Source organism: Pempheris klunzingeri, chromosome 11, assembly GCF_042242105.1.
Source record: "Pempheris klunzingeri isolate RE-2024b chromosome 11, fPemKlu1.hap1, whole genome shotgun sequence".
NCBI classification, from domain to species: domain Eukaryota; kingdom Metazoa; phylum Chordata; class Actinopteri; order Acropomatiformes; family Pempheridae; genus Pempheris; species Pempheris klunzingeri.
The window spans coordinates 20,516,385-20,660,109 of NC_092022.1; the positions used below are offsets into that span (position 1 = coordinate 20,516,385).

Here is a 143,725-nt window from a genome sequence, read left to right on the forward strand (position 1 = left end):
GCGATCATATAGGCACAATTTGATTCATGAAATTCAGCTCACTCGCCCCGACAAGTACTACTCAGCTTGTGAAAGCAGCAAATTTTATTGGAAATGTTAGCGCGAAAATCAGACATTTATACAGAATACAGAATAAGTTCTTACATTGTGTTGCTGTGAAAACTGTTGTTTTGTGGTTCTGGGGGAGGGTTGTCAAGTAAAAACTGGGGTTTTTTAATGAAGTGGGTATCTACCATGTGAGGACGGTCTGATGAAAGGTGCTATTGAGTTGCATTATGGGAAGTGTAGGATCCAGTGTTTATGGAATTTGTCTCACTTACACACACACACACTAAAACTGAGGATATAATTTCTGCTACCGTTCTGTTTTTAACGTGTCTCCCAATTGGTGTACCCATGTAGGTGTGTCCCTTCACTTGAAGTTACCTGATTGAAATCCCCCCTTGTTTCTGTGCCAGTCACCGTGGGTTTGTGTTTGTATGTGCGCTATTATTCAGTAAGCCGACAGTATGAGAGCAGGCCCACGCACTCACAAACAAACTACAAATATGCAGAGACAAATTACCTCTGGAACCTCTGGAACAATTGTGGCAGCGGTCCACAGCTATGAGAACTATGCATCAACTGTTTAACCTTTCCGGCCTCTGGCTCCCTATTGTTTTACCTCTCCAATGGCCGGAAGGACTCGGCCAGGCCTGATAGTTTCAGGGCTGATGATGGAGCCCATCACGAGTCTGTGGAAAGATCTTGGAGGACATTAAAAAAACATCATAATCAGAGGAGAGAATGGCTTCCCACAGTCATCTCAGAGCGTGCTGACAGATGTGCAAAATCACCAGCTTTATCTGGGCTTTAATTTTACTGTTGTGACTGGACAGAGCGATGGAGAGCAACTGGGCATTAGGAGTGACGTATGTGAAGTGGAAAGTTGCCACACCATCTCACTCCAGTCTACCAGTCTAAAAGTGCTGCTCCAGCGCCTGGAAAGAATGCTCCCTCTTTCCCTCGCTCTCTGTGACGCCAGTGCTATGGCATCATTAGGCCTGCACCGAAACCAATCCCTTTTAAATGGCACTATTCATAAAACTGGCTCATGATATTTTCACTAGCCTGCTCTGCTCTTCACATGCTGCCTGAACTGAGGAGGGAAATCCAGACCCTCCAGCACAACGTTCATTCTGTTTGCCCAGGAGAGAGGATCCAAATATCCTTCTGAAAGCAGGAAGAAGGAAACAATGAGGGCAGTGAAGGTCAACACTAAACTGTAGCTGCTCTAACTTTCTCTTTGGGCCCAGTGAAATGGCAAATATGTCCTGAGCTTGTCTAATCATTTGGTGTTTATACGAGGAATAATTCAATTCTCTCTTGTCTAATACACTTAGTTGCCAGTTTATTAGGAACACCTAGCTAAAACGAGTGCAGTCTAATACATCAGCTCTGCAATAAACCCTCACTTGATGAGGTTTTGGGTGTTTCCTTTTTTGTTGAAACTGGTTAAGGGAGGCGTTAATTCAACTGTAAGGTCATTTTGGAGCCTGTTGAAATGTATTTTGTTACACCGAAAGGTGTTTCTATTATTTTGTACAGACCATTTACATAAGCAAGGGTAGGCTATGTGTACCTAATACATTGGTGATTGTATGATTGGTGATTGTACTTGTATATATGCAACTATATAGTTTATTCAGGGATGCATTTTTGTAGTCGTATAATTGGCATATGTATGTTTATTGTAAGGATACCTTAAAGAGCTGGTTCCTAAACATTTTTCTTTCTCAGGTAGTTTCACTGGACAGGAGTTTTAGTCCTAAAGATGTGAAATAATCCAGTATTTCATAAGTAAAAAACAAGAAAACTAGAGAAAATAGAAATTAAATACTACTACTGATGATAATAATAATGATAAAAATTATATATTTATCAAATCAATTAGATATGTGATGTCATAATTGTGGAGGATTATGTGGGATTTTTTTTGTAGCGCAGCTGTATTAGACTACCTTAGTTTTAACTATTGTAGGTGTACCTAATAAACTGGCCAAACTGAGTATATAGCGACCACAAAGCAAATGCCGGGCTCTACAGTGCATTCAGAAGTATCCTAACAAAACCCTCTCATGAGCATGAGAAGGAAACAAGAGAAGCATCAGAATTCAAGTAAGGAGGATGAATTGATATAGATGCAGTTATTGTATATGGTCCGCCGTGTGAGAGAGAGAGAATAGTTCTGTTCTGACAGAGGTGATATCAGAAGAATGAAAACTGCTGAATTTGTTTGCCTTTAGTGAAATCTTTCATGAATTCCTTTTTTAACTGTCAAATATAGCTTGAAAATCATTTCCCACGATGGATCATTTCCGCCTCCATATAACAGGGACTATTTCTTAAGTAGAAAAGTAATTCCAAAGGCACTAAGGTATTACTGGAGGACAGTAAATCATCAGTAACACAAGACCAGGTTTGAATGAATAGGTTTCAATGTGCAAGAACAGCCAGCTGCTAAAACCAGGAGGCTTCTATTATATTATTATATTATGTCATGAAGCACTGGGTATAAGATGGCACTGCCAGGACAAGCAGAAATGCAAAGCATGACAGCACAGCCCTGTGACTCCCAGCAGCACCAGAAAAACAGCTGTGTCTCCACAGCTGTGTGAAATATGGTGTGTCTTGCTCTGCCTGCTGGTCCCCAAGGACACGTCTGTCATCGCTACATCCAAGTTCCCTAACAACAACATATACTGTGGAAGTTACTGAAAAAAAAAAAAAACAGTATGTAGTTTTTGTTCGTGCGCATGTTTTCTTGTGGGTTTTTCAATGTTACATGTTCTTGCTTCCTTTCAGTCCTGTAATAAAAACCATCCCATTAGCTAAGCAACTGGCTGTGCGCCCAGCTTTCCTCGAGGTGGAAGTTTAAATATCTATATGCTTACGTTGTCTTTTAACAACAACCATGTGAATGTTTTCGGTCTTACCCCCATAGAGAAAAGAGGTGACCTCATATCAGAGGTATGGAGAAAGAGGAATCTGCATCTTTTTCCTGACACGCGAGACTTTAAGGGATACTCTCATCAATGTAAACAAAGTAGCTGTTGTTAATTTGGTGAAAGGAGCGAGTAACTGTAACTGTTCACTGCCTGTACTTGTTTGATTTTCTTCATGAACATGTCTCTTTTTATCTCTTTTTACATGTCTCTTCGTATTAACAGGCAACAGAGTATTTACAGTGGATGATGTTAACACCACAAAAGGCGGCAAGGTTCAGGGACTGATGACTGAACGATGACATCCCACTGGTGTGGTTATATTATGTCATTAAAACAATGTTGTTTCAATATTACAAGACAATACAGTTCATGGTCTCACTTCCCAAACCGCATTTCAACCTCACTAGCAGTGGGAGTTCAGGAATGGCGACTGGTTAGCCAACTGTTTTGTTCTCACTAACTTTTAGTTGGCTTGCCAGGAGATTTGGCACAGGTTGTCACTTTTCCTGAAATACATCGACACATCTACTTTCAGGATTGACAGATATTGGTGGTTCCCAGACAAAGAATTCTGGTGATTCCCTGAGACATTTGTGGTTTTAACCAAAATGTCTCAACAGCTATTGGGTGGATTGCCATGAAATTTGGTCAGTTGTGTTCTCCTCAGGATGAATTGCAATAGGCCTAACTTTGGTGATCCCCTGGTGTCTCATTGAGGTAATCAGCCTTTGGTTTCAGCTAAACAATGAGCTGAAACCACGGACAGGACCTTGCTATAAAGCCCTGAAAAGCTGAGGGGAGTTGCAGAGTCAGGTAGTAATCTTCTGTTGGTTTAACGCTCGCAACTGTTAGCATGTTAGCACACTAAACTAAGAGTGTCAACGTGCTAAGAATTACCTGATAAAAGTCACCATGTTGGCATGCTGAGGTTAGCATTTAGCTCAGCACGTATAGCCTCACAGTTGGATTTTTCGAAATGGATGTCCATTTCTGCCCATGTGATGAAAAAAAAAGTTATTCAAAATAATTGGAAATGTTCCCAAAATAGTGACTTAATATCTCAACATAATGGCTCATGATCTCAAAATGAAAAAAACTTCATCAAAAATGAAGAGAAATCTTTAAAATTGAGATACTATGTCATTATTTTGAGAAAGTCTCTCATTGGAATGAATTCCATTACCTTTTTCCCGCTAATGCTGGCAGAAATACCCAAGTCTATCTGAGAATGAAAGAGAAAGGAGAGTGTTTATATTGTGTTTCAACAGATGTGTCTTTGTCTAAATGCACTTTCATTTTCCAACAATGCTGTTTTAGCTTGTTGTAGCTCTTGATCCTGATGCTGCTGTCGCCTCAGGCTCACATGATCAATAGCACGTTTATGGGGGTCAGACTTTGTGCTGTGGAGGTGGTGGGAATAAGTGGGATATGTGTTTCTGCAAATCTGGGAAAGGATGTAGAATCACTTCCTGTCCATGTGCCCTATTCCCTAACGGATGATTAGTGAATCATGTAAAAGTCCCAGTTTGTGGCAAATGTCTAAACCCCATCACGGCAGTCAAGTCGACCCTTAACTTTAATTAATACCATATTTCTACAGTGCTTTTTGTGTTTCTCTCTTGTGCACATCAAACTAGCAGTGAAAGTCATTCCCAGCAGGGGCCAGGCTGTGCTGACGTTTACAGTACTTCAGTTTACAGTAGTTCAGTTTTCAGTAGTGGTTTTGTGTTTTGATTATTTTATCCAAATGATCTCATTTCCTGTAGCAAAGGGGTTCACTAGTCTACCTGTGAAAACATAGCTTTGCCCCGTCCTCTCTTTGGGTAAGAGTTTCCATACTGTGTGTGCTGGGCCAAAGCTTTTTTTTTTTTTTATCCCTCTTGGTGTCATGGAAACATGTATGCAGAAGCAGAAGTGTGTGTGTGTGTGTGTGTGTGTGTGTGTTTACGGAAGGGATGCTGGAGGGTGGAGCGTGCTTTCCATTTGTGAAATAATCTGCAAGGGTGGGGTGTGCTCAGGAAGCGTGTCGCTTAAGGTTACAGGTGCAGTTTAGCTTGATAAGGAGCTTTAGGATTCCTGTATTTTGGCTAACAGCTTGTTAAAGCAGTGATTGGAGTGAGTGAAGTGACACGAGGAAGACCTTTTGCCAGATTTTTCATTAACCTTCTAGTTTCACCTAGAGGATCACAATATTTCATCCTTGTTACATACTAGATTTTTAAGACATCTTTCCACATTGTTGTTGCTTTGGAAAGAGCAGGTTTCTGAGGGGGTTCAAACCCTGAGATCATATATTAGATCCTAACTGCCATTAAAAAAAAAACATCTATGTTCCTGTCCTTAATTTAAGGGAATTGTATCATCCACAAATGCTATTTTTACCTGCTGTCTCACTGCTGCCATTGTATGCAGGGAATCAGGCCCATGTCTCGTGTTACTGCTGGGAAAACAGGCATAGCGTGAGTCCAACAGGTGATGGGCTTGATGGAGGGGCTTGTCATAACACTGAAGCGCTTCATCACTGGGGAACTACTGCTGAAAATTAATTACGCATCAGGGATGACTTCAGAAGATTATTTATAGCCTCTCTCTGGGGTTTTAGTGGGAAAAGGATCCCCTCGGAGAGAATGGAAGCATCAGAGGCCTTTCTCTAGGAATAAACTGCTCGTCTGGACGCTGAACTACATCCCTGTGACGTGTGGACTAAACAGAGTAATGTGAGGTCATTCAGAGTTTGGCTTTTTAAAGATCTGCTCTGCATCTGTGAGCTGATGTCGAGTTTTAAGGTGTTAGCAATAAGTAACAGATAAAAACGCAGTTAAACCAAACCTATGCAAGGTTAAGCTCTCTAATGCTCTGGAATGCTGAACTGACCATTCATCTGGGTCATTTTTTAAGTTTAAGGTTTCTGATAAATCACTAAAAAGCAAACCAGGTCCATCCAGACAACAGAACAAAGGGAACCCCGTTTCTTTGCGTTGTATTCAGATTTCTAAAAAATGTCTGCAGGATTCAGAAGATATCCATACTGACATGTAGAGTCACCTGAGCTGTGTAAAGTGGTAAAGAGGGGAGATTAAGCGGCAGCGAAAGGGCAGAGTTACAAGGTCACAACGCTGCTGCATGTCAATTTGATCTCAGTCTTCTTCCTTTAATGACCAGACACTCCCAGAGAAAATGTTATGGTTCAGCACTCCCGTGAGATCTGATGGCTTTCCCACCGGCCTCACAAAGGGAATCACAAAGGATTCTGTCCACCAGGGATCTTCACCGGTCTGGCTTTTTAAGAGTTAACTGAGACTGACGAGGCGTTCCTGAAAAACATCAGAGGACTCCGCTGTGATCTTGGTACCGATTTACTTGACTCCCATGTCAGACAGCATCCTGGGAGCTGCTAAAATATTTCAATAGAAACCCAAAACGCCCTCCCTGAGATTAAGCTCCCGGGGAGAGAGAGAGAGATGAGGGGTTCAAACTGCCATAAATTCTTGGTGAAGTAATGTGAACGGGAGAGCGGCTAGATGGTTAATGATTAGACTATGTCCTGATCCGCCTCATTTCACCCTCTGGTGCTGTTTCCCACCACTTTTTCCTCAAAGTTGTTGCACTGAAAAGTTACTTGGTGTGGGGACAAAGGTTTAGATTCATTTAGTCTGCTCATCCGGGCCTGATGAACCATTAAAATTAGATCTCTGCCTGTAGATATTTGCTGCTGGAGGACTTGGGGGAACCAGGGGTACAGATATTTTGGAGATGTGAGTGGATACACTAACTCATTTCTGAGCAGAGGCCATTGCTTAAGATTTTTTCTTTATACCCAAACTATCTGCACTGGATATCACTGTAGGCAAAGAAGGGATGTGTTTTTTGGTGAACCAACCCTTTAAAGAGCACACACACACACACACACACACACACACACACACACACACACACACACACACGTGTACAGTCCTCTGCACCCTGTGTTGGGTGTCACTAGATTAGAGGGTTCTGTAGTTTCTCACTGCCATCAGACTCTGACCCTGCAGGCCTTTCTCTGCATTCATTAGGCTCCTGCAGAGTGTGGCCACTCACCCATTGACGGGGGGGTCATCTCCCAGCCGTTTACTAATCACAGCCTCCACTCCGGAGCAGCCAGACCCCCTGTAGCAGCTGGCAGGTGAATCAACGCACTCTTTGTCGAATCACCTGCAGGTCTGTTTTATCCCCAACTCTTTTTTTTTGTTGTTGCTGATTATGGGTTAAAAGCCAGTGAGTCAGAGAGGTAGTCTGAACTAACAGCTGCCTCTCATTCAGTACCTTAATGTTTTTGTGTCTTTCTTTGTCATAAGAAAAGACTCTTGTGAGGAACGGCTTTGTATTTATGTGGTGATGTATACTCGTCTGTTCATGTTTCCAATTTCTTTCTGTCTGTTTGTAATCCGTAATTTGTGCCTCGCAAATTGATGGAACAAAAGTTAGAGAGGATGGGAAAATAATGACTCAGATCACGTATACAGGAAGACAGGGATAAAGGAAGAGTGGTGGGGTTGCAATGGGAAGAATGTTGAGTGCAGAATTGTGACAGGTGATATATGAATGTGGAATATTTGGGAACCCTTGCCGTTAATGTAGGAATCTCAAAGATCTCTGCTTGGCTTTCTTGAGCGACACCTATGACTTAAAGTGGTAGTTGCAGTGTTTCGACCTCAATTCCCAGAGATCCAACCACTGCTGGCATCACTAATTTTACACATTCAGATTTTTCCCGGGAATGTTGCCACTGACACCCAGTTTGTAATACAGCAAATAGAAGGGCTTTCATCAGTGGGCCTTTGGCTCAACCTCCATTATGCTGCCCCAATATGATGGTAGTGGCTTATGTGTGTTTAAATAAAAATCTTTGATTATGACTTTAATGATTGGCTTTAAGTCAGTGTTAGTGCAGGGTGTGTACCTATTAGAGAATAAGGGGGGTTAAAGCCCCATGCTGTGCTAATGAGGGTGCTGATGTATTAACCCAGCATGGGTGCTCCTGCATGTGGAAAAGGTTGCGGGAAAATTGAGCTGCAGAGTGAGGAAGTCATTACAAACTTTATCTTTTAAAGAAAAAAACTGTACATTATCTTGCTTATTACACGGCTTTGTAGTAAAGAAACTAACAATTTGACACAAAATCACAAAATATTCATTGCTTCTGCTATCAGAGCTGCAGCAATAACAGCAATCTGTTAACCAGAAGTAACAGACTGTAGAATAAATGACCAATCACAATAGAGTGCTCTACAAGCCGTGTATGAAGTTTAATATACAACAAGACCAGTGGAAAACTGACATCATATATAAATCTATGTTGTTACAGTAGTACTCTTAAGATGCATTTTATTGCCTTTTCCATTTCAATCTACATAGCCAATATTATAGCGCATTAAATCTGCCTGAGTCTCTTTTATCCTTCAAAAGGGAAATAAAGTCACAGACTCACATTGACCACAGCACTTTCTCTAGATGCCTTCAGTTAAAGGAAAGTTTTGAGTCATCATGGCAGAATAATCAGATACCTGTCTGCTTTTATAAAGCTGTTTTAAACAAATAATGAATTTTTATTCAATTGTGTTTCTTAAGGGATTAAAAAAAGCAGGTCTCACGTGTTTTAATCCTGAGCACGTGGTTTCAGTTACGGTCAGAACTTCGTCACAGAGGCGAGAGGGAGTGACGGTGCAGGATCGTACAGAAGGCCTGCAAAGAAATGTAGGTTTCTGAGTGATAGTAGTCAACAGTTCTTTCATTATAGTTTCTGGCAGGACCTCATTTGATATACATACTATTAACACAGGAAATCACAACGTCATGGTGTTTCAACACATTGCTTTTTAGTCTTGTCCATGGATTTGAGCACCAAAGAGTGAAACTGAGTGAGTGGTTCTCATAGCATGCCTCTGTGGAGGATGAAAGATTTTTATTTGCTTAAATTATATAAATGAATAATTGAGTGATAATATCGTCTCTAAAACTTAGTTTATGTGCTTGCATAGAATCTTTTTTTGTGCTCAAAATGTTCCATCGTGTGCTCAGGATTAGGGCACACATATAATGTCATAGACACTGAACTGTGCAGAACTGAAATATTTTTCAACGATGACACACAAAAATGTTATTTGTAAAGAAAAGAGATCCTTCCACGTCCTCTTGCCCTTGTAGTAATAAAGGAATAGTTCTCATATTTACTAGAATATTTTTCTCTTTAGGAACCACTCTCATCTCTGTTGTGTGTTTTGGAGGTAAGGCCAGGAGACGGTTAACAAAACTTAGCATTAAGACTGTGAGCGGGGCCAAATGGTTAGCCTGGCTCTGTGCCAAGTTTTAAAAAAATCTGCCCACCAGCACCACTAAAGCTCAGTAATTAACACACTGTGTCTCATTTGTTTAGAGGCGCTGGTTGGTGGATTTAGTTACCTATGGACAGAGCCAGGCCAGCTGTTTAACCTTGTTTCCAGGCTTTGTGCCAAGCTAAGCTAACCAGTGTTTAGTTTCATATTTACTGTTCTGGAATCGAGGCATTAGAGGCATTAGTGTGGCACCGATCTTCACATCTAACTCTCAGCAAGGGAGCAAATGAGAACAGTTCCCAAAATGTTGAACTATTCCTTTAAGTGTCCTGTACACATTTCTGATGATAGGACACTTTCACTTTTCTCACAGTCAGGTTATGGATGCTGTGTGGCTCTTCTGTGTATCTTCTGGGAGAACTTTTTCCTGACCAACAAGTTCTTCAGTCAAAACAGAGGTTCAGTTTTCTCTAACATTTTTCTATGAGCAAGCTAATCAGACTGTTTGTTCTGTTATTCACTCTTTCATGTATGTCTGAATGACTACGAGACTCCAGGAGGTCACCCAGTCAAGAAACAGCCACAGTCCACAACTCCCTGTTAAACCACAACTTCTTTGTGTTGCATCACTGATGTGTGCGACTCAGCACAACTTCCCCAATGAACAAGCGTCTGTTGGACTCGACCCAGAGACACTGGAGGTGAGTAGGCTTGCAGTCACAGACTGACGACACAGGGAAAGTTCGGCATCTTTCTACATCAACATATCCTTCCTCACCAAACCCATTTGACAAAGCATTAAATTGTGTTATCAACAGATGATCTGAGCGTGGAGCTCTTTATGTGGTAAATATTAGCGATGAAAGTACAGGCCGCCCTCAGATCAGTGGTAATGTGGGGAATTAAGATGCTCCAGATCCCGGGAGAGGGGAACAATTGGCTGTTGTTCTCATGAAGTTTCTGTTCCAGCTTGTCTTGCTGTTGTTCCTCAGTGATGTGGGGTGAGAAAGAGGTTGGTATCAGTTAATAATTTCAGCTGTCAGCACATTTTCTTTCTGTTCCCCAAGACAGATGCACATGTTTGTCCTGGTATCCCCTCGAGTTTATCAAAAGTTATCTTCAGAGAGCTGGTAACACCTGGCAGATCGAGGTCAGGGGAACCAGAAGGCACCTGTGGAATTCAGCCTCCTCACCTGCTGCCGGGGTGCGGGGCGTCCAAAACACCTGGATGTAATCTGGACACTGAGTTCTTTCTGGCTCTGACTATCTGTCTGCGGGTTTATCTGACTGACAAGTGTTGATAAGTGAAAAAAGTCACATCTTCAGAAGCTTCCGCAGATTTCCAGCAGAGCCACAGATCAAAAAGATCCATAGTACTTTATGAATTCTTTTCAATATGTTTTGAATCAATATATCTCCACTTCACATCTGAGGGGCTTTCAGAGTTCAAGAAGCTGTAAGAGGTCTACATGTACTGAATTTACCTCATTCCTTTTTACTAAGCGTGTGGTGACTTTAATTGGCTGTAGGAGGTTGCGGTTCAAGACGTAAGGACGCCCCGACATGACTGCCATGGAAATAGCACGTTATGAGCAAAGGAAAGCCTTACTCATACATTGCACACAGAGAGGTCTGCCTAGCTGTGTCATCAACGTGCAGCACTCAGCTGAGAGAATGGGCCCTCCACAGCCAGTAAATGACCCCACCCAGCTGCTCTCTGGTGTCCTCATCCGTCTCTCCACCTCTCACTAACATCATCAGCATGGCTTGCACCACAACTGAGAGACATGGAAGCAATTACAGCAGCGGGCTCTGGAACATCCAGGGTGAAGTCTAATCTCAGCACCCCAAGAAAACCAAAGCCCTGCGTCTGTGTAAGCAAGCCAGGGCACCGACGGTTGGTTCAAGAGGAAGAGTTATGAAATTAATGTTAATGTTTTGTAGCAGAAAATGGAGGATTTGAGCTTATGTTGGTGAAAGGGCCACCAATCAGCAGTGCTCAGCCGGTGAAAACACTTGTATAATGTCATCTGTGGATCTGGAGCAGCTTTATAAAGTCTGATAAAAATAACCCTGATGATATCATGACATCATCAGGGTTATCTCAACTTGGGCTGGGAGCCACCAAATTTTCAACAGAAAGCCTGTATTACAAACCGTGGACGTAGAGTTTGAAAGAGCTGCTGCATTGATTTTGACCATTCTTATTTGAATGAGTTTCTTGCAAGTCCCTCGCCTTTATGAAAGTGCAGTACTAAGTTGGAGTGCCCCTTTAGAAGCCGTATATGTGGTATTTTTCCCTGTTTCATCCTCTGTTGCAAGTGATGTTGGATAAAAGTTCTTATTCTATACAAAGGACACGTTTTTTCACAGTTACTTTGATGATTTTCCCTGTTTCTTACTTTCCCAGTATAGAATATACAATATTTTTTCAGAAGCTGATGTTGCATGTCAGAGCAGCAAGCAAAGACATTTCAAAGCAGCCCCTTCTAACATTTGCAGTAACATGCAACACCACCATAACTCCGACAACAAATGAAGGCAGTTAAGTGTGATTGAATGTCTAACCCAACAAGGTTTGAGAGGCTAAATCCAAAAATGCATGTTATGCTTTGGAAACGGTCGTCATTAATGTAAAGTATATGCAATTTGTAGTTAATGAGCTGAAAAATGCAAGGCCAACGATATGGTCCTTGAAACTCCTTTTTGTTTCTGGATCCACACCAGCGACTTTGATTCTCTCAAGATCCATGTAATTATTTCCGAATCCAGATGATAATTTTTCTCACCACTTACTTCTCACAGACTCATCCAACATGTTCTCTGATCCTCCCATCACGCCAGCACTGTTTTTTCCCCCTGCTAGCCCTCCACCCGGGCCGAGGTCATTATCGTTCACATCATGTGAGATATTACAAGACAACAAGGTATTTCTTCCGAGAGTAACCCTAACTCCTCAGTGGCTGTGGTTCGGCCAGATCCTGATGAGCTGAGGTAGGCCCGTCCAAAAAAGCTGGACGCGCCCATGACAGCAGCTCCTCGGGGAGTCCGCCCTTCCTTGTTACCCATGGAAACCAACGTTCTAACACACACGTTTACTCATATGTTCCGGGTTGTTCATGTCCCCTGGTTGCAGGGGCGGGACAGTGGGGGGCAGCTGTGGATTTATACATTATATACCCTGTATGTGTATATGTGTATGAGTCAAAGTGAGAGAGACAGACTGAGGGATGGGGGCTGTGTTGTAAAAAGGAAATTTCTGCCTTAACAGCTCCCGTACCTAAGCAGAACGCACGCAGAGGCCTGCTCCAAATCGCTAATAGAAACCAGACACATGGCGCATGAGGAGTGAGGCTTTCACTGCTCAGCTCCAGAGGGAACCACTGGAGGAGTGACGGAGGTGGGGAGGGTAGGTCAAGCAGGCAGAGAAAGAAAGAAAGAAAGAAAGAAAGAATTGGGCAAATAACAAACTTTTTACCTTTATTTGCCCTCGGGGGCTGTCAGAGATGGGAGCGGTAACTCCCTATTTGTGTATCTGAAATTTCTCCATCCACTGGCAAGATGAGTCCTACTGACTGATAAGGGGGAAGCCAGCATAGCACTTAAATGAGATAATTCTTTAAAACTGAGCCTGCTGTCTATGTGAGAAAATACTCTTCTGCTTGACATCTTATTGATTTGGCTTAACGGACAAAGTGCCTAACTACAACCACATGCACACACACAGATAACCACCCAGCTTCGGCTTCAAACTCACTGACAGCACACTGAAATGTAGCCAGTGGTGTGTTAGAAGATAAACATGGACAGGGGAAATGTGGAAAGTTGAGTATCGCGTAATAGTGTTTTTTTTTAATGGACAAACTTCATCTGAAATGGGAATAGAGGGGGAAAAATCAGAATGCTTGTGTAATTTGGGACACTGGGACTTCAGATCTGATGAATCATAACCATAATTTTGTGAATCAGATGTTTTCTCAAGACCACTAGACCTTTAAACCCCCTCACAACTGCCTCTCGTCTCCTCTCCTCTCAGTTTCATATAAATCTTGCTTTCACGTCACATTTTCTTCTATCTTTCCCCTCTTTGCCTGGAGAAGATCCATGCTGGTCACGTGTAAGACATATGGCAAGTAAGAACAGAGGCTCCACTTCAGCCTTTTTCTGCCTGCTTGTACTGTATGCCAGGTCATAAGCAGGGACAGTGAGTACAAGTGCGTGGGGAATGCGCTGATAAACACGACTGAGAAGCACACTGCCTTATTTAGAATCACAGTTGGAAGAGGGTTTGAGTCACAAGGCATCAGCAGCACAGTCTTTCCCAAGGGAAGCCATCATAGAGAATGAATCAGCGTTTCAGCACAAATATTAGGTGTTGGTGTTTATGCTCAGTGGTCTTTGTACGTGATAAGTGTTACCATGAATGGTCAATTCCTCCTTGGAGTGAGACATTTAGTCTCCAGGTGGCGGATGTGAATCAGCATTCAGAGCAGTGCTGTCACTTCCTGAATGAATCCCAGAAACTGGAGACACAATGGTAATATTTTCTTTTATTTTCATTTTTGTGCTTTGAATAAACACATGGAAGAGAAGGATTAGAGTAACGACCCACATCTGGCTGAGCTTGTCGTTAATTATCCACTTATAAGGTGATGATGTGTCAATGTTTTGTTCACAAGACGTCTCTGCAAAATAATCAGTTATTTCAGGTATTCCCTAGTCTCTCCAAAACGTACATGAGTTTAACCTGACACGGCAGAGTGTTCTTTACACAGAACCATCTGTCTGTTTGTTTGCTTGAAAAAATTGTTGTTTGAGTGTTTGCATTTTTGCACTTCCAGTCTTGGAGTCAGCTGTGGTTTAAACACGTCTTGTCCTAAGGCTTAAAATATAGAACTTTTACATGCCTTAAAAAGATGTTCTAGTATTCTACAATTGTTGTTTTTAAATTCAAAATAGCCTGTGTTAGCTTAGCTTTACTTCTAGCCATTGTCACGAATCCCATTGGCCTTTTTCAAGGAAACCAGGGAGTCGCAAACATTCGAGTTGGCCGGTGATTGGTCCAAGTTGGTGATTGGATGAACCATCTGTCTAACACAGTCTAACTTTAACCCAGCAGATCAATGACCCATATAAGGTGGTTAAAACTGTTGCTGGAGCCTTTTGGGAGAAGTGCCGCTCTTTGCTCTCCAGTTCAGTTATAACTGACCCTTTAGCAGCATGTGCGCTAGCCTGTTAAGGAGACGCCATTGTTTCGTTTTGAATGAACAGTCGCTTCTCTCTGTCGTCACACCTGAGTGGAGCTTAAGTTGACTGGCCTGAACTACTCTGGGTCGCCCACAAGCACATAACTTGAACCCTGGCGTAATGTCTATGGACCCTGGCAAGATGGATTCTCGTGTGATAGTGATTTTTAGTGAAATCCAGTTGCCTAACAAGGTGATCATAAATTACAGTGGGTATTTGTGCACTGTACTCAGTGTAGTTGTAGTAGTTGTCCTGTAGGGAGACTGTTGTGAAGACCTTGGTTAAATAAGAAGTAATTAGTTAAGAGCCCTGATGCCTTTTTGGCTCGTCACAGTCTTTTTTATTTGGATGTATGTATGTGATACAAGCCTTCCGTCTCCTGTGGTGGTTTTATAGTACAGTTACAGCTATAATAATGTTTTCCTGTTGTTTTCCACCTGGGTGTTCTGCTACTGAAAGGTTGTTTTTAGTGAAATAAGAAGCATGACTGTGTTGTTAAAAATGTATATTTTGTCATTTTCCCAACAGGGAAGACACCACTGCTGCTCCACTGTGTAGGTGGTCCTGCGCCAAGCAGCTGTGTTATATTACATTAGCTTGTATGCCTGTTATGTGTGGGCAGGAAAATGCATTTTGTCAATGTATTTAATATAATTACAGCAGTATTATTTAAATGCCAGATTAAAGTAAAGTGTGTGTGAGTGTCATGTTTTTTCAGTGACAGAAATAATGCAGCATTTCTTCGAGCAATCACATGTGGGAACGCCATTGGCCTCAACATGTGACGTTAAATAAGATGTGAAATGAGTCTCTTTTCCTTTGAAGAGTCGATTCATCAGCAGCACCAAAACACAACATTCCTCAACACAAACGCAGGAAGACCGGGATTGTTTGTCTGCATTACTTGGCTGTGGTAACATGGCACTGCCCTCATAGTGCAGCATGTGTTCTCCCCAGAAAACTTGCAAAGATAACTCAATCAATATGGCATTCACAAATTAAGGTTATGCAGAGGTGGAGAGCACCGCGCTTGGGATGTGGGTTTGGAAAGAAAAAGGCAGGATAGAAAATCTATTTTTAGTCCAGAGCTGGCTGTTTGAGTTACGGATCTCTTACAGACAGGAGAGTAGATGTGCAAGTTGTACCAGATTCAGTATTAACAACTGTCCCAAAAAAAAGGGCCTATTAAAAATATTTTCCAGTGAGATGCCCCAGAGCTAAAAGCAGCAGCAATATAAATTTGTCTAGATTCCCTGCCTTATTGCTCAGTGTCTGAATTTTAATGATGATTTCAAACTACATGTTCATCTTGTAATTATCTGCTGCTCACAACATCTGCTTATACATTCAAAGGCTCATATCATTGAACGAATGAATTGCGAGAACAGGTGGAGATTCGATGAAGATCCCTCTTAGATGTTTAACACATGAACTGGTGATGTTTTCAAGTGGGGGAAAAAACTGAATTTGAACCATAATAATACTGCTGACCTTGTACCCTTTCATTAGAGAGGACATTTCACTTCCCCTCTGCGCTGTTTGCTTGTATGCGTGCTCTGGTTTGTTTGGGATGTAACCCTAACCAGGAAGAGGACATGCAATGTGCCAAGTCTTCTCTGATGCCTTCATTAATCTTAGCCCCCCTCCCCCAATAAAAAACTGATATCACCATGTCAGCTATTTCCCAGGATCCCTCATGCTATGCCTGCTCACTCATAATAGGGGGGTATATACGCTACAGCTAAACAGCTTCACCAGACCACCACGGGATCTGACCTTGCTATGACTTGTACATTAGCAAGACGACAGACTACACTCAGCATGGTGGTTCACAGCGTCTGATACTGCTAATGCACTGATCATAAACCTCTGATGGCTTCTATATAAGGCTGTGCAAGTGTGCGTGACACCTCGGTGGTCTGGACAGCATTAACATCAACATTGACTTATAAGGAGGAGCAGGGCAGATTAAGTGGAGTCGGGGGGGTAGGTGTAACATTTTAATGGGCATTGTGACTCACCATCCCAAACATTGTTTTTAATGTTTACAGAAGGTGACACTGCTGAAGTATGATGCATTTTCTGAGACCTTCACATCATTCAAGACCGATTGGACTCGGCTAAGCACAGTCTGGACAGGACATTACACACAATGTATCAGGAAGTAGTCAGATGAGAGATAGAGTGGGAACACAGAATACAGTCACAGAACACAACATGTTAAAAGTTTAGGGTGTGTTTTTAGCCAGAACCTCACTGATCGAATTCAAAATTAGATGGATTGCCTGCAAATTCTACACAGACGATCTGTTTGCCCAGAGGATGAAACATTCTTCTGATGTTTCCTCTAATGCCCGGTTTTCAAGTTCTCACTTCGTTTCGGGGAATATCTCAACATCTACTCGAGTTTGGCTGAAAAGTTTGTATAGACTCTCATGGTTCCCAGATGATAAATCCTAATGACTTTGGTGAGCCACTGACTTTCCCTCTAGCACCACCATGAGGTTTACATTTGTACATACATTCATACTTCACTCAGAATTAATTCTAACTACTTTGGTGATCACTTTACTTTCCATCTAGCGCCATCATCAGGTTTAATTTTTTTTCAATTTCACCTATTTTTTGGTGTATGACCAAATTCTTGCAAAACTAAGGACAAGCCCACCAGTCACAGCTGTGCTTTGTGTTCAGGGGTAATTAGCAAACGTTAGCATGCTAACCACGGATGTTTAAAGAAAACTGAATAAAGTGTTGGCGGCAGGGCTCCGTTCATTCCTATGAAAGTTGCTCAGTGGCGCATAAAGTCAGGAACTCGGATCTTCCACATTGTTGGGCCCATGGAGCATGTGCACTAGCTGGCTCGCCCTCTGTTGTAATGAATGGGAATAAAATGATTTTGACTGTGGTGCTCTTTCCAAATGTTATCTGACCGAATGGAACAAATTCTGAGTCTTTGGATCAAATAACGAGTCATTTCGCAAGGGTTGTGACTCCAAAAAATGAATCGGCTGATATCCAGACGTCTCTTTCACAATGTAAGCGGCACCTCCCGGGGGCTTGATGTTAACACGCTAAACTAAGATGATAAACATAATGTCTGCTAAAGTTCAACAGATTGTCTTTGTGAGCATGTTAGCATGCTGACGTTAACATTTGGCTCAAAGCACTGCTGTGCCTGTGTGATACAGTCCTCAGTGGCTGCTGACTCTGTTACCAGATGAATCAAAACCAAAGCAGTAAGAGTCCGACTGGCTACATTGAATAATCCTGCGCTGCACTGTGAAAAAGGAAACAAAAATCGAAGTGATAAATGTGAACTTCCGCCACAGGAAAGGAAGAGACAACTTGAGCTTATTAACCAGAAACACTCCGGAAACTATAGCAACGTGTTACACCCACAATGTCTGTGTAGATGATATATGATGATAGTAAATGCAAAAACCTCCCACCAAAAAAGCCTTGCTCTATCAGTTACCTGTCTCATCGCAAACAATGTAGAGGAGACATTAAGGGAAGCCTTTGTTTATGCCATCGGCCATCATTGTTGTTCCATCAAGAAAGAAAGAGATGTCTCCATCAGTGGAGGAAGTATGCCGCCACTCAGCTGATGAAGTGTTGAAAGTCAGGGTGATGGTGTTTTGTCTACTGGTGCCATCAACCATTCATTATTGTGAGATTTCCCCGAGGCACAGCACAAATGAGGCAGCCACAGGCCTTTTTAAGGGTGCTGTGCCCTCTTCAATCATACATCTAATACAAATTTGGATGCTCTTAAACGGGCAGTGATTGATTCTCTGTTGTGCTGCAAAAATAAAAAAAAGAAAATGTTTATGTTTATGTCTGTGAATATAAAAAGAAACACTATCTATACTTATCTATTCTCACTTTAAGTGCAGTTGTTTTTTTTCATGGGAACGGGTGGGACTGTTTCCATATGCATCTTGTCAGACATGTTTGGCCACCGGAGTGGGTGTGGGAAAGCAACAGCAGCGAATGTGTGAATGGTTATGCGTGTGTGTTGTGTGTGTGCGTGTGTATATTTGTGTGTGAAACAGTACCTTGAGGCTGTCCAGTGATCACACTGATTCACTGCCCTCTCCTGCTGTACCACCAGATACACACATTTTACAGCCGCATTCCTTCACTGCGAGGCCTGGCGGTGGCCCTGCAGCACGCCTGCCTCAATAGCAAAACACAGGAGGAGGTCAGGGGGCACGCCATTACTCTGACAGACAAATAGGCCATCCAAATAAAACATGACACCCCGAACACGGGATCTGAATGCAAAACTGAATGACTGGCTGCGCACATATGTCTTTTTCAATGTCATTTATCAACTCAAACATTCCTGTTCACACATTTTCACAATGAAAGGGCTCTGACCTGGTTTTGAAAACATACCCCCCTGTTGTTTATTTCCTCTCTCATTACCTCCAAATATTGCCTACTGTGATCCAGCTCAGATTGTTACCAGTTTTATGTTTCACTGCTGATTATGGTGCTTCAGGGTATTCTCTTATAAGCTGTATTGTAGCTGTATTTTTGCATCTTGTCTTGGTTTGTTAGCCCGGCCACTCTCCCGCAGTGACCCCCCCCATTAAATTATGTCAAGTGTTTTACGCCGCCTCTTAAATAGTTGTGTTTTTAAGTAAACAAGTTCAGTGAGGCAGGACAGAGACCAAACACTGCATGAAGCGCAGCGCTGGCTGTAAATGCAGCGGGTCAGAGTAGCTGTTTAGGGACACTTGTGTGTGTTATGGAGTGTAGAACGAGGGGGCAGGAGCTGATGCCGGGATCGCCCCCCCACCACCATCCTTCCACCCCCAGCAGCTTGCATACTGCTTCTTTACTGCTCTGCTTCCTTGGACTGATTAGCAGATGTAAATAAAAACGCAACTGCTCGTTTTCAGGAGTTTTGTGGCTGTTTTAACGAGGCAACTAAACAATGGATCATCTTGCTCCCCACACACGCTGCCTCAGTTTGTCTGGATTGACAGTAAAAGCTCACACGAGGAAACCATAATGCAGAAGGACCTTGTAAGGAGCCTCTGGGATGATTCCTCCCTCTAAAACAATCATATGATTCACTCAGCCACTGCGTTGCTAAGAGCTTGTGTTGAAAACAATGGACAGTCCACTCAGCAACATGGGCCAGCTCAGGACTTCCACCCCTTCATGACAAATCTGTCATCCAGTATGCTATGTCTCAGACTGGCTGGAGCAATCAGCAACACCTCACCACCCTTCCTCCTTGTACATGGGGAATGTTACAGAGCTGAGGGGAAAGCAGAACGTGTGTGTGTGTGTATGTATAGAGTGTGTTTGTGTGTGAGTGTGAGGAAGAAGAAGGAACTCGCTGAAACAGGAAGCCCAGGCGAGCTTTTACATTGGAGGAATTTCCTGCCTGTAAGATGTGTATCAGTGCGTTTCTACAGTTGAGGAGAGATGGAGAGAGGGGAAGAAGAAGGAGGAGGAAGGAAAGTTCACTCTGCGTGCTTGAAAGGAGTTTCAAGACAGGTTTCAGATCAAGAGCAGGTTTGAACCCCAGCCACAGTAGCCCATTCTTCTTAAAGAGTTGTATGTTTGAGAGCTCTCCTCTGCTTTTTTCTTTCATAACACTGCAGTCCTCTGTTCAGAAACCACATTCTTCATCATTACCTTCAATTTCCTCGCTCGACAAGCCTTTTTATCCACGGCTAAATGAATCACAAATCCAATATATCCAAGAGGAACTGACAAACACGCTTAAAGGAACAAACAGAAGTTAAATCCTCCTGATTGTTGTGTCTGTTGACTTGTGTGTGTACAAACTATCGAGTTGCCTGGTGTGGCTTTTATTTGCTGTTTGTTCCCGAGTGGTAAAATGGTGTTTATTTTGGAGCTTAAAGCACTAGCAGTTGCCTAATGGCAGCCATCAGGGTGTCTCCCCGCCCCGCCCCCACGGAGGCCATCAGTGTCAGCTCACCGTTTGTGCTACAAAGAAAAATGGGATGAGGGTGGAGTGGAGGCTGGTGCCTCTGAGATAAAGATCATTTGGAAGTGGCAGAGAGATGTAGTGATTGTTTGCTGAGTTAGAGCCAGAGACTACGTTCAGTTTGAGATGGAGAGTTTTAAAAGAATAGATGAACATTTTTGCTCATTCGCTTTTTTAAGTCTCAAGAGGCAGCTTCAGGTGGTTGCACATTTCACGCTGATCTAATGCAACAGATACACTTTTATTTTAATCACTCCAACTGTCTGCACAGTCCTCATAGCGGCCTGAATTCCACTTGTGCTGTATGTGCAAAACCAAGAACAGGAACAATGAAATTACAGTTTCATCCATTTTACAAGTGTAATCCTGTGCATCCTGTGTAGCCACAGACGGAGGCCAGAAGCTGCTATATTGTGTGACCAAGAGTCTGATGAGAGGATCGATACAACTTTCACGTCTGTACGATAAATACGAAGCGACCATGAACAGCTGGTCAGCTTAGTTTAGCACAAAGATTAGAAACAGGGGGAAATAGTTAGCCTTTCTCCATTCAGTGGGACAAATTCTGTCTTCGTCTCCTTTAAGATTTAAAGAAGTAGTTCAGCATTGTGGGAAAAGATTGGAAGACCAACACCACTCTCATATCTGTCTCTTAAGCATTAAGCTGGAGCCAGAGGGTGGTTAGTTTAGTTTTAACTTAGGATTTCACAAATGAGATACAACATGTGTTAATTAGTGAACTTTAAAGTAGTTGGAAGGTGGATTGTGTAACATTTGGACAGAGCCAGTCTAGCTATTTATGCTAAGCTAAGCTTACTTGGATTATTATAGTATATAGTTATGAGACAGATATGAGAGTGGTGTGTATCTCTAAACCAACTCTTGGCAACAAATCGAATAAAGATGTTTCCCTAAATGTTGCACTATTCCTTTAAAGAGTATTAGGGCTAGCAGACAGGTGACAATGACGTTTCTTTTCGTGTGTTGCCAAATCTGTTTAACTGCCTCATAAATGACAGTAAAAAGTAAAGAAAATGAGAAGCAGTTGCATGAGAACACAGTTCACACCTTCATGTCTTGGTGCAGCTGTATGAAGATAACGGCTAAGTGGGTGCTATTAATAAATTGTCCCACTACACTGGAAAACATATGCTCAGTCACTAGGAAGGAAGAGAGTCAGTGTTCAGTATGTGTGCGCGTGTGTCCGTACATACATACACACATATATATATTTATATGTGCCTGGCCTTGCAGAGGTGCCAATGTGTCAGGTCTATATTTAAATCATTGGCCAGCTGTGCAGAGTCCAGTGAAAAGTTCTCTAAGTGTTTTGCTGCACTTCAGATCTGTTGCCATAGTGGCCGAGTGATGATGTCAAAGCAGAGGCACTGGAATAAAACCACACCCCCTTTTTCAACGGAAATCACATTTGAGGCAAGATGGAAAATACTGATCAGTTGGCCAGGCCAATTATGCATCACCAACAGCAGAAGAGTCTCTGGCTTCACATACAAAATATGCTCAACGGAACTCACTTGTATACATTGGCCTGTAGGTTAAGCTGCTACTGGATGACAGACGTACAGACAGAAAGAGGGGGAACACAGGGGGAACACTTGAAAGAAATATTTCTTTAATCTCCTGACTTATCCTGATCCTTTAAAATGTCAAATAGATAGTTGTGGGTGGATAGATAACATAAGGGCTGTGCTGTTCAATCAGGCAGACACTGACTAAGAGCTGATACCAGAATTTTCTATTTTTAGTAGCATTTGCTTGCCCCCTTGATCTAACCTCACACATGAGGTAATGGGACTGTGTAGATGTGTATGACGACCACCAACAGCTTCAGACTCTCAGAATACCCAGAAGCACAAATCAAAGTGGCACGAGTTGACATGCCTATCATTTTAATTCACCAGTATGTCTGGCGCAGATGCACAAACATCTTCTCATTTCCCAATTTCTGGAAACCAAACCATGACATCAGTGGGAGAGTTTGGACTCCAAATTATTTTGATGGCTTTTTGTCAACCACGCCTCAATATCTGGCTCTTCTTCATCTGCAGTCTCGTCCCGTGGACTTAAAAACAGAGTGAGAGAATGAGACCCCTCCAGGATTAGGGCTTTGAACCATCAAGTGCCCCCAACAGCTGTTGAACCAACCCCCCCCCCCCCCCCCCCCCCCCAAAAACTCTGGGTTGCTCCCATCAGTCCGCAGTCAGACTTCGCTCCCCACGTCGGGCAGCTTCAGACCAGTTATAAATACGAGCAGCACTTGACAGAGAGTTCATGTTGCTACTGCCGCACATCCAAATTTGGCCCCTGCGTTCAGTCCCTGAGGCTTCAAGTGAATCAGCTACACCAACAGTCACTAATTCCAGCCAGCCAGGATAGCTTTATTAAAGGTCTCATTTCAGTGAGTAGTTGCTTTTCACAGCCTAACCACTTTCCCCGGTCTCGTGTGACTGTGTGGCAGCAATACGAAATCTTCCCACACCCCCTAGGAGCACTGGAGGACATCATATGCTCAAATCAGATCAACGCTGTAATTAGGTAGAAATACATGTGGATCACACATTGAGCAGCAAGGATGTGTGACAAAGGTATAATTAGTGCCGGGGTGTGCAAATAAGCCTTTGCTTTATTTTGACAGTTGTACATTTGGGAGGTTTATTTGACCAGTTCAGCAGTGGCAGTTTATATCTGTCAACACAGAGCGACCTTATTATTATTATTATTATTATTATTATTATTGAAAAGGTGGGGTTACGGCTATTAATGCTCACAAGGGAGAAAAACACAGTACTTCATAGCAGTTTGAATTCCTGACTTATCAGTGAAATCCTCAAGAGATAAAGATCCAGAAGATTATCCAGTCAGAGACAGAAGAGAGCAGCTGAGGAGCTGATCATACATCATAAAATGGTTGGAAATGTGAAGTTTCTTTGGCCTTTCTATCACCTATCTCGCTGCCTTCTCTGGCATCAGCTCCAGCCTCAAAAAGCTCCAGATAACCGAGAGATAAAATTGAAAGGAAGATTTTTGAGCCATTGTTCTGCTGCTTAACAATCTGATAAGAAAGTCTCTGAACTCAATAGTGCAAAAGTTACTACATCTTCACCCCGATGGTAAACCTCTAGATGGGCTAGTGGATGAGAAGAGCCCCTCTGTTTTTTTGGGGGGGGAATCACAGACTCCTCCTCCTCTAAACTTTTTGTAACGGGTGTGGGAACTCCCTGCTCCGTGTACCATGAGTAGGTAAGCGGAGGAGGCGTGGGCCTGGAGAGAGAGAAGCGGAGAGAGGAGCGAGGACGCTGAGAGGAGCTGACGGAGCATTAATGAGACACTGGCCGGTTAGAGTTACAGGGATGCAGTTTTAGCCGTACTCCACCACTCTTTTCGGGCTTCATCTGCCGACTTCAGAGCGCCAAAAGTGGGACAAACTTCGCCATTTAAAACAAACTTTTAGTGGATTAATTCATCCTCCAAAATGGGCTCGGAAAGATTTCGCGTAAAGACGCCGAGGACAGCAGCCCTTGTCGCCCGCTCGCTCCTTTGTATCATCGGGCTATTTCTCACTTTTTCTCAGCCTGTCTGTGAGGCGTTCAACTTGGACGTGGAGAAGCCAGCTGTTTACAGCGGACCTAAAGGGAGCTACTTCGGATATGCTGTTGACTTTTATTTGGCTGATTCTTCCAGGTGAGTTTCTTAAACACACACATAACGTTTTTTTTTTTTTTTTTGTTTTTTTTTCAATCATTGTAAAAACAGAAGCAGGGTCTGAAAGATTAGTTTATACTTTTATATGTGTGCTTCACGACACCAAGTTGTACACAGTTATGTTGCGTGCAAACTTTCCATTGGACTATATCGCAAGTTTTTTTTTTTGTTTTTTTTTGCCAAACTTCAGAACATTTACAACTCCCCTGTTATCCTCACAGGGCAAATGTCCAGTAGGAAATATGGAATTAATTTGTGATATGTCGTTTGGGCTTAAACCAGGGTTTGTGTGTGTATACTGAGGTCTCTGGGCGCATGCTTTTACGCACAGCGCTCACGCCCTCGGTGTGCACACAACTCACTATAATTGAATATATTCAGGAAATTGCATTTGTGTTCCGACTGACTCCTGGATTAAAGCTCAAATAATGGTAAAATAAAAGAGTGGCATTTCAGTCACAAAACAAAATGAACCCATATAAAGACCAAAACCTTTTTGGAATAGCCCTCAAATTAAAATCTTATCGGCTACAAAATGACATTTAATGCTGACCTTTTAATCTGCTCTTGCCTTTAAAGCCAGGAAAAGCCTATTAACTTTGATCTTTAGCAGTCACATCTTATTGGTCTGAAATGTTGCTGCTGATTGAGATGCTCTCTGGAGCAGTGAGGATGTGATCCCTTAGACACCAGGCATGCTTTGATTCTCTCTGCATTCTTCCCAAAGAGACTTTGGCATCAGTCATTTAGAGGAGCTTAAAGGCATGCATACATGCCTGTGGTCAGGTTTAATTCCTCAAGAGCATTAGGAGAAAATAATAGTGTGGGACATCCTGACTGTCCTAGGAGCATGTTAAAAGAAAAGAAATCAGTAAGCAAGGCGTGGGTTAATTCAGCTGCTGACAGATCTGCATTTGTTTTGCTACCCTCTCTGTACATTTTGGTGAGCCTTGGACCCAACCCTGTAATCGTAATAATCATTAACAAAAGGTTATGCAGCCGCAGTCAAGGTTTCACGCAGACATAATCAGACTTCCTGGCTGGGTCTGTGTCTGCTGAGCACCAGAGGTGTCTTGGCCCAATGTTCAACCAGCCAGCATGCTGGGATTTGAGAGAGGGCTTTGTGCCGAGTGGGCCGCCAGCAGCAGCTCTAGTTTCCCTGTTTCTCCTCCCCACTTCCCTGGACGGCAGACACTCAGACATGGGGAGATTCCCCCCCCTTTTCCCCGGCCCTCGCTGTCTCCTTAAAATCCTGCTGCTCATTCCTCTGCCTGCCTGGGAAGCAGGGGCTTCAGGAGAGCTGTATGATTTAGGACGTGGAGCTTGAATGTACGGACCCCTCTTCTCTCTCCGGCATCCCCCTCCTTACTTCCTCCTATGCTGATGTCATTCTGCAGGGCTTTTTAATTCATCCATCCCCCAGACACCCCCCACCCCCATCCACTGTCTAGCCTCCCTCCCCATCATCTCTCCTCGTCTCATTAAGTCTGAGACAGGGTAGACGTCATCTTACTGATGGCTTAATCTGAACTTTTCTACAGTGGAGCTGCTGTGCTTGTGGAGGAGGAGATGAGACAATGGTTTGTATGTGCGGAGCAGGAATAATGTTTGAGTGTAGCTTCCTACAACCCGGTGCCCTGTAATTTCCCTGTGGATGATATGTATTCAGAAGTCAAATGTCAAACAAAACACAGTATGAGAGGGCAGATTTAAGGCCATGACATGGCCACTCGTATCTGCCACTTTTCATTCGCAGTTTCTTAGAAGTCGACACATCAAAACATATCAGTAGAGTCATGAAAACGGTTTCTGTTAACTCTGGTTTTTGCCGTCACATCATCATCACCCACACTTTGGAGATGCGGGGAGCGGGGGAGTCGCTGGAATCCCGGGGTGAGGTCAGTTGAGCGCTGCACAGGGAGTTTCTTCATGTCAGGATGAGCGCATGATCGCCTTGCTACGACCTTATGAGTAAAATTGCTGCAGCTCTTGGAAAAACTTGTGTTCATCGCCGGTTGGATTACAGCTGTACAGCAGCGATATGAGATAGCTCTCCCATCCATCCATTTGTGGGCCCCACAAACACAAAGGCTGACTTTCTCTCGTTTTGACGCTCATTCATGACAACAAGTTTATATATGTGGGCCTGTCATGCCCTTCGGCCTGGTGTAATAAAATTAAGTTTGGACACTGGCAGACGGCCCACCATGGAAGAACGCCTGAGGATAGTCTGTTAACTGTGTGTGACTGGCCTTGTCAGATACGTGCAGGCAGGATATATGGTCCCCTGTTTTATGTGTTTGTTATTTCATGTTGAAGATGGACTCCTCGTATGTATGCCAGTCCCCCCACGCACACGCACACACACACCCTCCTCGACATTATGGGAAGGACTTCTGAGTGGGGGGCTGACTTTCTCCTCAACACTTAATAGTCAAGCAACAGTAAATGACTTCTCTTTGACTTTCTGTGGTGCCAGGCAGGGATAAGGGGGTGGATCATACAGAGATAGAAGGAGTCAAAGGTCGCGGGCTGTAAATAATAACAGACCTGGTGTGGAGTTGATGAAAGTACTGGACAGCTTTGTGGTGCCATGTTAGACTTTTGAGGGAACATACATTTTAAACACCTTTTTGTGCTTTTCTTGTGCCGAGTGAGATTAAAGTGCCATTAAAATGCTATGTCCGATGATGGAGGTCTCTCTGATGGAGATAGTTATCCGTTTTCCAGTCCACACATGTGTTTCAGAGACGTGTCGGTGATGTGCATTAGCTCACGCATGGTTTGACCATGACGAGCACATGCCGAGGTCAGTCGGTCCATGTAGGTCACTCTCCTGGAGTTTACCCTCTCAAAAAGGGGTTAGTGTTGAACTAATATTGACATTGGACTAGGGTCTCTTTTGGACACTAAAGCGGCAATGTTTTCTCTGTGCGAGGTCCCTCTCCATGTACAATTAGTCTTGTTTCTCATGTTGTTTTCATTGGTGTCCTTTTCTATGGACCTGTCTCTGAATCAAACCAGTAAGTGTTTGAGCTGCAGGAGCACAGCTTGTATATTTGGACTGCCAAGTTTTTCTTCAGCCAGGTTCTCGTCGTTGCGTGCACACAATGGGGCCCTTTGTTTGACAGCAGAAATTGTTTACTGTTTTCCATTTGAGGAGTTTTCTCTTTTCTAATTGATGGGCCTTTTGAAAAGCGGCTCTCATTTTCTGTTATCAAACTTTTATGTACTTATGACAATCAGGCCAGTAGGTTGAGTACATTTGTGTATGTTGCGTAAAGGTCAGTCAGGATATACTTAGCACGGTTCCACTGCAGTCTGTCTCATACATAAAGTGCCTGTCTAGCTTTTACTGGGCCGTCGGTAAAGGGGGCTTTAAATAATGAGCCTGTGTGTGTGTTTCACTGGAAAAAGATGTCGGTGTTGATGGTGACGATGTGTTTAAAGGGCCCGTGGACCCTGCTGTCACGTCTGCTGGACTGGGTCGGGAATGCCCCGAGGACGTCATGTCTGCTCTGGAATGGAGTTAGCCACCGCTCAGGGTCGTCCTGACTCATACTCCTCGAGATTTAATCTCTTGACTGCCAGCGGGCCTGGTTTGTTTTAACCCCAGGTCACTAAATGACTCACATCTATGGTAACTTGATAAAGACTATCCTTTATATAGCAATAAGCAAATGACGCCATCGTCCGCTTGTGCACTATGAAATTCTGCTGGATGAAATTCAAATCAGCTTCTGATCTCATATCTGAGATGGAAATGAGATGTAACCTCTGGCCATTGCTGTCTCTGGATATGTGTGTGCGTTTGTATGATTGCATGTGTGGGTGCTGCTGGGGTTGGGGGTGCACAGACAAAGTTTTTCAACAGCTGCTTCACCCCCCCCTCCCCCAGCAGCACGATTAATACAACGGCCTCTCTATCCTGAGGTGAGAGGACTGGACCCCCTGACGTGGGCATTGTGAAGAGGTGTGAACCACCAACAGTTAAACTCCCTTCAGGAGGATTTTAGGGTGGTTGGAGTTTGAAAGGGTGAGGGAGGGGTTGTAGGTGGGGGTGGGGGCGGGCAACAGTTTGGTATGAGAAAATACATCGGCTTGAGCACAAATCATTCTGGTGTTTTTTTAAGTAGTAGGATGTTTCGAATTTCTCACTTGCCACTTGTGAAATGCTTTTTGCATGGTTGGGTTTTAACAAAACAGCTGCTGGTTTACACACATTAAGTATAAAAGCACCATAAGGATGGTATCATACAGTCACAGAATGATTACCTCTTGCTAAAAGGTGGGAAGTAAAAACAACAATCGCTAAATCAGCCTGGTGTCGAGTAGCTGATTTAGTTTCCAGGCTAGTAACTCCTACCTCGCTGCAGAGTAGCATAAAATCATCAAGCCTGATTTTGGTTGTGACAATAAACAACAGTGTTTGGCTGCATTAGCCAGCAGCACTTGTAATTTACAGGCCACCTGTTGCCCAACACCATCATCCTTGTGAGGATGCCAAGGAAATGGTTTAGTGTTGATAGTGGGATCAGATCCATGACAGACTGGACTGTTTATCTGATCGCACTGGGTTGTGCGGGTTCAGATCTCAGTGGGTCCTTTATAACTGGAAATGTCTATAAATTGTTAAAGGATTACAGGATTTGCTCTAGGCCTGTAAAGCAACATACATTTCCTTTATCTGGTTCTGTGGCTTACAGTACCCTCTGCCTTTTTTTTTTTTTTCAAACAACAAAAGTGGCTTCAGCACAGCACAGTGGACTCTCTGTAGTCAGCACACGCCATCCCAGCAGGCACTGCTACTCTCATCATCTTCAGGCTCCTGGACAGCAGCACTGAGAACGTGTGTGTTTGTATGTAGTGTGTGTGTGTGTGCGTGCGTGTGCGCGATCGTCCATATGGCAGACGTAAGGACTCAAACAGCTTCTGTCTGGCCTTGGCTCTGAGAGGACGTGCGACCACTCGTATGGCTCCATGTGGTCTAGAAGGAGTCATCACACTCTGCTGGTGCTTCTCATTTCTGTCATCCAGCTGATCTCACCCTAAAAGTGCTTCAATAAGTCAGTGTTGCTGTAGCATGATATTATATGGCTAGAAATTAATTTGCTGAACCTGACAATTAACTGTCTGACTCCATATTTTCACACTCATTGATCTGGGCGTTTAATTACATTGGTGAAGCGATTCTCCAGAGTCGAAAGGGTAGAGTTTGTTTGTTGTATTTTGCCATGTTCCATTCCTCCACTGCTGGAGCGGTGAAGGTCAAGTGCTGCCTCTGGCTCAGATCAGGTCACTGCACTCTGAGTCCCCTCACTGATATGGAACCACTCGACTTTTTGAGTATGTGTTGATAGCTCAGTGTAAACTTCATGGGTCACTGTACATTTTTAACTTAGGTGTTGCTGAAGTTTAGAGGCCACTATTCCTCCCCACCCCCACCCCCCACCCGCTCCCTTTGCGCCTATGCCATAGTGTTCATCGGACCGTGTTTATGACTGCAGATGGCGACTGCAGCCAGCGCTGGCAGGTTTAACAAGTGTGATTGTGATCCCCCCCACCCTCTTTCTAGCTTAAAGCAGTTATAATAGTGCTCAAGTGACATCAGTTTTGCAGCTGGGTGGAAGACAATTAAAATGTGGAATGGGGGAAAAAATGTTTGGGCTGAAAGGGTGGGGGGTAACAGAGGAATTTGCCCCGTGACAACCTCCTTCTGTAACCCCATCATAGACCTTGTTCGCAATGGCTACGCACGATAATGTCACATCAGCAAGTTCCAGCACTCTTCATTACCTCTAATTTCTCAACCCCACATAAAATAGTGGTTACAGTTTGGCAATTATGGTGTGGTGAGAGATTTTTTTATTTGTAGAATGTCCTCTGATTGCTTGAGATTGAAATGAGACAAACCCAGTCTTACAGTGGAGCTGTTGTTTACGCATTCCTCACTGGGAGCCCAAATCGCTCACAGTAGTTTAATTAATGCTTAATTGTGAGCTGGTTGGTGGAGGTCATTAGTGGCTGCTGTATGGCAGCTGCTGGGGTCGACTATGTTAGACATGATGAAGCAGCTAATGCTTTTCATCTGGCTACTCCCCCACTAGGACATTTCTCAAGTCTCTCTCTTGTGAAATGAGCTTGCTGTTTGTGCGTGGCAACATGAACCTACAAATGAGCAAGCGAAGATTGGTTAATTCTCCAGTAGCCAAAACATTTCACTGAGTATCACTAATGATTGGTCATGGCTTCTTAGATGTACCCTGATGTTTGCCTGCTGTGATCCCAACCAACCCTGCGGTGGTGCTGCTGTCTGTGAACGCTCTTTTGTCTAGACTCACTGTAGCTGCAGTGGCCTGGACACAGCCCGATGTGTCTGTCCTTCGGCTGAACAGCTGAGGATTGCACGCCCCCTACCAATTACATAGATTTGCATACCCATCCCAAGAGGCGGTCTTACACTCCACCTTCTATTACAAAGGAATTTGTAAAGGAGCACTCAGCTGACTGCAGTTAGAGCTTCATTAATGCTAATGGCACAAAAGCTCTACCTTTTGAGCACACCGCTCTGCTAGCAGATAAGGTGTAGGGCGGGGAAGTGCCAGTTTAGAACTAGACTGATCCTCCCCAGATAAGGAACCATTAAATGCTAATTCCTCCTCATTTACAGTACTTTAAGATTGCTATCAATTTGCGTTTGTGTGTTTGAATGTGTGTCTGCACATCTGTGTGTGTCTATGTAAGGTAGTGAAAACTCGCTTCAACTGCCAACTTGCTGATTAAAGCATGATCTGCTTGTTTGGTTATTTCCTGTATTTTTTTTCCCCCCTTTGAAAAGCTGCCACGGCCAACTATGGCTGGACTCTGTTCAGATCTGATTCAACAAAAGATGCTGCGGTTTCCAGTTTCCTTGGCCTCGTTAGTGTGTACATTTTCCTCCAGCGGTGTCGTTTACTGCATACATGTGCTTGTACTCAGATTATTTCTAAAAGGTTTTTGCCATAGAAACATCACTTGATCTCTGTTCTTCTATTGGCTCTGAAACTTTTATACCCTTGTCGTCCAACACAGGTAACCATTGTTGTTGTAATTTTCTAACATGAAGTTTTTTTTTTCTTTTTCAAACAGATACCTGGGGCTCACAGGTGTCACGCATGCCGACAGATTAACAGAATTTAGTCTGCTTGTGTTGAATATCTACTGTCTGCTTGCATGTGTTTGAGAGGTTTGAGACAGCAAGAGGAGGATCCTCAGCTGTCTCGTCACGAGAATCCCTGACCAGGAGGCCCCTCTGTGATTTAGATTACTGTACAGGTGGAGCTCTGCTGCTCTACTGGGATATTCCTGCGTCTCCATGTGCGGTCAGAAACTGTTTCTTGCTCTCCGTGTTGGATTAGTTTGTTTCCTTTCCTCTCTTCCAACACAAACCAGGAGTCTCTGCTCTACATTTGGAACTGGCATTGCACTGGATCTCTTCTGAAGTGTGATACTAAACTCATAACTTCTGCTCTGTGACCTTCCCTTTGTTCTCCAACAGTTGTGTGTTTTCAAAATTCTAGAAGCTGAAATGATCTGAAAGCTTTGCACTGACCACCAACACACCTTTACCCACTTCTATTAGATTTTTTCCATAATCCGTCCCATAATTCTCTGCGTTTTGTCATCTGAGGTAATAGATAGGTTCAGTGGGATTAATTAGTGGATTACAAGGCCTTGGTTTATTGCATGCTTGAACTACTTTAGGCCTCATGCTGGCTCCCTCGTCTTCCTCGGAACTTTGCTGAGTAGTTACCCTTGGGGGAAGATGCTAAGTTTAGCCAAAATGTAAACATTCATGCTCTACTGGAAGATCTAGGGCAGGAAAGGGTGTTCTCTTCCTGTTTTAGAACCCCCTAGACATTGTCTGGTCTCAATGGTTCCATGCCTACTTTACCCACATCAGTGCCAGCGACTGTGTCTGTGATGCTCACTGGGTCAAGTGGGTTCAGAATGAAGTAATGGCTAAGACATCCGCTTAAGGCGCATAATCTACTGGGGGATATTTCTTTCCAACATATCTCCACCTCTCTCTCATCTCTGAAGTCTGCTCTGCATGTTATTAGTTCTCAGCACACCTGCAACCTCATCGGGTCTTAAGATGTCTGTTGAAGTGGCCGGCTGTCCTTCCTGTTGCTGTACAGCGTAGCTCCAAGGACATGGATGTTTAGTGTCACAGCTGAAGAAACAAGAGTGTGACTCCACTTAGCCTGTCTGCTTTCTTGTTTTCCTATTGAATCTGCCCCACAGGGACACACGTGTGACTCTGTGAGTGTTTCTCCTCGTGTGTTTAACTGCACAATGTGGCTGTGAGCATCACATGTGTGCATCATAGCAGCAGTTTCCCTGGTTGTATGGTATTATGTAAAACAGTGCTGCAACCTGTTAAAATGTTTTGCTTCTGAGTCAGAATGCAGCTCGCTAAATGGTAAAATGTGCATACTGCATCATGTTTAAAGCTGTCCGGTGGGAGGTCTGGAATGCAATTTTTAATTGAGGCCAGGCTAAGAGCTACAAAATAAGCCATGGTTTGGTAAAAAAAACAACAACTCAGGTTTATAAGGATCCTGGTAAATTTGTTACGATAGAATTACAGCAAGTTGTCTCTCTTTCTGTCTCTTGTTTGCAGTGCGAGTGTGGTGATAGGAGCTCCCAAGGCCAACACAAGACAGGTTAACGTTACAGAGGGAGGGTCCGTCTTCTACTGTCCATGGAGCCTCAACCAATCGGATTGTCACACCATCGAGTTTGATACTGAAGGTAAGCATTATAATAGAGTTGTTGGGAGGATTTGACATCTGCACTCAGCTGCCAAACTATCTGGAAGACAACTGTACAAACTTGTAATTTTGTAATAATGCAATCTATCTGGGACTACCTGATTGTTGAAGACATTGAGAAACTGGAGATGGTGTTTAAGCTCGCTTAAAATGGCCATGGTTTTCTACTTATCTTTACGCTTCTGGAGCCATCAGAGTATTTCCTTTCTGCTCCTGTTGTCAGCAGCACGTCTGGATCAGGCGTCAGTGTTTCCCTTCGATGAACTGTTGTTGGCTAGGTTGGTTCCTGGATGCAGGATGATCCTTTTTTTTTCCTGTTTGTGTCCACTCTTTGGGGATGAAAAGGATAATGGGGTGTTGAAGAGGTTTTTGAAGGATACTCCTCCCTTCCTCTAGGTCGTGTTTGTGTTACCTTGCTCCTGGAGTCATAGAGAGATAAGCAACCAATAAACAAATAGGTGAGACAAAGAGATGTCCTGTTTGTATGACAGGTGAAGCAGATACTGGCGGTCAGGACAAAAAGGCTCCAGTTGAGTCAGAATCAGGTAAAGTGGTTTTGGAAAACACAAGGAAGTCCGTGAGGTCGCCTAATGAATGGATTCATGTTTCGGTATGTTGACAGAGTACCCCTGAGCCTGTTTTGCACAATGGAGCAATGGTGAAGTGAGGAAAGGGACAATCAAAGTAGAGGGTAGTTACAAGCTTTTAGATTGAACATACCTTGAAAACACACACTCTCTCACACACACAAACAGTGTGAATCACACATACAGAGGGACAGTTACCGCAGCACGTTTGGCTCCTTTCCTGAGAAATTAAAGCTGAGCAATGTTGGCCAACTTAAATTTACTGTCCACAATGCACAGTAGGGAGAAATATTCCACCGAGCGTTTCACAAGCCAGGTTTAACAGCATTCTTTTATTGGACACCGCCGCTGGGTACCCTTTGCTCCACAATTTTTGCACTGTTTTTCTTGCAACATAAAATGTGTTGCACATCCACGGGTGCTGGCTGGAGGCCACAATGAGTGATGTCATGTGCAAGCAGCGAGGCCTCACAATGAAGGTTAGTCCCCTGGGTTGTCGGAGAATGTCCTTCATATTTTTTTAAGGGGCTTTGAAGGAGCTGATTTGAGTGCCAGAGCTGATTCCAACATCTGGATCATGGCAGGACCATCGTACAGTGGAGGAGCACTCAGTACATGGACATCTGCATGTAAATGTGGCCATGCCAAACAGCTGTTACATGGATGACATTTACTGCTGCGATGTAGCTGTGACTGTTTTTGTTGCCAATGCCGATAGCAAAGACCAGAGCAATAAAAAAAAAGGCATTCAATGATGCTGCACGCAGTCATGATTTTTCCATCATGAATGATTGTGTAAAGGCGTGCTGCAAATTAGATTTATTATTCCTACCTAGTATATTCATATAACGAAGTGGTGTCCTAGGTCTCTCTGTCTCTTGGTGTGTTTGAGCTCTGACCCACAGGCCACAGACCCTCTTAATTAGCCTAACTAATTGGGTCAAAGTGGGCAGAGGCCCCCTCCTATCCACTTCCTCTTCCATTGAGATAAGAGCCTGTGTATGGATCTGAGAGGAGAAAAAGAGAGTGAGGGCAATAGGGCGGGTGTGAGAGGGGCACATACAGGATGGGAGGAAGGGTAAGAGGGCCAGAGGGAGTGAGGGGAAGGAGGAAAGGGGGAGAAACCAGAGCCCTGTTCCTCCGCTCTGTCCCCCTCTGTTCTCCTGCTGTCTGTACTCCCACAGGGGCAGCTGATGTGATGAGTGAATTTAGCCATTTGTCTTCGACCCCACTGACACACACAAAACATACACACACACACACACTCACAATGAGAGACTCTAACCCCACTTAATGGCTGTCCTCTCACACGCAGTTCAAAGACGAGAGCGAGCCTGTGGATGCAATCCAGACCCCCACACTCCTCTGCTGGTCCCGGGAGAGACTGGGCCGGGCACCATGTCACATCAGCACACTGTGCTAACAGTCCTCCCAGGGGGACTTTGGCTAGATGACATGTTGTTGTGGCCCGTCTCTGGGTTTCCCTCTATCGCATGTCTGAATCTCCTCTATTTTCATTGAGAGCTTTTCACGTGACTCCAGCTGGCTGCCTTCAGTCACCTCATGGACAACAAACAGAACTTTTCATCGCCCATTATAGTGACACAGAACTAATACCACAAATAATGGTACCATGTGAAAGCTTTAGTTTCTTTACATTGACATGCTTCCTCTCCTTTACATGGCCAGATAACTGATCGCAGTAATGCTGTATGGATTTACAAGAGGACTTTTCCACTGCTACTGCCTCAGTAACATGACTCAAATCAACACAGTCACTTTCTGTGGTGGCTTTGCATTGGCCTTATCCAAACAGAGACCCCTGAGTTATGAAAATATTAAGAAGTGTATGCTTTAAGAAAGAAAACCGTGTGGCTACGACAGATTAGTTAAAGTAACATGCTCATAAGGAGCTGTTTGAAGTGTTGCTCACGTTATTGCCTGTATGGCAAAAGCACTTCTTTTCACACATAGACTTCTGACCACTTCACACACTGGGGGCAGGGCTGGCTGCTGTAGGCCCATGATGAATAACATTAGCAGGAAGGCCCAGTAATGGAGATTAAGCAGAAATACAGCTGGGTTATTAAAAACTATAATCTCTTTGCTTACTGTCTTGGGTGAGGGGTAGCAGCACTCCCTGAAAGCACAGGAGAAAATGGGCTCTATAGACACGGAGACATGGGAGAGATAGTGCAAGAAAAATTAATAGGAAGATGGAGATAATATTGAAAATGAAAACAGAAAAAGGGAGACAGAAGTGTGTGCCTAAACAGAGATGACTGAGAGGTTGCTATGAGGAAGCCGGGCCAGAGTGTGTATGTTTTCCTTGGACCCGGCCCCTTTGCTGTTTCCACAAAGACACAGAGCAGCTTCAGGCTGCCTAGTTGGCTGGGGAGACAGAATAAAAAGGGGGGTGGGATGGATAGAGACGCATGACGCACAGCCTGCTTTCCCCACATCCACATTGGACGAATCTATCAGTATCAGTCCCTAAGAGATGCCGCTCTGCTCTTTTACAACACATCTGTGGTTTACAAGGGAAATGAGTCTGAGGATTGCAAACCCTCGGGGTGGAGTAGCTCCTCAAAACTGCTTAGGGTAGCACTTGACCTCACATTTGCACTTTCCTTATAGATGTCAACTCATACTCTTGGCATATGAGCAAAGTAGTAGTGTGACTTCCTTGTGTAATCAATTTGTTTGCATGTCATTTTCCATTACAGCACAGATGCAACATCTGCCTTCCAATAAAGTTGTGCTTAAACCTGACTCCCCTGACCATCTGTCATGTCACCTGCTGCAGTCAAAGCGTTGAAGTGGGAGATCAGCCTTAGCGGACAGGTGGTCAAATAGAGCTAAGGGTCAGTGAGGTTAATCTCGGCCAGTCCAGTCCAAACCCGGCCAAGCTAAGAAAACTAAACTGCTATCTCCTAAGCAATGCCCGGGTAGCAAATACCGTTCCTTTCAAATCTCATCTCACCCTGATTGTCTTTGCATGAAAAATAGTGTAACTGGAGTCTTAAAGCCTGCTCTCTGCCAGCTGTCCAGATGTTTCCAAGGGCCTGGGAAGGGAAGGCAGGATTAGGATCCTCAAGGTCCAACCAAAAGAATGCATGTTCTGTCATGGAGCTTTTACTGAGTGTCATTTTCCTGTGTTTTCCCCAGGGGATCGCACCATCTTGCTAAACGACACAAAACATCAGGTTGATTTCAAGTCCCACCAATGGTTCGGCGCCACTGTGCGTTCTCACGGCGACACAATTCTGGTAAGGTGACCCTCTCAGAGATGATTTTTGGGGGTTGGGGCAGAGGGGGACTAGAGTTTCACTGGTGCTCTCCCTTGCTATGATTAAGGCTTTCAGTCACACATGGCTATGAGAACCTTTTTACTTCTAGTGAAGTCAAGGGGAACGTGTACTTTGTTTGAAAATTTGTCTTCCAGATTACTTTCCATTAAGTTGTTGTCATTCAGGTCCAATTTTCACCTTAAATCTCAACACACTGTAAAGAAATGTTTTGTGCCTCCCCTGTAACATCAAAGTTAAGCCGCCACTTGTTTGGTCTGATAGTTAAGGTTGTGACCTGGATTGAGTTACATTGTTACCCTGCTCCAGATGTACCACTGACCTCACCCAGGGTCTCCTCCTGAGTTCACCAGGGTGTTGCTGCAACTGGAAAAACATCTCCCACCTAAAAGCTAACCCCATTCATCACCACCTCTCCTCCCTCCCTGCCAAACCGTGTCTCTTCCCATCTCCTCTCTGCTCCAGGCTTGTGCCCCTCTCTACTCCTGGAGGACTGAAAAGGATGCCCCCCGTTCTGACGCGACAGGAACCTGTTACCTCTCTGCTCATAATTTCACCAAATTTGTGGAGTACGCTCCCTGCCGCACAGGTAACTGCCACCTCACCATACCTTGATATGACAGCTGTCCTCTATGTAGGAGCTGGATAAGGGAAACTGTCTCTATCTATGATCTTCATTGAACATTATTTGCTGATGTAGCATTATGCCTTGAAACCAGATTGGAATATTGAATAGTTTTTAAATCTAATAATCCACCGCTCCACTCCTGTGTGTTTCAGAGATCAGTGATGCGGTGGGACAAGGCTACTGTCAGGGAGGATTCAGCGCCGACTTCACAACGGTAATGACTATGTTTCTATTGGTGAATCTCCAGAGGTTTCTGGGATAATCTTTAGCTTTTTCATCATAGTAATTCACAGGTTTTTTCTTTCAGGATGGCAAAGTGGTCCTGGGAGGCCCAGGCAGCTACTACTGGCAAGGTATGTAGGATAGCATCAATCAACCATGTGAAAATCGTAAAAAGACGAGACTGGAAATGTCCTTTCAAGTTTATTTTCATTCCTCTTTTGTGTAACTTTAGGTCAGGTGATCTCTGCAGCCAAGGAGGACATTATCAAAGCGTACTACCCAGGCTATTTCATGCAGTCTGTGGAGAGCGAGATCCAGACCAAACAGGTCCAGTCCAAACATGATGACAGCTACCAAGGTAAGAGAGGCTGCTATAATCTTAGTGCTTCTCTGATAACTGCACATTCACGCTTATCATCATTAATTTGCCATGCAAGCTGAGGCTGATGTCTGCCCTCCTGCCTACAGGCTACTCTGTTGCTGTTGGGGAATTCAGTGGTGATCAGGTGGAAGGTAAGTCTATAAAATGATGTGTGCAGGAAGTAAGACACACGAGGACAGTTACATAGCAACCTAAATATTACAGCTGAAGTGAACATAAAGTCAGCGACAATATTTTACATGGTTATTGAGCTGCAAATATTGTTAGTAGTAGAATTATCTTACATTCCTGCAAGGCTTCTATATTTTCCCTCCTAAATCTTTTCTTCATCTCTCTGTGCACCTCTCAGATTTTGTGGCTGGCGTTCCAAAAGGACTCATGCTTTATGGTTCGGTAAGAAAGCTTAATCACCACTCTCATTTTGGCTCTCTTTTTGATGTTTTTAGAATGAGGGGCCTGGGCTTTAGGCTTGGGACTGACAGGAAAGTAAAAGAGAGAAAACAGCCTCACTGATATTGTCACAGTGGGGATTATTTTCGAAGTCAGTTCCTTGCCAGAGACCGTGCTTACATTAGACTATATAAAAAGACGTTCACCATATGTGGCTGCTGTGTTGCAGGTGTCTATTCTGAACGGTACAGGTCTGCAGACCATGATTAACTACACTGGGGAGCAGGTGAGTCAGACAGCTCCTATCTCCTACCTCCACATGAAGCTCCTTCATGCTCCATTTCCTCTATGTTTCCCTCGCTTGGCTCTTCATGAGAGCTCATAATTTGTTGAGTTAGTGTAAGCAAAAATAATTTCCTTTACAATGTTCTTATTACTTGACTTTGGTCTCTTTCGTGGTTTGCTGTAAAGCTCAATTATTGAGGGGAAAGTGCAGTGGCAATTTGCGCAAATGGCTCTGGGAATAGGGAAGCACTGAGCTCGTTTAAAGAGTGATGATTGACTCAGCTGAATAAATAAAATCACAAGTGAATTTGCTTTCACTCTGGCAATTCAGACTGCTTCTACAGTGTCTGACTATGCTTCATGACAGAAAATTCAGAAAATGAAACTGACCTGGAACAGAAAACACCATCAAACTGGGCCGAACCTGTAAAACCCATCAAGCCGTCATGTTTCCTTCAAGCCTCTTTTTTTTTTTTCTAGTAATGCAGAAAGCAAGTCCAAAGTTTGTAGCGGCCTGGCGGTTTTCTATTATCTAAGACCAAAACAAATCTCTATGATATTAATGTCTTTTGACGATAACATTTCCAATGGACAAAGTTATAGAAAAACCTTTGTTTACAGATGGGAGCATATTTTGGCTATGCAGTGGCAACGACTGACATCAACAGTGATGGGTGAGTTGTAGCCTTGTCCCTGTCTGTTTTTCTCACCCTTCTCTTCCTCTGTGTCTTTCCCCGGCAGAATCTACATTAGGTGCCACCAACAACCCATTACAGGCGTCAGTGTGTCTGAGCTTAAATAAGTTTTTTTTTTTTTTTTTTTTTTCCCTTTCATGCTGGCAGGCTGGCTGACCTGCTGGTGGGAGCTCCCATGTTCATGGTCCGGGGCTCCGATGGCCGTCTGGAGGAGATGGGCCGGGTTTATGTTTACCTACAGCGAGGGCCTCTGGACCTGGAGCTCAGCCTGCCTCACCTGACGGGCACCCAGGTGTATGGGAGATTTGGCAGCACCATTGCACCATTGGGAGATCTGAACCAGGATGGTTTTAATGGTAAGAATGGGGATTGTAGTCAGGGGCTGATGACATTTTTGAAATGAAGTAAGCATCATGATGAATTTAAATGGTCTACAGATGAGCTTTTATAAATGTATATGAAGATAGAAAATCAGGTAAAAATCTAAAGAGAAAAACCTATTTATTTGATAAATGATATTTTGAGGAATGGAGGTTTGATGGGTCAACTGTCAGACCCAGACAAATATCCAGACTATTGGCTGCACTGATTTTTATACAGTTTACATCATGGTCTCAAAAGGAAGAAATCTTTTTCTCTTACTAATAATTGCTGGAACTTGGTTTATGACCAAATATCTGCAAAACTTATGACTCGGCTGTACTTACAGCTGTTTACTGCTAAACATTAGCATTTAGGCTGACTGAATGTTCAGCCTTATTATTTCAGCTACTTTCTACTAAGCAATTGTCTTGACTTTTGTTGTTTGGCAGACGTGGCCATCAGCTGTCCGTTTGGGGGGGAAGAGCGACAAGGACTGGTCTACATCTATAATGGATACTCAGAAGGGCTCAGGGAAAAGCCATCACAGGTGATCACCGGCCAGTGGGCGTCTGGGACTATTCCTGCCAGCTTTGGATTTTCCCTCCGAGGTGCTAAGGACCTGGACATGAACGGCTATCCAGGTGAGTGTGGCTGGTAATATGCATTGGCCATCATTAGCTTTTCAACTTTTAGTATGTTTTCTAAATCTGTTCCTTTATTTCCTCAGATCTCATTGTTGGTGCCTTTGGTGTTAATAAGGCAGTTCTCTACCGGTATGTTGTTTTAATTCATATTCTGTGTGAAATCATGTATTCTGGTTCTTTAAACGTTGTAGGAAATGTATTTATTTGCTGTTTTGCCAAAAATAATCATGATGATAGAGCTTGATCTAGTAAACAGGTAGTTTAGCTTAGCATAAAGACTGGAAAGTTAGGGAAACCACCTATCCACCTACCAGCACCTTCAAATTTCCCTAAAACAAAATGCAGGTTTTAGAGTTGCTGGAAGGCAGATTTATTTATTTATTTTTTTCGAAGAGCAAATGAATAAGAGTATTTCCCAAAATGCCAAGCTATTCCTTTTCAGTTTAACTGAGTTTTCAATCTACTCCCTTTTTGTTACCCACAGATCCCGGCCGATAGTGAACACCAGTGCCTCTCTGACAGTTTACCCCACTATGATCAACCCCGAAGAGAAGAACTGCATAGTCACCAATGGGAACACCAGCATTCCTGTTTCCTGGTGAGTGCTGAGCTTGTCCTGTGCTCAGCTTCCTGTGAGTCAGCCCTCAGTACTGCTCTGTTGGTATTTGTTTGACCCAACTGCAAAAAGATGGGCTTCCCCGTTTCCCCCCATATGCATAAACACTCCTGTCCTGACAGGAAGCTGTGATAAGGCCTATCCTCTCTATCAGCAGTCATGGTATTAACCGCTCTGCTCTTATTTGACCTATTTTCACAATGTCTTCATATCACAAGAACATGCTGAATAGCAGCATTGTTGGCCATTTTTGGCCTCCTCCAAATGTGCACAGTTCAGATCCAGAAAAAGGGAGAGGAAACAGACGACGGTTGCTCGCTGCTCGACATGGTTGACACAGCGCTCATGTGTCTGCTTTTTCCCCATGTCCAGATCCTGATCCATAAAGGAAACTCTTGTATACACATGTGTCTTGATTACACTACGTTGCCTGGTGATGAGGACTTTTTGGTGGGGGTGAAAGGAGAGCACAAGGGATAATGGGAGGGGGGCTGGGGAGGGGCGTGAAGGTTTTTTGCCGTTGCTTTGAATGAGATATTGTTTGGTGGTGGAACACAGCTGGGAAACATCAGGACACGTAGACTCCCGTGAACGTGCGCACGCAGAGTCTTGCAGAAACAGGCAGACACAGGAGCACATACAAGACGTTCTTACTACTCCTCGAAAGAAGTCCTTGTTTCTTTCTGTCTCATTTTTCACCTCTCTTCCCTTTCCTGTGTTTTTTCTCTCCTTTTTTTTCCTTTCTTACTTCTTCCAGTTTCTGCTCTCTATTTTCTCTCTCATTTGTGCCTCTTGTGTGGGTTTTCTAGTAAAAGGATTGGGGGTTTTGGGGTTGCAGACTTTTGGACAGCAGCACTGTGTTGTGCGGCTGATGTCATGGGAGAGAGCTACAGGCTTATATAGACAGCCATTGACTGGTCAGCACTGAAACCCGAGTCATCGCCCAATTTCACCCTTCTTAACTCCGCTATTTCTTTGTGGGTGGGGGGGCTAGTAGGGGAAACGGAGACACACCGATTTATCAGCTCGGCTGGTGAAAGCAGTCAGATGCCAGCATGTCTCCAAACATTTGACATTTTTTTCATATTATTCATCGTATTCCCATTACGCCTTATGCCTTGTAATGTGAACCATGTAAGGAGCTGACACAGGAAAAGTGGGCCATGAGAACAAGTGAGGGCAAGTGAGGTGTCTAATTCAGCATATTTATACTGAATTTCTGCCATAAATGAACATGTACCCCGTTTCATACCTTTGTCCCTTCTGTCCAAAACAGTGTCAACCTGAGTTTCTGCATATCTGCTGATGGGAAGCACCTACCAGACATCCTGGGTGAGCCAATTTTCCACATCTGCTCTTTATTACAAATGATGAAACTGTCAAAAAGCCACCAATGGTAATATTTTAAATCCATAACAGCGTGTAGGTCAAAGTGTCCTGGCTGGTGATGTAGCTTTTTGGATTTTGTTATGACAGTAAAGGGAGAGCAGTGCGCCAAATATCTTTTGCGATCCACCTTTAATGATCAAACCACTTCTGTGTTCATTCCCCTTTCCTATCAACCCCAAGTTATTATCTCTAATTGCCCCTTCCTTTATATACAAGTGTTCCCCGTGCCGTTAACTTAAAGTTACATTGACTACATTGTGTGTGCTTCAGAGTATTTATGGGGGTCTTTTTTTAAACCTGTCATTACGTGACTCAAGGACATTCATCATGCCATGAATGCTCATTTGTGTGTGTGTTATGCGTTCCAGATTTCCAGGTGGAGGTGCAGCTCGATAGTCACAAGCACAAGCAGAAAGGTGCAGTGAAGAGGGCTTTGTTCTTGGATTCCCAGCAGCCCTTGCTCCAGAGGAGTGTTTCGCTGCGCCATGGCGAGAGTGTATGCAACCACACCAAGATCTACCTGAGAGTAAGCCTTCTTTCTCACCAATAAAAAGTCGCAATCATGGGAATAAACGCAGATTTTCCGGTTATGATGCAAGCCTAAATCATGGGGCCTTCTATTCTTGGACAACAGATTTTCACTTTTTGTACACATTGCATTTGACAACCCTGGAATGTTTGCAGGATGAGAAAGACTTCAGGGATAAACTCTCCTCCATTTATGTGGCCTTGAACTTCAGCTTGGATCCAAGAGCTGCAGCTGACTCCCACGGCCTGCGGCCCATCCTCAACTATCAGACCACCAACGTAATTGAGCAGAAGGTACTTTGGCATGCTCTACACTTCCCCAAACTTCTATCCAATATGGTTAACTAAGCCTTGAGTGATCTACAGGGCTTCTAGCATCATCAATATGTAATGAAACAGAGCTCCCGAACATCGTTCATATGGTTCTTACACAGCTTAGACTCATTCTCTGGGGGCTGATGATAAATAAATCCCCCATATCGAGTAATCACTCCCCATTTCACCGCCAGCCTCTTGCTTGCTTCTTTCTCTTGTTCCTGATGAAAGAGTGAGTGTGTTCTTCTTCATGTAAATTCTGAGCTACTAGAGATCCAGGGTGTCTGGAAATCTGTTTTCCAAATAAAAATGTGAGGCATTTGTACGGTGGAGTATTTCCCCGTCCCAGCAGGAATTGCTCTTAGCCTGCTTGTCTGTATAATGATACAAAGGTGACTATTTCCAGAGCTGCAGACACAGAAGGCTGGTAGATATTTCAGGGTGGGGCACAGCCCATCTGGTTGAAATCTCTTGGCATTTTTCCAGTTTTCCTCTGGCAGTCAGTAGAGTTGGCTCAATCTTTCTGCTGTGGCACAGCACGCACCATATGTGAGTTCAGCAACAGCCACCGGATTGGAGCGTTTGGGGAATGGCAGTCAGCGTAGGTTTATCTCCCCCTCTTTCCCCATTTCTCTCTCTATCCTGGTGTGTTTTCATCTTCTTCCTTTTGGATCAGGACTGAACCCTGTCATTGATGTCCTTCAAAGCTGTTGGGCCTCCAACAGATGTGGTCTATTGCTGAACCAAGACCTTGAGCTAAAATGTCAACCTTAAACCTGAAAAGGCCCTTTTTTGCCAAACACACATAAAGGGCAAACCTGATCCGTGTGTATGTGTGTAAAAGGGGAGTGTTGGTGGTGCCAGCCTGACAACATCTTTCCTCAGACTGTGTGAATTTAACAGTGTATAAACAGTAAAGGGTGACTATTATACCAAAGCCTTGGCCTTGATCAGACACATGATGCCCTATTGATTTCCACATATGCTTTGAGAGTGTGTGGCAGGCCATGTAACATATCACTGACTCTGCCAAGGTCTTACTCTTTCCAGGCTGGAGTGAGAACGAGAGATGCTTGATGTGCTCGGCACAGTTTCGCTCTTTCACTCATAACGTATTCCACATGTTTCTATGAGGAGTCATGGCATTATGATGGATCTATTAATTGGCATCATTCTCAGATCTTGTACGAAGGCACACGTTTGTGCAAAACCAGAACTGATCCCAATTGTTGTCACATTTTTAGAAATTGGAAACGACGATGAAATTCTGCATCAATACCCTCATTGTTCTTAGAATAATAACATCTGACCAAACAAGTGTGAATTTGATTAATGGACTCCTCTCATTTTGCCAAGTTAGCGTTTTGATTTCAGTGCACAGTGTTTGCCCTCTCTATGTCACATGGTGAGGTCAGTGTTGTTGTTTAACTACAGTGATGGGCATACATTCATCAAGCAGGGTGCACATGTGGCCAAGTTAACATGGTGGTTACTATGGTGTCCATAATTAGAGCCCCTGGATGGTGTAATGACAAGGGGGGCGCTTGGCTCTCTCTAATCTCCTCCTCTATTTCTATTTATTATCCTTATCGTCATGAGCATCATCACACTGTCACAGTCGCAGCGGGATGCAATTTAGCAATCCGCAGAGCTTTCCCTGCTGCTGCCCTGCCACACGTTCAGCGGTCATCCACTTATCCAGCAGTGTTTCTTTTGCTTTGTTGTCTTTCCCTCCACTGTAATCTCTGAACCCCAACTTGTGCTTTTCAAGTCAACAGAGATATCCTGTGTCTCAGTAAGTCCCTCTAGGCTGCAGGCTCCTCCCTCTCCATATGATCACATACTGCTGTGGTTCGCTGGGTGGCGTAGTGTGTGGTGAAAGCGCGGTTCGCCGCATAGAGCTGTGATGTGGGCCGCTGGTGAGAGCCGGGAGCTGGCAGCTGGGAGCTTTGTGCTCAGATCCACAGGAGTATCTCCTCTGGCACGGTCGCTGGGCTGGACCAATTCATCATTTCCTTCTCTTACGTTGCAAACAGAAAGCATGTGTGCGCCGGGACAGCTGGTTCAGGGGAGTGTGTCTGCCTGTCATGACCTCACTGAGTCGTCATCGTCCCTCTGAGCCACAACATTGTTTTTAACTGTCTGATGTGCGGTGATGATGTCTTATAGATAAAGGGGACTGCTGTGCAGGTGTGTGTGTGTGTGTTGGATGGTGGTCAGGAGGCAGGGGTGGAATGTATTAGTCATACCACATGTCGCATCTTGCTACACTCATCCTTCTGTCTCCTTTAATCAGATATTTGATTTATCTTGTGTGCCTTATTCTCCTCACATGCAGAAGAAGATGTGTGCTTTTAGTCAGAACCTACTGGATGATCATCATGGCCTCCAGCCCGTATTAAAACTCTTATCGCCTCTACTTTGCGTCTTTCAGACTCAGATTCTGTTGGACTGTGGAGAGGACAACATCTGTGTTCCCGACTTGAAGCTGGCAGTCCATGGGTGAGTCCGTTCATTTCCTTTATATTTTTCTAAAAATCCCAGAGCATATGGATTTCAGGGAATATACTAGACTGCATAATACCTGTGAACAGGGTCACAGACACTGAACTCTTCACCCCTTGTCCGCAAAAGGGACCTTTGGATTTGAGTGCTGAATTGTAAATACAGCTGTTTTTGTTGTTCCACTGCTTTGTTTAGTTTAGCATACCATAGAGGCACTGTTAATAGCCACAGTGCTGCAGTAGAGGAGGGACACACTGTCCTCTGAAAACAGGAAGCGGCTCTGCTGTACAGGTGCTACGACAAACAGTTAAAGGGGAAAGACAGGAGAGATGAAAGGGATCTGTTTGGAAAGTATGGGAGCTGTGTGCCAGAGTCCCAACCTCGCCTGCCTCTGAAGCTGTCAGGAGCACCCTGCCTTCCACACTTTGGTTCAAGAAATCTGTTAGCATTTTTCTCAAAAATAACAGCCTCCCTGATACTCCCTTCTCCGCTCTGTCATTTTGATTTTTACATTCCTATATTTATCTACCATCTGCCTCCATTTTCCCCCCAATGTATGGCTGATCCATCACATATGGAACAACCTGCTGTGAGTGTGTGTGAGTGCTGCGCTCCATCCAAGTGCGACTCCAGAAATTGAGCCGCAGAAAGTGTGATTAGTGCAATTAGAATAATAGCCTGATGTTTTTGTCTGGTCTGTAGTAAATGAAGAAACCCTAATAGAAATCAGAGGGGTTGACAGGATGGCCATGATTTAGTGGAATTTTCAGAAAAAAATTATTCATCATTCCTGCAGTGTTGTTTCTTCTGTTGCACTGCCAAAGCACATAACCTGTTAGACCAAAGGTCTCTCAGGGAAGCTTTATGGTTTTGTGAAGTTTTCTAATTTTTAGCCGTTGTTTGGTTTAAAAAGTGCAATGCCAGTTAGAATCAGGCTTTGGCTGACTTGCAGGCTGGCAGAGGATCAGCTTCAGAAATCTTCTCTCGCTTGCTCTCCTGCTCTGCTTTATGAGAGCGAGCTGTAATTAAAAGCGTTTGTGTGGCCCTCCATATGGAATTTCTCATTGTTCTTTGCTGTGGAGAGAGGTGGTGGAGTGAAAGAAAGCAGTGAAAGGGGGAGGTGTTTAACTATCCTACACTCTGTTATTCAGCATGTTTGACTTTATTAGCACATTGGAAAAGACTTTATTTAATAGGAGGCTTTGTGAGATGAATCTAATTGATGTACTTCTGCAGGCAAGCGCTAAATAAAATAGATGTGCTAAGCATAAATCCTGAAACTGTATTGTTACATTAAAGCAACAATTTATTGCTCGCTCCTCTGCCAGCAAACACAAACAGAGAATGCCTCTGATTATCCATAACAGTGTGACACAAATGTACCTATATTTATTTCTCTAGCACCATTTAACCTGGCCGTTGACCCTATTAGTAATCATTTTTTTCTTTGGTTGGGCCCTCAGGAACAGGAAGGAAGTCTACCTAGGTGATGACAACTCGCTGACCTTGACTTTCAACGCCAGGAATGAGGGTGAGGGAGGGGCGTACGAGGCAGAGCTGTACGTGGTGCTCCCCCCTGAAGCTGACTACAGCGGCATTGCCCGCAATAATGAGGTGACTAGAAATTCCACACGCGGTGAAAACTAACAACTTCCAGAAACACGTATACCTGTCGGGGCATGATTGCAGTTGTTGTTTTTATTTCTTTATGATTGTTCTTTGCTGTGGTTTGAGCAGTTTGTCCTCTTGTTTCTCAGAGCCTGGCCCAGCTGACCTGCAGCTATGACATAGAGAACCAGACCCGATACCTGAGCTGTGATTTGGGCAACCCGATGAAGTCTGGTACCAGTGTAAGAACACAGCTGTCTTTTGGCAGCGTTGTTTTGCCTTTTTTGCTCCATGCCAACTGAGTTTAATGGTGTGGCACTGCATCTGAAGTGTATGTGATGGTGGTGATCAGTTGACACAACGTCATGATTTCCTGCTCTTTGAAGGAATGAAAAGTCACTGGGTGTCAGGAAATGTTGTGACAGGAAGTACAGACTCCATCTGTGCCCTCAGCTTTGGGTAGAGTTCCCCTTGTTAATGATGGAGTCACAAGCTGGCATGCTTTTAATAGGACTGTAGGGGAGCAGAGATACCTCTCCATCTTAAAAACCCCTCACTTTGTAGCATTATTGATCGGATGTGAATGAGAGGCAGCACATAAAAAGGTAGATGCATAGAGACTTGATGTATGAATATCTGTGGAAAAAACTGGGGAAAGAAAAAGTAAAACCTCTCGAGTACATTTTTGGACCTGCCTACATGTAAAGTTCACAGACCATCCAAGAACATCACATGCTGTATCTGTCTGAGGATGAAATAAGTAGAGAGGGGAGGAATGGCTGCCTGACAGACCCTGTGACAGAACTATAGAGTATATAAAGTTCACACTGACATTATATTGTTTTAATTGAGGCAAGGTATGTTATCCACTTCTTTCTTCTTTGTTGTCACGGTCGTGGAAAATATTATGTTTTGTGACCTACTTTTTTTACATGATGATGATAAATATGTTGGATCTCTCTCTTTGCAGCTGTGGGCAGGTCTGCGTTTTACAGTACCGCGGCTGAAGGACACGCACAAAACTGTTCAGTTTGAGCTGCAGATTCGCAGGTAAAACCTGATGTGAATGTACAACAGAGACACTAACCGTTGGCAGAGTATGCGTGGAGTCTGATCCAGTAACAGTGATTTGCACAGCTCTAAAATGACATCAGCTAATCAGAATCTTTTTCTTTCGTTTACTTCCACAGTAAAAATGAGAATAATTCCCACAGTGAGGTGGTACACTACAAGCTGGAGGTGGTTGTGCAGGCTGAGGTCATTCTCCAGGGGTGAGTTGAGCGTTAGGATTCCCTCATTTGAACTTTTGGAATTTCATTAAGTCCCGGGTGCCTCCAGACACATGTTCTCACAGCCCCAATTCTCTTTTTAAGTGTGTCTCGACCAGATAAGGTCTTCTTTCCGCCGGCCAACTGGAAGGCGACCAAAATCCACGGGGTGGAGCAGGACGTTGGGCCTGCAGTGGAACACATCTTTGAGGTAATCAGCCGTGTTTTTAAATGTGCAGATTGGGTTGGAAAGCAGATCCTACTGTTCGTAAAGCAAGTCGACATCCCAGGGCAGCAAAGAAAGGAAACCAAAGAAGACGTTGTCCAGATTATACAGTGTGATTTATTCTCAGGCTGTGCGGATCCACTTTCACTTGGGTGAGAGTAACCAGAGCTCCCCTTTAGGTGGCCTATTTGTAGATTAAGAAAATATGTCAAATACGAGAGTTCCAGTATGGGAAAAATCTGTTGCAAGCTCCCAGCTACAACTAGAATGTGAAACGGCCAAGCTGCTCTTGAAGTTTTCTAATAGCTCACATACTAAAGTTTCCAATTTCATTTCCTCTTTCCAGCTGGTGAACAACGGGCCCAGTCGCATCAGCCACACCCTGCTTGAACTGCGCTGTCCCCTCAGTGTGCAGGGTCACAATCTACTTTATCCTCTGGAGTTCTCAACAGAAGGCCCCATCAACTGCACCTCCGACAAACACATGAACCACCTACGCCTCAAAGTAAGTGTCCCGCATGCAGATGTGCACCTCTCAGGGTCAAATGAGGCAAAATCCGACAGTGAACGTCTCCCAGCGATTCCCAGTCAGATGTATGATTAACTGTTGGGTCGTCCCACTGGTTGGCCCACACCCACCCTCTCCTCCCAGTTTCTCAGCCCCACCCAGGACACTTACCCCACCACCGCTTTGAAGTCCCAGCTCTTCTCTATGCTCAGCACAGCTTGATGAACCACCTCACCCAGCAATACACTCATCTTTGACATCCAGCGACGCGCCCCCTTATAGCAAGTTGTAGCTCTGGGAGTTCGTGGGCAAAGCGTTTGAGTGCAGTTGTTTGTGTTTACGTTTGAAGCTTGACAGATGTTGAGCAGGGCCGTGAGTGGTCATCCGTCTTAGCTGAGATCTAATGTTTTTTTTTTCCCTGGTGAATTGCTAAGTACATTGTGTTTCCACGGGAATCTATGCAGAGTAGAGCTCACATGCTTCTGATTAATGACAAAAAGCCTCAGGGTCATGCTAACATCAGATCTTATATTGACAGAAAGGGCGGTATGCTCCTCTGCCTGTGTGAGGTCAGTGTCTGTGTTATACTAATGGGCGGTGTGTGTGTGTTGTGTCTCCCACTTCAGCTCCAGCGCACATCCACAGAACCACCTATCCTGGCACTGAAGGCACATGAGCACCATGTTGAGAGAAGGGACGTCCACAAGAATCAACTGGCGCATTTGACCAACCTGGTAAGATGCTTAAAGGGTGATTGTCACATTCTGTGCATGGGTGAACATTATCGGGCCAAAAGGTGAAGTCCAATGCAATGGGTGACTTGAAAGCGAGGGAATGAGGATCTTGAGTTTACAGTTACGGGTAAATGCTGTTATGTAGTTAAATCCCTTTTTGTGGTACTTACACAACTGGTTGAATAGAAAAACAGGAGGGAGAAACAATACATTTTGCTACATGACCTTAAGTGTGCAGGTCTGGATCTATTTTGGTGACACTGGGCCTGATTTTATATGAGGCTCCAGGGATTGGGTAATTAGGTTATGATGTCGTTAAAAGGGAGGGGTCAGAGGGCACAGGCTTGTCCCGTTGTGGTGATTAACATTAAAGAGCCTTTAGTAGTGGTGGAGGGGTGGAGAGGCTGAGAAGACATGGGACATGGGAGGCTTTTTGTCAGTGATGCACTGGTAACTTCACAAGCTGCTCTCTAATTTTCAACTCTGGGTGTTGCGACGCCCCGAGCACCCACACACTGGCCCTATTGATCCACCCAGCTGCAGGTAGCTTTTCTCTCTGCCTCTGTCTGTGGATACCTGCCTCCACCAAAGAGGTCTTTGTCCGTGCGCCTGTCGCTCCTGACTGTGCTCGTTTATCAAGCATGTCCAGTGGCACGTTAGTGTAAAGACTCCATTCTCCAGTTTCCCCCGTGTCTGCACTTTTGTTTGCTACGCTTGGGACAACAGACGTCTCTGTTCAAAGTGTCTCTCGATCAAAGTGCATCAGTGTTGAGCTTAACTTGGATGAAGCTGTCAGCCGAGGTCATAGCGTGGCAGTTGAAAATGACCTGCCTAGTCTTTGAAAAGCTCAGCGATGCATAAAGAACAAAGGACGGCCTTTAATTGCACTAATTATCAAAGGTATTTCATAATTACTTGGATAGTTAAAATCTCTATTCTAGGTACTATAGTTAAATTAAGCAATAAGTCGTTGTGTTAGCACAACTGTTATATTTGGTACCATTTTCTAATACGGTACCTGTACATGTCAGTTATAGCTAGTGGCTTTATTAATGGCAAATTCATCTTAGGGTTGCCAGGTTATGATACATTTTTTCTGGCAAGTGTTCATTGCATGTCTTTTTAGCTTTTTAATTAATAAGAGAGACCCTCTGGAAAAATCCTGCAGAGACACGAGACCAAAATCCATTTATTAACAAATTATTAACATGTGTAACTGCTGCCTTTATGGCTAATTAGTAAGCGTGCGGCACTGAAGTACTTATTAATGATTCTTAACATTTATAACTGCATAATTTACCTAATGCCATTACCACACAAAGAGGTTTGTTTCAAATTCCTGGCAAACTGAAAATAGTTTTAATTAATGACTCATAACTGATTTATGAAGCATTAGTAAAATTCCCATTAAATCTCCCATTAACAAAGCCATTAGTTACTTAAAAGATCAGAAAGTGGTACCATATATTTATATTTTTTTAAACATTGTGACCTTATACAGGCTCCATGTGTGCAACAGTCTGTAGTAGAGCCAGACTATTATGTTATGAAGCTGTGGGAACAGCCTCCACACCCCCAAGATCCAGATCTTGACCACATAACCCCACCAGGGAGGATATGTGGGACTTAGGTCTGAATCATCTTTGGCATTGGTCCACGTTCATGTCATTTCCAAAAACCTTCATGGCCCCCGTGCCCTGGGGCATCAGCGAGGTCTACCAGGAGGAAGTGGACTGATACGCACCCTGTCTGTCTGAATGCCCTCATTAAGTCTGTCTAAGACTGAGCCAAAAGGAACTAGGCGGCTGCTCTCTTCTCCTCCAGTGTTTGCCCTACTTGGTGCAATAAGTAAACTAATGCGCCCCTGCAGGAAACCCACCAAAACCTCTCAGTCTGGCTGGTGGTCTCGCTACAGTACCAGCTCTTAAACTGTGTGTGCACGTTCTAAAATGCTAAACGTACCAAGCTGCATGATGGGGATCTAATTAAGACTGTGTATTATACAGTCTTGAGAAAAATGGGTCGGTTTTAGTGGTGGGGCAATAATCTTGAGAGTGGTGCATGCTGCATTTTTACAGTCTCATGACATTCCTTAAATCTAATTTGAAGCAGGCGTGGAATAGAGATCATAACATTGGGCTCTTTGTTATATTTATTGGACCTGCAGCATTAACATGGCTCTTATTTGTCCTTTCCATATTTTTACCAGTTTTTATTTTTATGGCTGTGTGACTTTTTCACCTGCATCAAGTCGTAAGACTTTTGTGGGAATTCTAATTATCTATGCACAAGAATGACTTAAAGAAAGCTTATTCGGTATTTAATTCACTCCATCTGAACTCCTTTCTCCTTGTTCCCATAGTCCTGTTCTAATGCGGAGTGCTGGTCGCTCCAGTGCAACGTGGGTCTGCTGGAGAAGGGGACTACTGCTATCCTCAAAGTGCGCTCCCGCATCTGGGCCGAGACCTTCACTGAGGTTTGTCGGAGATGACCCTGGCCTCACAAACTCACTACTGTGCACCCGACACGTGTTCCCACCAGATGACAAAGGCCCAGTACAGGAAAAGGCTGTGCGATATAGATTTGTCTTTTCCCACTGGTGCCTGTGTACTCTCTCATGTCAGGCTTTGGCAGGAAGTGAGACGCCATTTTTCATTAAAGCATCGAAAAAGAGAGAAGTAAAACCTCAAATGTGCACATGGTAAAGATGTATAGCTGCAGTAGTCAGTCTCACATGTGTCTTTGGCTTGACTAGGCATCAGCACGGGTTGTGGATCTGTTCTGAAGTCTGCCAGTAGGCACAGTCCCACATATTTGCCTCAACAAATGGGTTAACAGTTGTTAACTGAGAATCTCGATAGCAGCTTATGAGCTAACAAGTTTTTGGCTTTCCTGCCATGTCTGAACTACACCCCGACTGTTTACCACCCCCTGCACGCTGTAGCACAAGGCATATGTGAGAATGCATTGAAAATTCATTATCTGGTATCACAGCTTCTCATAGGATAGGAATGCTGAGGGGAGACGCACAGTCTCTGTCACCACCTAGTGTGTAGCTGGTGGACTGCGTGCATTCTGATTCTGATTTTTATAACTTGCCTTGTTGCTTTTTTTCAGAGAGCTTACAAGCATTATGTGCTGGAGTGCTTGGCCAGATACAGTGTGAAGAAGATGCCTTACGCCATCCTACCCAAACACGCTCCCAGTGGACATAAAAAGGTATTATTTAAATTAATTTGTCCATTCATTCCAGAGGGCCCACTTCATACATTCACTTCTGCTTAATTTTCTTTGTTGCGTTAAACTGACAAGCTATATTTTCAGGTTGTGACCCCAGTGGTGTGGAATAAGCCAGATATCGAGAACTCAGTTCCTCTGTGGATCATCATCTTGGCCATTCTGGCTGGTTTATTGCTTCTGGCTCTACTCATATACGTCCTATACAAGGTCAGTTCTGCTGTGACACAAGGATTTTGAAATTCACGTTACACTGTGAGATGTAAGGTTGATGAAAATTGCAATTAAATTTCAATCAAACGGCTTAGGTCTGTGCTCATTTCTAATTTCTGCTTGTCCTGTAAAATCTTCTTATAGTTCGGGTTCTTCAAGCGATCTCTGCCGTACGGCACTGCCATGGAGAAAGCACAACTCAAACCACAGGCTGCCTCCGAGGCCTAGATGACAGCCAGAGCTACCAGAACCACAGTACCTGACCGTATGATTGCAACTGAGAAACACGACGGAATACGTAGAGTGGATCAGAGAGCAGTTGAAGAGCTGAGCAAAAAAGAGACCACTGGAACTCCACTGTGCTGCACTAGAGGAGGACAAAAATCCAAAGATCTCCAAGCCAAATGAATGTTTTTTTTTTGTTCTTTGTTAATTTATGTCTTGTTTGTAGGCGGGTTGGGATTATTACCGAATAGAACTTTTTCTCTGTGCCTCAAGGCTAACATGGGACTGAACAATAAGAGAAAGTGACTGCAAAGGAAGGCTACCGTTAGCCTGCAGATGCAATCAGAGGCCTGATGGGTTTCCTCTTGTGGATTTTTGTGATGGAGAGTTTTGTATCACCCCTTTAACTGCCTTATTTTGGTGCTAATCATCTGATGTGTTCAGGATATGTAGCTTGTGGCAGCCAGGAGCTGCCTGCTGAGGCCTAAAAGTATTCCTCTGGTATCTCCTGAACACCTGCTTTTATCGATAGAAGATCGGTGAACAGGTTTCAGGTGAAAACATTAACCTGGCTATAGCAAAGCCAATATTACCAGCCCAGATGTTTAATAGGTCAGCTTTTATCACAAAATTGTAAGTTTCACCTGCCCGCACCCCAGAACAGGCTAAGCAGGCATAGAAAGTGCATAGATAGATGTCTCTCAACTGCTTATAAAAATGATCTCTCTCTGCCTCAGGTTGGTGGACAGCGCCGGGCTGAGTTGTTTTTGCACTCAAAGGAAATCTACTGATATAATTCCACGGACATCTAAGATTGACTGACTGACTGACCTTCCTTTGAGTTCTGATTTTGACTCCTACTGATCACTTTGTTTAAATCCTGTTTGTTCTCGTTCAGAGTTACCAATGCTGGCACCACCATCGTTGTGTAGTCGACTGGGATGGGACTGGAACCATCACGGACCTGCAAAACCTCATATTAGGCTCGAAGCAGCGTGGTACTTCCTAACAAAACAAGCGGTGTTCTGCTAAAGAACGCCGTCTTTGCTCCTGCTCGGTTGGGTCGGGCTCATACAGCATGGAGACCATGTGAAAGCGAATGACGCTCAGGGGAAACCACAGAGATAATGGCCATGGCGTTATGATGTCTAGAACCAAAGACGGGGCCATCAGCAATGTTGTAGCCGTGACAGAGAGTTTTAGTCTTGAGAGCAGGCAGGACCATCACTCTTAAGAGTGTGAAGGATCCATATTTAGCTCACAGTGTGCGTTACTGTGAGATACTGTATTCTTGATTGTCTTTTGAGTAAAAGCTGCCCATGTTTAGGAAGAAAAGTGGCTGAAGTCATCCCACTACCAGGCTACAGGGACTGAACGTTAAAAATGCTTTGTGTTGGTTTCTTGTATTTGTCATGTACATAGATTCTATGTGCCTTTTAATGTAAATACCTAATGTCTGTGTGTTAGAGTTAGGTTTGTGTGTGCTTGCATGCATTAATGTGTGAACTCATGCATACATGCATTTGTGCGAATGGTATATTTATGAATGCTTGTTTTGTGTATGAATTGATTATCACCTTTCCCACTGCTTGGTCCTGTTCATCCCTATCACCGCTGTAGTTCGAGATCATTGAGGTTAAAGTCATTATAGCATAAATACAGTCAGGATGACTTTTCTAACTACACGGCGATTAAAGCGATTAAAATACTTAAAACCTCAATGGAAATTTAAAAAAAAAAAAAAAAGAATGACTGTTAGGCTGCCGTCCAGATGTTAGCGTCCTACAGGATGTTTTGTACCTCTAACAAAGGGATAACAACTAGGCACTGGGAACTAAATGTTGTTTGGAAGTGCAATATTTATATTCACTCTTTTTAATATTACAGTGCTCTCTTTTGTTTTATGTTTTATTTGTGACTGAGTTGCGATAAACCAGTATCAAAGTATGTGATAAGCACATAGATGAAATCCTTTTGTGAGGTTCTGGCTTTTCACGTTCACTTGCTTTCTCACTGAGCATACTTCGATTGTGAAACTTGTTTTTAAGGATTTATTCCACTTCAGATGTACTCACCACTTCGTCGCCGGACCACTTTTCTGATCTCGCAGAGTTTTACACCACAGACTAATGGAAACACAAACACCAGAGCGTATCTGAGTTGAACTTGGGTATGTCGACATAGTTTGGTAATTTATGCGCTCTGCTGTTGCACCTGTCTAAACACCCACATTATACTAACCATATGTTTTACATTTGTTTGCCTCATCACACTCTTTTCATATGCCCCCTCTCATTGGATAGGGATTTACTATTTGTCAAATGGTCCACAAAATCCCCATTTGGTATTTGTTTTAAAGCAACCTTTAACATTGTCTGTATGGAAATTCTTTACTGATCATGTCAACCCATTATTTATAATGACTGGGGATCATTTTACTACTTCCTCCATGGTTACATCAGGAGAAGGCACTGGGTTTTTTCTGTCTTTTTTTTTTTTTTTTTATACATGTCTTAGCCCATTTTCACTCTCCGGGACTTCCACAAAGAAGTTGTACATATTTATGACAAGGAGAGTATTTTTGAATTAAAAGGGTAACTGATTTGTTGTGAATTTTTCTCACCCCATATTGGGGAGAACATTTTTTGTCAGGGGGAAGGATGCGGGGGAGGAGGGTTCTTGGAGGTCAATTTTTACCTGTTACAGTTTGTACTTTAAATAAAATATTTCCCTTTTTACAAATTCTTGTGCTTCCATTGAGTCCACATAACTGAGAAAATAATTTATTTAGAAAACAACATTGTATGAAATTATATGCATGTCGGTTTGTGGCCTCGTTGATGAAAAATGATCTGATAAAGCATATTGGTTGAAAATACTAGCGCACAAACAACTGACCTAAAGTGATGGTAGCTATGGCAAATATCTGTGGTATGTGTTCCTATGGCAGTTCAGTGGAATCATCACAGTGATTTCTTCCACAGTATACAAGATATCACATAAAAGAATTTCGACAGGCATACTTTGCTTAGCTGTACATCTTGTAACATTGCCTTTGTGAGGGGGTCAGTTTCCACGGTGACACACACACACCAAGATGTATACACCGGTGTGCTGTAAGGCTTTTTGGATTAAAAAAGTGTCCCACAAGTCCCATGGACACAGCATTGGATCCTCTGGTTCAGCATTAGAGGTCATTACTGTGCACACGGCACATATTCACTCTTGATGCTGTTCTGCGCAGAAAGCTCATCCATGAATGTCCAGAGCACTCAACTCATCCAGAGGTCCGTTTCATTTATGCTTCATCCAGCTACAGTCTGTTCCCTCTTTCAGATTTGTGCTACAGTCTTTACAGTCCTTTTACAGAACATTTGCAGGTTGATGTCCTAGCTTTCTGTTTTTCTGGACAGCTGTGTGAGCTTGCGTTGGTTGTCGATCACCGTCAGGTTCTGAACGTAGTGTCGGATGTTGCTGGGGCTCCGCAGAGGGAGGCCGTGGTCTGAGTCTGCGTGAAAAGAAGAAATCATTTTTGACTTTCGTGTTTGTATCGATAAATCTTCCATTTCATTTTCTGTGTGAATGTGAAATTTGAAAAGGGCTTATATAAAAACTCTGTAGCTCCCAGGAATTATAACTGGAAGGAACTGTTAACAGGGTTCATAGAAAGTCCTGAGAGTTTTCAAAGTGCTTCATTTGAACTGTAATGTTTCCATGCTTTGAAATAAGCTTGACCTAGAATATACTAATTGAAAAGTGCTTAGGTTTCAACATAATCTGGTGTTTCATCATCACAATGGCACATGTTTTCTAACATTTCAAATGAAACAAATCTGTCATATTTGTTTGTTGTCTCCTGGCGTCTCACACCAGATAATAATCACAATCAAAACACAAAAGTTCATATGAACAGCTGGTAAATGTAGAAACTGCTTACATGTAGATATGCGAGCAGCAGGCCCTTCCAGAAACATCCGATCTGCCAGGCCCCTCTGTGGAGATGATGGCACTGCAGAGGAGAAACAGAAGTTTACCGACCTGATATATCCCACATGTGTCATTGCCAAAACAAATGCAATTCCCCTTCCAGCTGTGAGTCCCCTTGTATGACAAGCTCTACTGAATCACTTACCGTAATGCTGGCTTCTGCATCCTCGTACAATTTTCACTGTCTTGGCAATCATGCGCTATGAGACCAGCAGGAAAAAGGAAACATTTAGAACCAGTCATACTGAGGAGGAAGTGAGCGATGCGAGCAATGTTACAAAAAGGTTTTTTTTTGTCTCACCATTTTCTCAAAATTGACCAATTTGTCCACATAGTTTGGATTTCCCTCATTGATGAATGTCATGTCTGGACATAGACAGGAACAGAAAACATGTCAGTGATAATGACTTGCTGCATAGGTGAAACTGCTGCTATGTGTTACCTTTGAGCAGCAGAGGCATGAAGGGGATGTAAGGAGGACTGAGTTTGGCCACAGCCAGCCTGTAGGCCCTGTGGTTGCGTGAGGGATCCTAACAAGAGCAGAGGATAAGCAGAACACCATGATTTTATGTTAGTACACAACATTAGCGAGCTCATTCATGTATTGTGTTGGAACATTTATGAAATTCACTGAAATGTGAGCAGTACTGACTTACCATCAATCTCTCATAAGCACAGTAGATTCTTTTTGTCTTGCTGGGTATTCTCTGGAATAGACAATAGCACATATACGTTATCTAGTAAACGTTGACAGAATATATTATCACCTTTACTGATGCATTCAGACATTTCTCACCTCCCAGGTCTTGTAAAGCCTATGCACTGAACTGTTGCTCAAACCGAACATCACAGCGAAGAATGAATTAAGATTCTTCTGCTCCTTTAATCTGTGACAGAGAGAAGACACGGTTGTAAACAACTAGGTTTCAGACAGACACAGCACTGTTCTTATGGTGATTTTAAAAAAATGATGTGAAGAAAACTATGGGCGCCAGCGGCTCTGTGAGGCTGCAACATGGCCATAGTGTAAAGTTGAGTGTGTTAGCATGCTAAGATTGGCACTGCATTAACTTGCATTACCAGATTCATCAACTGGCAACCATGAATGTTGGTACCAGAGTTTCCCTCAGAAATGTACAACATTTCATGGAAATGGTTTTATTTGACTAACTCTTACACTGCTGCAATCTTTATGAACTTCTTGAGCAGAGTGGCTCGTTTCACCAGGTCCTCACAGAGGCACAGCTCGGTCACCACCCAGTACTGCACCTCATTGAAGCGACGCACAAACCGCTCCAGGTTAGCTGTGATGGCGCCTGGGAATTTATGACGGCCAAATACGTAGTAGATAAGCTCCACCTGGACAGACAGGGACAATGCATCACAACTACTTACATTAACTAAACGCACTGTGGAAAAGAAATCTGGAGAACAAAGTGAGGCCAGTTTTTTACAGGTGACTGTAATTTGACTTCAGAAATACGTGAAGCATGCAGGAAGTGTTGTACTAGCAGACAAGATGAACTGATGAACTGTTAGATATAAAGTATCAAGGAGTGTGACTCAGATGAAATGTCATGAAAGAGAAACTCAGTCCTTGAATGTAATGAGGAAATATCTGAATGCTGGTTTCAGCTTTGGGTTTTTTATGATATGAATACTGAAGCGTAACGATTTCCTCTTTCTGTACTTTATTAATCAGTTTGTGTGCTGCGTTCAGATGTTAAAATGATCATATCTGCACAGTTACCTCATGCATGGCAGTGAACAGCTCCCAGTCATAATTGGTGAGCTCATTGGCGATGTCTTTAGAGCCCATCTGTTCAAGGACGTCAGTTGTTCCTCGCTCTGGACCCTGCTGCTCCTTCAGGGGCATCTAAGAGAAACAGACAGAGAGAGAAAAGAAAATAAAGAGATGTGGGTGCGCTTGTTGGCTCTCTGGGCAGGTAAACTGCTTTAGACCAAAGCTCCAAACTCAGCAGTATGCAAAGTAGTAAATAATGAAAGTATGTCAGAAGTGATGACATTTCCTTTTTTATTTTACAAAAACATTGGTATGGAGGACACCCATTCCTCACCAGTTGTTCCATTTCGCTGCTTGTGCAGATGAAGAGTTTTTCGTTGATTCCCAGGGCTGTGTAGACTGCAGTGGCATCCAGCTTTAACTGAGCTCTTTCTGTGGGCATTTAATAGATCAAAAACTAATTTGCAGGCCGACAAAGAGCGGTAGAAGATCAATGAACATGACTCAGGCTAGATTGGAAAGCGCATGAATATGCAGCTCTGAATGCTTTATCCTAACGCTTCAACAGGAACCTGCAATGTAAATGAAAAATATCTATACACATTTTAAAATGTGGCAGCAATGTCCGTGCCTCACCTCCCGAGGAGTTCATTTTGACCAGGATGTGGTCTCCGCTAGGTTTGCCGATTGCCGCCATCACATCCTGTATAGATGTGTTCACTGGGAGCATCAGAGTGAGGGGTTTGTTGTCTGGCCGGTAGATCTCATAAAGCACTGCATCGAGAAAGGGACAGAAGCCAACATGTCAAGATATGTTGATTTGATAATTGACGACGTGGGTAATGATGTGTGCTGATATGTGTTACTCATACGTAACACCCACATGAGCGTGAGCTGGTGCGAGGGAACAAATCTATGTAGTGATACAGATCAAAACAAATGAAGTTCAGTGATGCATGTATATTATTGCCTGAGCCTTGCTCACCTTTATCTTGTGCTCTGATTGGTTGTAGCCTCCCCACTGGCTCCTCACAGTTTGAAAACCAATCGAATTGCTGGTTCTGTCAATAGCATCAGAGTGACTCAGTGACATTAAAGTGGGAAATGGCAGCAGCATGGCATTCTAAATCATTAAAATGTATAATATTCTGCACCCAGCTGTCATTTACGAAAACAACATCTACGTGGGGACACTTACTCTGCTCAGAGACTGATATCCGTTCTCCATTCTGTAAAGATATTAAAAGATGAAAAACGGTGCTAGGTAGCATGCTTGAAAACTTATGACTTCAGACATTTTGTAGAAATAGCAGATGCTATAAGATAATATAGATAATTTACATTTTTGTTCTCCTCCTTTCCCTAAATTGTTCTTTCAGCATGCTGGAGAGACGGAAATCACCTGCAACCTCCTTCCTCATCGTCTGTTTCAGCAACATGGATATTGAAAACAAAAAAAAACATAATTACGGATTCCTCTCATAAATATAATCTATATTCTTTAGATGCAGAGGAACTATTCCAATACAGACAGCTTACAGTGAAATAAGCATGAACGAAATTAAATCGAGCCTACAACCTCACCTCCAGAAAGTCCAAAGCAATAGGGTCTTCTTTCAGCAGAAGGCCGTACAGCGCCACCCACTGGCCAATCAGCTTCACTACCTTCTGCTTGGCATTGAGAACATAGGAAGCCTTTTCCTGATCTGAACCCTCAGAGAGCTCAGCCTGGTAGGTGCAGCGACGGTTAAGATGTGTAACATAAAAAGCTTTACAAATATAAAAAAAATTGCCTCCGCAGAATTAGATTATTTGTTTAGGCTATAAAATGTTTAAACTGCGACCATCATCATCACAATCATCAGAAGCAGCAGCAGCAGCAGTACACATTATCCTTATCTCAGGCATCATCATTACTGTGTATTATTACTATTGACTATCACAGGATATTGGTGCTGCAGTGCAGGACACAGCTGGCTGGACGGCATGAAGACTTTGTGGGTGAGTAGAAAGTCACTGACAGACGGATCTGCAGGGAGACAAACGTCACACAGTTAACTAACTGCCTGACTCCTCACTCAATAAAACAGGGAAAAGGCAAAAAGATGCCTGCAGGCTGTCCCACCTAAAGCGTCATTTCCATTAGAATCCAACTTTAATGTTTCCAGTAGATGTTCCAGGATTTTCTCAGGTGTCGCCGACATAACCGTGTATCTGCATAGCACAGACGGAAGAGGAACAGATTATTTTTCCTAACATTAACATTTCCTTTGTATTGCTCTGCATGCGTTATTTTTCTTAATGTGTGTATTACAATTAGAGCTGGATAATTTAATATAATGTTATTGCATTATAATTTCAATGACTCCTACTTTACATTCGTTTAAGGGTGGTTGTGTAACATCTGACCAGTCTGCAGCCACGCTAGTGGCTCTGTGAGACTGTACTCAGGCACAGCGGTGCATTGAGCCATTTGCTGAGACTTCTTAGTTTGGTATTTTAGCATACTAGCATTTGCTAATAAGCTCTGAGGTGACATGCACTGTGTCTGTTAACTAATATATGGAAAGATAAATGATTATTATTACACGTAGTTTATCATCAGTCAAAAAAAAGAACCAGAAAAAAACATGTGACAAAATCATTGCATAGTTTACAACACTTGGCAGTAGTTGGTAGTACTATATCAGGAGTGGACAGATGTGTTGGGTCAATTTGATGCTGAACTATAAATTGCCTTGCCGTCCAGCACATATTGTATCTAAGTCTGCCACTTGCCAAATACATCATGTTCCAAAAATGTAATATCAGTTGTTCAGTAGAGTGGAGAGGTCAAGAGAGGATGGTTGTAGTGAACGCAGGTGCGCAAGTAAAGAGGGAGGCAAGGTAAAAAGGTGAGTATGACCTCAATGGGAGGTTAATCCACTTTTATGTTTGCTAAAACACTTCAAGGCTGATAACAAGTGAAGGGTTGAAGTCCATTTAGTTTCTGGCCATCAGATAAGGGCCCATTAATAAGATCTTAACCAGGCTTCACAAAAAGATCTGTATACTTGTCCGTCAATGCGTTATGATGACCAATGGCAGTGTTTGTGTTATTGGCGTGACACACCCCGGTGAAGTGTCTTAATGATTGTAAACCTGCTTGTGAAGTGACTCTTGAGTTGTGTCAGTGACGCCAGTGCGTCAGAGTTTCTCACTTGCTGTTGCTTCCTGCTCCTCCCTGCTCGGCCCAGTCGGTGCTCTTCTCCAACACCAGCACTGTTTTCCCGTGCTCCTCAAGTCGCACAGTATTAGCTTCAACATCCTGCAGGACGAGGAATACAGACACTGATCACAGCCTCGTAAAATATGTATTGAGTATATTTATGGGCCTGTGCTTTTTGTGCACAAAGAGAAATAGATCTGCAGCTTTTCTACAGTCACATGTAGCCTGGGATGCACTGCAACACAAGTAGGCAGCTTCTCAGACGCACCTTGAGGATCCGTATAAAGTCCTGTTTATCCACGCGGAGGAAGTGGCAGTTGTCTTCTCTCAAGATGATGGTGGCGGCACGAGGTGCATCATTCAGCAAAGCCAGCTGCCCAAAGTCTTCGCCCTCATGAAGTGTAGTTACCAAGCCCTGTCCGCACACAGTACATTCAGTACACAGTACATTATACTGTCGTCCCATGCTGTCGATTTATTATTTCTATTATCATCATCAGCATTTCTGCTAACAGTGAATGGATTTACCTTCCCATGTGTGATCACATTTACAGAGCCTTTCCAGATGATGTACCAAGAAGTGCCTTTGTCCCCCTGACTGAACACTACATCACAAAAAAAAAAAAAAAGACTGTCAGCACCAACGCTGGTCACATGTTCACATGCGTCTTTGTGAATAACCATCAAAATCACATGAGGATCACGTTTACAGAGCACCTTAATACAATGGACTTTATTATGTATGCGTGGCTTTCACATTCAAGGCCAGATGGGCAGAGGGAAGGATGAGAAGAGCAGAAAAAGACACATGATAGATAATATATCTGAAAAGTGTGTTGTGCAGAGGAGGATGTTAAGAGTGCACTTGCGCACATGAGAACATCAGTGTACTGCTGTGTGGTTGAGCTACACAATGAAACTGTGTGTGTCAAATGTAAGCGGAGCTGTCACACTTACAGACTGTTCCGGCCTTGGCATGTGATTCAAAGACCAGCACTGCTGCCAGCTCCTTACGCACCTACAGGCACAAGAAATGAGACTGAAGTACATTGATAACTCCTGTTTCATTGTTTCATTATTGTACACCAGTAGTTCTTTGGTCTAAGTAGTTTAAGAATCACATCAAACTTCATGGAAACTTGGTTGATAAATACTAGCACAGCAAATGAATAAAAGAGGTAGAAACATTACAAAGTTAGCATACAATGTCAAGACTTTTACATATATGTGTGCAGAGTCCAAGCGGGAAAACAGATCCAGATGATGCTCTGGTATCAAATTATCATATTATCATTACCATCAAAGTAAAGCTTGAGCTGCAGTGAGCCGCTTAACTGTCTCACTTTCCCACACATATAAACTTCTAAAATATGCAATAATCACACAAAAACATCTACATATAGCGGCTTCAATCATAAAGACACTGATGTAATGAGCGAGCAGTAATAGTGACTGACGGAGGTGGAGAGGTGAGCTGCAGCCTTGACGTGTAGCAGCTCCTCATAGATGACCTCCAGGTCCTCAGCACTCCTCTGACTGGGGCTGAACACAGGGAAGTTGAGACGACAGGTGTAATCAACCACACATGCACTTGAAAACTTCGTAGAAAGATGCAAGCTTGACGACAAAAACTTCAAATGTCCCAAGGCTGTATGAGCCTTTTAGGACTGCCATATATGCACACAATGAAAATGACTTCACAAACCTGGCAATGCTAAATATACAGCAGGTTTTAATGCATGATAATCTGCCTTAACATACTGACCATTTGCGTAGAATCATAGTGAGCAGAGCATCGGGACCCAGCTGAGACAGCAGCGATAGACCTTCCTGAAGATCGTCCTCGGAGTCCCTCTCATTTGTTATGTGGTTCAGGCCACACTCGGAGTCCTGGAAGCGGAAGAACTGGGTGTCCTTGTCATGGAAGTTCAACTCATGTTTCACTTGTTTGAGGTAGAACACAGAGAGGGGAAAAAACATTAATGAGACCCAAATGTAACTAAGAGTAAAGACCTTTAGAGATAAGGTGATAAAAAATGAGATGGTCAACTAAAACTCACACAGATTCATTTTAAAAAAAAAAGGAAACAAAGAAAGTAAATGAATGGGTGAATGCTGCTGAGAATTTAGATGCCATGTAGTAATTTTACAACTCCAGACTGACAAGATTAATGGAAATAAGTGCAAATCTATTCTGAGTGATGTCCTTCATTTGATGATGAAGCATTTATGTCCTGATTGGAGTGGTCTCCTTTGGGAAAACAGTGCTCTGTCCAAAGAGCGTAAGCAGCTAGTGAACACTTGACTGAGTGAGAACCCATTGTAAAACATACACTCTTGCAGGCTCAATCAAAAGAATTCAAGCCATTCAAGCACTTCTGGGGAATTCTCCAGTGCAGCCTGAGACATCATTATCAGAATATATTAAGAATATGGGAATATGACATGATTTCTTGTGGAATTATTCCAAATACTTCTACAATCCATGCCACGGTGTTGATGTATTCTTAATTTTTGGAAGCTGGCCAATGATTTGTGCGACGTACATTCTTAAAAATGCTGGATTTGATTAAAGGTTTTTCTTAATCCTGCAAATTTCTACTTACCATGAACAAGGATTCCTTCATCCACAAGGACCTGCCACATTCCAACCGCCTGGCTTCTCGATTGCAGGCATTCGTTTTGTTTCATCAGCCAATCAACAAGTTCCTTTCCAGAACAACATTGTCTGTGAGAGGAATTGAACATGTGAGTTTGCACGTAATTTACAGTGTGTAATCACATTTCTAAAATGACAGGAATCTCGCTCCCAGCGTAGGCACCTGTAGGTTTTTAGGTGATATTTTCTATCTCGGATCAGACCAGGGTTCCTCTCGATCATAACGCTGTACAGTGATCTCGCTGCCTTAACAACACGATCTGAAAGAAACTTAATAAACGTAGAAAAAAAAAGATTAAGCAGTTAAACTATTATCGCCTTTCTTTCATAGATATCAATGTGAGCTGTGTTGGCTTTTAAAATGTGATGAAGCAGGTTGGGAAAGAGTGTGAGAAGCCCTGTACATGAAGGAGGAGGATATGTAACACGGGCCACCTTGTTTACTGAAACAGCCAACTTACGTGTTGGAGGCAGACAGCAGTTAGCAAAAGAAACAAGTGGGCATGTGTGTGTGTGAGTGTGTGTGTGAGTGAAAAAGAAGGCGCTAAGTCTTTTTGCATTTCCCCACAGCATGGACATCATGTGTGATGGCATGTACGTCAACAGCGTGAGTGGAGATTTCTGTGGGCATTGGAGTGTAATGTGGTGTGTGTGGGGGGGTTGCAGGGAGGTGAGAATGTGTTAAAAATGGCTATTTTAAACTCTCCCACACCTTGCTGAGTTCCCAGCCTCTACAACTCACTCTCACGCAGCGGCAACATACTTTCACTTTCTGACCACCCTCAACGAATTTTCTTTGAACCTCTCTCGATTCTTTCCCCCCTCTCGCTCTCGCCCACAGACACACATACACACCACTCACCCAGGTCTAAAAACCAAAGAAGGGCTGCAGACAGGGGTGCAAAACCTGTCAGCCACTGATGCAGAAGCAAGGCTTATGTAACACCAAAGTGCTTTGTTTGGGGCTGTTATGAGGCCGTCCTATTTCAGGCCTTACAGTACGCTCTGCTTCTACTTCACAAACAAATAGGATCAAACTACCGCCCGACAATGTTTATTGTCTTAATGCTTGACCAAAGTAGACATTTTTATTTTGCCCTCCCTGTTGGACTCCCTCACTCACATCTCCTGCAGCCAGTCTTGTGATTCCACTGGTGACTCAGACAGTTGCCTGTTTGTTCTTTGGATTACTTTTTTTTGCTGTTTGCCCAAGGTGGCGGTCTTGAGATGCACACAGAGCCAAACAATGACCATTTACTCTATCGGCTTTTTTCCTTAAGTGCAGTGGCGATGTGGGGAAGCTCACGCCAGGAACTAACAGCACCCGTTACTAGACCCCTCTAGTCTTCTGCACCTCAGTCAGGGTATAAAAATGCCTGCTGACCTCTGGCTGATCTACTGACCCCATGTCTCGGTGACACCATCACCACCTTTGCTCTTTCACCTCGTCTGGGGGCAGTGACACACAGAGCTGCAAATTATAATATACAACTATAAGGGAGTCCTGTGGGTAACACTGTGCAGTGCACACTTCAACCTATCATCCTGTTCCCAGACCTGACATCGACAGAGTAAATGTGCCCCAAAGCATCTGCGGTGCCCCACTGGAGTTATGCTGTCTAGAGGTCACCGGTATTCCCAGGGGCCCATTTTCCTCTGGGACTCCCACAGTCACATTCTCAGGCATGTCAGCTCCAAAACTTATTTTCTTGATGAGGCAATTTTCCATTACCAAGCTGAGTCCTTATAAAAACAATATCAAAAGCCATATTTCACTGAGGGGCCCGTCATCGCTGCTAAATCTGACCATGTAAACAGGCAGAAACTTGAAGCATTTTTGTTTCCTGTGGTCCCAAAGCTGTCTGTCTGTGGGGGACTGTGCATTGTTTGTTCTCTGTATGTAGGCCACCTAATCATGTTATCTAGGAACTATAACCTGCAGGTAATTGTTCCATCTGACTGCAAGTACAGAGCAAACACCTTTCCCAAGTATAATACACACAGCTAGTGTGCAGTGATATATGGGCCATCTTTCAGGTTTGAACAGGCAGTCATAAGCCATTTTATGGCCACGGTCCACTGTGCTGTTAAGCTCATTTTACAGTCAAGAGTCTATATTTAAAAAGTTCCTCAAGACGGCTGATGTAAAGTAATAATCAACGTCATATTGGTTTATACTTTAACTCCACTTTATATAATCTTTACCTATGATCCTAAATTACAACACACACTTTTTTTTCCAGGGCTAGCTACAGAAAAGCTGCTCTACAGGCTGTACTGTTTGCTTATACAGTCACTCATGAGTGAGCACAGTCGTTTAGTTGGAAGAAGGTTGTAATAGTCTTTATGCCAACAGAATTACATCATCTATCCAGTGGATTATTTCTTTAACTTCAATCTGGTCCCGGCTAATAGTCATGAGCTTTTGAAGTGTGGAGTGTGTGGTTTGGTTTCATGCTTTTGTCTGGGTGGAATGATGATGAGTACAGTTATCTTCTGTATGTCTCCACTGTGGGCGAGACATTTCTCAGTTTCCTACTCTCTCAGTGACCTTCGTGGGCTGTGTTGTGTGTGGAGCAGCTACAGATGATCACTGCGAGGATCTTGATGCACGTCTGTGGACTGCTAACGGATACCTGACTTTTCCCCTCTCTCTCTGCGTGAGAAAAACACAAGCTGAGCAGCAGGCAACACACACACCACTTGATGTATAACAAAAAAAAACCACCCGCCTTTCACCTCTGCACTGATTTATTAAATAGAGAGTCAATGTTTTGGTCAAAAGGAACTCCCTGAGAGGGATCCTTTTGAGAAATACAAGACCACACTTCTGAAGGCAACATTTCCATTTTTGTTACATGAAAAATGTAAAATATCTACTTTTAAGCGTGAACAAAGATCAATAGCTGTTAAAGCTCTTGATCAAGTATTGTGAATTCCACTTCAGTGCGCTCATGTCTAAAGAGGAAAACTACATATACTGTGTATTAAAACTGGAACACAATCAAACGCTGGTTATAAAAACAATCCATCTTGTACGGTGCCATCAGAATGTATGATGCTCATTAGAGGCCCTGAGAATCTGGAGCCAAAGCACTTGCTAAGCAACCAAACAAAGCTCCAAGAAGTTAGCAGCACTTGCCTCCTGCAGACACGATTACTCTACCCTCTCTATCTTCTCTCTCCAGCGCAAAACAAAATGCACACACATTGACTCTTCGGGGGCTATAAGATGCTCGCTCTCACTCAATGTCTACTTCTTCTGCCACTGAACCCAAACAGGACTCACTTTCCATGTCAGACGCTGCTATCAGTGCTTTAAAGGCTCTCTCCTTGGCATGCGGTCGGAGAAGCTGAGATAAAGCAGTGTGAGGGGCCTGGGCTGGGCTAGGTAGGGCTTGGGGGGGGTGGAGGTGGGGAGGGTCAATTAACTGTGGGCCCTGGAGTGCTCTTTAGACTCCTTGTGACTGCCTGCTCGGCTAGGAATGTGTTTTTTAAGACTCGCTTGAGTAGTAATGCAGGATATTATAATGACAAAAGAACAAGTTCAGCAGTTTGAGAGGATGCAAGCGCTGCAACTCTGGATGATAGCAGAGGTCAGTGGAGTTTAAAGCCACCAGCAGAGAGAGAGAGAGAGAGAGAGAGAGAGAGAGAGACATCCAAGCTGGTGATAGTTTAAAGACTAACAATCAAGAGCTGTGCCAACCACTGTCAAATATTGTGGTCAGCTAATCACCAGCGTGACAGACAGAGAGGCTGAGAAGCCTGATATGTGCTTACAAGTGATTATGAAATTGTTCTGGAGGATATCTAATGGCTCACCACAAGATGCTAAATGATAATAATGAAAATCACATTTATTTAAAAAGTCAGTTTTCAGTTCTGTTGGAGGAGGCAACCTATATGCGCTTAAGTGCTAAACCTTGTTGAACTCACGCCTCTCCTCTGACACTGTGTCTGTCCTTATGTTCAGCACTGGTGAGAACATTGGATTACTCTTCGCTGTGGGGAGGTGCTGTACCAAAGCATAGCTCACCAACTCAGCCATACACACCTGCTTCATAGTGTCCTTTGAATTCAGGGCCTCTGGCAGCGGAGTCTAAGACGAACAGACAGAGAGATGTTACAACCACCAATTCATTTCTACATATCTAAATCCTGTGAAATAAAGGTTTACAGCTCGCTCTGGAACAGCATACCACAGGAACTCGCTGGACTGCTCGATCATGGAAATCTCCCTGCAGTTGCACCAAAATAAACAAATACAACCAAGCTGTACGGTCCAGATAGAAAGAATAATTATTTTCTTTTCATTGGGATGAAGGTCAACACAAGTACATTATCTCACAACCTGCGCTGTGTTACCATTGTCTCCAATGTGATGTGGGTGGGTGTCGAATGTGTGTAATGATGTGGGAGGAAAGAGTACATAGACATCAGCGAAGGAAAGTACATAGCCTGGTGCCAACGCGGTTTGCTAAGTGAAAAGGGTGCTTTTAACTCCTGCCTGTAATTTCCCATGAAAAGGCTTTTGAAAATCTTAACCGTTTAAAGATTAAATGCACAGCAGCAGTTGGCAAAAACATATATAAACTGAACTTATGTACATACACTTAACTTAAACTTGCTGCCATGGACTTATATTCAACATTCCCATGTCCATAGCTGTCCACAGCTGTAGATGTATTTCCTCTTTCTGGGTTTTTATGTTTTTATGATGCCCTTGTAGCTACTGTTGTCTACCTGTATTCCCATGGCAATTGCTTTCAATGAATTTAATTCACAGACATATTACGTCCTGTTTCAAGCCAGCTATTAAGATTAAATATTTCTCTCTGGTAGCTCGAGGGCACTTAGTGCTGTGTCACCTTGCAAAAAACGTAAAATATGCAGAGATTTACATGGCATGGCTGACAGCAGCTGTCCATATTGATCAGGAAGCTGTGATCAGATCTTCACATCACTGATATACATCTGCTCAGTGTCCCCAGTCTGCTGCGTCACATGATAACAGCCAGAACGGCACTTTGCCATCTGTTTTAACCTGCTCATAAAAAGACTGCAACTCTGTTACTGTTACTAGTGACAGGCTTGAAAAAAAAGCAACTTTGGTTCTTATTAAAAGCATTTTTGACTGAGTGTGACTCCATAAAACCATTTAGTATGACAATCAGTCATAACCCAGCATGAATGACACACGTGACCCCTGAGCATACAAAAAAATGTGGAGAAACCAGAGTCTTTGCAGGTCTGCAGACAGGCAGACACAGTTAGGAACCTTCATGAATGTGAGGTATTTTGCTCTGCTTTGTCTCCATGTCTCAGCACTGGTATGCAAGAGCAACAAGGACCGGGAGCAGATTCCCTGGCATCTCCTGGTGATGACGACAAAATGCTCAGCTTTGCCCCCGTTAGACGTATCTGCCTGCATGCGCACAGAGAAGGAACTAACAAATGCCTCAGTGCCAATTAACTGAACTGCAGCTCTCTGGAACTTTGATTAATATCAAAACTAAGATGCAATATAACAGTTATGAAATTAATCCCGCTGCCGCTGTGCCAGAATAATACAAACAATGCTCTCAAGGAAAGGATAATCATGTGAATAATGTTTTGCGTCCAAGCAACGTTATGGTTTGGGTGCTTTTAGTGTTTGAACTTTACTCTTTCGTGTTCGTCTTGTTATTGGCCTGGCAACAGAAATGTGGAAGTGCTCTTGTGTCATCTATCATGTGTAAGATAACCTGAATAAACATAATCGCACTTGGTGCAGTGACAGCAAGTTTAACTGCTCCTGTGACACACGAGAATGTGTGTAGCATGTTACTATTAAGGTCAGGTTGTCAGGTTTCAAACTAGCATAATGGATCCAAAAACATAATTGTCACTTATCTATTGTTTATTGACATTGAGCATAAAATGTTAAATATGACCCGTCTGGCTGACGACAGAAAGCAGTCCGTGGAGATTTACCGTCGTCTTTGACCTATTGATGCTTAAAAGTCAAGTAAATTTAGAACCACGGGGCCTCGCCACTGTTCTGTGTCTTCCTGTGACCTGGAAACAAAAACCTTTCCTTTGTGCATTCTTCTGCAAACTCCTCTGTAAACTGAGTGGGGTTTTGTGGTGAAGGTGAACAATAAACAATACACTATTTATAACCTGAGTTTGATTAAAAACTTTGTGCTCTGTTACCCTCTTGTGTCCCCACACCCAAGCTATTAAAACAATAGAGACATTTGCTTCAGTCCACTGGAGGCATTCTTGAAATATCTGTAAACTGCTCTTTTGGGGAGCCAAACTGTGTCAGAGTGGAGGTGAGAGGAAGGGAGGCTAACCAAACACGACTGTCATGTCAACATTTCTAACCTGCTGTCCGACTAACGGTGCTGCTGTCGCTTTATCCACCTCTCCCTGCAACTCCCTTTTTGCTGACTTTCAGCACAAAAAGTGTAAGACGCAGTTTCCTCTCATGCTGGAAGGTGGCTGTCCCTTTAACTAAACACCAGGGCTTTTAAGGCCATTTAAGCCACAATGTGTCAGACATTCACTAGACGCCAATTTGGCGACAACAAATTAGAATTACACAAGCTTTTAAGAAGCAATCAGCCTCTCCATTAGTGATTTCAGTCAGATTCAAGACATTTACACAAAGTGACATCTAAGAGCTCTTATTTTGCCATAATGCTTAAGATTCGCAAAAGTCACCACTCTTATCATTAATTTAAAACGGCACCAGATGATTGATGATGATGATGATGATGATGATGATAATGGTGGTGGTTGTCATGAAAATCAGTGGTGGAATGTAAATGAGTATAATCAATCACATACTGTACAATTTTGAGGTACTTTAATCAGTTTTATCAGTTTTTGGTGTTTTGCTGCATGCTATGTTTCATTTTGGAAGCCACTATTGTGCATTTGATTAAACCACGTTATTCTAAGGTTATTAATTCAAAATATAAACAACTCGTATATTATGATGGATACTTATTATAATTATATTATATATCATATATAATATATGTGCAGTACTGAAAATCAGTCCAATTTAAGCAGCTGCTACCTTGGTGATGCTTACACATGAATCAATCACTGATTATAATCTGGTAATGTAATATATTATTCAGAAAAGGACCATTCTAGCCAGTACATTGTGATGCTAATACTTATGTACTTCAAGAAGATTTTGATTACAGGACTTTAACGTCTAGCAGGGTATTTTTACACCTTGGTACTGCTACTTTTGCTTAAGTTAAGGATCTTGAGAACTTCTCCCACCATTACAGAGGTATTTTCATCGCTGCCCTCTCCTCTGCTGATCACACTCAACAACTGCTGCTCTCTGATTTCTCTGAAGCAAACATGAAAGGCAGCATACCCAGCTGATGCCTCGGATGGTCGGTGTCTCCACTGAGTAGCGGTCCGGAAACACTTGGTAATTGTGACTCCGAAACAAATGCATGTTGTCTCACATCAAAACAGCCGACAAACAACTTTCCCAGTCAGAAGATCTGCGCTCGGACTCAGCGCCTCCACGCATTATTCACGGCGCACAGATCGGCCAGTCGTTACAGCACAGCTGACGGCAGCAGCAGCAGCAGCTCAGGACTCCGCATTTTGCCCCTTAAATCCAGGCAGGATTCTGCTCGCCCTCCTTGCATCCGAAACCCAGACGTGTTACCTCGCTAAACGCGTCTGCCTCAGTGAGGACGGTGTGCGTAACGCTCAGCCATCCCTCACGGCACAGGCGCACTGCTGCGCTGCGTGTGTGCGCTCTTTAGCTTTGGCGAGGAGCTCCGCGGAGTCACCAGACACACGGCCTCCTCTGGCATTTTTACCGCCTAATTAATGACGTTTGATTTACTCGATGCGTGTGAATGTAGGCAGGTGCACACTGTACATTCCGTCCTGTATTTAAAGCGGGCCAGTGGGCAGAGCATGCAATGTGTCTGTGTCACCACACTCAGACTGCACAGATGTCTCCGATGGCACAGGTGCACCGGGTGGACGGAGGGCTCAGATCTTGTATTTAAGTAAAAGTAGCAAATCCACAGCGCAGAAATACTCTGTGACATGTAAAACTCATGCGTTCAAATGTTTACTTAAAGTACAAAAGTATCCTATAACTTATAATTATTCATGCATTATTGTGGCCACCACTTTAATGCTGCAGCTGGTGAAGATGGGGCCAATTTTAATAACTTTATATACTTTAGTGGCTTGAAGAATTTCCCCAAGAATCAATAAATATTTGTCTTAATCTATAATGCTGCAACATAATTTATTCATTTACTTGATAATAGTTTATATTATTAATCTGAACATGCAGAGTAACTAAATGCAGTGGAGTAAAAAGAAATGCATTTGCCTTGGAAATGTATTGGAGTATTTATTAAGTAATAAATACCTCAAAAGTGTAACTAAATAAGTAAGTAAATGTACTTGGTTACTTTATATTCCTTAATCCCTCAAATTACTTCATCCCTGCATAACATGGCACTATATGTTCATTTACATCCTTAGCTGGGCTCAACCAGTGATGGAAGTCCTAATGGACCCACACAAACACTGGACAGGCCCACAGGACTGTAAAGTACCTGTTGAGCGGCTCACCCGCCGCTGTGGGGTTACGGGACTGTTTCAAGGTTATTGAAGGAGGCGTAAGGTGCCATGCAGGCACTGTGTGGTCTAGTTTGTTCAGTGCGGTAGCTGAGAGCAGCCCACATGAGCTGCAGAACTCTGCATACACACTTATCAGGTTGTCCAGCTGTCTGGCTCGACCTGGTTTGTAGGCGCATGGACTTGGAGATAAACTGTTTCAAGGGCAGAAAGCAGTTAAGGTTGGAGAACAGCACTCGGTGTCTCTCATCAGGAGTTTTGTTCAGTTCTGGTTCTCAGTTAAATGACTGATGTTTGTCCTCTGTACAGGTCTTCAGCTGTTACATACCCATTACTGGTTTATGGATTCATAAAACTGGATGTGCTGGATATTTTATAGCAAGAATAATGTTCAGCTGTGAGTGTATCCTGTTATGTTGACCTCATCTTTCTCTGTGTCTCTGGTTCTTTTCACTGACTTGATTTGTGTGGCAGTATAAAGGCAGATGACTTACTCCCTCCATCTCTGATGTACATCGTCTTGGTCGAGAACAGACGGAGTTGACCAAGTTGTCCATAGAGAGGATGGCTTGAACAGTATCTGCATGAAACATGGAGAAACAGGCTAATTATTACTGCCTTTAAGAGCCATGAAATGCTGGGAATGCATCATCTTCATGCCTATTTGTCTGTGATTGGTCAAAACAAAGCAAAGACATGTAAATCTGCAGACTGTCAAACAAGGACAAGGGGACCCTGTATTCAACTTGATCTCCTGTGCACCTCCCGCTTTAACTGGATCATGGTCAGCTGGGTCCTGCAGGCTGGAAACATTATGTAAGACTTGTTTAAATCCCAGCTATTGTTCCAGTGCAGCGCTGCCCTTCCTGTACTGACCCCAGTGCCTGAGTTCGCAGTGGCTTTCCACAAGACACACGCAGACAAGAACATGCATTCTGTCCAGCCTCCCATGCTTTGGTGTGGTCGCTCCTCCAGCTGGAAACACGTAGGAGTGCAGTTTATTGGAACTGCCTCCGCTGTGGAAACTGAGTCCAGCACCTGTTGCTCGTGTGCTCCTCTGTTTCAGACATCACTGCTCCTTTCTTGGAGCCCTGCTCCATTAGAGCATGTGCTGAGTGAATGGCGGATCACAAAGCCGACAGAACACCCTTTGAACTCCCTGCACTTTGAAACAACTGTGAGGGAAATATCTCAGAAAACACAGTGACGTCTTACCAAGTTTAGACCTCTGTGGAGTCATCAAGATGGCCCAGTCACACTTGTCCCAAAAGTCGGTAGTAAAAGCAACCAAACCAAATACCGCTTAAGTGCGGCTGATGAGCATTCTGTGCTCTGGCTGAACTTGTGTGGCTCTCCGTCTCTTTCAAAAGCCTCACAGGGACTCTTTGATGCCAAATTAAGACTGTTTCAGAATGGAGGAATCCAGTTTTGCTTCTTATGACCTCCCGAGGGAATGTAAACACGATGCTTCAGCTGATAAGAAAGAGCACAGTGCTACAGCCTGTTTGATCGTATCTGACAAAGTGACTGTCTTGATTGTCTCAGTGATGTGCACAGAAAAACAAGGGGACTGTTTCGAGGGACCTGTGGTAGTTTTGTACCATATATCAAAAGCTTCAGCCACAATTAAGGGACAAACTGCTTTCTAGAGGGCTAATCTTCACTGGATGGGGATGATCTCAGGGTTGACTTCTGAAAAAAATAAAGGCAGGGGGCAGAAAATTCAAAGATGGTAATAGCTCTGCGGCCCTGGGATGGAACTGAAAGCTCATTAACACTGCTGCATTGTTGGATGACCTGGTTTTAGGCTCAGAGCATTTTTGTACAATTGTGATTATGAGGAAGCTCCATCTCATAGGAGAGATTAAATCTAGGCTTCGGGCATCTTGAGCCCTTCAGTGACACAGGCCTCTGGTCCAGTGGTGGAAAGTAACTAAGTACAGTGAAGTACTTCCACTTCACTAGAGTATTTACACCGGAGGCTATTTTCTACTTCCACACCACCATTACATTTTAGAGAGAAATATTGTACTTTTTACTCCACTATATTCATTTGACGGATATCGTTACTGGTTAGTTTACATGAACAAACATATGATCAGTTTATATAATACAACACAGTGTTACATAGCACGGTTAAATGACTTAACTGACTAAATGCTAATTTCACACTGATGTATCCCTATTAACAGTCTTATAATGTCCTACATCATACTATGTCACTCACGAGGTAAAGCAAGCACTTTTACTTTGACCCTTCATGTACATTTTGCTAGTAACACTTCCGTACTTTTACTGAAGGTACTGTATTTTGACAGTGCTCCATTTTACTTGAGGAAAGAATCTGAGCACTTCTTCCACCACTGCCCAGGTCACTTTGCCTTGCATAAAGCTTTACCTCATATGCCCGTCTGAAAATAAATGCTGCCCCCTGTTGAGCACACACAGTAGATGCCCTGCAAACTGCATCAAGTGGAGAGGAAACCCATGTGAACCTCAGACAAATGTACACATACATCCTAGGAATGTGCAAAATTATTCGATTGAGAGATTTAGGATATATTCTATATGCTGATTCTGTTTTTGTATTAGAGTCTTTGCCAAACTTCTGTACAAAAAACTATATAAATTTAAGTTTTAGTAATTGATGCTCACACACTTGTTTTTTAAAAATTCAACTAGTAAACAGTAACACTTTTTGAGTGTTGTGTGTGTCTATGTTTCTTCTTCTTCTTCTTCTTCAATCTTCATTTGTGTGTGCGTGTTTCTATTTAGATCCTCTGGGAATGGGAGTGGGATTTCCTGCAACACATCTACGCCCATGGAATGTGTACTTTGCCAACTGTCTTTGTTGTGCCTGTCTGGTGGCACACACACACACACACACACACACACACACACACACACACACACAGAAGCCTTTTCCTTCCTCTCCCCTGGCCAGTTAGCAGTGACAGGGAGAGACGTATTTTATTCGTTTGACCCCATGGTCAAATGGGGACTGAGGCTCACAGTGAAGCAGACATGAGGAAAAACATTAAAATAGATGGTGAGAATAACTCTAAACAAGATCTCCAGTTTGTCAGCATCGCTCTTATCACCTCTACCTCCTGCTGCGCAGTCACATGGTGATACTTACCGAATGAATTCATTTGTAGACTCCAACAAGCAACACATAAGTTCAGCATACCATCTTCAGAATAAATGAGTTGCTTTGTGTAAAAAAAAAAACGTGAAACACTTATGATGTAAAATGACATGCATGCAACAAAAACTGCTCATAAAGTCTTGTCATACATGTAATATTAACTGGTAAGACAATCTAACATTTGTACTACATACCATACTGTGAAAATAATAGTGCCCATGTTTTACCTGAAGAAGTAAAATAATTATACCACATTATTATAAACCAAACAATCTGTACTTGTGTTATTTTCATAAGTGATCACTCACCACTGGAGCGTTCTTGTAGGATTCTTTAGCTTGTTTGCGTCCTCGCTTTGTGGGTCCTCTGCTCTCCCCTCTCAGCCTTCACTCCAATGATATGTCCGAGGATGATTTCTCAGTCATTACAGTTTGTGTGAGTTGTGGGGAGTGTTGCTGGACACGGCTTCCTGTATCTTTCTGATTGGTCATAAAGAGAGCGCCCCAGGGCAATGGGCTGAGCAAAGCAGTGAGACACAACAGTCCGTGTGTGTGTGTGTGTGTGTGTGTGTGTGAAAGCAGGATCAGTATATATGCAACTGCAAAGTGCATGCTGTGGTTTTCATCTACAACATCCTTGACAGCTACTAACAACCACAGGAAACACAGATTTCAGTGCTCTACATTATGTGCACTAGCTTGATTTATAGTCACATTACAAAACACTTCAGAATAGACAACAACATCATGCTTTAATGTTCCCGGCAGAGAAAATCACCATGACACCAGTGTCATCTTTTCATGAGAATATCTTTGTGCATGCATCTTTTTTTTCTTTGATTCTATTTTTTGCTTTGCAAATTGTGAATTTTTCGTTTAACAGTTGTCGACTTTGTATGTCTATTTTTTCTCTCTCTCTCAGTCCGACAGTTTGATTTAACCCAATGCTTCTGTATATTTGCCTGTCCTGGTGACAATATGCACGTATGCAGCATCTTCGTTTATTGTTGTTATTTGGTTATTGTTGCTCTTATTTACAATACATGCCTTCCCAGAGAGCTGTCTCCAAAAATGTGTCCTCTTACCCAGAGTACACTTTAAAGACCATGCCACCAGATTCTAATAGTTTTGGCCCAGACAGTTTTGGCTCTGCTGGTCTGCAGTGTCTGTCTCTCTCTGCTCCACTAGGGGGCGGTGTGCTGGCGGGCTGGGGGTTTCCTCTGTGCAAAGATATTTTACAGTACTAGTGATAGATGACTTTAGGTCAAATTGATAAAAACACACTGGAGAGATTTGGTTTTTCAAAACAGCAGCACCGACTTTTTTTTGTTTCCAGACTATTTGTTTAACACTTAAGTACATGTGCACATCTATAAACCCTCGCTAATCTTAGCCCTCAGTGGGGTGTCGCAGGTGTCGGCTGCAGACTGATCTCAGTGGTGGTGGTGCTGTCTTCACCGTAGCGTGTCATCTTTGCGGGGCACATCAGATAAACACTCGGTGTTTTGTTGCTCCTGGGAAGCTACAAACCTGCCCTGATCCCCCGGAGCCTCTGTGTCGCACCAGCCACCCGAACTGACCACTTTTTAAGATATTTGTGAAGCTAATTTCGCTAACAGTGACAGGCTCCCCCTGGTCGGTCAGCCGAGGGGGGGTTTTATCGGGTCGTTTTCCTGTCCTCAGTATCAGGAATATTAGTTACATAATGTGGCGGTAAGCTGTTGATGTAGCTTAACAACGTTACCGGGCTGTTCGTGTTTTAAATACTCCGTTATCTCCGTTACAGACACTAGGTTGGCAGGAGTCGTGTGTAGCAATGGGAATCAGCAGAGTTTACATTAGCATAGGCTATGCTACCTTTGGCACGCTGGTCGGACTTTCGGCTTTCTTGGTCTGGAACATCGCCTACAAACAGCCGTGGACGGCGGCCATGGGGGGCCTGTCAGGTATGTCAGCACACCTACACGGCCACAAGTCATTTTTACTGCCATATGTTGACTCTGCTTCGTGTCGATGTTGTTGGAGCATTTAGCTCAGGCTGCCCGAGCCTTGTACAAGGCCTGTGAACGCAACACATAATCTCAGCACGTAAACATGTTTGTTTTTTCAAATTTAGTCTCACTCGTCTTGTTTCTGAAATACTAGCAACACATTATGAGCTGTCTGTACTCGTTGGAATTAGTTTTTGGCCTTTGTTAGCTGGCTAAATACTCTAATGTAGGTCACACTTGTGCATATGACCAGACTTTTATCCCCCTCCCCAGCATGACCTTAAGGCATCAACAACACCACTGTTAGAGGATGTCACCCATGTTAGCATGTGGACCTCCATATGTGTTATAGCTATAGACTGTACCCACACTTTCCCCTTTGTTTTCTCTTTTCTCTTCTGATGCATAACAAGTGGGACATTTTACAGTTGAAAATTCAACTTGTTAATGCTGTCTGGTTGACCAATGATACAGTGGAGACAGTAAACAACCTCTAGATTAGTTTGACTAGTTATTAACACTTACACCAATGTAACTGCAATAAGGAGGCATAGAGCTGCACATGTGGCCATGGATGGATTACAGATCTAGCTGTGTTATTTATAGTTAAAGCTGAAATCATTTGCTATTATTAAGCTATTAATCGATTGATATTCAAATTATGGGCAGCGATTTTTAGAATCGATTAATGGTTAAGTCATTTCCCAAGCAAAGATTTAAAACATTTTCTTCTTCCAGTTTCTCAGTTTAGCCCCTTATCTGTTTTTCTTTGTATTCTGTGATAGTCAGAGGAGTTTTAAATGTTTTTTTTAGAGTTTAAAGACAACACATGGGGCATAAGGATATTGCACTGATGATTTTTCTCTGTTTTCTGACATTTTCTAAACAAAACATTTATCGGCAAATTAATCAGAATGACAGTTAGTTGGTTTTAGTCTCATACAGTATAGATTATTTATTTTTATATGATGCTCCACTTCTTTGGAAATAGGCTTTGTAGGCCTAGTTTTATAAATACACTAAATGAGTGTGTGTGTGTGTGTTTGTGTCTTGACAGGAGTTTTGGCGCTCTGGGCTCTTGTCACACACATCATGTACGTGCAGGACTACTGGCGCACTTGGCTCAAAGGCCTCAAGTTCTTCATCACTGTTGGTGTGCTCTTCTCAGTTCTGGCAGTGGCCGCCTTCATCACCTTCCTAACTCTGGCTATCACGCAGAAGCAATGTAATCACCTCTCTGCTGTTTATAATGAGTAATGCTTTGATAAAAATAGTTACTATCATTTACAAATATGCTTTTTTACTGAGGACTGATCATCACTCTGCTCTTTTTGTCCCACAGCTCCCACTGACCCGAGGAGCCTCTATCTCTCCTGTGTGTGGAGCTTCCTGACTCTCAAATGGTCGTTCCTCTTGGCCTTATACTCGTATAGATATCGCCAGGAGTTTGCAGACATCAGCATCCTCAGCGATTTCTAGTTGGTACGGATTTTACAGACTGCCATGGACTCTGAGGGGTTTTAAGGGTGCCAGCGGGAGCTGGTCAAAGAGCTTTTGTAACAAAGAAGAAGAGAAGCAGATATGGCTAGATTAAAAAGTCATCTGACTTTTACCACATGGAGTTGCACTTGTTGCACTTGCTTAACAAGCTCTGTATTTGTATTGTAACCTGTTCTCCTACTTTTATTGACCCATGTATTCTATTCCTGTAAGTAGTAAGTCTAAACCTCTGAAGACTGGAACTGCTCTTGAATGCTCGAGACCGTTTATGAAGAGACTTGCAGGTGGTTTTTCAGACAGATTTTATCTCGGGGTTGTTAAATCTTAAAATAGCTAACTCCTACAAGGAAATCCCCACCGTAACAGGCTTTTAATCCAATGATAAGCAGTTGAAATGAAAATACTCTCAAGGCTGAAATCCTCCCAACCAAAACTAAAACCCTTCCTACCTGAAGCCACTCTGAGAATGCGAGGCTGATGGTGTTTGTTGGAGTGCTTGAATGTTTGCACCATATGAGCTTTTTCATAGTTACAGTTTTGAATCACAGAACACTGTGATATCTCTAGGCAGCCGCCGTCTTAGTGTCCGCAAAGTCAGTCTCTTAGCTCCCTTTGTCGTCAGTGAAGCTAATTGAGAAACCTTTTTTTTTTTTTTTTTTTTACAAATTCACAAACTTTATTACTTTACTTACTCTGCTTTTCTTTTCCCCGAAGAGAAGTCATTCCTGTGGAATTTGTGCTGTTTGTCCTTTGTTCCACCAGGGGGGGAGACTTGCTTGTTTCTGTCAAGAGTCCATTTGAAAATTCTGACATTCCTCCTAAGAGAAAACACAAAAGGATTTGATGAATAATTGCACTTTAGTCTTTGATATTGACGCCATTGTTTTGCACACAAATCCTTATAGAATGGGGAAAAAAAATCATGTCATCACCATGTCACCCTTTTTAATGTTGAAATACACTATTTATATGTGTCATTTTATTTTACAGTTAGTATGGTTTGTGTAAGTCTGGTTAGACTAGGCTTTGTGAGTGGTTTAGCTCCTGCTGTTGCTTGTCTACCTTTTGCCATAAAACATGTTTAACTGTGTTTTTGTTGACGAGAGAATGAATGTGAGGAAGCTACATGTATATAGAAACTGACCCTATTAAAGTTGCATTTATTGTTAATTACATCACGTTGTCTCCTTGCTCTGTACCAGAGAGATACAGCAGCACCCCAACGAGTAACCAGTGTAAGTGATACAGCTGTTCCTGTCCCCGCAAGGCTGCATGCGCTGAAGTTTTTCAACCTTTTCAGTGTCTAAGCTCCACCCAGAAAGTGTAGAGGGTCTTTAGTGCAGCGTGATAAGTAATCAAACAAATGGGCGATACACACATCTGAGCCAAATGCCTGCAGACGTGCTTCAACAATAAGGTACAGTGCTGTCTTTTCACTCTTCACAAGCTCATTCAGAATCAGAGCCTCTTAACATGCAGTAATAGCGAGACTGAAATCAGTGTGTTAAGTTCTGGAGGTCAGCTCAGTGCTTGCCGCTGACATTTTGATTCATTTATCAGTAACGTCTTTGTAAGAGGATGCAGAGAGACAATTGCACAGGACAAAAATGTTGGCCAAATGCACACTGTTTGGCTGTGAGTGACTGACAATAATATGCACTTTGTTCACTCTTTGAAAGAATCTCTTTGAAACTCCAAACTTTAGTTATTTCTTCTTTAGCTTTAACCCTCATGTCTAAACGTTTTGCTTTAAATAACTTGTCTGTATGTTTGAAGTTACCAGACATTTCATTTAAACACTTGTTTGCTCACTCTAAAGAGTATAATGCCAGTGTTATTAACTGCAGATACACAGATTTTCTTATAATTCTGTTCTTCAGCGTGCAGACTGTAAGGTGAAGAATTGACTTGTGCGTGTGCTATTATTTGCCCGGTGTTGAGCAAATATTTTAGCAGTCCACCTACCTGCTGGCTGATCCCCCACCCTTCAAGGTTAGATTAGGGCCTTGCACTTGAAATATGCCACTTAAATGTGAGACAGCATAAGTGCGATCATAAAGATCTCTCCTCGTTTCCACAGCTGCCTGAATGCCATCCTCGAATCAGCTGGGCGAGGGTTTGCAAACTTGTATGTATGCTGTTGATGTAAAATCATACTGATGCTACCTTTGACTTGATTCTGTGGTCTTGATATGTTTCTACATACTGTAGCCATGCACCCGGACCGCCCACGTTATGTGATTGACAGGCAGGCATACAACCTCCCAGACTTTGACAGAGACTTTGACAAGAAGAGCCGACAATTCCCTGTTGGAGACAAATTGAAGAAACTCTTCAGGTACAGAATTACAGTCTCTCTTGTCACAGTCAACATGAACTACATGTCTTCCCATCAGACAAACTCTACCTCTGACAGGCTTTGTGTTGCGATCAAATAGTGGAGAGCCCTGAAGCCATGACATGTTGTGGACTTTTTCAAAGTAACAACCAGAAAAGCTGAGCTCTTCAAAGAGTTTCTTATTGTTTGTGTCTGTCAGATGCTCTGTGTCGAGAGTGAGGGGCTTGTTATTCAGACATCTGCCTGTACTGAGCTGGCTCCCCAAGTACAAAGTGAAAGAGAACCTGCTGTGTGATGTCATCAGCGGGGTCAGCGCCGGCACCATTCAGGTTCCCCAAGGTCAGCCAGCCCTCTCTCTGATGCCTCCGTGTAATGCCCACTGACTAATGCTAGCTGCTGCAGCGATTGGCCCCAACACACAACATAGTTTTTGTTGTATGTTTCTGTACGATATCATGATTTATGTGACAGTTCTAAAAAGGTTTCTGTTCTTTGCAGGCATGGCGTTTGCCCTCCTGGCAAGCCTCCCTCCTGTCAATGGTCTCTATTCCTCTTTCTTCCCCCTCATCCCGTATTTCTTCATGGGCACTGCTCACCAGATGGTCCCGGGTAAATCACAATGATTTATCTGCAGCGATTTCACATGATGACAGTGATAAGTTGCCAGAGCTGCACAGTGCGGATCAGCTGCGCTCGGCCTGACTGCCTAGTCTGCAGAACGGCAAACTAAATAGATGTGACATGCTACTCTCTATGTCTAGGCACATTTGCTGTCCTCAGCATTATGGTGGGAATCGTGTGTCTGAGGCTCGCCCCAGAGTCGGACTTCAGTCATTTCAATGCCACTCTCAATGCTACAGTAGTGGACACTGACCTGATGAATGGGGTTCGCTTGGGGATATCTGGAACCCTGGCCTGTCTCACTGCGATCATACAGGTACACACAGCACTAAAGCAAAGAAGGAAATGAAAGAAATGTGAGGTAGAGTTTAAGGTAAAAGTTACTCATTGCCAACTACTTTTGTTTGTATAGATTGGCCTTGGCTTCATGCAGTTTGGGTTTGTAGCCATCTATCTGTCAGAATCCTTTGTCAGAGGCTTCATGACTGCTGCAGGACTGCAGATCCTCATCTCAGTGCTCAAGTACATCTTTGGCATCAGTGTGCCACCTTACAGTGGTCCGCTGGCTGTTGTATATGTAAGTGACTCTCATATTGCGATCAAAGGACATCAAAAGACTTCCGTGGTATGATGTGCCACTAAAATATGTCATTGTAATTCTTTGTCAGACTCTCATAGACATTATATGTGGCCTCCCTGACACCAACATAGCTTCGTTAGTGTTTGCTCTGGTCAGCAGCGTGGTTCTGATCGTGGTGAAGGAGCTGAGTGCACGCTACCGCCACAAGCTGCCCTTCCCCATTCCCATGGAGATCATTATTGTAAGTAGTCTACAGTTTGTAATTTCAGATTTCTCTTGTAGATTTGTGACTGATGTACACTATAAGCTCTATAGTGTTGATTGATCTATACTCCTGTTCTGCACAGGTGGTGGTGGCCACCGCCATCTCAGGCCCTCTGCATCTTCCTGAGATCTATCACATGGACATAGTGGGAGAAATTCCTTTGGGGTAAAGCATATATCAGCATACTTGGAATCAGTGCCTGCTCCATGAAGTAAAAAAAAAACAAAAAACTCATGCAACTTATTTTTACTGTTCAATTTAGATTCATTTTTTGTCTGTATTTTCCAGATTCCCAGCACCAATCCTACCAACAGTGAGTCAGTGGGAAGACATGCTGAGCACAGCTTTCTCCCTGGCAGTTGTGGGGTATGTTATCAACTTGGCTATGGGCAGGACGCTGGCAGCCAAGCATGGCTACGATGTGGATCCCAACCAGGTAGAAAAACTGCATGTTTTTTTTTTTTTACAAGCTCAAATGTTCTATTTCACTCAGTTTGGTAAATACCACATGCATGTTCTTGTACAGGAAATGTTGGCCCTAGGCTGCAGCAACTTTCTGGGGTCCTTCTTTAAGATCCATGTGATCTGCTGTGCCCTGTCTGTGACCCTGGCTGTGGACAGTGCTGGTGGAACCTCGCAGGTTAGTGCTGCGTAGCCTCTCCAAGCTACTGTAACTGTAGTCAATTATTGTGTGTAATTGAGTTTGTGTGTGCCAACTACTTCTCCTCTCTTGCTGCCCCCCCCCCCCCCCCCGCTCCCCTCCATAGTTTGCCAGTCTATGTGTGATGCTGGTTGTAATGGTTACCATGCTTGCATTGGGAGCCTTCCTGAAACCACTCCCAAAAGTAGGTGGACAGAAGGGTATGATATTAGCACCTTGAAAAATAGGACAAAAATTCTAAGAAGGGCTTTGAGAAAAATGTTGGCGTGATTAATGACCTACGTAATCTTGGTTCCCCTAGTCAGTGCTTGGAGCCTTGATTGCAGTCAACCTGAAGAACACACTCCTACAGCTCTCGGATCCCTATTACTTATGGAAGAAGAGCAAACTGGACTGTGTAAGTCAAAGGCTTAGGATGCAATGTTGCAACACAAACCAATGTCTTTTTTTCCATATTTGATTTTGTTCTATTGTTCTTTCTCTTCCAGTGTGTGTGGGTTGTGTCATTCTTGGCCACATTCTTTCTTAGCTTGCCTTATGGAGTTGCTGTCGGAGTGGGCTTTTCCATCCTGGTAGTGATATTCAAGACACAGTTGTGAGTAAACTCCATGCAATATTCTCTAGTTTTGAACAGACATTTAAATAGACAGTGCAGCAGAGTGTAACGTGTGAATTCCTTATTTTAATTGTGTTCTTTGTAGTCGCAATGGCTCGGAAATGGTTCAGATTATGGACACAGATATCTACAAAAACCCCAAGGTGTACAGTAAGGTAAGAAAACTAAATATTTTTGTGTGTTTTTGTTGTTTTTCATAAAGTAAAGAGAATTGCATCTCATTTTTTGTACTCCACAGGTCATGTCAGTAACAGGTGTGAAAATAGTGAACTACTGCTCACCACTCTATTTTGCAAATGCTGAAATATTTCGCCAGAGGGTAATCAGAAAGGTACAGTGGAAACAATTAGCTCTTTCTCTGTCACTCAAGGTGACAGGTCAGGTTTGAATGAATGTGTTCTTGTGGCATATGGGGGTTTACATAGTCATGTTTGTATCTAGACCGGGCTAGACCCAGGCAAACTTCTCCTGGCCAGGCGGAAGTTCTTAGAGAAAGAGCAGAAGGAAAAAGTGAAAGAGGAGAAGAAGGACAAGGAGACGAGAAGGAGGAAACCCAGCTCTTTGGTAAACATGAAAGCTCAGGTGGGATCAAGTATGACTCATGACACACATTTTTATATTTTTTTTACCAAGCAGCAAATATCCCAGAGGCACAAACAAAACCCTGTAATGAGTCATGATTCTCAACATGTACCACTTAGTCAAACACTGCAAAAATATTCAGAAAATACAACCTGTGACCTTTTGTGAACAGCTTTCTCTATGTATTTCCTCTAAATGTAGACCATATCTCAGCTTGAACTGCAAAATGACTTTGATATGAACGATGGCAGTGCCAGCAAACCTGGACCTCCCACCAGCTATGTCAACTTTGGCTGCAGTGACATTGAGCTGGGCGAGCAGGCAGCTGACCAAGAGCCACCCAGTCCCTCCGCTGTCACCCTGGAGTCCCAGCCCATGCCCTTCCACACCCTCATCCTCGACCTGGCGGGGGTCTGCTTCATAGACCTAATGGGCATCAAAGTATTGATAAAGGTCATAAGCTTGTTTGCAGTGCTTCTAAATTCACTCTTAAAGCAAGTAGTTTTGTACTGAACCTTTTTAGGTTTTATATTTTAGTACATAGAGCACATGGCACCTCTAAAAGGCTCAATTTACAGTGTTCATTCAAAAGAGCTCTTGGGATTCTTTATCAGCATGACAAGGCTCCATTTGATCACAGAAAAAAGCTTACATTTAATAAAATAAATAAAAAAAAGATTAAAAACAATGACGATGACAATTATATGTAGGCTATAAAGTTGTATATTTTAACCATTAGAGGAATACATTAAAGTTAAAGTGCAACTGATATTGTATGAAATTGAACTTTTTGTGACTAGTGACTAGAATAGTTCTTTGATTTTGAAGACTGAACCCTGGCGTTCCTCACTGATCCTTTTTATGAGAGAATTCCTAAGTATGGATTTAATCAAACATTGTAATTTCAACATGTCCATGAACATCTTCTCTCCTTTATTTTCCACACAGATGAACTCGAGCTACACGATGCTGGGCATTAAACTGTACCTGGCCAATGTTCAAGGTAAAATCTTGAGTGACTATGAACGCATTTCACACTTGCTGCACAGATAATAAGGCAACAGAGATCTGGCCATTCATCCAACATTAGGATCTGTGATGGACAGTGGTAGAAACAGGGTCAGAGGTTAAACTCTTGTCATATGGTGCATGTGCCTTCCATTTCTCAGTGAGGTAAAGGGGTGATCCCTGGTGAATATAATCTATTGTGACTGATTACCCTTAAGCTTTCCAAACAGTACAGCCATTTTATTTCTTTTTAAATATCACATGAACGCTGTGTCAAAATCACTTGTTTTAACTGGGTTGAAGTCCTTGTGTGATATTTGTTGTCTTGCCGCTTGCAGCGCAGGTGTATGAGGAAATGGAGACCGGAGGAGCTTTTGATGATGGCAACATTACCCGCAGTAATCTCTTCCTTTCCGTCCACGATGCCATTCTGTTTGCTCAGCAGACCTCTGGAGAGAGGCGAGTCTCTCTGAAGGTAGGCCCGACTGTAGAAAATAACCTTATCACACAAATCCTTTTTATAACATCCCATACAAACACCTGCTGTTCAAAGGTTCTAAGGTTAGGGATATAAGGAGGGATTAAGAAGAGAAGAAAAGCAAGATTTATGTTTTATGTAACAAATTCCTCTTTTAGCACAGCTTTTGTCACCTTATCAGGTTCAACAAGGGTAAACAGAAATATCACAAAGGTTTTTGTGACACATTAAGTGCAGCAACAAACGCGGTTGTAAGTTACACCAAGGTCATGCAGCACACATACAACATGCTGCGTGCCTGACTTTGTCCTCTTTTACCAACTGATAAGCACAGGCAGCTTTTGTAGGCATATGACAGGACATTGTTTGCAGCATGATTTAAAATGCAGTTTATACAGACAACAATGCTGCAAAATCTTTAATTTGTGATTTGTGCGTTTCACCACTGTCATACTGGTGTTTGTGTACATGCCTGTTTGACTTAAAATGCGTGCATTCACTTTGTTGGCTGCAGGCAGAGGAAACAAGACAGGGACTAGCCTTTAAGATTAATGAGGAGAAGGATCTGGAGCAGGTATGCACTGGTTTGCCCATTCAAGCTGATGCAAAATGACAATTTCTCCTACTTTAATTTACTCACCCTGAAGCCATTATTCTGTATCTAAGAGTAGTTTTACTTTCACAGGAAATGTTTTGAGCACTGATTGCTGCAGCGAAGATGAGCAGAAGAAACACAGCGAGACACAAGCACGAAATTTATGGAAATGCATTGTTGCCAAAATACATTCTATGCTTTTTGCAGGATATCTAAATAAAATGTTTATAGTTTGTGACTGGGCACAGTAGTCAATACTTGACTCCGCTGACAGGGGGTGGTACATACCAGCACAAGAGACCCCGATAACAAGAAAGAGTTGAGCGGATAATGAGGTTCAGTTCGCCCACCCCTCGCAGTAAGTGTGGAGCGAACCTGCTGACTGCGCAGCCATACAGAAGTGGTCTTGTAATTAACTGAGAGTGCGCATGGCCACAGCTGTGAGCTACAGCTGAGCCGTCTGGCTACGTCCCTGTGGAGGCAAGACACTGAGAATGGCTAAACACAATGAAAGCATGTATGCAGAGCATCAGCAGTTTCACGACTTTGTTGTCTCGCAAGCTCTATTAAAGACCACAGTCTCCATCATTTTCCATAAAGCAGAATAAAGCTACAACAACCCGAATAACACGTCTAATTGTTGCTGCTTGCACCAGTAGAGTGACTGTAACAAAGAGAAATATGTGGGCCAAGTCGCTTGTGTTTGTGTAGCAGGTGCTTGAAGGCCTGTGGTGTCTAGCCGAGCAGCAGGCTGACAGTGGTGTTGCTATGCTTGTGATGCATGAATGGATTTATGAAGCTATTAAGAAATCATCCTAAGGTGTTCTGGCGCACATCTGCTCCTCTGCTCTCCTTCCTCTATGCAGCAAATTGGCACCACAAGTGATTACAAGGTTTCTATGGCCATCAGCTTTAATTTGAAGCTCTGGGAAACTCTCTCACCACTTAGTGTGCTTGTGTGGTGGGTCTGTGTGTGTGTGTGTGTGTGTGTGTGTGTGTGTGTGTGTGTGTGTGTGTGTGTGTGCGTGCGTGCGTGTGTGTGCGTGTGTTTAATTTCCTCACATGCAGCTCATCCTTCCCTTTTCTTTTTCATGTCTGTAGAAATCCTTTGCTTGAGCCTGCTTTAATTAATCTAAATTAGGGAAGTATTCAGATTGAAATAATTAATCTGACCATCTCATTAGGAGCCAATATGCCATCCTTGTCCAGCCTTTTTCTGCTGTTGTCCTGAGTTACAGAAGTTGCTAACAATTAATATCACTAATGAAGCTTCACGTGTGATGACTGACCACAAGGTGCCAGTGTTCCTGAGCGTGTCTGTAACGATGTAGTGTGTTAGCTCCAGAGCTTGTGCTTTATTCTGATGGATTTTAGTGTCATTCTGTAAGATCGCCTTAGCGTGCAATATTTGATCATATTTTTAATAAATATCTTTATCTTGTGGGGAAATTTAGACCAAATAGCAAAGCAGCTTCTGGTCAGCAGGAACACAAATGGAATATCCACTTGCATTTATCCAAAGACTGAGATTAGCACATCATTGTATTTTTTTTCCCCCCTACCGTTTAAACTTAGGGATAAAATTAGTCATATTTAATGGTATAATATAAGTATGTCATACACATGCCATACATATGTCAGTACAAGCTCTCAAAGTATTTTGTTACAAATGTTCAGCAAAATATTAATTGCTAAATACATATTTTGTGATTCAATATTTTACAAATACATTTGATTGCAATGCTGCCCGTCTCTGAATGCAAAGCACAGCAGAAATAGAGGAGCTGCCTACAGCTGCAAAACAACAACAAAGTGGAGATGGTAATGGGACAGCTACAGAAAATCTTGGGAAAAAAAAACAACAACCGAGCAGCTGATTAAATCTTTGGGAACAGATTTTGCTTTGCCTTTGTTTAAACTGCCAGAGGCCTTCCAGCATCGCAGTACAGCACGTACGTCTCCTATACTCTACACAATGAGTTTGTTGTCTGGAAATTAGACGCATGCTGCCGTCTCTGTTCAGTCTTTCAGAGATTACGGTGCAGCATCAGCCAGGGTAAAGCACTTTTGCGGTTGGGTTACAGTGCCTTGCTCTGGAGCACTTTTCAGAGAGTCATTTAACACCAGGAAAACCTCTCCCTGCATTCATTACAGTTAAAGTTACGGTGTGTTGCTTTTATTCGTCTTTAATTTATCTAAATACTATATTAACATAGGCTTCGGCCTATTTTGCGTTTTAATTTGACCTTCTCGATATAGTTCCTTATAATTACCCCTTATCAGTAAAGCTATAGGTAGAAAAAAAAACGTTATCCTTTCTGGAGGTCAAAAGATGATTACAATGAGTTATAAAATGCTTCTAGCTAAATCCTTTTTCAAATGAGATACTGTTATAATGGACTTGCTTCTCAATCCCTGTAATTGCAAGTTCATCTAAAAATTAATTTTACACCCCTTGCACATTCATTGACCATGATAGTTTAATTAACAAGGTCCCTTTTAGAAATTTGAGACGGAGAGATTTATGTATTAAATTTGTTTACACGCCCAGTGGTTTCATACTATTGAGACTAATTGCATGGTGTCAGAGGGTATCTCCTCGGTGAGTCATGGGACTACTTGTCATTTAGCCCTGCTTTTATGAAGAGCTGCCCCTGTGAATATTCAGCGCTGACCTTTCAGAATCAAGATTTAAATTTGGAGCGCTTTAATAAAGAGCCAAGTAGCCAAATCTTTATGAAAAGACTGTTGCTCAATTGGTCTTTGGGCGCGTAAGAGCCATTTGAGGCAATGAGGACGACCACAGCCATTTCTGGAAATTAAAATAATGGCTCTTTGACATTGATCAAGCAGCAGCATTTAGTGCTTTGCGTATGCATGTTACAGACCTATGTCTGGGGATCTTTTCTGCTTCATTAACAAACCAGTTTGCAACCAGGGAATCATAAATCATGATTGTGCAATATCAGCAAATTGTCTTCAGACAGGGTTTGGTTACAAAGTTGCTGAGGGCAAATCTGACCACCAATAGCTGCTATCAATTAATGTTGCGTATTGTCTCATATTAGTCTGACAGCAATAAGATGCACCCAGAATGGAACATTCTTCGATAATTAAGGCATACAATGATTGAGTCTGTGTCTCTGATTGGGGGATGGTTAATTATTTACAGATAAATTAAGCCACAACCCCATGTCTAATGGAAAATACTGCTCAACCTGCTTGCCATTTTTATTTTTCTCTTTCGCAACTTGTAGATGTAATGAGTTCTTTCATTTCACGGCACCATTATTGCATTAAAAGTAATCACTGTGTTAATTATTTCAGAAGACACTGACCTTCATGGAATGATAAAAACTACAAACAGTTTGAAATTGAGGCTGCAGAAAAGCTCTAAGATGTGTGTATTAATATGTTTTTAATATTTTGTTTTGTGGGAAAGGAAGGGAGGAACGAAGGAATGCATTTTTTTAATCCCATGAACAGTATCATAGACTAAAGGTGGAAAAAGATGATTAAGCTTTTAGAAAGATAAACAAATTTGACCTTCCCTCAGAACACGACATAGAGACATGGATAGATTTGCAGCTATCGTTTTGGACAGATATGCAAATGAGTGTCATCAGTGAGGTGTTTTATCATCCCATCAACTCATTAAACAGAGCGGCAGGTACTGTTTGCTCTCCTGTCTTCTTATTAGATAAAAACCGCAGTGTGATGACTACAGATACCAGCTCCTTACTGAGCCGTTCAGCATCAGCGGGGAAATTAGACAAGACAATGCAAAACAACGCAGTGTGGTGCAACGCTAAGGGAACTCATTAGAACGCTGCAGCATGGGAGGAAGCCACATGATGCTTTGCAACATGTCATCAGGGGTGTTGTGAGTGTTATTACACAATCATAATTTGATAGCGTGCACAATTACTTCATTAATTTTTAGAACCGTGCATGATAAATTCAGGAGCCAAAAAGGACATTAAAGAGGAAGAGCTTTAACGCAGTATGGTGAATGAGAAGTCATGATTTGATGGGGCTTTAATGGATGCAGTAAGTTGTGTATTTGTGAACTGAAATAAACAGAATACATGAATACTGTATTTGTGTATTATCAAGTCTGTTTGTGAAGATCTACATTGACAGGATGTCAATACAGCTCTGAATGTGTGGTTAGAACCACAGCAACCCTGCATGTGAACATGTTTTCGTAGGAGATGGATTTGTTTGAAGTGATCATTAGACTTGAGGAGGCCTGCTCGAAAAGTCTAGAGCCTGAAATTTCCCGTCAGTCACATTTTTACACTTGGGCATACTGTATTAAAGTCAGGCTGGAAAATTGAACTGTCATGACTCAGCTGACACGTGAACCAGATTTTGGTGACAAAGATCGGTCACATATAGGGTACAAGTGTCTGTCAGACAGAGCAGGTTGAGATCATTAACAACACTATAGCGTTAATGAAATTGCATGCTTTACATGCATAATGTATCAGAAGCATTAACACAAACATTTGCAAATTAGCTTTCCAGCAGGCTCAACATTAAAGCCCTCCAGATCTCCATATAATACTCATTACCCCCGAAACATTTTCAGACTGAAAAGAAAGAAAAATGGAGAAAAGAAAAATTGATGGGTTTGAGTTTCATGGTTTTCCCTTCAAATGCGGTTCAGGCCAGTTTGTTTTGCTCTCTTGTTGTCTCGTGTCCCTCGGGTGCCTCTGTCTCTGGTGCGGAGGAAACACACCTGTCTGTAGCTCAGAGGAGAAATCTCCTGCTTTTATCTCAATAAATAGGCAACCCAGGCAGCCATTATCCACAGCCCTTTCTGCTTTTGTTTACCTCTCTATCATGGCTCACCTGCCCTCAGGGGACTTTAATTGTGCTGGTGATTTATTAACTCTTTTAAATTAGAGCTAAATCAAATTCATCTGCTGGATGCGTGATTGACAGGAAGCCTATTGCCTGGACTTTGAGAAGTGTGTCATATATATAAAGGGACAGCAGATATTACAAAGCATGATATTCATCTGTCTTTAATGACCTCTTTCATCAGGTTTATTGAAACATACATTGCAGTATTTAAACACTTTAACACAATGCGCTTCATCCCAGGCAGTAGAAACATCCTGACATCCTTTATTCCACTTTCCATAAATCAACTGTAATTTTATTTTTTTTAATCATAAGCAATGTGGGGTAACGGAGATCTGCAATGGAAGTTACTTTTTTGTGGCACATCTACAGTTTGCCTGCAGTTTTGGCTATTTAACATGTTTAGGCTTATGAAGCATTTTCCTGTTTTTGTGACAATAGCACTGCTTGGCTTCTTAGTGTGCCTTGCTCTCCAAAAAAAGCTTTCTAACTGCAGCACGTTACGACCATCTATTCACTTCCCTCTTGCATTCAACAACTGCAAATCTTCACGGTGTAACTGCCTCCTTCAGGCCTCCTTCTTAGAGGCAAAGCAATAGAGAACACTATTCAGTATATGCCCATTTCAAAAATGTTTGTAGTTATCTGTGTAAACAATTGTTCCTCACTAAATATACTGTAATACTTTCTTACTTTCTGTAATCACAGCAGAAATAATCATGGGACATTCTGGGTTCTCAGGTACAGAATGTTGTACCTGAGAACCCAGAATGACTGCTCTCTCTCTTCTCTTTCTTTCTGTGTATCACTGTGATAACACAACATAACTACTCACATTATCTGCAGCATGCAGCAGATTTATAACATCCATTTGAAACTGCTCATAACTTAAGTTAATAAAACAACTATTCTCAACGATCATGTTAATTGTCTGCTGCAAGGACCAGGCATGACCACAGGATGGCACTGTGGCTTCATCTGTAAACCCACAGAGGGTGTCTTGTCTGATCAGCGGTAAAAACTTTGAAGAAGTCTCAGATTTCCCCAAGGAAGCCATGAAAGACAAAGTTGTGAAAGCTGGGGCCAGGGCGATTAAAAAAAAAAAAAAAGTATGACTGTAAAAGAGCTGGTGTTGTGATCTTCATTCCTGTGATCCATATATATTGAGCAAAGGGAGAGTGATGGTTGAGTGGGGACTGCAGCACCTCAGTGGCCCTGCAGATGAATGAAGATGCAAATGGAGGGAGGGGGAAGTTAAAGCCTTTAGTGACACTAAACACACCCCAGAGGCCCCAGTGCAGAACGCTCAGCCTCAGCACATCAAGGACACAGCCCCTCTGTCTGAGCGTCCCCTTGGCACGCATCACATCCCGTCCATCCACATTTTCATCCAGACAAACACTTGACTCCTTATGCTGTGCTGAGCCAATAACAAGAGACAGATGTGCCCTCCTCAGAGAATCCAGTTTGATAAGCCGCTGCTCCACAAACTATTAAATAACTCAAAGAAACCAGCGGAATAAAAAGAGAAAAAGCCCTATTTTACATGAGAATAGATATGCCTGGAAACCGTACCCTCACACGTTGGCTTCGTCTTGGCTGTAAATGTCAATTTCATGTCAGATCCTTTCTCTATTCATCCATGACGTCTGTGATTGCTTCATCCCTTTGCATGAGAATGGCTCGAGATGAACGTTGGCATATTCTGCCACTCATTTATAGTGCTCTGTAGATGAAATGCATAAAAGACTGGGTTGCACACAATCATACCAAATGTGCGCTGTACTGTACATTTCTAAACTTGTGCAGTGGGCAACAGGCACAAGGTGTTTATAGTTTTCTTTATCCGCCACGAGCTGCCTCCTGGTGGGACCTTGGCCGTGCTACGGAGTGTCACAACCATGATGCCGGCCCCATGTGGAATGCTGTTTCTGTGAGTCATTCAGGCATACAGTACTCTGGCTTTCCTCTCCACTGGTTACAGAAATACAGGTGAGCCCACAGCAGGTGAACCTGTCATAGTCGGCACCTGCAGGATCCTAACAGCCAGCAGGGGAAAACTGAAGGACAGAGGAAGTTTTGTTGTGAAGAGTTCTGCTGTGCCACCTGGGAAGCTTAGTCATGAAGGTGAAACACAGTGTTGTCCTAAACACACATGGTGAGAAAGACAAGCTGTTACAAAATGTCATCCCCACATGTCATTGGTTTTTGCCTAATGTGTAAAAGAATCCAAAAATGACATTTAGAATAACATCAGCAAAGGTCATTATTTAGTTAACAGTTCAAAACTTAAATCCATGCCCTATTGGCCTTTTGGAGCATTATTCATACAGTTCATCTTGGCACTATAATTTGTTTAAATGTTGATTTATGAACTAATTGTCTGTAATTGCTGCTTAGCGCCACTGTTAATCCACGCTGTCTGCCTCCTGAAGCACATTAGGCCAGATTTGTATAATGAAGTAATTAGTTCAAATACGAAGTAGGTAGGCTACGTAAGAAACTGGGACCAAGAAGCGAGAAAGTACTCCTGAGCCACGAGCGTCCTTTCTGTTTTCTTATTATGAAACAAACTCGGCAGAGTATGTGCAAGTAGCCTCGTGAGAGCAGACGATTTCCTTAATTAAAGCTTGCACATGTCCACAAAGTTAATTTGAATCTTCTAAAATGCAGCATCTCGTATATCAAGTTATTTCAGCTTGCTAACAGTCTTCGCCACTTCACACGTTCAAAAAATATAGCTCTGTGTTTTCTGTTTGGCTTCTGTCTCCCGCCAGAAGCTGCCATCGCAACCAAGAGTGCTCCATTGTCTGCTAGCGTTGTTATTGTTATTAGTCTTTTGGATTGCCTGTGGAGGTATCGGCAGGCTCCGGGGAAGCAGGCGCCAGGCTGGATAATTAGTTGTTCTTCGATGCCAGACGGGCACATTGCCGTCACTTGGAGGGGAAATGGAAAGTGGCATCACTATCACAGTAACACCGGAACAACCTTTGGTGTGAGGGCCGGGTTCCAGCGCATCTGTCACACCACTAGTCATCTACCCACTGGCAAGACAATAATGCTTACCAGTCTAGCCATACACAGCATGGATAATTACTTTATCTGAAACAGAATTAGTCTTGTAGTATTTGTCATAATTAGGTGTGGTGTGGGGGTATCGATATTGGTTCTACTGATGATTGTGGACAAAGGGATTGGAGGATTTAGGCATTTTAAATCTTCCATAAAGAGACTTAACTGAAAAACAAGCAGGGACAGAATGATCTGTTTTGCCTTTATCTAAGTTTATATTCCAGTTGTACATTGTACATTGATGCCGACTTTACTTTATTGTTTTTCCGCCGCACAATGGAAGCTCTTAAGCTGCCAGTTTTGCCTCTGTCCTCCCAGAAGCTGCATCTCCCAACAGTGCATCTGCAGCCGTGAGCTCACTGATGGAGCTGCCGGCAACCCGGGGGCACCGGGTGTGTTGGTTTCTCTGGGAAATGCGGAGGATCACGAGAAGTACTGAGACCCCTGCGAGCAAGGTACCGCCGAAGCCAAGCAGGATGCCGTACAGGAGTGGCAGAGCTACATCCAAAGGCCCCCGCTGGTAGGTGGGAACAGGAGCCCGCTCCACTATCAGGTCCAGGTCGCTCCATGTCAGATCCCTCACTAACATACACACAAACACAAACACATGCACCACACCCTTACCATCTCAAAGGACTGTGGGAACATTTTTGTCAAGTTTTAACTTGAATGAGGTGCCCGGGAGAATTACAAAAAAAAAAAAGTGGACAGGTGATAATTACATTTTTGAATTTCCAGGTATCCAGGGAAATACTCCTTATATAGTGAGAGTGTTGCTGTTGAGAAGTAATGAGTTGGAAGCATGCCCACGGCCACCAAATCTAATCCAGCATCTCATCTAAACACTTAATAGATTCAGGGTTCAGTGAAACATTATATCATTTGTCATTCAGACAGTCTCCAGAGGGATAACCCAAAAATCTCCTCTTGACATCAGTAGCCGAAGATATTCGGGGCTTAGACATGTTTAAGACTCGGCTCTCCATCATTAATTCTGTTTTATAGTGTGTACCAAACTAATGTGACACTCTCAAACTTTAGGACAAATTACCTTACCTTTTCTTTTTCTAACCCTCTGGTCTTCATGCTGGCGGTGCTTTGTGTCTGACTGCACCGAGGGGAAGTTTAAAGAGCTGACATATTTGTGATAGCCTTCAACATAGCGTTTCAGGCTCAAGGCTTTGTCCTGGTTGATGTTCTTCCCCACTTCTGCAGAAAAACAAACACAGAACGAGTCTAAAAGCAGATATTATCACTTCAAGTGCTAAACATGTATGTATTTCATCCTATAAAACATTGTAAATTTGAATTTAATTGTTGTTTTCTTGTCCTGAACGTAATTAGTACTGGCAGGAGAGCAACTTCTGTCCTTCAGGTTGGAATAAAACAAAATGAACCACGCAAGTACCAGTGGATCTCGAGCTGCAATCAAGTGTACGATAATTACTGCATTCTGCATCAACACAGTCTTTTTCATCACTGCCACCCCCCCCCCCCTCCCCACACCCCCTATGTCTTATAACTCTTCCATCCTCTCCTTGTCTTTTTTTTCCTCCAAAGCTGCTGATGAAAGGAGCAGATGGTTTGTTCTGTGGCTGGTGTCAGCTCCACTGAGTCCTCTGTCAGATCATTTACACCTCCTTCTATCCAACGCCACTCGGCTGTGGAGTTGTGTGTACACTGGACTGCAACACATGCCACAGACTGGCAGTGTGCAAAATATGCCACTTTTGAAATTCCAATTAAAATGAATCTCAAAGTAATGAAGCAATTACGCACTGTTTTTAAAGTCTTGAGGAGGCCCTCTTGACCGAAATAAACTAACTTTTGAAAATACCCCTCCATGTACTCAAATTATGCTTTGTTCCAACTTCCTTTCATCAGGGGACATGCTGAGATGTCTGCTCATGACATTTGCTGTCACCAACAACACTGTATGGAACAAAATAAAGTGAACTATTTTAATTTGAAACCTATTACATTTATAGCACTGTGCAGAATTGGAAAAAAAAAAGATTCGGTGCTACAGGGGGCACGTGTGCTCTCTCTGTCTTCATTTGTTTCTCACCGATGGCGATGTCTGTTCTGCCGATGTGCTGCAAGGCGCGAGAAAGCCTGTCGTAGTAGGTCTGCTCGCCATACCTCAGCAGCCAGTCTGTCAGGGCTGTCCGACACTGAGCTTCACTATCTGGTAAACACAAAACATATGGCCCTCACACAGACAGGTCTCTGACAGTCAGCTCGCTGCCAGAAACTCCCCAAGCTGAGCTGGACGTGTGAGAAACAGACAGATCTCAGGGTGGACTTTTATTCTTTCCTACCTTATTACAGCTTATAGCGTGTAACTCTTGGAGCATAAGTTCAGTTTTTCTAAATCTGTCTTAAAACAACACTCATGCGTCCGTATGTACTTTGAAAGATTCATTGTTCACCGTAATCATTCATCCTGGCTGTGAAGAAATCCATTCCTAAACAAAATCCACAGCCGTCCTCCTGTGCAGAAATATATTCCAGTGTTCTCTTGATGTGAATATGAAGTTTCTGTTTTCTGAAAGAGACAATTTAAGTGGGTATGTTTGAAAGTTCCAATCTTCTTAGTAAAAACTTTTCCTCATTATGCCCTGCCAGCCAGTGTTTCCTTGCTGAGCTGCAGTGACGGCCTTGTAGCACAAAGAGGAAATGTTGTACTAAAAAGACTAACTTAAAAAGATGCTCACTCATTTTGTCTAACACAGGCTGTTGAGGCTTCACAGTAGCTTCACTCAAACATTAGTGTACATTTGTGCACAGTAGGGCTGTGCTATAAGTACTGTTCTAATATACTGACCCTTTAATGCATTCATTAGGCAGTGGTGTAAGGTGGGATGTGTTTCAGATGGTGACGAGTTCTTACCTACAACAGAAGAGGTGTCTCTCTTGGCTCGAGGCTTGAGATCTAGTGGATTTTTTTCCGGGGAGAGGCGCTCGAGGTGCTTGGAGATGTTCTCCTCCGGGTGAGAGAGGGCAAACAGAAGGTCCTCACACTCCTTGGACGTCAGCAGCTCCACCAAACGCTCCAACTGATGGACGCCGATGTCTTCTGCCACTAAACAACCGTAATGCCCACTAATCACAATGAGCTGTGTGCAAACTCCAACGTCAGTTTAGCTCGGCAACAGGACCATAACTTATACTCAACTAGTGCATGACGGCATGACCATACAGTACATTCCAGTTAATGAAGCATAATGCTGACAGTACACAGCATTTCTGCAGCATGCTTGTGATCTCAATTAGCAAGTGGTGCCTGTGTGGCGTGAAGCTGTCATCGTATTACCCTCCTCAGCTGCAGAGAATAGAAACTGAATAATCAACATTTCACAGCAGAGAACAGACCAATCAGCAAATTTAGTCTCACTGTGAATCTTTTCAGTTGAATACTTCAAACATGCTGATGGCACTGCACCTGCTGTAGGAACGCTTGCTCTCACCTGTGTCTTCTCCGAGGGTTGGACTCAGGAGCAGAAAGACGAAGAGGGAACAAAATTTCCAGACCTTCATGTCAGCCGAGGTAGTAAAGTATACAGATTCAATACGTGCTGCTAACAATGTCTGAAGTTTATTTTCAAAGCTGACTGATGATCTAGAATTTGTTGGACTGTGTTTGTGTTTGTGTTTTTTGGAGCAGCCAATCACCATGCAAAAGATTTTTCATGAGATTTACCCCCCTCAGCCATTTAAAATAATAACAAAATCCGACTGTAAGTTCAGAATCCTCAATGTTTCCAACTGCTTATTTAGTTTATATTTAATTCACAGTCATATGAGACTGCCAAAAGCAACAGAATCTTTAACTGGACGACCTAGAGCAAGTTCATGCGTGGATTCTTTAATTTTAGTAATACTTTAGTTTATTATCAAAAGTGCCATTGACTGTTCTTCTGACAAGTTTAGTAATGTGATGTGAATAATTTATGAAATAGAAAGAAAATATCAGGAGATATGTATTGCAAAGAATAACTATGTGTGTGTCTTTTTAAGTTGAGATTACCCAGACCACACAGCATGTACAGGGCATTCTCTTCTCTTTCTCAGCTTGCACACTGTCTCCACTCTTCACTGTTTTTGTGTTGTGTTGTGTTGTGTTGTCTGAGAGACTATGATTGCTCGTAGCTATGCACTTAAAAGCCTCACATTGTTCAGTAACTAAAATACATTTAGAGACCACTGGGGGAAGACTCTGAGGATGTATTTATATTTGTATGAGCGTATGCCCACATGCATAGCCATGCATCCACATGCATAACCATGGGCCAAAAACATGTTGCTTTGCTCCGTGGTATTATTATTATTTCACATTTTAAAAAGTCTCCAAAGGAGATTGATTGTGAGGAACAAAAAAAAAAAAACAAAAGAGATCCTGGCAGCGAAGGGGCATGCTCACAAAGATGCAATGCTTTATTTAAAATTCTATTGAACTTAAAAGCTTTATCCAGAGGTCTCGGTCTGGTTGAAAAACCCTGCAGTCATCTTTACAAAAACTACAAAGCCATGCCTACATATGGAATCTGTACCACTTTGCACACATTACAAAGAGGGAATTGCATGTATTGTGGAGTAGAAAGTGAAATTATAATATTGAGGTATGGAGTAAGTAAAGACTAAAATGTTTGTCTTTCTCTTTGATGTGCGCTACTGGAGAGAAATGTGCAGGGAGTCGTTGAGATGCATCTCTCCAGCACAGAGAAACAAGTTAACGACATTATTGTGTGGGCTACAGTGAGGGCATGTTTTAAATTGTTAATAAGCTTCATTTGCCAAACAGTAAAGGTTGTTTGTGTGGGCTGAGTCTCAAATTCTCCATGTTGGCTAATGAAAAAAAACTCATGCTCTGGGGCTGAGATCCACAGAAAGTTGGGTGTGGGTGGTATAATGGCTCTGTAGTGATTTGAGATGTTGCACTTGTAGAAAAAAAGAAACACTGTGCACAAGATGAGGAAATTTATTCATATGACTTAGTTGCCCAGGACTGTATCTTATTGATAAAAAACACATGCATAACATTTTGTATCATACATTGCAAGAAAAATACACGCAATTTACTACAGCACCACATAAAAAGTATGATCAAACAGTGTGAAAAACACATAGTTTCCAACATTCAAAATTCAGTCAAAATGGAACAAATTGAGTTACTTCTCTGACTTTTGCCTTCTGGTGTTGTGAATGTTAGCTTGTGAAGCAGTACCCCCATGTCTCTTACACTTCACACCACTGAAATCTGGTTAAATACAGATACAGACTCCGGTGGAATGAAGGATAGAACACATGGAATATTCTTGCAGAAAATGTCCGAAATGTAAGACATCACATCCCCCCAAAGTGATGCAGCACAGTAAGTGGGTTTATAGCAGGAATAGAGTGCTAGCTCTGAGTGCTTAAGCTTTACCTTCAGTGTTAAGATTCAGGATTGAGGTCGATCCCGGCACCTGGTGCAGAGCAGGCAGTTGGGACTGTATGATTTATGAGGGAGCCTCCGAGGTTGAGGGGGTGGCAGTGAGAGCAGGAGGAATTGGATGTTGGCCTCTCCCTTTTTCTTGAGTTTAAGTCTGAGCCTGAGCCCGAGCGAGACCGGGCCTGCCCCGAGTTGTGGCTCCAGGCTTTCAGGCTGCTGTTGAAATCCTGGCACGTTATCACAGGCATGAACTGAATGACTGTTTAGTCATCAGTGATGCAACCACACCACAGCCCACCATCTCCACGAGACGCCAAGGCCGGCCTCGCCATCAGTCCGCCTTAGAGTCACGCTGCGAGGGAAACACAACACCAACTCGACGCATCGCTCGCTCCCCACACCTGACGCTTTCTGGTAGTCATGCTTCTCCCTACTTCATGCACTTTTTCTACACAGCTGCCAACCCAAAAATCTCTCCTGGTCCTGCTGAACCTCAATATAAATTCTGCTTCCAAGCACATTATTTCTTCAGATGATCTTATCAACTTAATAAATTCATCACGAAGTATTGGTTACAGTTGTAGCTCAAGACAATTCTACTGTCTGAAGTATTTGCAAGATAAGACTTTTAGCTTTTCCTTTGCATAGATGAATGCCTTACCTTTCTTCAAATGGATTACTCACCTCATCTGCCCATTCATTTCTCTATTGACTCTGTGAGTGCAAAGTCAAATCAAACAACAAAAATACTCAAAGCAGTCTGGGCTGAAGGAACACCTGACAATGTGCTATCTGTCCTCTCTCTGACTTTTTTCTCTACCTGTTTCAGGTATTGGTGTTTTAGAGGACTGCACTGACCAATAGGATTCAAGCACCTGAGGAGGACCGCCCATTTTTTTCAGCAATAAAAAAAACCACCACACCCTGCCATGTGGCGTGGTTTTATTGCCAAGAATTAAGAAAAAGAAACAGTAAAGACACAGACACTGGAATCCGCATTAAGGCAGTATTCCCTAAACAGCTGTGACCATACCACAGTTTTAGTAAAATTGTCAATTTTTTTAATCTCTTATTAACACAGCACACACAGCATCTCATCCACTTCAAAGGCTTTGGAAGAAGACTCAAAGGAAGGCATAAACTTACAAATGAAATAAAGGAGTTTCATGTAATATTCATCTAATGAGGGCGTCATGTTCATTATTTGATAAGTCTCTGCTGTAATTTGCTCATTTTTGTCTCACTCTCTAGGGTAAACCACATTCTTCATTAGGCCAGAGCATCTCAGAAGCATTTCAGAAGCCCTTCAAACCCATTTTCATAAAAATATTTCAATGATAATTTGCATGTGACGAGAAAAAAATGCCTTTGCAGTGAGTGGAATGAGTATTCTACCTCCTGAACACCATTCATTCCTATAATCCACGTTGTAATACATTATATTAGTAAAATAACAGTGCAGTTAACTGAACTGAACTGTCACCTGCACAATACGTAGAGTACTTTGTTTTCTAGCAGAAAAACCCCCGCACGCATACACACACACACACACACACACACACACACACACACATCTTATTAACAAGAGACTTTGCAGCTCTGTCCTCTAGCTGCAAGTGTATCCTCCTTTCAGCCTTAAATGGAAAACTGGGCGACACCCGACATCCTTCACTGTGAAAGGACAGACTTTTTGAAAAGCATTCCTTCCTCTCACAATGGCAGGGTTATGGGGGAGGGGGGGGATGGGTGAGGGGGAACAGCACAGACACATTCCCGAGGTGGAGAGCTGCACCAAGCCTCACCTGACAAGATATTTCTCTCGAGAGCACATTCATTTGAGCCCAATCGTCTTTATATGTGATTTTATTGACAAGGACACCAATATCTTTGAGTTATGAGCTGTTGTTCTCTGGAGACATACAGTGCTTTACCTCTGTGTGGGCCAGATAGCTTTGGACAGTGTGACTTGTTCGAAGTAATCTTTTGGACCTCAGGAAGGTGACAGCTGAAAAACGAGCCTCTAAAAACACCCTGCTTGAAGGCAGCCCTGCGTCTGGCTTACTAACCACACTGAGAAAGACTTTGCTTGAGAATTCTTTAGCTCCACTGGGCTTGTTGCCTCTCACTATGAACTGTCTGAGCCGATAGTGTTGCTTAGTTTGATGCGCATATGCAAAAAAATAAGTTCAAACAAATTACATAGTAAAACCTGCTTCTTTTTCTTTTCACAGCTAGACTCTATCATACTGGCAGCACGTTTCAGTGTGCATCAAACGCACAAACTGATATCTCCCAGAACCCTCTGACAAAGGTGTGTGCTGTTTTCGGGGAGCTGTCTCAGGTGAGATCAAAAGCCCAGGTGTTAAACAGCAGCTCCGATCCACAAAAATCATCTTACAACACTTTTTTACAACAATATTGCAGAAATGTAAACATCTAGCACTGAATAACAGTAAGTGGTCCATAAAGCGTGTTTAACAAGCCCTGTCAAGTAGATTTGATTGCTGCTGGTTTATGACTGTGCTTCAGCTCAGAAGTGGTCTCACATGGTTTCGGTTTTATATGTTTTATACACTTTATATCCATCAGGGTTTCTGGAACATCATCTCTTTAATGTCTTTGTGTTTGCTTAATGTTTCATAGCTGTTAGCTCAGAGGGTTGTATTGTTTAGGAAAAAAAAATTGCAGTTCTTTTGAGCTTCAACATGTGTTTTTGTACCTCAAAGTATGACAGGTTGGTCAACAGTGCATTCAGCCCCGAGGTTTCTAAAAAATCCTGCATCCTCCGGCTTTTGCTGGAATGAACATGCAAGGTCACTGGTTAAGAAATGCAGACAATCCGAGATGTTTTGGGGGGCGAGAGCTGACCCTTAGACAGACAGATTTGTTGAATGAAGAGGTGCAGGGTTTCAGCACTCCGCTCCCTGAGGGCAGTATGCAGAGTGGAGGCTCCGTTGCAACACGTCACTCTGAGGAATGTGAGCCTCAACACGGAATTCACATTTGTGGAAAACCTCTGTGATGGCACATGCATACACTGGTGTGACAAAGCGTCATTACTCTGATACTGTTTGACATAATGCACGGTATAAATCAGATTTATACCCCAACAATGATATATACCCTAAAACTTTAACCTTTATGGTTAATAAAGTCCCAGGTTCAAAGATTCTTGAGACTTCAAATAATTTGGGATAGGTTTACAGTGCTGGGTACTAACCCTGGTAGTCTGCTACTTTGCACTTGTGCCATGCAGTAAAATTGATTATAAAAAAAAAAGTAACTTATAATATAACCTATATAACCAATATAATCTCCAGGACAAATGCCAAAATTGTTGTATGATGCAGGGGAGTACCATTACTGCAGACATTTGCATTAGTCTGCATCTACATTAAAATGCAAATTACAGCATGTGTTGGGCTATAACACTAATTCCGAAATGTGTTCACTAATGACACACGTAAATGTTACATAAATGTATCGCAGCTGTTGCAGATGCTTATTGTTTATCCATGTACTCTTTATAGCAAGAAACATGCTGCATCATGAGCACATTGTCATTGCTTCATATTTATGTTCAGGGTCTTCTACTCCCATGCTACAATACAAGGTGCCTCAGAACAAATGTATATAGTAATCCCATGTTTGAATAATGAAACTAAAGCTCTTTTTAGTCTTAAATGATGGTATTTGCTTCAGAGGCTTTTGACATTTGTTGAAATTTGAATGTTTTTGTGTGAGATTCCTGGGTGTCGGCCTTGTCTGCAGGTTCTGTAGCCCGAGGCCACCCAGGGGTTGTCTCTCTACCCTGACACTCTCCCCATCTCTTTCTCTCTCTGTGATGCCTCATTGGCTGACTCTGTTCTGACTTGCCTGGACAGGAATGCACCTACCTTCTAATGCACTTTTATGTTCAAGCAATTTGACAATGAAGAGTGCCATCATTTTGCAGCATAAATATTTCATTCCCCATTTGGATGCAGATTCGAGATGTCACACCCAGAATACAAATGGGCTGTCTCTCCTGTGGAAAATAGCAGAGGCCCTGTGTGAATATGATTTGTGTGAGCTCTAGACAAATATGGTGCAATGTGATTAGGTCTTATTGAGAATCAGTGTCACTGTAAAGAAACCAATATAATAAATAAAAAAGTCTGAATCTTAATAAAATCCCACAATTTCAACTATTGACAGCAGCCAGGAGATGCAATTACCCAAATGTTCAACAGTTCTGCAGATTTTTGAAATTACTTTTTAAATATCATTCTTTTCCCCTCAGTCTTCACTGAAATCGATCAAACAACACCGTACAAAGAGACCTTGAAAGTTAATAGTTTTAGTCAGTTTCAGTGAACTCTCTACGTCTTTAATGGATGGCCTTAAAATTCCTAAGCAAGTCTCTTATTGTCATATGCAGAACTTAGGGATCCTGGGCCATGGTGTTTCTTAGCAAATAGTGAATATTATGAATGAATAGGTACTTTCAACATACACTCTTTCACTGATAAACTCTGTAGCAGATTTATAGGTTTTGCATACTAACTAGGTCTAGAAGCAGATCCTTGCTATTGAGCAGAGGTCAAAGTAACAAGTACCAGCAGCCACTCCAGTAATGTACTTAAGTACATTTTGAGGTACTTGTACTCCACTGGAGTTGTCTTTATGTCTTTATTTGTCTGTCTTTATGCCTCTTTATACTTGCTTCACCATATTTCAGTGGCACATTTTGAAGTTTTTACTCCTCAATGTTTATTTAACAGCTATTATTTCAAGTTACTTCGAAGATCAACATTTTACATACAAAACAGTTGATCAGCTTCACTTCAACCAGGTAAAAAGTTTAAATCAATGATTTAACCCTAATGGGGGCCATTCTGCTGTAATTACTTACTTTTGATGCTTTATGTATATAGTGCTGCTCATAAAGTAGATTTTCACTTATTAAGGATTATGACTTTTGCTTGTGATGGATTACTTTTAAGGTATAGATTTTATGGCCACTTTGGGGCAGCAGAAACAGGCTGTGTAAACGCCTAACCCTAACCCTAACCCTAACCCTAACCCTAACCCTATACAGCGACATGTTTCACTCTCCTTTTAGTTCTGTTTTGGTCTCCACCAACTCCTCAGTGAAACATCTGTCTCTGTAGCTGCTCGACATGCTGGGCAGGTAGCGCACCGAACCGTAGGTTTTAACCTTGATCACCCTGTCACACTACATGCGGTAATTTGATCCATTGTCGTTTTAAATATATTGATTATAGCCACTTTCGGTAAGATATATCCATACATTCTCATTCACTACAATTGAATACAAATGTGGTCAGTTTTGAGTGACTGCACATCATAATTACTTTAAAACGAATTAGATATATTTCTTAAATGGAGCATTGTGTGCTACATGTCAAAGTTACCTCCTAAAATGAATGTACTGGGGCAGGAGGGAGCTGGATAATTCTCCCATTCTTGTGTGAGACAGGGGGTCTGTCAGTACCCTGTGTTTATGCACTTCTCTCACTGACATAGTGTAATGGAACGTGCAGTAATAACAGTGGAGGGATGGCATCGCAGCAGGAATCATTGAAACTGCTCAGTTTTTGCTGCAACATTGTGCCTTATCTGAATATTGCTGGAGCATGAACGGCTAGTAGGTGCCATGAGTGCAGTGCATGACACCACAGACACCAGCTCAGTTCTTTACTGGTGTCTGGACCGGCAAGAAAACACCTCGGTCCTGTTGCCATGGGGATTAAACACACCAAGTTGTAATAAGAGACATTGTTTCATTATGTTTGGCTGCATCAGTAGTCACATTTTCCAGATTTTGAAACATTTTCCCTGCCAAGAGTGTGTTCCCTGAGTAAGACTACAAATACAAAAGCTCCCAAAGCACTCCCATTTTTTTTTTTTTTTTTTATAATAGTGCACTGCCGCCTCATCAGAGAATGAGTCTGTGCTTGTTTTCTGTTCAGAATACCTGTCTGGTTTTTCACTAAGCCTCAACTTCTATTGAAACTGGGGACATTCCAGCTGGCTGGAGGTGCTGATTAGTCCTGGTTTGTTTTGAATGAGTGTCTGGGGCTTCTGTGCCCATGCTGTGGGTGGGGACACGGGGCAGGCGTAGATGAGAGGTCAACAACTCATTTATTGACAAAGGTGAGACAGACATGGCTGACGCCCTTTGATTAGCTAGTCCATTAGTTAACCTAGTCACACAACAGAACAGATATGGAGCACTTGGGTCAAATATCGCACTGCTGGAATTTCACCTCCCAGAGGATCTGATGGTGATTAGAGTGAGGATTCTGGCTTCTGTGTGCTTGTCGGTGTGCGTGTGTGAGACGTGCATATGATTATGTTCTATATCAAGAACTGCACTGTGCTGTCTGACTAATATGGAAATTTCTGACATTCATGTGCAGCTTCACTCTTTATTTCAGCTGTAACTCAAGACCTGAATTCCCAACTCATATGATAAAACAGAGGTTTTTCAAGGTATATTTCCTGTGTCCTTGTTTTCAAATACACAGATTCACTGATTGATTTTTTTGCATTCCCTGCAAACCTTAGAGCACAGGGTTTGGGTACCTTTACTCAGAAAGTCAATACATTGTCTGAGGGGACTGAAAGGGGTCACTGAGAAGCAATTTAGATTCTATAGCCTTTGCAGTCAAAAGTTAATCCAGAGACAAAACAAGCAGCAGAAAAACTGAGCAAGGTGTGACCGGGTGCACACTGTGCCGGCTCTCCTCTTTGTAAAGGTTATTTGTTCAAATTCTGCAGGTAGCTGGCCAAAAACCACACTGAGAATATGTGCGCCTGTTCTTGCTGAAGAGTGCATCCAAGCTGTATCTTAAAAGGATGGTAAACCGGTGCTTCAACAGAGCATCAGCTCTAAATCAGATATAAAATAGAAGGTGGTAAAATTAAAACAATCCCAGAGGAATAGTTCAACATATTTATCCCACAGACAGGATAAATAGATTGTATTTGTCATGTGTGACCAGTCAGTTGGGAATCCTGCTTCTGGGTCACACTAACTAGCAATTGTCCTGCTCTTAAAGTATTTGTGCAAGGTTAATGAAATTTCAGCTCTTTTCATCATGTTGCAAAGTTTTGATGTACAGAAGAAGACAGATACTCTACTCCTATAGAGTATACTCCTATACTCATTTGTGATAAAGAGAAATAATGAAGTGTTTGATGCTGAAGATGCAGTGCTAGCTACTATTCTCTTTAACTGTACCAAATGTCTAGGTGGTGCAAACGTCTGCGTCCTAAATGGCCTGACAGAACTGAAGCAGAGAGTTTTTTAGTGCCCATGTGCTCTCTAACAGATAATACAATCTCACCTGAAGGTATTCATTGTTCAACGTAAAGCAGAAGGAAAATGAAATGGTGCTAAGGACTGGCTTCTGTATGTTGTAAATATTCTAATTAAACTGAAGACTCATATTGCTTTTTACAGAAGCCCCCAGGGGACTATGTTAAAATCGTTATGTAAACTTTCAAATGAAAATGTAATTCCACAATGGCATTATAGTTTTCCACATATGTATGTGTTATTTGAGTTTGAATTGAAATGAAAGTGCAATAGTCGAATTTGTATTTTCATTGTAACGTAGATGCCACTTCTGTGTCTATGTTTTTCCCCTTCAACTCTTATAAATTGAGGTTTTCACTGTTAAATATGCAGCTGAAAATAGGAAAGCATTTTCAAGAATGAAATAAAATAAAAAACAGCAAAAAAAACATTTCTTTGTTTTTAGAGGTGAGTTATCTTGAATATGTCAATTGTGCTTTAGTACTTTGTGTTTAAACTGGGATAGTTTGTTGGAAGGGGAAATGCATTGTTACTGAGGTGGTCCGTAAAGGGTTGCTAGATCTGGTAGAATTTGTATTCCCAACCTCTCAATAAGGATTTGTTTTTTTCCAAATGCAGGTGCTACATAACATTTTTTTGCCCTTTTGTAAGGGCAGTGTGTGTTGGGGCCTGTGTTTGCATCCACTTTAATAATACCAGACTTCGTGCTGAGAGGTTTACTGATGTTGTCATGTTATATTGAGAGATGGCTAGGTTAGGATCGGTTCCTTTGACTCCACAAACTACCATCAACAGGTCTCTCACCGATGTTGATAGTGATGGAAAAATGTCACATATTTGGATACTTTGTAAGTGCATGCAGTATTCTATTTAAAAGCCCATGTCCATGTGTAGCACAGGGTGATGGAGAATATACCAGTGCCTGGACCTCAGTCCACAGTTCTGTGATAGCTCCTCGTAGAATGTTCACCCAGGCTGGTTTTGGATAATCCAAATAAGAAACTGTGTTTTAAATAAAAGAAGCGTCTCCTTTAATCAAAGGATTTGATTTCCTTTATTTGTTTTAGAATATAATTCTATATTATATTTCTATGTATAAAAATGTGAGTAGGTGAATGGTCAAAGTGAAACAGTGTACAGAAGCACAACAGACCCTTCCTGATGTGTTAATTGTGCCTTTAGTTACCTCTTTCCCTTAGTTACTGTTGTTGACCTGTTGAGCTTTCTCTCCTAGAGCGGCACTTGGCATTTCACAATGACAGCAGATGCAGAGTTACCACTGAAAATTCTCAGTAACTTTTTAAACAATGTCTTACATTTCACAGGGAAGCAAGCAAAAGTGAGCTTTCTTGCCAGTTTTGTCAGATGAAGTGATGAATTGATGACTAATTTTGTAAGCTGTAGCTAATTTGCACAAATAAATGAAACAAAAATGAAACCAAAAACCTTGCGAAGTTCCTTAAATATGCACATGACGGCAACACAGACATGGTGTAATGATAAAGGACTGAAGCTTAAGTTACAGGTCCCAAGCCAAAAATGTATATCCTCCCCAGTTAATGCTGCATGTTAAAGACATGGATGCTCTTGTGTCTCTGGTTTTGTAAAGGCAGCACATAGACACCCCCCTCTGACACTATTTGATTATTTTTACATCCCTATGCGCACATTTTTGTCATGTGGAGTAATCCTTAGTTTGGCATGCCTCCCATGTCTTAAAGTTACTAAACTACAATCGGACAATTGCTGCACATGGGTGGGGTTTAGTGTATGGACAACTACAGAAGAGTTTATTTCAAAAAACTGATAATAACAGATTCTGTTGACAACCTGAGAAAGATATGTTGGCAAAGGCCAGCAGCAGCACTAAACTTTTAACAAAAAACATCCCTGCTGTCTCTCTGAAGCTCATAATCTCTGAAAGGATTGGTGGTGAACCCGGACAGCTTTTAGGATGTCGAGGCAGAAACTAGCCCTTATGGAGCTGTTTTCCTCAAGGTCTCCACATTTCAGCTCTATATAGAGTTACAGGATTATCCAGGCTAAGCCAGAAAGAGCACATTAGTGGTGACAACAAATTTTTAGTGGTGAGCCAGTTAGGAGGAGATGATCCTATACATCAGAGACGAAGGTGGATACTCTGTGGATGTCGACCCCAGAGGACATTATAATGTCTTTATCAACAATTAAAAATGGTCACTAAATTCCTGCTAAAGATTTGTACACATGTTTATATAATCTGTTCTCTACAGGTCTCAAGTTGTTGATATCACAGCACTTGGTCTGGAATAATTTACTACAATTCATGTACTAATTATTACCATTCAGTTTAGTCGAAGTTACCAAATAATTAAATGATCACTTCTAAATCGTATAAATATTTGGCAAAACTTTCCATCACAGTAAAATGCTTTTTTTTAATACTTGTTTTAATATGAACATAATCATGAACATACACTTCAACATAATGCAGCTTCTCGAATCCACAGCCAAGTTGTGGAATAAGGAGCAGCCCAGTTTCGTGCTCTTGCTGAAGGTGTGTGTGTGTGTGTGTGTGTGTGTGCACTGTGCGGTAGTCTTGGCTTGCGCTCTGCGAATGAACTTGTTGTACTTGTGGCACTTGATGTTGGTTTCACATTTCTTGTGGTGCAGAGCTGCCACCCTTACCTTTCTCTTTTTCTTTTGACGGGTAGAACTGCTGCGGAGGCAGAGCCGAGGCTGGTGTGTGTGTGTGTGTGTGTGTGTGTGTGTGTGGGACGGTGCTGTCACCTTTCAGAAAGTTCCCCTTCATAAGAACCCTCCTTTAGTTAAGGCTGGTTTTATTTCCCCACACACACACACACACACTGCAAAGGCATCGTGGGCCGACATGCCAACATGACAAGCCAGGACTGTCATTCACTTATTGTGTGTGCTGTATGGGCGAGGATGGAACCGCAATTGGAAAGCTGCTATAATCAATATTTTTATAATAACAGTGGATCAAATGATTATGTGTAATGTGAAAGGGTTCATTTGTGGTGATGAACTCACAGAGAATTATCGCTCATTCACCCATCCATCATAGCAGAATTGTTTTTGTGCCTCTTTTAGCTCAGGGTTTTGGTTCCCTGTCACTGCTCTCACTGGTGTTGTTTTTAGGTTCTGGTGAACATAATGGCTAAACACACACTCAGAGGAAAATCTTACCGCTCACAATAGTCTTTTCTTTGACTCATCAGCAATAAATCATCTTCTTTTTTTGGAGATTACTGAATTCTGGCTTGCCTCTCTAACTCCCGTCCCCAACCCCCAACTCCATTTGGAGGAATAAGACTGAATCAATGTAAGATAAATGATCCTGTCCACTTTGAGAATAACTGTAGAAACACAAGAAAAGCAGGAGTTTTGCCATGTCCATATGTTTTTTTTTCAAAATATTATTCAACCTTATGAAGAAATACATAGACAAATGAGAGAAAAACTCTTGCAGGGCTCAGATCTCAATATTAGCTAACTTTGGTATAAAGTTTGTCTGATGTATGTATAATATATGCTTTGGGGCCGATAGTTTGAGACACACTGAGAAAATGTGTGGAGATATAAATGAAACATGAAGGAAAAGCTGAGATAAAGTAAGAGAAATAGAAATAAAACCTGTAAAGTTCACTTGTTTTATTCATCTTGGTCCTGGGGCCCCAAGACAAATGTTTCCCTGCTCCAACACTCCTGATTCAAATGAATGGGCCATAATCAGGCCTCTGCTGAGCTAGACGCTGAGTTGAGACTTGAATTTGATCACTCAGACAAATTTCTGATATTGTGCCGGCTCATTTATAAGCCAATCAAGTTTTCTTTTGGATGCCTTCTGCTATTTGAAGAACTGATTTTCTCAGACAAATAAAAATCAGTGAGAGTTTAAAAAAAAAAAAAAAAAAGAGTATTATAAAATCAGGCTGAGACAAGAGGAATATTGCTCAGGAGATGAAATGAAAAAGTATGGGAACCTGATCTCAGTGCAGCATATTGATGTGACACTCTACTCAGTCATGTCTCAGAGAAACAGGCTGGACAAAGAAGAGGTCTTATTTTGAATTATTTCCTTTCTTCTGGGCAGATATTGCCCCCAGGAGCTGGTCCACAGCTAAAATGAGAGTGAAATAAACTTAATTTCATCAGTTTGACACAAAAGTGGCTCCAAATGCCAATGCTGCTGCATGTCTGCTTGATGTCTAAACAAGCCATTGTTTGCAAACCCTTTCACCATATCTTAAGGTGATGATATGTTAGTGTTGTGTTTATAGCTTAATGCCCTCAAGTGGCCAATAAATCAATAGGCCCTTTTCACAGTAGGAAAAGCACAGGTGTAAACAATGGAATTAATGATGGCTTTTTAGCTGCTTCAGTGTCAGGGTCCTGGTATTGTGCTCGCTGGCGCACTGTCACGCCTTACTGGGACACCTGAATTGAACAGAGCCATCAGTATTGCTGTGCATTTCCTACTATGACAAGTCAAAACGTCTGCTGTGTTAAAAGGCCTATAAAAGCAGGGTTGAGATCAGGAGTCTATTAGCATGACCTGATTGCTTCTTCAGAATTACTTGGCTCCTATTTCAGCTGATTCCTCTTCCAACACCTCTCCTGGTTTGATTCTCTCATCTTCATCAGGGCTCCGATCCAAATTGCGATCAAATGCCTCGCTCACGCTCTGTCACTTGCTCATTTTCGTACTACCACACGATGACACGAGTGCTAAAAAATCCTTATTTATAGATCCAAGCTACAAGAACTGATCAGGTGATAATAATGTGTTTGTTCCCATAACTAACGTGTGATGTTTGGCTCCCATGGGGGTGGGGTGAATGTGCGACAGAGGGTTTTCATTCAGAATATTTGGCTCCCGTTGGAGGGAAAAGTGTAGTAAGGGGGGAGGTGACTGCATGACTGGGAAACAATGCAGATTTGTGTGCATGCAGGTGCATGTGTTTCAGTTCTTCTGTCTTATAAGCGTATACTTATTACAATTTGTTTCATAATGTACTCATGATGTACAAAACCTTATTACCAAAATTTTGTTTAGATTCTGGTGTAATTCTGGCTAATGTCCAACTTTGAAAAGAACACAGGAAAGATGAGTTGGAAACTTATTAAGTGATTTTTCAGACTACTGTATGGATATTGATTCATTCCAAATGTAACAAAAAAGATTGTTTGCTGAGCGTCCTGAACGACAAACACAGGTGGATATTTAGCCCCGGGACAGTTCCTACATCATTCTATTTCTAGAAATCATCGGTACTAAATTGAGAGTTTGTAATCTGGCAGTGGTTATTTTCCAGCCTCTGCTTATCTGAATAGAACATGAGGAGCAGAATGAGTTTCTGACTTTTGAAAATAAGAGCCACAGCCGCCAGCTTTACATAGTTATTTGGTAGCAAAGGTTGCATATCGCAGCTGGGAAACTAAATTATGTATCAACATCTAATGCTGATTCCTCTTCATATAGGCTCTCTAGATGAGGAGAGGCCAGCGAGGACGGCAGATGTGTGGCTCTGAGAGCGCATATTTATCCTGCTGAAGTATGCAGAGCCAGAATAAATACTTCCTACTTTACATGTGGATAAGAATTGTATTCTGGGTTCGGGATTTGATTGAAAGCACTGCTATCTAATCTATGATAAATATTCATCTCATGGCCTTTTTTATTCAATTGTTGTGGAGCCCAGAATTAATGGGTATTTATCTGGTCGCCTCCAAGATGTGCTGTAGATTCATGACATTTGGACGTCTGTTGTGTGGAGTCGGGGAGGGTTCTGCATCATATTGTGACCTGCAGCAAGTCAAAAGTACACAGATTTTCTCACATTAGCGCTGATGCTTGGTTGCAAAGCATTATCCAGCACTGAAGATGATTTATTTTACGCTTAAACATTTGAAGGATATGTTTTGTCTTTCTTACCTTCCTTTTAGATCCTCCACCCCCACCCCACCCCACCCCCTTCCTCTCTGCTCTCTCAGGTAGGAATTTTCCAGAAGTGTTTCTGCAGAACAACTGTGGAATGCTGACAGGACAGAGCATGTCCCCGGTGCTCGCACTATTTGTACAATATACGCAATATGTCCATAACTGTCTGTGCAAACTTGCTCAGACATAAAATGACAACTAAATCTCACGTTTCTACCAAGTGGACAAGTTGTACGTTGGCACAAACATCGATGGTTCAAGGATTATAGTGGTGGGAGGTGATTTTTAAGCACATCATCTGAATATAGGCTCTGGCCATGATCATTCAAATAAACTGTAATCGAGACATTTACTGCAGCAACGTAGGTGGGGCAGATGTGCAGAAATACAGAAAAATTGTAGATAACTGCTGGGAATTCTTTCTACTGAAACTTGAAATCACCTGAAACATCCAACTGTGGATGTTGCTGTGCTTATTGGCTACCTCAAGCCTCTGATATATTTCTGAGGACATATGACAGAAATGTTTCACTGTGAGAGAGGAACGAGGAGTTTCAGGCAGAGGTTTTGCCAAAGAACTTAGACAAAGCTTTAGGCTGACTCACAAACGAATGTTTTGCTTTCACCTCCTCCTCCACCACGCTGAAGGATCCTACTGAGGTTACTGCAGGAATTTGACAGAGTGGAGGATGCCTTTATTTTCTCCCAAACGATGCTGACACGGGGCAACATGAGCTGCAGCTTTGTAAAACTTCTTGTCTTCTGTGATCAGCTCTGGTTAAGTCACTGGACCTGCCTGCCTGGGAAACCTGATCCAGTGGTGAGATTTTCTTTGAAATGGAAAGGCAATACAGTTTGCCTGCCTCAAGCGTAGATAACAGTTTGGTGCTTCTTGACTCTCTCTATTATGTGGGAGCACCATCAAAATGCACCGGTGCAGCTCATCTCCGTGGAGGTAATGGGATCTGAGTCTCTGATAATGGTGTACAATTTGAAACCTCATTTTGGCAAGGTAGTTAAGCTTTAACACCAGCAACGCTTGACCATTATCTGCCTCGATGCTGATAAAGATTAGGAGAGATCCCTGCATTAGGCAAACATGACCACAGTGTCCTTTAATAAGAAAAAGACTTAGTGAGGAGTCATCCTGGAGTTAGCCAATTTACTCCACTGGAAAATGAAACAGTGGGTCACAAAAGGACAATCTCAGCAGCAAAACTGCACTGATGACCTGTGGAATGATCATTAAGTGTTTGTTTTGCTTTACCAGCTGAGGGACTGAAAATGCGCTTGTGCGCCATCTACTGAAGCTTACAGGGAAGTAGAAGGGAGAAAAAGCTTGACTACAAAAAAGACCATTGTGTTTTTAGGCAGTTGAGCCGCAAAACATGTGAAATGCAAGAATACTATAATTTCTTTGTCTACAGCACAAGCCCCAAATTCTGGAAACCATCGGCATAACAGTGGATATGAGGCTATCATATGTTTTCTATTTAAATGAATCATTATTATTAGTTTTTTATAGTCTTAATCTTAAAAGTGACCAGTAACTTCAGCAGTCACACAAAGATAGTGGAGTTTCTCCTCAGAAATGTAGTGTAGTGGATGTAGAGAGTAAGCGGAAATGAAATGAAATGAAATATTCAAGTAAAGTACCCCAAAACTGTACAGGTCTGGTGTAAATATACTCATTACCTCTTTCCATCACTGGACTGGCCACTGGAATAACAGCTTATTCAAACCTGTCTTTCTGTGAATGTGAGAAACTTTCTTGGACCATTCTTACCCTGACTGTCTGAGGCCTCAGTCGAACTTTCGTTCAATTACCACAGAAATTCATGGGGTGTCCACACTGTGTGCCTGGAGAAATATGAAATGAGCAGCCTACCCTGCCCTTGTTTAATGGCTTTCCACTATTTCTTCCTTTTTCTGACATCTAATTTAATTTTGCTCTTTAACTCACCCTGATACATACTTGACACAGAATGTGAACACAGTCTGAACCGGCCCCGTGGTTTTACACCAAAGCTCTACAGAGGTTCCTCATTACTCTCATCAAACATGAGAGGATAAAACTTTTGGTCTCTCACTTCAGAAAAAATGTCTTGGATAAACAATAAATGCATCAGTCCCAACAGAGTCAATATGAAAATGACAAATATAACCTGATCTATTTTTTACTGTAAACTAATAGACCACAATGCTGCACAATGGTTCAGAAACGTTCCAAAACAGATAATGTATGCATGTTTGTAGTAATTATTTAGGGTCAAGGAACCATTGAAGAGTCTGCGCAGTACATTCACATACTTCATAAACCATGGATGTGTCTATTTCACTATCTTGTCTCTCAGCATGGGGCCTATTTTCACTCCTGAAATGCTTCTTTTGCTTTTGGAGCTCAGATATGGATTTTCAGTGAAATGTGCAGAAACTAGATTTTTGTAACTTTTGAAAATTACAAATGGTCTGTGCAATCTCTTTTCTCCATATGAGAGTGGGCGAGTTGTGCGGAGGTATTTTCTCCAGCCGAGGGAGACACATAAAAAAGAATGTTGGCAATATTATTTCTGAAACCGGGTTGACGTTATTGCAGTTTTATGTGTCATGGGAAATCATTGTGTCCTGGGCTGCAGCAAATGATTATTGAGAGCTAATAGTGTGCGATGTTGAATATAAGGGAAAGAAAAGACAAAATCACTCATAGCACCACAGGGAATAAATTAAGGGTGAGGGAGAGAGAGGGTATGAGGCATCTCTGCAGAAAAAGAATCTTTATTACCACCTGCCTGGCTTTGTGTTGTGTCATTACTGAGACACAACAAATTTCATACTGTACAGCTGGCTGAGAGCTCTATTCCCAGACTCTGTTGGAATGAGCACCGTGTGTGGACTGCCGTATTTACTGAAGCCAATACATCCAGCAAATATTGACCTGTGAAATGTAGTGGGAAGCCATAGTGCCTGCAAACTCCTGAGGCAATCTGCAGCATTACTCCAATTTCTTTTGCCATATGTTTGACTTAAGTCCACATTCCTTTCATTATCCACCTCATGTTCTCAAGTGTATGACGCTAAACAAAGATAAATTTGCTGTCTGCAAACCAGATCATACATAATTTACTTTTTTAACTCGTTGGACTCGTGCAGCCCATTGGTCTGCGGTGTCAGGTCATTGAGTCTCCTCTACTTCCTGGTCCCCTGGCAGGCAGAGGCAGATTTCTCTCTCGTTGACCTTCTACAGTGCAGACTACTGTGGGTTGTGGAAAAAAGCAGCGCCGTCTCAGGAGGCCTTCCCGTGCCTGGATGTGCTTATCAGCAAGCAGAAGAGAGAAAGTATTTTCCTCTATCCTTCAATGAAGGGCACCTGCAAGCGCTTCAGCACAGGTAGGTCTAACTGGCTACCAGACTACAGAAAGAGAGAAGAAATTAAATTAAGTTAATATGCGAAATAACAGAGAAACAAACAGATTCATTTATCACGTTTCTTCATGCCAAATAATGAAATTAGTCCGCCATGTGTCAGAACAAAATGTTCTGTAATCAACAAATTCAACACTGAACCACAGCCAAGGTATGGTGAGGATTTCTTTGTTAATTATGTTATTAATTATAAGCTGAAAATGCCAGATAAAGAACCAGCTCCTCCTCATCCTTTAGGGGCAGATGCTCTCCTGAGCTGTTCAGATACAAACAGAAGTCCTAAACAGAACAATTTCAGTTACAGTGTCAGGTTTGTCTCCTGTTCTAGTCCCTTGCTGCCCAAAAGGCTGGCTCTCACCCCACCTCGACCTCTGAGCTTCATATTACCTCAGCTGCCACAGACCTACTGTTTGACTACATACACGATCTGCTGCATTTTTTCCCATTATTGGGGAGATTATTTGTTTGACTTGCAGAAAAACATATTGGCCTAGATGATGGTACCTGAACCCTGTAGATTTTGATACACAAACCATAAATTCACAAGCCATAAACGCCATGTTTTCTTGTCTCTCAAAGACAATAAAACACCCATTCCAATTTTATAGTAAAATGAAACAATACTTTGTGTTTTGTTTAAAAAAAACAAAAAAACAGTTGTAGGTTTTTTAAAATTTAAATAAAACCTCCACTTGACGAGGTTATTTATGGAAGCCGAGAATGTCTGTGCTTGCAATTATTTTTTTAATGCCGTTATCTCAAGATCACAGGTTAATTATTTCATTATCTCAAGATAACAAAGCTTGTTTCCTCGTGCTAATGGATTCATTTATCTCATTACCTTGAGAAAACAATAATAATTTATCACTTTTGCTTTCTCAAGATTACGGAATAATTGGTGGAACTCAAAAAAACAAGTGTCTGGATCATTTGATCACATCTGATTTCAGCCCACAAGATTACTGACATGACTGTCGGGGAGTCTTCTCCTTAAGTGATGAGGACTGATCTGAACGTTATCTTGAACAGAAAGACACAATGCAGTTTCTGCCAGTGTAAGACCTTGACTGAAGTACAGTCTGATGCGTTGATCAATAACGGGTACTCCTTGATCCGACTTTTTTCACTTAAATCAGTTGCTGCAGTTGTCAAGATGCCATTGATGGGCGACCCACAAAGAATGCAGTCAGAATGTAATCCTAACTGTCTTTACGGAGTAATATTCTGTTTGTCCATTGTAAACTGGTCAGTGTTGTATCCTGCAGTAATGGAGCGTTTGTGCTTCAGGGAACATCTTCATCCACAGACTACATTCTACTCTCTGAACAGTAAAAGCTTCCACAATGTCTGGGTTAACATTATTACCTGGCTGCTTGTCCTGCCATTTAGGATCTACAACATATGCATCATCCTTAATGAACATTATAAGTAAGGAAAGGACCTTGTGTTTCCTTGCGGTAATTGATTATCTCATTATCTCGAGATAACAAAGATGTCCAAGATTCTCAAGATAACGAAATAATTAACTCATGATCTCAAGATAATGGTGCTAAAAAATAATTGCAGGCAAGCATCTTGGCTTTAATAATTATTGGATTATTTTCAAGATATTTCTAAATAATAGTGTAGTTAATTTAAAAGTCAAAGTTAGACTGAGCCCTGTTTACAAAACAAATATGAACAATATTTCAATATATGCATATATATGCAGACAACAGTAGCACTTCAGTGAGGAGACATCAGCTGGAAGTGAAAAACAGTATATTAAGAATTAATGTGGCAACAGAGAATGCTTTGTGGCTGTTAGACTCCATAATGCTTAGCATCTATATTCATTATAATAGAAATGGGACCTAAAGGTTTAATGTCCCAAGACAAGCTGACAATGATCGTGGTGATGGTGATGGAGAAGAGCATGTGCTGGAAGAACCTTAATTGGTCAGATATGGTGAATATGTGAATATGAGGGCTTCAGCACATGGGAAAATGGAATTGATTGCAAAGCTGGAAATGTGTGAAAGACGACCAGAGTGGAAAAAGAAGAATAAATATATGTACATGTGACCCATACAAAGTACGCTGTCACATTTTTGATGTAACTGAACGTGAGTGTTCGTTTAGTATAAGTGATGCTGTATATTATAAGGTCACAGTGGGTTAACTGAGTCCTCAAAGGCTGCAGACAGCAGAGGGCGGAAGAGCGCCTGCCGTAACGGAGCCGCTTTTGATGACGTAACTGTCGTAATCTTGTCGTTCTGGCAACATCGATCGGACGAACGGCTGCAAAACAAGTTTGCTTCATGATGCGTCCAGTTTTACAGGTTAGTAACAACTACAGAAGCACAAAAGTCTCAATATGCGAGGTACATTGTTATTTGTCGTGCTTTCATGTTAAACTGTGGTTTCCGTGCGGGCTGTAGGTTGTGTTCACCGGAGCCACCTGAGGATGTGGAAAATGGCGGACGCTGTTTCCTGTTAGCATCAACTCAGTTGATGCTAGTTGAGTTTAGGTTTTTTTTAAATGTGTAAAACTCCTGCACGTTTGGTTAGCTCCGTGTTTCAAATGTTTATGCTGTTCATAAAATCAGTGCCACTTTGGTTTGAGGTCAGTGGTGTAGATGCTAATACAACTGTGATTTATTTTTATGGAGTTGATTCAATTTTGGTGAATGTGTCAATTAATTTGAGGATAGAGGATTTAAAGCACTTTGCATATTGAATAAATTCTGGCAAGACCGACCAGACGAACAGCAGCAAGTTTGTTCTGCTTCATTATTTGTCCCAGCACAGCGGGGCCTATTACACATGTATTTGTACTTACCATTATTAACAATATTTATGCTTTCACAATGCCTGGCTTAAACAGTTCAAGCATTACTTTTCACTAGGGAACAGACAGTGGTTCATTTACTGTTGTTAGGTTGACATGTGGTTCATTTACTTCACTATGTTTTGACTTTACACTGGTAATTTCTCGGTTTACATGCTTTACTTTATATGCATTTGAATACCTATAAAGTTTATTTATAAATTGAATAGGACCATAGAATTTAGTTGGCATAGCCACTGTAATGTCCTCCATTGGTTTATGGACTGTCATGTGGAAGCCTCGAGTTTGGTGTTTTGGTAAAATCTTAGTTTAATGCCGTTGTCGTCTTGATTTTGAAGTTTTGGCATGACCTGCATCTGATTGGTTAGTCACAAGGCTGTCCTGCCCTTAAACATTCTCTTCTTTATTGACTCTAAATGGGACCATCATTTACAAAATGATCATTATGCTGTATTGAGGAAGACTTCAAACTACCGACTACGACCATAAACTCGTTAGGAAAATGTTTACTGAGGTAACAAACTAAGTGAGAAGTAGAGTCATTTTCTCAGACTTCCATACCGTCAGACTTTTCTATGGAGCCACCAGAGCCACCCCTGCTGGCATTTGCCACATTGGTTTCACTTCACACACCAGGAAGCTCCATCCACTTCTTTATATAGTCTATGGGGAGGACAGGAGGAAAGTGTCATATTATTTTACACTAGCCAGCTACTTATCTCTACTTTCATACGTCCAACAAAAACTAAAAAGCGATGGCTGACAAGATTTCTTAAAAACAATGACTGCAGGCTCCGTATGGGAATGAACCTTGTGTGTGCATAATTAGAAGCCCACCAGTCCAATGTGGGGTGACACGGCACCCAACATTACCTCACTCATATCGCCACTTTTCACACACCATTTGTTAAACAAAACAAACCAAAATATATATATATACAGACATGATAGCTTTGTTTCAATTAGATAAGATATTCTACTTAATATGTCTTTGTGTAATAGAAAATTTACTTTATTTAAGTTCATTATTAAAATATTTTACTGTTCAGCATGTATTTTGCTAGTTTAGCCACTTAAATGTGTTTTAAATGCTATGAAAATGACTGGAGATCTGTTTCAGGGACTCATTGGCTTGGACACTGCTCATAAAGGAATCAAAGATGCTTACTGCAGCTTTCTCCAGTGACTTTTGGCACACTGCAGGCCATGCCCTCTGCATCATCTCACAGTGCTGGAGGTCTCACAGAGCAGCAGTGGAGCGAGTGGTGATTAAGTTAGAAGGTCAGATGGAATTGATTCTTTTCCCGGGGTACAGCCTTGCAGCTCTTCGACTGGAGACGTGCGCCAATTTGTTTTGGGAGCATAGGATTATTTTGGAGACGCTCACTCCTTTTCTTTCCCTCATTTCCCTCCCCTCTCTCTTGGGGTTTTCATCTGCTCTTACTGGCCCTCTGGTGCCGCCCCAACCGCACAGCTTCAGCTGCTGGCTTTGGGTTGGACAGACACTGGTCAGACACACAGAGAACAAGGGAAGCCCTACAGAGGTTTGCTTAATTGAGCTCAATTACTTCATGAAATGGCATTCTCTAACCCGGAATGATCTCTTCTAATGATTCATTAGTGCATTAATCACCCATTTAGCTAATGGGAATAGACCTTTTTGTTTTAATAGCTGCTACAAACAAAACTCATTTGCCCTTGGTGTGTAAGGCTTTCACAGTCTGTGTTGGACAACCCGGTGACGAGACTACCTCGCAACTTTTGAATAACTGGATGACGTAATGTAACAGCAACTTCTATTCAATATGCAGCAACTTAATTGTTGATTGATTTGTCTCACAAAATGTTCTCGTCTTTTATTATTTCTTAAAATGGTATGTGTGGTCTGCACGGTGCTCTATGGAGGAATCAAAAGCAGGCGTCATGTATTTCATGTCATGTAAACAATATCTGAGCAGCGTGAGCTTCAAATCTGACAACTCGCTCTGTTGTCTTAATGCCTCATCAAACAGTGACAGCACGCTGTAATTGTGGACCGAGCTTCTTGTTTTGATAGAGCTGACTGACGCTAAGCTGACAGCACATACAGCTGCCATCAGTTATGAAGCCACTGACATTGTCTACATGTTTATTGCGCCGAGCTGATTCAGAGACACCTGAAGTGTGTCTAACAAAAGCACAGAAAAATAGGAATGTGTCATCGTGGTCGCTTAAAAGCTGCAAGAACACACGAGAATCATCGGCACTAATAAAATATTGTATGAAAACTGGTAACTATGTACGTACGCAAGTCTTAAGTTTAATGTAGATAAGTAAGTAGCTAAAAGAACGTCACAAATCTCAGCCATCATGCAAACATTGCTACAGGCTGTGTGAATGTGTGTCCATGCATTATTTGTCTTAATACCCCTGAGTGTGTAACTGGTGTGTGAAAGAGGGGGCCACTGGGTACGACTTTCTTTCTTACTTTCTACCAATTCATCCTTTTCCCCCTAAAGATTACTGTGCCATAGCTGCAAGTCAACCGGCTGTTCCCCCCCATAGTGGGTGGTGGACAGAGGCACTCTGACTGTGAGGAGCAGGTGTAAAACGTGCTACTGCTAAGCGCCTCTCCACACATCCCAAAGGAAATGCACACACTGCACTCTCCTTCACCTTGCTTGGCTACATCCGTGGGATATAGGAAGGGATAGCGGGTGGGTGGGTTGTTTGGTTGGGTGGACGGTTGGCAGAGCAACAAATGCGATCATGACGCAGGTAGTGACTGCTCGGAATGGTAATGCTATTATAATGATTTTGAGGGAATATCTTCATAAATGTCTGCTCTCTGGGGAGGCAGGGGAGAGACGCAGGGCCCTTGCGCGGATGGGCTCTTTTCACCATGAATAAATTCATGTCCACTCCTGTGTGCTGCTGCAGCCTCTGTTTGCTCATCTCATATGCAGCTGGTTCTGCGGCCCGTCCCAAGAGATGAAAGTTTGTAAACATGAATAATAATTAGGAACAGGTCGACGGGCAGGTAATCTGCATGTGGGTTCCACAGGCGCACTTACCGAGTATGCATCCATTTGGGTGGCCTTCCATTAGCATTTTGTTTGCACACAGACACAGGTAACGTTTGATCTCTTATCAAGGCAAACAGAATAGATGTAATTTCTAATTACTTTTAAAAGAGATTAGACCTTATATAAAGAGGGGAATGACTGGTAAATAGATTCTATGTCTTCTGGGCATCCTTGGTTTGTGACCAGACTTTGTTAAACATTTATGCACGCTACCACGTGTACAACTTGGCACACTAAACCCATACAAGTTTTAGGCCTATTTGAATTTAAAAAGGAGACAGTGAGTATGTCTTATCTGCAGGATGCATATACACAGACACACATACACAGACTGTGTATGCTGCATAGTTTATTGACTACCGCCCTGGTTATGATTTTCAAATGTTTTCTGGCCTCGGTGTTGAAAATGTGTGTATTGCATAAGAGTGGGCTGGCACACGGAGCAGGCTGGCGAGCATCTGGGGGACGGCTAAATTAGAACTCATGGGTTTTTATAGATTTGATATAGAGCCTCTGGTGGCACCAGGTTCCCGACTTGTTAATATAATGACAGGATGCTAATGATTAATTAAGAGCCTGATTTTCATTATTACTGTGGCAAGAGAGAGGTTTGATCTTGAAGTGACTTTGGAGCAGGAAGAGAAATCGAGGCTTTTGCTATTCTGCAGCCATACCTTCTCCTGGCACTAACAAGGCCCTGACAGCAAACAAATCTTTGACAAGTCCCCCTCATTGCCCGACCCCCTTTTATAGATAGTCTTAAGACTTTAATCCGGATCCAGTGACAGGCTCATCCTCAGTCAATAGGGTAAAGAGAAGCTCATGCGAGGGATGTGTGCACTTGTCCAAAGGCTGGTTCAAGCGCACATGCTCCGAATCTTAAACTGGAGCTCACCTTAAATGAAGGGTATTGAAGGAAGGATTGACATGTGTTTTGCAAATAAGGCCCTGCTTTGAATTGTTCAGTGTTATCGCTCTAAAGTTTGGATTTTAAAAGTGACCACCCAACTTATTGTAACAAAAACTTTTACAATTCAGAGAAAGTTGAATATAATGCCTTCAATTTTCCCCACATCAGAAATGTAAAGAATAGGTATCTGTTAAGGGTTAAACTGGTTGATACTTCACCTCACCATTCGTTTGGCTCGCTGTATTCAACCTTCGACCTTGTAACGCCTTGCCATGTAATCCTTCCGAACACTTAGAAATATATATTTCCTTGTGTATGTCCCTTGTGTTTTATGCGTGTGGTTTCTCTGTCCTGTCAGCAGTGATCCATGCACAGTCACATTTCAGAGCTTTAAGCTGGAGTATGTGAGAGGATCTGCTGGTTATAGCTATGTGCCCTGCAGGTCCCAATCTGTCTTTGTTATGCCTGCTGCGCGGCCTATCGCACCTGCCTCGGCTAAGACTGATCACCACCATCTCCACCAGCCTGTGCAGCTGCAGCTAATATAACAATTCGCATGCACTTTGTAATTGTCACAAGTCGCACTTTAACTCTGTCTTTTGTGCACAGTGACAACCCCCACCTTCATAAAATACACTGAAATTGAAATGGCAACGCAGATTTCAGATGTTTGCAGATAATGTGTTAAATACAAAGTTTACATTTTGTGAGGCTCTGTACTTTACTCCCCTAAATAGGTATTTTCACAGCAGACATTTTGACTTGTCAGAGCAGGATAAGCACAGGTGTTACTAATAACATTAACAATGCCTTTGTTCTATTCAGGTGTTGCATTGAGTGATGACCGTGTGACAGCGAGGCAGCGTGCACAATACCAGGACTCTGAAACATATCTATACACACACACACACACACACACACACACAAAATAATTACTCAGAAAAGTTGGCGGAACAGGCAAAAGCTTGAGCTTGAACATCATTTTCAGCAACAGGTAGGCGTCTACACAAAAAAAAAAAAAGCTGTTTTTGCAAGATATCTTTCTCCAGGCTTATTTGTAATAGTTGTAATATGTCATTATTTATAATTTTCCATTGTTTTGCTGTTGCATGAAACTTTCAGTTCATCTGCAAGGCATCATTACCGAGAGTGAAAAGATTTAAAACACATTTTTAGATTGAAACGTGTCAAAACTGGAGTTGGAAAGTAACAGTAATATACCTATAACGGCTCTGCATCTGGATGAATCATACGCCAGCTGCCGCTCATTGTTTAAACATAAATCGACTTGACTCTATATTGACTGGTTGTTAACTTTATCAGGATGTCAATAGTCATTATTGCTTATCTTGTCGTGAGTATCCTCTGAGCTGTAAAATCAATTAGGCATAATCCTCTTATGAATGCATGTCTCTTATACATTTCTTCCCTTCCTAAATGTAGTAGAGACTATTAAATTTTCTGAGCACATCAAGAATAAATCTAATGCACTAAATAATTGCATCACTTCACCTGTTTCTCAGTGGGAGAGTACAGGTCATGCAATACTAATCACAAGGCTAATAATGTTGGATACAGTTGTAAGCAGGAGCTACACAGAATGGCAATGATCAATAGAGATGAGCCAGTGTGAGCAGAGCAGTGCAAAATATTCAGTGCGCAGCGTGCAGGTTAAAGGTGGACAACTTGACCTTGCTTGGTTTAGCGGCTCACATGGGGTAATTGTGAATTTCCATATCCAAAGGACAGATTTCCTCACTGATCCACACACTTCGCACACACCCCACCAAGGGGAACATCTTCAGGTTATTACTCTGTAAGCTCTGTGAATGACTCCATATTTCCTTTCGTGATTACATGATCAAATACAAGAGTGACAAAAAGCAGTGTGCAGAAAAAGCACACTGAAGTAGCAATAATCCCCTTATTTCCCCCAGCAAATCCAATTTTAACAGCATATTGTGTCTGGGTAGGTGTTCATCCTTGACTGAATTTGATGGAAACCTACAATAACATGTGGGCATGCCTGAGATAATGCGAAGTGACATTGCCATGAGTGGCTTTGTTTTCTACATTTCTCCCCTGACATCATTTAATCACCCACAGCGGAGTTAAAAAATCTATGTGCACAAGAAAAAACACAAAATTGAGCAGGTTGTGATAATTATGCAGATAAATCTGTAAATCAATAGCACACTGAGGTCTTCTGACATGATAAGCGCAGAGTCAAAACAAATGCATGCCTCACATTTGAATAATCAACAGACTGTGGCTTTCATAGGGTGGTGAAAAGCTGTAGGTTACTGAGGAATTGTCCCTGCTGCAGCCCTGGCCTAAGCCCTCCCCGTCTCTGGATCAGAGTACACTAATTTGATTTCACGGCATGCCGTTGAAGATGCATTAATCTTTCCCAGACCATCGCATGCCCCTGAGCAGCTGGAGAAAGAGGGAGAGTGAGACACAGAGAGGGAAGTGGGGTCGGAGCGACGTGCCTCCCATGCTAACAATGTTCCGCTGCCAACAGAAGCGCATCCCTCCAGGCAGGCCGTGTAAACAGTGCACACCATCTCTAAATCACATTCACACCCTCAGAGACTTTCTAGGCTCCCTGTCCCTCTCCATACCTCCCTCCTCTGTTGGCGGACTGAGACAGCATGGTCAGTTGGCTCCTTTAGCTGCTGCCAGTAACAAGTGCTTTTTTCATTTGAAGATTTTGTCACCTACTTTGTTTTGGTTTTTTTGTTCTTTGGCACTCAGTGCTGCTTCACAGTAGTTGTGTGAATACAATTATTTGTGTAAACCCTTTAAATAACAAAAGAGGAGAAATGTCACACCTTAAGAAAATTTCAACACATCACTGCATCTATCTAGCTGATCTTTAAAAAGTGTGATTTTTATTCTTTCCTACCACCAGCCATTACAGTGCTGATGACATTAATATTCCATGCAATGCATCAGCAGGTCCCATATACATAGTCTGGATCCTATAGGTTGGCCCTGAGGCAGCTGTGTGCAGTGATAACTTGTGTCACATAATCAAAGCTAACCCATCGCTCTGAGGCAGCTTCTCACATCTTCCTTTAGAGCAAAGTGGAAATAAAAAGATCCATCTATGAGCAATTGTCCCCAAGTCCATTTTGGTCAACCGAAATCAAACAGACAGAAGAAGAAGAGAGGGAGGAGATAAAGGGGACTAGCACAGAACCTCTCTTGCTGTTAACCCCCACCCACCTCCTGTCCCATTGGCCTACCCGACTGTCATATCACTCTGGGGCACAGTGCAGCTCTGCCAACAGCTTTCTTGTCTTGTTCCATTGATCCATTTTAACACACAGTGGTGAACGCATCAAACGCTGCGTGCCATGCAGGATCCATACCCCTCCCTTCACGCTTTTCAAAGGAAATGATGAAGGCATGAAAATATGAAAATGCTCTTCACAGGGGTCTGTGAAGGAGGCAATTTCCATCATGCCCATGTCTATTTCCTATGTAGAGGAAAATAACACATTTCTCTGATGTTCCTCCACACAGAGCAGCAGTGACTCTACTTCTGCTGAAGCTTACAGAGAGGGTAGAACAGATTGGGGGAGTATGAAATTACTGAGGAGGCTGACATTTTTTTTAAACTCTTTATTTGGTTTACGCCCCTGGGGTATGTAATCATAGCCACAGCAAATCCTTGGATTGGCTTATTAGCATATTCATACATCCTGAGTTATTTGTTCACATAAAACTTTGTGGTTGTCCTTGATAAGCATTTTTAACTGGTTGTTTGATTACAGCACAGTGGTATATACTGTACACTGAGGATAGGCAAGAAGCAGGGGAAGCAGTGATGTCATTATTTTTTAACTTTTCTTGCAGGCAGGTTTAAGATTCGGGCCTTGGCAAAATAAGAAAAAAGCACGTTTTTATATAAAATGCAACCCTCACAGTACAGATAATGTGCACATATTAAGCCAGGATGTGTTTTATATTGAGTTAAAACACAAGTATCCTGGTACGCACAAGTATCCTCACATGAAGAGCAGGTTATACAAGACCTGTTTACTCCACCACCTTTTCTCCATATCTGCTCTGCTTATGTAGCCTTTAGGATGTCAGGCTGGGAACAATGGTAAATCCCTTCCATAGCCATCCACACTGATTAGTCCTTTTAAATAAACATCGGGCCCAAGAGGGATCACAGTATCACATGGTTGAAGTGAGGTTGTGTTCAAGTAAAGAGCCATTTGCATGAAGGAGACATGCCCATATCAGAATTTGATGAGCTGCACTTGCTTGGTAAATAAATGAATTAATCCTGTCTATTGTCCTTGAGATTTATTCAGCTGGTGTCCTCACAGGAGAGTGGAAGTTAATTAAGATCATCGTGAGGGATGTGGGTCTGTCATGCTACTCATAAAGATATTGTGCTTGAGTGGAATTGCTTGGGCTGACTGCACTGTACGCAAATACACGCTTTTTTTTGTTTTTAATCAAAAGATTTCCTTCCTTTATGAGCATATCTCTTTCTTTTGGATCGCTGATCAGATACGAGTGATCTGATCTGTCAGTGGACAAAAAAAATTTCAATCATTACCTATCCCCTCAAATGAGTTCTTTCTGAATTTTTTTTTTGACATTTACTCTGTTCTGTATTTTCACACTCAGTCATCCTCTTGCACAACTTAATTTGATCTGATTGTACTGTTCAAACTCAATGTCACTGCCTTCATTAGATGGAGCTTTTGAAGACCAACTAAACCTCTGGAGCTGGTTGAAGAGAATTGCCTCCTGGGGGCTAGAGTCTGTCTGTTTGCTTATATCTTTATTCAGTTCTGTGTTAATATTTGCTCCTTCCATAGTGGAGACACTATAAATGACTTTATTTCAAATGTTATTTCATTATTATTTTATTTATGACCTAATGCTGTGCAACCAAATTTGCATGGAGCTGAATACGCATTGTCACACCGGTGTGCGGATGTAGACAGTCTTTGTAAGATGCGAACATGAAAATATTTTCTTGACATTTAGTCCCTCCGAGTCACTTTTTCACAATTTAACCACTGTTTTTACATGTTTTTGCCCATTTTTTACAGATTGTGCACACATTACATTACTGCTCAAAATCTGGGTCATTACTTTTCACAGTAAATACAACATCCAGAGAGGCACAATTATCTTGAACAGAAGCAGGATTAAAGCATCTGAAATGTGACCGACATGCTGCTGTAAAAGGAACCAACAGTACGTTACGTTTGGCATTCCAAAATCACATGTTGGGCATTAATGTAGACGTGATTTATAGTAAATGGACTGAGCATGTTCTCCTTACCTACCGTCTTAGTGCACTGCCCCTGCTCCGTCCCTCTTTGTGCCCGTCAGTATGAGTGAAAGGAAAAGACAAACACCTGCCAAACAGTAAGGCAAACTCCAGGGAGCTGACACCTGAATATGTCACTGGTATTATCACACCCTCCGGCACATTCACTCATTTTATCCCAATCCCACCGGCAAATTATGTTCTTCTCTACTTAACTCAGCAATTAAGGGTCACATCCTGTTTTATAAGCAAGTGCACAGCAATAAATACTGACTAGCACAGACAAAGCCTCACCAAGGTGACAGATGGATGCTTAATCTTCAATTTGTAATGTCAATAAAATGGGCAGTTTGTAGCTTTATGGTATTCATACGCTATATACTCCCATATGGTCAACAAATGGAACAAAAATAAGTTTAGGCCACTGACCTACAGCAGAGGTTTAATTATGCAACCATCTCAATGTAGTGGATGGATGTGCTGCTACTGCCTTGAAAATGAAAATGTCACACCATTATCTGATAAAATAATCCTGACTGAAAGTAATGCATGTCATTAGCTTGATAATGTGTAACTACACAAGCTGTCACACAGTACCTCCTGATGTATTCAGACTTAGCCAAGTATATTGTTTGAATTAACATTTATAGGTACAATATGTATATTTTCCAATCACTGAAATGTGTGATTACTGTCAGATGTGGCCTCTAATGTTTTGAGTTTGTTCTTACAAACCTTTAAGCTGCTCATACGTAGTGATATGTGTGAAATTTAGCTCCTTCTGCTGTCTTTTTCCTTTTTCCTTCTTTAGGTTGCAAATGCTCTTACATTATCTAAAACCTAAAGCTGCATGGTCCCACCGGTCCTCATTACTGCAGGAATTTTATATATATATATATATATTTTTTTTTTTGGGCTTTGCAGAAATTACTAGGCCCAATACAAGATGTGCCCCAAGATGTTTCAGAACATTACAGTATATTTAAATCATTTTTATTTTTTCCATTACAAATACGTGTTGGGACCACCGTTGGCTATGGGCCCCCCAGCAGCTATTTATGTGGTTTAATAGCCTGGCACTGTAGCTATATTTCACATACATTTCTATCCTGTGTACTTATAGAGATATGTAGTTGAGGCACAGCAGTGATTGAAGTGAAGCCCTTAGCGGTGACAGTTCCAGCGTTGATATTAATGGAAGCCCACATAATTGCGCATGCCATTAAGAAAGTACAGATGCTATCAGGGAGTGCACACATCGTTATTTCTCAGCGTAACACCTCATTAATATTTGTTGTTTTTTAATTTTTTCTCACCGCCTCCCTCCCACTCTGTGAGGAGGAGGGCTGGATTGGATGCTGTGCGGGATAGAAAATGACAGAGAGATGAATCTTCCTGACTCCGGGCAGATGCTTCCCGTTCAGCATTCAAATTAGAGGCACACCCTCGCAAGAGCCTGCAACGGCACGTCCACTGGAAAAAGTGAAACATTTCTGGAGATCATAAAGTAGATTTAGGCGCCTCTGTCGCATGCCTGAAACTTCCCCAAGCATTTAAAGGTCAGATGGCTGAGAGCAAGGTGTGATCTATTCAATGATGTGGGCAGAAACTGCAGCATCCCTCTGTAACCTTTCGCTGCTTGGGTCCTCGTTGGGTTTGTTATGACCTACGGATGTGACAGTCTGGAAGAATTTTAGACTTCGAGTGTTAGCGTGGTAAACATGGTCACACTATTACTTCAGTCATGTCAGATATAATAAAACCAGCTCTGTGACGACTGTCTCTGTGTTTTTACTTTGCTCAGTTTGGCTGCTAGATAAACTCATCACTCATATTCGTCACCACGAGCAATTAAAGGGGCTGCACGGCTGATATTCATTCCCTCAACTCCTGCTGAGTGGAGAATCGATTTTTGAATCATTGAAATTCTGCACTGTTCTAATCAACACCTGCATTTTCAAGCACACAGCGAGTCAGGTTTTGCTTGTGATTTGGTCGCCAAACATAAAGCTGATCTGTGCCCGTCACATGCATAATTGGGCGAATCTGTTCATTTTAATTATACACAAAATCTGAGCATTTTCACTCGTTTCTTCATATTCTCCCTTCTATGGCTGATTCAAACCTCACAGCATCATTTTGTCTGTGCAAAGATAGTACTTACCGCATTCCTCACCCCAGCTTTGAAATGAACTTTTTAAACCCACACTTATGTTTCTTGGAGGATCCTCTGCAGCGCTGCCTTTCCCTTACCATTTTCCCTTCTCAGCTTAAGAGATAAAAAGTTCTTTTCAGAGGAAGAAGTGTGGATATTGCACTTGAAGACTAGATTTCTGTCTTATAATTCAATGATTTCTCTATCATTGTGGAATATATGCCCTGTGTCAAAGGAACCATGCCAGTGAATATTCTCATTACACAACAAATGGCATTTTTTCCTTTCCTGAATATAAATGGAAGTTATATTCTCACTTTCCGATGACACTAAAATCTCCAACGATATTTACTGTAAAAGGATTTCTTCTGTCATATTATGCTAGCCATGATTGCTGTGGTGGATTGGATGCTCATTACAGCTAATGTTGTTTCATGTTTAAGATTGCTGCTTGGCCCTTCTGGTATTTGCAGTTTGCCACACAGGGTTAGTCGGCAGCTCCTATCGGCGTCAAAAGCTTTAAGCGGCACATTAAAGGAGCTGTAGTCTGACATTGTGGAGGTAGTTATGTTCATTGCGCCTCCTCGGCTCCCACTGACACTTGAGACGCATGTGGCAGTTGAAGTAAAAGAGACTGTAAAAGTCACAGAAAGCCTGAATTCAGCAAATTGACCATGCAGCTCTCCGTGACAAGATTATAGCCTCTTTGATAGCGCAGTTAACTGTTTCACAGGAATGAAGAGAGAGGCTGCATACAGAAGATACTTTTACAGTACAGTCATGGATTTGTTAACAGTGCATTTTCTGTTTACTGTTCAAGACCTTAAACACCGACTTAATGAACACTTGAGCTGAAATGAAGCAATATAAATAAAATCAATTCTGGTTTTTCATCCAGATGTTTATTATTAAGTGGCCTCCTGCATTCTGCATTCTCAAAATAACCTAATGGAAAACAACATTTACTCGCTTAAATTGAGACATCACCGATAACAAAGAAACTATTAATGCAATATATAGAACATGCAGACCAGATGCTGCAAATAACTGTTTCCCCACTAATGACCAAGAAGCAGCGGCAGAGACACAGTATTCACCCTAACCTCAGTTTGGACGTCCTCAGTGCTTGTGTGGCAATCCCACATAGCAACATTACTGTAATATATAGCTTTGTTTACAGTCAAAACCCTTAGTGCCACTACAGTTATTCATCTCCACCACCTTATTACTGTTATTTGCAATGAGGTAACAATTTCAAGGCAATTTTCCTGCATCTAACTAGACCAACTGGGAATATGTTTGCTGAAAATGATATGACTGGGACACATCACCATCACTCCTCCCCATATTACTGTCATGTTATGGCGCTCCAATATAATTACTGCATATGAATAATGCCGCGCAATATCTCTCTCTAAGCGAAGCAGGCCCTAAATTGGCCCCTGGAAGGAAATCTAAGTCGTTCAAATTGAGAAAGTATTTGATGAACTGGTCTAAGTTTTGTATTATTTCTACTTGGAAATTCAGTTTCTCTGTGTACATACTCCTTGACAACAGTTTAGCCCAGTCCACAGCACTGTATTGTATGTGTGGTTGACTGTAATGACTGTGAACCACCAAAATCAGATTAGAGGGAATCAATGCCATGAATCCTAATCCTTTAATATTAAGTTCATCACTTTGGAGTGCTTCTATACACCATTTTTCATGCAAGTCATGCGTGCCCATTATTTTCAGCGATAGCAGCTGCATCTTCATCTGTCTTATTTGTCTCCTCCGTACCCTTGCTTGCATCTCTTCCTTTCTCCTCTGCACCGCATTAAGAGAATTGAGATGTCTGTAAAGATGGCGGACCAAATCGATTTCCAGGTCAAGTGGAGGACGTAGGACAAAGAAGAAATGAAATAAGAGGAATGAGATGCACCAGTGACTAATGTTTAAAAAGAATAATACAGAGCCAAGAGTTGGTAAAAGTTTGTATTGTCAATGATCATTCTTCCATCACATAGCCTTTATTCCACATTTCCTGGTTATTACCTTAAGGTAGCTCATATTATCATTACAATATGATGTGAAAGTCTCAGTGTTGTCTTTGAATATGCACACCTAGAAAGAGAACTGCCTTTAACTTCTTGTGAGCGTAAACGCAGCGTCCCAGAGGACTGGCTAGACTGGCCTAATGGTGACTTTGTGATAATCAGTGGCATTACTATTCCAGCCAAAATATTTAAATTGTGTTATTTCAGAACTTGCTACTCCCTGAGGAGATCACACCACCTGTGTCTGCTCCTCACGCCTCAGTCCCCTGTGGGCGAGAGCCTTCTCCAAACACAGGCCAGTGAAAAGCAAACAGCCTAATGAGGGATTTATCTACTTCCCTCCTTTTGACTCATACATCCCAGCTCCACTTCTGCCCTGCATTAGCATAGTTTTTGTCCACAGTGAGATCATAATCCATTTGTATGTCCTTGAATGTAGCACAAGGAAACTGCAAAGTCTGTAATTTTGTGTCAACAGCACTGAAATCATCCCACTGTTCAGTAATCCAATTAAAATTATTCTTTAGCCCAATTCAAATGAGGGTCCCTCCCTCAGCAGTACCACCAGATCAGCGATGTGGGGGGTTGTTAAGCATGTATTACTCACTGTGGGTGGTTTGCCACAAAGAGACAGCAAAACCCCATCAGAAGAAAGATTATACTGTGCCTTCATTACCCTCTGGACCAGTAACATTTCCCACTGCTAATGAGAGAAATACTTTTGGTTTGACACAAATAATGTTTTTGCCGGGACCTAGACACAAAATTACTCAAGGTGACATGTTCCTCCTGTAGTTTACATACTTCCTTGCCACCATCCTAGAAAAACTGCTGTCACAATGCAGTCCAAGTTAATTTTTCAAGGAAACATCAATTAAGATCATAATGGAAAACCCATGAGAACCTTGAGAGGGGATGTAGAATTCTCTCCACAATCATCCTAAATATCTTTGTGCTCTTTATCAACTCCCATTTCCTCTCTTTCGCTTCCCTCCCTCTTCATTTTTTTTTCCCTTTTCAGTGATACTTTCTATCTAATTGGAGCTGATGAGGATGGGGACTTCATTACTGGTGGTGTATGAATTATTATGTGGTGTAATTGGCCCTCCAGTCCCATAGGAGGTGCCCTGCTCCAGCTGGTCTAGCTGGAGGAGGCTATTTTGCCCAGGTGGAGGCCTTTATACAGCTGAGGAACTTAAACTCACTTCCATTTATCTAGACATTGAAAAGTGCGAAGTGGATTGTAAGCATTGTAAATTCAATAGGGCTTCCACCAGATGCTTTACAATTGCCCATATTTATGATCTTACTCATAAAGCTGATGTTGATTGAAATCTTTCTGTTCCATAATCATGAGTTAATTAACATGTGTTAATGACTTCTGAGATGCTAATTGAGAGCCACTGTTTACACCACAATAAGCAATGCATTCAAGCAGCGGAGGAGAGCTCAGGACTGATGTATGGCCGGATGCTGCTGCATGGCCCGGCGCTCTCTTAGACACACATTTAATAAATCATGTTGTCCCGTCAGAGAGACTGATAATTACTCCAAAGATCAGACAATGAAACATTTCTAAAGGATCCTCCAATGTTTTCCTCTTTCACTCATTATGGTTGCTGCTGTCTCCTCTCATTCAAGCAGATTAGCAAGTCTGAATGTGATGTGGTCTCAAAAAAAAAAAAAAAAAAAAAACTCTAATGTTGATTGCTAATTGAAAAATTAGAAAGTCAATTAGAGGCTAGAGATCTAATTAAACTGGAATTCAATGGAAATCTTGCTCCAGACTCGATTGCTCTCTCCAATGTATAATCTCCTCAAGGCTCTGATTTGTCTGGTGAGTGAATGCAGCTCTCCTCTGTGTGTTGCTAAAATGCAATTTGCTTTTCTAGCGTAGCCATCTGACAGATTGATTTGGATTCAATCACAGGCCCTTCCCTGGCTGTGAGAAAGATGAAAATAATAATGTAAAGTCATTACGTGGATGGGAAGTCTCTAAACAAAGACAGACCTGTGTATCTGTCCCTCCCCTGAGAGGCCCTGGTGGAGTCACTCTCTAATTCAGGCCTGAAGCTTATGGGATACAGAGTAAGCAGAGGAATCTGCTATGAGCTGGCATGCTTGAGCAGAGCTTCAAACGTCTTGGTTAAAGACATTCCCCTTATTCTTCAAGGAATTGATGGCAAAATGAAGATGTCACTCATGACAAACTAGTGCGTGCGCACAAGCTTGCTGCTCATCAGTTACATTGTCAGACTCTGAGGTTAGCTGTGTCTGTCTCAGATCTATTGCGCTGCACCAACACTGTAGCTTCCACTCACATCATTGTTCACCTCTCAGTTAGACTACCTCGCGGAAAGGTGTGGGCAGAATTAGTTAATTATAAATAACAACAGCCTTGGGCATCGCCAGATAATGTATTGACATTCCCAGGATCTGATGCATGAGGGCCCAACAACAGTTTGTAGTTTCACAGTGGGACCTCTTGACAAACAGCTGGGTGAAAAATGAAAACCGTGTTGGCTAAGTATAATCTATAGTTTTCTTCTGCTTCATTGTGTATTTTAGTGTAATATGTTATGGGATTTTATGGGTGCTGCTGACCTCTGCAATTTTTTTTTCTGTGCTCTCAACATTTTTCCTGCCTCTTGGCAATGACTGTAGAGATCCATTATAATGATTGATTGAATGTTGTGTTGGATATCTGAATAGATGGAAAGCTAGGCACGCCGCACCAATACTGCCATGTCTTACAGTAGTACATGAAGATTCTTATGAATATTGGATTAATACACATATTGTTTTAGTTGGTTGGAAACCTTGTATCTCCAAAATGTCAGCTTTTTATGAGAAAACACTGTTGTTTTGAGCTTAATGATGATGCATTATGGAGTTTATCAAAAGGGATATGAAAGGTGTTTAATCTTGGCTTAGATATCTTTTATCCATTTACCGGATATCCGCCAGCTTTGCTGAAAGCACCAAAACACTGTTCCCTTGCCCCTGGAGGCCAAATCGCTGTCAGACGATAGCCAATAGGTGCCGAGATTACATGGCTGTACACACAGTCTTGTTGACCCGCAGTGAAGCATGTCATCCTCCAATTTATCTGAAAACCAACCATCATCACACTTGGAAAAGCTACACAAATAAAGGTGTGGGGTATTTTGAAAATATATCACAGTGATGACTAATAATATTCAGATACTATCTAATCCCCAAACGGAGCACAGATCTCCTCTCCGTGCTTTATTATGTAAAAAGCCCATTGCAAACAAACTGAATAGTCATTTGTTCAGTTTGGGGTTGGCTCCACTAAGCCATTTATCCCCTCTCATTATCTAAGACATCCTCTTTCACTGACGGGGGAAGGCAAGGACAAACGTTCACCTTCGCTTCTCTGCTTGATCTAGTTTTTCTCTTAGGTTGACAGAGATTGCTGAAGCAGGACAGACTGGATTTTCTCTGCAGCACTTCTTTATAATCCCACTTTGAAACATCCATGGTGATGAATCAGACTCTTCTTTGAAAATAGGACTGCAGGTTCTAGCATTAATAAATTATTTTGTTTTTTTAAAAAAAAAAAAGTAATCCTGATTTGAGTGACTTCTTGGTTGCACATTCATCCTTAAGTTCAGTTTTTTGGTTGCTGGCTTGCTGAACCTTTGCTGCAAATTGAACACAGCCTCAGGATATAGTCTTTTGTAGATATAGATAGATATGATGACAGAAATACAAATTGGTTTTCCCTTTTTTTTTTTTTTAAATTGATACAATGACAGACCTTGTTGCTTACAGACACTTGTGTTATAGTACCAACAATGCAGTTTAGTTCTACTGCAGGATTAACAAACAAATACAGTACTAAAGAATGGGTGCAATAACAGGGACATCTTTAAACCCTTTAAAATAAATACAGTGTATTCATGCTGCCAGTAGTGTCTTCCTTGTCTTGTCCCTTTGTTCTGCATGCATTTGTGTATATCAGTCAGTGTTGGGTTGTGGAGGCTGCATATTGTGGCGAGTCCTACTGGTATTTTATCTTTCTCCTTACAGGAACTGAGCCCTGAGTGGACTTCTAAGAATATTTTATGTTCGGCACTCCAGCCTCTTAAGTAGATTGACTTGTGGCTATTATAAAAAAGAATAGCAAGGGCTTTCTTTAATAGTCCTTTAAGAAGCCATTAGGGAGTCAACAGTAATAAATTATGAACAATACTGTAATGAGCTTGCAAGCGAGCAGCCCCATAGAACTTATTAATGACGACTGGTCACAGACACTTAATTTAAAGCATTAACTTTGATTCATTTGTTAATATTTATCAGAATGGGGAAGTGTATGAAAAATGACTCGGAGGAGCCGAAATGTTATTAAGCTCGGAGCTGAAATTACTTCTGCTGCCTTGTCAGGGCACAGGCAACTCTTGAGTCCACAAATGAACTACCCTCCTCGAGTGCCAGTAGGAGTTCGACCTTATCCGCCGCCTGGTACTGTACGCATGCTACTGTGTGAGGCTCGGAGTGAAAATGAGAGCAAAACAGAGAGTGTGAAATGGAACGAAAAATGTCTCCAAGGGTGTGAGCGTGACTTCCACAGCCTTGGCTAAGGGTAGAAGGCCGTAGTAGGAGCCTATGGACAGCCCGAGGCAGGGCAGGCACCTCCAGCAGACTTCTAGCACCTAAACATTCAAACCATCTCTGGACTGTGGAGTTAGTAACAGGCGAGAGTCGGATGACGGCGATAAACACTAGGGGTCACAGTCTTACTCCACTCTCCGGTGGCTCATCTCCCCGCATCTGTGTATCCTGTGGGTTGACCAGCCTGGCCCCCGCTCTCCCTGCTGCTTTGTCCCTGCAGCTGTTGGTGACAGGGCCTGGAGAGAGGGGTGGGGGAAAAGTCACTCCCATCTGGTACAGTCGGATCAGCGTGGTCTGAGATGGGGGCGCGGGGGGTCATGTGTCCCTCTGCATCAGTGACAAGACTGCTCAGCCAATGATGACACTCTATCCACTGGGGATAGCCTGTTTTTGTTGCTTGATGGAGATGGGCTATACTTTTTGGGCTATTCATCGTTTTTTTTTTTAACGTAACAATGTATTTCTTTAACTGGTGCAACCAGCCTTAATGACAATAGTAGACTGGGTTAGAGTACCAGAGGTTGGCTGGTAAGACTGATGTTTACTTGCCACTTAAAATGATTTTTATAGCATTACATTGGGCATCCTGTCATTGCAAAAGCCTTTTCAACTTCCAGCATCAATAACTCCTAAAAGTTTTATTAATTTTTTTTAGAGCTCTTCACTTCAGAGCACTTCACATTTCACGCTCTTTAAAGTACGAAATATCAGTGTTCCCTGCAGGCCTTCCTATGAATTACTCTTATGTGATAACCCAACCTTTACGAGACACACCGTAAACCTACAGACTTCTTGTAAACCCGGTCACAAATAGACATCCAGTCAATATTTCTGATGACCACTGCTAGCTGTGATTATGGTGGTCATTTTATATCAACTGTTCACCCATCTGAGCGGGCTGTCCAACAAGCTTTTTCACCCACGCAAAAATAATATTCTGCAAGCGATGCATTCCGCCGCCCACTTTTGGAGCTAATGGATGGGATGTGTTTGCTTTCTGTAAAAGTACAATAGTGAAACCATAAATAGTTCTTTTAATAAACTTTAGATAAAAGAGCAGAGAGGAAAAATTAATGGAGTAGGGTCAGTATTTGTTATACATGATATGCTGCATATACTAGTCCTCTTGCACATTCGTTCTTTGATATAGTAACAAAAGAAATACATTTTTAGCCACATAATATTTCAGAGTTGATTACATCAAAAGTTACCATTTACTCAACATGTATCATTACTCAATATATTTCTGATCACAGCTTTCACTTTTTTTTGTCATTGCTTGCCAGAGAAATCTATGTTATTCCAGCACTCAAAGCGTTTCAGAGGCCATCTTGTGATGCCCCTCTGGTCCCACGGTAGGTTTGAGGTCTGTGGAGGTAAAGCCATGCAGATCAGCACTCCTCGCTCGTCTTTGCACTTCAAACAGGCCGGGCAAAGCTTTGATGTGCGTTTAGGGTCACTGTCTAGTTGGAAATGACATTCTCTTCAGGATAAATGCAAGAAGACTAGTTTTGGACCACTAGACTAGAATTAGTGAAATATTTCCTCATTGTAGCAGCAGCCATCCAGTTTTTGAACTAACCGGATTAGTGTGGCTATCTTAATTATCGCTGGGATATATAATTATCAAATGACAGCTCTCTGAGGATTAATTTGGGGGATGAAAAGTCAGACTGCAGTGACAGCTACACATCTTCTCAAAAGCGAAACCTAGAGCCACTGATATTCAATCCTCTCTTCTTTTCTTTTTCTTCTTCTTCTTTTTTTTAAATAAGACCCAGTTCCTATTTGCCCTTCCCTCTTGGTTCGCTTTACCTGCATGTCTAATCCCCTTTCCTTTGGTGATGAGCCAGTCAGTAATTGCTTGATGAGCAGTCAGAGCTAGAATTCCACCTTGTTTTCAGAGGGATCCTAGTGTGAAGGGCACAGTCAGAACCTATAAGGTGACTTAAATTACTAATTATGCCCTGTGCTTGTTAGCTGGAGGGTCAGTGGACCATGCCAGCTGTCCTGCCCTCTGCCCTCAAACACCTCAGCTGTTAATCACAATGTCACAGAGACTGATTACTTGGCAGCACTTTACTTTCAATTTTCATACTGAGGAAATGGAATTACAGGAGACTGTCCAATTTAATGACACATTTATTAATCATAGGAGAAGAAGAATTTATTTGCAGTACATAAACGCTACATAAATTTCTACAAAGACATAAAAGCATCAGAGGGGACACTCACCCAGGCCATTTTTCTCAGTATTAGCATGGGTTATTCAGAATCTATCTAATATCATGCTATCCTCCATTAAACTGCAAAATCTGCTTGAATCTTTATTTTTGAGAGTTTAAAGAAGTAACTGCGTAAGTACTTTTAGACAGTGGTTCCTCAGTGCCGTTTCCAATAGATGTCTGTCTTCTCTGCATGGCCGTTCCAGTAAATCAAAGTGAATAACAGTGATGAAAGTGAACAAATGAAATCAAATAAAACAGGGTCATACATCACTGGAAGGGCAACAAATGGGCACTGAAATGGAAGTAATTTTTTTCCCTTGTGTCTCAACAAAAACGGGAAAAAAAGCCATCAGCTCTGGTCAAAAAGCAAGTTGTCATTTTGCCTGAAGCACCGCTAACCACATCAACAAAAAATATAGGTCTGTGTAGAACTTTAGATGACAGAGGAGGGTCACTCATTTTAATGTAAAAAGACAGTTCTTTTGTGAAAAAGCGCTGAGCGATCTAAAATCCAGGAGAGGTAAAAGCGGTTTGAGCAACCTGAATCTTATTCAATTTGATTTCTTTTCTGTTCTGCAGTGGCAGAGGTATTTCGTGCGTCAGGGAACCAGTTATTCCTCGAATTGATCTGTTGCCTGTGGGAGAATATTTTCCAAAATGTTTAAAATTTGAATGTACTGTTTATTCTATTCGAGATTACACTGGTAGAATTTTAATTAGACTGAGTCATGTGCTATAAATAAAGAAAAAATGTCTTACCAGTAAACTTGATTTCATATGCTTACACTTAATTGTTTCTTACTATTGTAAAAATTAATATTTGAATTAAACCTTTAATGTTAATAATGATCTCTCCCACTGCTAGCAATACTAATAAATATACAACAAACATGAGCTATAACATTGAACCATGTCATACTTTTATTCAAATATTCAATATAATAACATCACAATGCAATAACTTTAGTAGTTTTGACTTCAAGATAAACCAGCCTGAAGAAAAAGGCTGTCCACTGCTGAAGATAACTACTTCTGACAGTCGTGAAGGAGAAACATTTTTAAAATGGAACAAAATCACAGAAATTGAATCCAGGGAAACCACTGAGAGAATGACTTGTCCAAACAGAACTGCTGCCTCTTAGCGTACTGATAACATCCGCAGACTTCTGCCCGATAGTCTCAATGTGCACTAATTTTTCTTAATATTGCCGAGATATTATGAAATCTCTCCACCATAATTACTATTTCATTTTAGAATTCAGATGGTATACTGCTAGAGTTAATGCAAATCTGTGAGTGCAAAAATCAACATCTTGCCAGTGTTTATGTAAGCTTATTCCCATCAGAGTTTATTTAACACTTCTGACAGCTTTGAACAGCTGCCCCAGAACCACATCTGCTCTGAGCGGACAAACAACTCCCCAGCCAGCTCAAAATATATATAATGACTAAAAAATGATTCTCATTCCAATTGAAAAATAAACATTAAAAAATTATATTTCCTCTACAGGAATTTAACAAATCTGAAATAACAGTAAAAGGCTCTTACACTTGAAACGCAAAATGATTGGGAAGTACTTTTTTTCCACCATAAGTGGAAGTACATGTTCTTTGCTCTCATTTTTTCCATTTTTGACTCAACGAAGGAAACCCTCCCCAGCCGCTGCCACGGAGAGCACAGGGATGGAGCTTTTGTCTGCCCTGGCAAGCAGCTTTCTCTAGGGGGGTATGAAACATGCTGGAGCCCATTAAGAGTCAATGGCCACCATGTTAGGCACGAAGAATGCGGTCTCACCTCTTCTCTAATGATGTAAATGCTTGCTGACAGCTTCCCTGCACACAGCTTGCATGATGAATCACATGGAGCGGGTAAATAGTAAGTATTACCTGTCGCACTGTTGACGCACAATTACATGTATGTGAGTGCCTGCGGACATG

General features: G+C 42.3%; 5 protein-coding genes across 7 annotated transcripts; 3 read left to right on the forward strand and 2 right to left on the reverse strand.

Annotated features, from left to right (window-relative positions):
* The first annotated feature begins 23,796 nt into the window (after positions 1-23,796).
* Positions 23,797-56,573, forward strand: itga5 (integrin, alpha 5 (fibronectin receptor, alpha polypeptide)). Its single transcript, XM_070839938.1, has 30 exons — positions 23,797-24,224; positions 32,911-33,041; positions 36,817-36,917; positions 37,422-37,545; positions 37,737-37,798; positions 37,892-37,937; positions 38,039-38,164; positions 38,275-38,319; positions 38,538-38,581; positions 38,808-38,864; positions 39,485-39,537; positions 39,706-39,914; positions 40,371-40,562; positions 40,649-40,694; positions 41,050-41,163; positions 42,458-42,513; positions 42,939-43,096; positions 43,255-43,392; positions 45,848-45,915; positions 47,382-47,532; positions 47,676-47,768; positions 48,497-48,576; positions 48,717-48,797; positions 48,900-49,005; positions 49,367-49,525; positions 50,155-50,262; positions 52,625-52,738; positions 53,380-53,481; positions 53,587-53,709; positions 53,857-56,573. The coding sequence occupies exons 1-30, from the start codon at positions 24,016-24,018 to the stop codon at positions 53,938-53,940; spliced, it is 3,180 nt and encodes a 1,059-aa protein (XP_070696039.1). The 5' UTR covers positions 23,797-24,015; the 3' UTR covers positions 53,941-56,573.
* A 236-nt stretch (positions 56,574-56,809) lies between these two features.
* Positions 56,810-77,746, reverse strand: rapgef3 (Rap guanine nucleotide exchange factor (GEF) 3). Of its 3 annotated transcripts, XM_070839942.1 has the most exons (28): positions 77,617-77,746; positions 74,655-74,740; positions 69,590-69,634; positions 65,699-65,805; positions 65,483-65,604; positions 64,642-64,819; positions 64,334-64,418; positions 63,834-63,894; positions 63,405-63,481; positions 63,145-63,291; positions 62,869-62,975; positions 61,794-61,882; positions 61,619-61,697; positions 61,253-61,403; positions 61,010-61,092; positions 60,867-60,897; positions 60,654-60,729; positions 60,305-60,442; positions 60,003-60,100; positions 59,675-59,800; positions 59,102-59,283; positions 58,721-58,811; positions 58,581-58,631; positions 58,367-58,454; positions 58,226-58,290; positions 58,070-58,124; positions 57,875-57,946; positions 56,810-57,445 (listed from the first exon to the last, which is right to left on the reverse strand). In XM_070839942.1, the coding sequence occupies exons 2-28, from the start codon at positions 74,715-74,717 to the stop codon at positions 57,327-57,329; spliced, it is 2,586 nt and encodes an 861-aa protein (XP_070696043.1). In that variant the 5' UTR covers positions 74,718-74,740; positions 77,617-77,746; the 3' UTR covers positions 56,810-57,326. The 3 variants fall into 3 exon arrangements, with proteins under 3 accessions (XP_070696043.1, XP_070696040.1, XP_070696041.1); XM_070839939.1 differs by lacking the exons at positions 74,655-74,740; positions 77,617-77,746 and adding an exon at positions 72,920-73,300; XM_070839940.1 differs by lacking the exons at positions 74,655-74,740; positions 77,617-77,746 and adding an exon at positions 72,920-73,300 and having other exon boundaries at positions 61,253-61,396; positions 61,612-61,697.
* A 1,205-nt stretch (positions 77,747-78,951) lies between these two features.
* slc48a1a (solute carrier family 48 member 1a) lies at positions 78,952-81,973 on the forward strand. Its single transcript, XM_070839706.1, has 3 exons — positions 78,952-79,253; positions 80,356-80,523; positions 80,641-81,973. The coding sequence occupies exons 1-3, from the start codon at positions 79,124-79,126 to the stop codon at positions 80,775-80,777; spliced, it is 435 nt and encodes a 144-aa protein (XP_070695807.1). The 5' UTR covers positions 78,952-79,123; the 3' UTR covers positions 80,778-81,973.
* A 1,038-nt stretch (positions 81,974-83,011) lies between these two features.
* LOC139209996 (solute carrier family 26 member 9-like) lies at positions 83,012-88,749 on the forward strand. The gene is made up of 20 exons (XM_070839943.1): positions 83,012-83,136; positions 83,336-83,475; positions 83,635-83,745; positions 83,898-84,073; positions 84,170-84,334; positions 84,426-84,578; positions 84,685-84,767; positions 84,891-85,038; positions 85,129-85,242; positions 85,370-85,447; positions 85,565-85,660; positions 85,752-85,858; positions 85,965-86,034; positions 86,118-86,210; positions 86,321-86,461; positions 86,663-86,914; positions 87,410-87,464; positions 87,808-87,944; positions 88,462-88,521; positions 88,633-88,749. Exons 1-20 carry the CDS (start codon positions 83,012-83,014, stop codon positions 88,642-88,644), a joined length of 2,316 nt encoding a protein of 771 aa, XP_070696044.1. The 3' UTR covers positions 88,645-88,749.
* Positions 88,750-96,758: 8,009 nt separating this feature from the next.
* tmdd1 (transmembrane and death domain 1) lies at positions 96,759-100,026 on the reverse strand. The gene is made up of 5 exons (XM_070838970.1): positions 99,957-100,026; positions 99,380-99,571; positions 98,555-98,674; positions 97,543-97,695; positions 96,759-97,068 (listed from the first exon to the last, which is right to left on the reverse strand). Exons 1-5 carry the CDS (start codon positions 100,024-100,026, stop codon positions 96,773-96,775), a joined length of 831 nt encoding a protein of 276 aa, XP_070695071.1. The 3' UTR covers positions 96,759-96,772.
* Between the last annotated feature and the right edge of the window lie 43,699 nt (positions 100,027-143,725).

What these genes read in the sequence shown, in the direction of transcription:
- itga5 (XM_070839938.1), top strand. Translation starts at nt 24,016, where the DNA reads ATGGGCTCGGAAAGATTTCGCGTAAAGACGCCGAGGACAGCAGCCCTT. An exon ending in CAGTGGTGATCAGGTGGAAG is followed by an intron (nt 38,320 to 38,537) that starts GTAAGTCTATAA and finishes TGCACCTCTCAG; the next exon opens with ATTTTGTGGCTGGCGTTCCA. An exon ending in AATAAGGCAGTTCTCTACCG is followed by an intron (nt 40,695 to 41,049) that starts GTATGTTGTTTT and finishes TGTTACCCACAG; the next exon opens with ATCCCGGCCGATAGTGAACA.
- rapgef3 (XM_070839939.1), bottom strand. Translation starts at nt 73,003, where the DNA reads ATGCATTTGTTTCGGAGTCACAATTACCAAGTGTTTCCGGACCGCTAC. An exon ending in TGTCCTGCACTGCAGCACCA is followed by an intron (nt 61,404 to 61,618) that starts ATATCCTGTGAT and finishes CCGTCGCTGCAC; the next exon opens with CTACCAGGCTGAGCTCTCTG. An exon ending in TGTTCACTGCCATGCATGAG is followed by an intron (nt 59,284 to 59,674) that starts GTAACTGTGCAG and finishes CTGTCTGTCCAG; the next exon opens with GTGGAGCTTATCTACTACGT.
- slc48a1a (XM_070839706.1), top strand. Translation starts at nt 79,124, where the DNA reads ATGGGAATCAGCAGAGTTTACATTAGCATAGGCTATGCTACCTTTGGC. An exon ending in GGCCATGGGGGGCCTGTCAG is followed by an intron (nt 79,254 to 80,355) that starts GTATGTCAGCAC and finishes GTGTCTTGACAG; the next exon opens with GAGTTTTGGCGCTCTGGGCT. An exon ending in GGCTATCACGCAGAAGCAAT is followed by an intron (nt 80,524 to 80,640) that starts GTAATCACCTCT and finishes TTTGTCCCACAG; the next exon opens with CTCCCACTGACCCGAGGAGC.
- LOC139209996 (XM_070839943.1), top strand. Translation starts at nt 83,012, where the DNA reads ATGCACCCGGACCGCCCACGTTATGTGATTGACAGGCAGGCATACAAC. An exon ending in GTGGGAGAAATTCCTTTGGG is followed by an intron (nt 84,768 to 84,890) that starts GTAAAGCATATA and finishes TGTATTTTCCAG; the next exon opens with ATTCCCAGCACCAATCCTAC. An exon ending in GTACCTGGCCAATGTTCAAG is followed by an intron (nt 87,465 to 87,807) that starts GTAAAATCTTGA and finishes TGCCGCTTGCAG; the next exon opens with CGCAGGTGTATGAGGAAATG.
- tmdd1 (XM_070838970.1), bottom strand. Translation starts at nt 100,026, where the DNA reads ATGAAGGTCTGGAAATTTTGTTCCCTCTTCGTCTTTCTGCTCCTGAGT. An exon ending in AACCCTCGGAGAAGACACAG is followed by an intron (nt 99,572 to 99,956) that starts GTGAGAGCAAGC and finishes ACGGTTGTTTAG; the next exon opens with TGGCAGAAGACATCGGCGTC. An exon ending in GAGGGTTAGAAAAAGAAAAG is followed by an intron (nt 97,069 to 97,542) that starts GTAAGGTAATTT and finishes TGTGTATGTTAG; the next exon opens with TGAGGGATCTGACATGGAGC.